This window comes from Pseudochaenichthys georgianus, chromosome 21 (assembly GCF_902827115.2).
Source record: "Pseudochaenichthys georgianus chromosome 21, fPseGeo1.2, whole genome shotgun sequence".
In the NCBI taxonomy this organism is placed as follows: domain Eukaryota; kingdom Metazoa; phylum Chordata; class Actinopteri; order Perciformes; family Channichthyidae; genus Pseudochaenichthys; species Pseudochaenichthys georgianus.
The window spans coordinates 29,815,965-29,941,728 of NC_047523.1; the positions used below are offsets into that span (position 1 = coordinate 29,815,965).

The 125,764-nt window shown below is 41.2% G+C and overlaps 7 protein-coding genes across 7 annotated transcripts in view; 3 read left to right on the forward strand and 4 right to left on the reverse strand.

Annotated features, from left to right (window-relative positions):
* Nucleotides 1-5,660, forward strand: part of creb1b (cAMP responsive element binding protein 1b) — a 6,564-nt gene extending 904 nt beyond the window's left edge. The window contains exons 2-8 of the mRNA XM_034110720.2: nt 1,881-1,990; nt 2,147-2,293; nt 2,396-2,496; nt 2,961-3,112; nt 3,966-4,148; nt 4,581-4,734; nt 4,931-5,660. Coding sequence (XP_033966611.1) covers nt 1,889-1,990; nt 2,147-2,293; nt 2,396-2,496; nt 2,961-3,112; nt 3,966-4,148; nt 4,581-4,734; nt 4,931-5,075 — 984 coding nt within the window. The 5' untranslated portion in view covers nt 1,881-1,888 and the 3' untranslated portion in view covers nt 5,076-5,660. The remainder of the gene's footprint in view (nt 1-1,880; nt 1,991-2,146; nt 2,294-2,395; nt 2,497-2,960; nt 3,113-3,965; nt 4,149-4,580; nt 4,735-4,930) is intronic.
* Nucleotides 5,661-13,300: 7,640 nt separating this feature from the next.
* ccnyl1 (cyclin Y-like 1) lies at nt 13,301-23,771 on the forward strand. The gene is made up of 10 exons (XM_034110350.1): nt 13,301-14,278; nt 16,118-16,192; nt 16,584-16,627; nt 16,818-16,918; nt 17,361-17,396; nt 17,508-17,559; nt 17,783-17,902; nt 18,260-18,426; nt 20,604-20,766; nt 22,342-23,771. Exons 1-10 carry the CDS (start codon nt 14,116-14,118, stop codon nt 22,456-22,458), a joined length of 1,038 nt encoding a protein of 345 aa, XP_033966241.1. The 5' UTR covers nt 13,301-14,115; the 3' UTR covers nt 22,459-23,771.
* Nucleotides 23,772-23,981: 210 nt separating this feature from the next.
* Nucleotides 23,982-28,584, reverse strand: fzd5 (frizzled class receptor 5). The gene has a single exon (XM_034109464.1). The coding sequence runs from the start codon at nt 27,955-27,957 to the stop codon at nt 26,227-26,229; it is 1,731 nt and encodes a 576-aa protein (XP_033965355.1). The 5' UTR covers nt 27,958-28,584; the 3' UTR covers nt 23,982-26,226.
* Nucleotides 28,585-39,099: 10,515 nt separating this feature from the next.
* Nucleotides 39,100-75,138, reverse strand: plekhm3 (pleckstrin homology domain containing, family M, member 3). Its single transcript, XM_034109460.2, has 7 exons — nt 74,488-75,138; nt 66,698-67,780; nt 54,614-54,759; nt 53,740-53,933; nt 50,787-50,850; nt 43,093-43,250; nt 39,100-40,219 (listed from the first exon to the last, which is right to left on the reverse strand). Exons 1-7 carry the CDS (start codon nt 74,996-74,998, stop codon nt 40,057-40,059), a joined length of 2,319 nt encoding a protein of 772 aa, XP_033965351.1. The 5' UTR covers nt 74,999-75,138; the 3' UTR covers nt 39,100-40,056.
* A 7,932-nt stretch (nt 75,139-83,070) lies between these two features.
* Nucleotides 83,071-85,500, forward strand: dnajc15 (DnaJ (Hsp40) homolog, subfamily C, member 15). The gene is made up of 6 exons (XM_034110170.1): nt 83,071-83,195; nt 84,025-84,076; nt 84,169-84,245; nt 84,493-84,569; nt 84,690-84,760; nt 85,050-85,500. Exons 1-6 carry the CDS (start codon nt 83,088-83,090, stop codon nt 85,118-85,120), a joined length of 456 nt encoding a protein of 151 aa, XP_033966061.1. The 5' UTR covers nt 83,071-83,087; the 3' UTR covers nt 85,121-85,500.
* A 75-nt stretch (nt 85,501-85,575) lies between these two features.
* On the reverse strand, nt 85,576-107,597 carry sestd1 (SEC14 and spectrin domains 1). The gene is made up of 19 exons (XM_034110187.1): nt 107,351-107,597; nt 104,786-104,855; nt 104,318-104,426; nt 102,392-102,482; nt 102,182-102,295; nt 96,991-97,104; nt 96,782-96,876; nt 96,368-96,423; nt 95,491-95,556; nt 93,126-93,283; nt 90,552-90,674; nt 90,172-90,366; nt 89,773-89,887; nt 89,518-89,683; nt 89,151-89,232; nt 88,951-89,073; nt 88,231-88,422; nt 87,961-88,064; nt 85,576-87,335 (listed from the first exon to the last, which is right to left on the reverse strand). Exons 2-19 carry the CDS (start codon nt 104,853-104,855, stop codon nt 87,059-87,061), a joined length of 2,250 nt encoding a protein of 749 aa, XP_033966078.1. The 5' UTR covers nt 107,351-107,597; the 3' UTR covers nt 85,576-87,058.
* A 1,365-nt stretch (nt 107,598-108,962) lies between these two features.
* On the reverse strand, nt 108,963-118,207 carry LOC117466970 (solute carrier family 22 member 4-like). Its single transcript, XM_034110507.1, has 11 exons — nt 117,998-118,207; nt 117,175-117,384; nt 114,976-115,079; nt 114,414-114,568; nt 114,132-114,303; nt 113,678-113,804; nt 113,496-113,596; nt 112,956-113,170; nt 110,651-110,833; nt 110,049-110,184; nt 108,963-109,532 (listed from the first exon to the last, which is right to left on the reverse strand). Exons 1-11 carry the CDS (start codon nt 118,205-118,207, stop codon nt 109,439-109,441), a joined length of 1,707 nt encoding a protein of 568 aa, XP_033966398.1. The 3' UTR covers nt 108,963-109,438.
* Nucleotides 118,208-125,764: the final 7,557 nt, after the last annotated feature.

A 125,764-nucleotide genomic window follows, 5' to 3' on the forward strand; every position in this document is an offset into this window, starting at 1 on the left:
TCCCAGATCAACACACACTTTATCGCCTCAAGTCAGATCACTGAGGCTCAGAAGCTGCTTATTCAAATGAAATATATGCAGGTTAATGTGTTAAAATCCATAACTCATTATCAGTGGTCGAAAGTTACCAAATACATTTATAGGTGGCACTTGATTTATTATTGAGTAGTTTTCTTTCTTGTTCACACAAGGAAACGAGCTTCAGGGTTGTACTATTTAAATCTAAGTTGTAGCCCATTGACACAATACACAACATAAATAAACATTTAAATCACAATTGATGGCTATCAACCATAAAGTATTTCAAATAAGCAATTAATGCATCAACAATTATTATCCAATACTATCTTGTGTATAATCCTGAAATGGGCTTTTCTGCATAATGATTACCTTGAATTTTAGTACTTTTTAAGTATATTTTGATCCCAATACTTTGAACACATGACTTGTGTCATTTTTGTAAAAGAGTATTTCTCTAGTATTCCTACTTGGACATACAGTATACGGGTACCACTGGTCATCATTATTACAGTTAATTGTATAATGAACTAAAAACATATACATCGTAACAGTACAGTCACTCCAGGGTGTTTGATATGTGCAATGAAAATGTGAATGATAACAGCTGGCCATTAAAATGATCATTAAAACATTTACTTTACAGGGGGAAGGAGATTATAGGTGTAGTGATGGACTCAGATCTGCATTTTAACAGTCACATTACAACAAGTATTAAGTCTGCATACTATCACCTTAAGAACATATCTAGGATTAAAAGACTAATGTCAAAACAGGATTTGGAAAAAACTTGTCCATGCTTTTATTTTCAGCAGACTCGACTACTGTAATGGTGTCTTCACAGGTCTCACAAAAAATAGTTTAGAAAGCTGCAGCTAATTCAGAACGCCGCTGCTCGAGTCCTCACACACCCTAAAAGAGTGGATCACATCAGTCCCATTCTGAAGTCTTTACACTGCCTTCCAGTCTGTCAAAGAATTGATTATTAAGTACTGCTGCTGGTTTTTAAAGCACTGAATGGCTTAGGACCAAATTATTTTAACGATCTCCTGCATAACTATGAACCATCCAGGAGTCTCAGGTCTTCTGGGACGGGTCAGCTCTCTGTTCCAAGAGCAAGAACTAAACATGGAGAAGCAGCGTTAAGCTATTATGCCCCGACCATCTGGAACAAACTCCCGGAATCCTGCAGGTCCGCTGCAACTCTTAATTCTTTTAAATCCAGACTAAAAACGTATCTTTTTGCTGCCGCTTTTGATTGAGCTGTTCATATTCACACTAGTGTTTATTTTATTATCTTTGCTTTTTAAAATGCCTGTTTTTAAATGCCATTTTATACTGTGTTTCTGCTGTATTTATTCTTAAATGTCTTTTATTTTGTAGAGCACTTTGTATTGCCGTGTGCTGAAAGATGCTATATAAATAAACTTGCCTTGTACTGAGTATTAGTGTAACAGATCAGCCAATTTCCCTGTTCCTGAATGGTGGCAGAAATGTGTAACAACAATAGAAACTTAAGCTGTTGTTATTGACAGATTTATAAATATCAGCTTCTCATTGAAGCAGCAAATATTTCACCAAAAACAGATCAAAGAACGACACTGCATGTCATATTCGATCACAAGCAATTAAATTATAGAAAAAAGAACAAAAATAGTAGAAAAAAGTTTCTGGCACAGATTTAAGTTGTTTGAGTTAATATGAACCTTTTTCAAGGGAACAGATTTAACTGTGTTCCCTTGGCAGCTGTTGGGTATGATTTATTTCCGTTTGCCTGTATTTTGAGTTTGTTTGATTTTCTGAATTGCTGCAAACAAACATTGAGTTTTAACGGCTTCTCTTGTCCAAATTTGTCTCCGCAGCTCAACCGATGAGGATGGAGTCAGTGGAGGTTCAGCAGGGGGCGGAGGCTGCTGTGACTGAGACGGAGACCCAGCACATCACCCAGGCTCAGATCGCTACTCTGGCCCAGGTAACGCAGATGTAAACGTATTAGGTGTTAAAGAAGGAGCCCCTTTCTGCTCAGGAAGTGCAGTTGGTTTCCAAAAATATTGAACAATATCCATTTGAAATGCAACAAATAAGTGCACATGGCAGTATGCATGGTGACATCACTTCTGAATTTCAGATGACCATGACGTCGGGCCTCAACTCAGCAACAGGTCCCACGGTAACACTGGTCCAGCTTCCCAACGGACAGACGGTCCAGGTGCACGGTGTGATCCAGGTCGCTCAGCCGTCTGTCATCCAGTCCCCACAGATCCAGACTGTGCAGGTATAACACTCGGACACCGCTACAACACTGGTTTTATGTGCTGTTGAAAGTAAGCCACAATATAAAGAACATTAAGTGAGAAGGGTTGTTTGTGTGTTTCAGATCTCCACCATAGCAGAGAGTGAAGATTCACAGGAGTCAGTGGACAGTGTGACCGACTCTCAGAAACGCAGAGAGATTCTGTCCCGACGCCCCTCATACAGGTCAGTTCTGAGGTTTTTAAAGCTCATTTGACCATACAACATGGGCCTTATATTTACTATATTTAAACTTTATTAATAATAAAAAACTCTGGTTGCTTCTTTTTAATTTCTTACAGGTTACATACCAAAGCTGTTTTTCATTTCTCCCTGTTCTGTTTCTAACTCTCTATCTAGAAAATCTTTAGAGCTGTCTTCATTGCAAGAGAACATGTTTACAGTTAACTTTTCCTGCTGCAACAAACATAGCTACGCTTTAACAATCTGGGGCTTAAATCAATGTGCTCTTTTAATAATCTCCCTCTTTTTCATTAAAAACCCAAAACAATGAAGATTACTTGTTTGTGGGACAGAAATTACCATCAATACTAAAATTGTGAGTTTAAAATGTCAATAAAAAGTCTGTCATAACCACCTCAAATCATAGTATCGCACTAACACTGGCCCATGGTGGTTTGTCCAAACAGGAAAATCCTGAACGACCTTTCGTCCGACGCTCCGGCTGTCCCTCGTATCGAGGAGGAGAAGGCAGAGGAGGATTCATGTGTTGCTACTACACCTTCAATCACCACCGTCACCATGCCCACACCCATCTACCAGACCAGCAGCGGCCAATACAGTAAGTGATGGATCAATGGAGCCCCCTACTTCTGTCTGTTAAGGAAACATTGTTTAGGAGGATGTATTTTTAATGCATGTAAACTATTTAAAAATGATCTTAGAAAATACTGGTTCACCCACGTTTATAATAATATGTTTTGTGATTTACCTCTGTTGCTGTGATACCCAACGTTTTTGGCTTGTGACTCTTTTGAAATTAATAAAGTTAAAATATATCACAATATATGGTTTGTAGAGGAGTAAAAGCAAATGCTATATATACAAACTGAATTATATCTCTCTTATAACAAAATCTAATTATTCCTGATGTTGAAACACGGACAAACAAGCACACAATGTCTTAAAAAGTGTATTCATTTATGTGATATTACAATTTAGCCAGAAAAATGTAAACCTGCAGGGACAGACTGTGTGCATATACGTATACATACGCACCTGCGTAAATGTGTAACTTATCAATTGTTTGCTTAGTTGTTGCCACAACAACTTTATAAGTTGAAAATATGTCAAGTTGTGTGTCCGTCAACGTGCTTCTGCCTTCTATAAAAACACAAAGATATATCTTTAAACACCTAATTAAAGCATCTAGTGGTGATGTACCCGGGCGGTGCTTCAGCCATTTGGTTTCTTGCTGTAGTCCAAGAGGTTGATTATTTTCTTCAATGAAGTAGCTTGTTGTTTACTCACCCATTGTTTCAATGTGCATTTCTTCCAACATCTTTGATGAATGTTAAACACCTCTTGACAAAAGTTTCATCCAAATACATTTTTTTAGGAATTTACAATGAGCATATCATAGGGACCGATTTTCATTGAATGAATTCTCTGATTTGTCCCCTCTCAACACACAGTTGCAATCACACAGGGTGGAGCCATTCAGCTGGCTAACAACGGTACAGATGGAGTCCAGGGCATCCAGACTCTGACCATGAGCAACGCATCAGCCGCGCAGCAGGGGGCAACCATCCTGCAGTACGCTCAGACCAGCGACGGCCAGCAGATTCTGGTTCCCAGTAACCAGGTGGTGGTCCAAGGTGAGAGTAGACAGTATTAACTGTGTGGTGTGTACAAGGGCTGCAACTAGCACATCAACTCATTACTCTCTAATGTACCTATTTTATGTTATTATGGTCTAAAAAGTCTAATTTCACTTCTATTCTCTTTCATTTTCTGTAGTTGGCAGCAAATATATATATTTCTTTACTTTTGTTACTCATCCAAACAAGCTTATAAAATATTGATTCTCCAAGAAAAAGTGATTTTTACCAAGATAACCAATTTAATAATTGTTGATTGTGTATAGGATATACATATTTTATACATATTTGTATATATATTTTTGTATTCGGGATTGTTGGAAACGTTATTTCGATCTCTCTGTCTGTACACACAAACTGAAAGATTGACATTAAAGTTGACTTTGACTTTTGACTTAACATCTACTCTCTGACAACCTCACATTTCAGCCGCCTCTGGTGACATGCAGGCCTATCAATTCCGAGCAGCTCCCACCAGTACCATCGCCCCAGGGGTGGTCATGGCTTCGTCCCCCGCCCTGCCCATCCAGGGCGCTACAGTGGAGGTCACCCGCAAACGGGTAGTCCGCCTCATGAAGAACAGGTATGAAAAATGGGGAAATCTTGGTATTTGTGTGTTTGGTCTCAATTTATGGCTTTGTCCTTTTGACAGAAATGCCCAAATCACATTTCATAACCAGCTGGCCTAGAAGTCAGTTTGGAGTAGATGCATTTAATCAAATATTCCACTAAATCCCCCCTAATTTAATCAGAGGGACAATGTCTTATCCTTCCAACAGAGAGGCAGCCCGGGAATGTCGCAGGAAGAAGAAGGAGTATGTTAAATGTGTGGAGAACCGAGTGGCCATCCTGGAGAACCAAAACAAGACACTAATCGAAGAACTGAAAGCCCTTAAAGACCTTTACTGCCATAAATCTGAATAGTTCCCGTCCTTTACACCGAGCTGGGCTAAGTAGCATTTCAGTTCTCTTTAAATACTTTGAGTGTTTGATACTGTGTGCCTGGCCCTCCAGTTAGCACACAGCGGGCCAGTCCAGTTTTCCTTTAACCAGTTAAGCCCCATGATGCAACATCTTGCAAGAAACAGCGTCTGATTGCTTCTTAACATTTAACAAACTATGAATGTGTCATACCCACTTAACGGGAAGAAACTCAGCTATCAGACAATATTAACTATTTTTAGCTAAACAAAACACAAGGGTAATACCAAGCCTCTGAATTAGCACTAAGCAAAAAAATGCTAACACACGACAGAACTCACGGTAGAAATATTTTATAGTTCATCGGTTCTGCACAAACAAGATATCAAATGAAAGCTGAGATTCCACATATTCCAATGGTATAAGTATCATCACTCCACGACCAAGACTCAGGGCAGCGACGGCACCAGACAACACACAACTTAGCTTTACGGGGCCAAAACGGCAAATATGTCTTACCTTTGCTGTTTCCTGATCAAAAGTTTGTTCAATGGCATTAAAACGCATATAAACGCTGCTGAAGGTTAATCCAATGTCTCTGTGTCACTTTGAAATGATTACTGATAATCCATCATCATATTTATGGCAAAAACAGAGTTTTCATATATAGTTGCTATGAGAACTACAAGAGTGTATGAGAGCTTCCGGTTTTGGGCTTGCTGGCTGCGCATCACTCATTCACCAATGGTAATGTTTAGATGGATTTAGGAACTTCCCTCTCGATTCCATTGGCTCTATCGGTTAAAAAGAGGTGTCAATCATCAAAATCGACCGATGGGTTCCAGAGATATGGAAAATCCACCCAAATGACCCCAGAAGTGGGGTTCTTTTTCTAAACCTCTCTAAAAAGGTCAAATGTCACTTGTTTTGCATCAATCTTGATACAGGGTACTTATTATATGTTATAGTTTGGATTCCTACAGATTTTAGTCTCCGATCCCATCATTCAAGGTGGTTTTCACTATAAGTAATGGGTTATTTTTGGACGGACACTATCATTTGACATTTTTTTTTACTATGTTCAATCTGAATTTACTTTAAAATAAAATCTATATTGATTCTGACTTTTCTACATTCAACTCACAGGTTTATCATTGCTTTGAGAAAAAAGATTATTTTAGAAGTTATAGTCATTTGTTCTGGGAATGTCATTTTCGAGCCTGAGACCTGAAAAACAGGCTTGGGGCTTAACTGGTTAACTACATCCACTTCAGCAGGCTGTCGGTGATAAATCATTTAAAATATACACTATCTTTCCAGTAACAGAGCACATCAATCAAATCAGCTGTGGACAAAGGTTCCCATTAGGGCTGCACAAAATAGCTTTTTTTGTCGCCATTTCCCTGCACAGTGCAAAAGACTGCAATATTGCACTTTCAAAATTGTTACTTATTTTAAATTACGCTCTGTCTTTCGGTGATATTTTTGTCTGATTTGGGCCTGTTGTTAACTCTATGGCCAATCAGACAGCCGTCGCTGTTCAACAATAAGGATTGTCTGATGGCCCGGGGCCAGTAAGAAGTCATTTTGGTCAGTAAACACAATCAGTAGCCTGATCTGGGCAGTAATCGAAATGTGAGCAAACAAGCAACGACACTACTACGCTCTACTCTGAGACTTCCCTCTGCTCAGCCTGGGTTTGTCTTCCCGCAAGTTGATTGGCAAACACAGGTAGGCTTGTTCGGCCCATATATATTATTGTCATTTATCATAAAACAATATATACGTTGTTAGCATACAACGCATTTGTTGTTTTAGGTATGTGTTTAAAGAAAAATAGCGGTAAAGAAGTCACATGGCAGTAAATGTACAGTGTAGATTTCAGTTTTATCTATGAATAAACTCTGCAGCTCTTTAAGATCCAAGTCTAGTCAATTTAAATATATACATATAACAGTACCCTTTAATCTGTTTATTAATCGCAAGTTATATCATTATCAGGACATTCAACTTTAACATATAATTTCCTTATATCGTGCATCCCTAGTTCAAATGTGTCTTCATGTAACTGTTGTAAGCCTGCGTCCTAATGTTGGAAGATTACACAAATACTCATACAGGTTAGAACAACACTGTACTCATCCTAGTCATTGTAGAGAAACGTTATCATAAAAGATTTTGGCAAAATTAAGAGTCGGACATTTCTTTATCAGGCGAGCTCAGTCAGTTGCACATAAAATTCATAAATTGTGCTAATAACTGCCAACCTTTTTAGGAAGTAGAGCTGTGTGTGTCAGCAGATGGCACATTGTTAAAAAAAGGACAAATAATAGAGTAAAGTCTTGCTTTTAAATGTTCTCATCTTGTTTCTCTCTTCCTCCATAACATACATGTGAGATGCTATTACAATTAGGGTCACAAGCCTAACAGCAACACAAGGTGCAATTTTTATCTAAATGAAATCAAGTCTGAGTCTAAAGTTATAACCCAACTTGGATGCTTTGACTGACTGTACTTACTGCAGTTCTGCACACTAGTAGTTTTCAAGGCAAAGCACACATTTAATGGACATTCAAGTGTGTTCATGGTTTAGATAACTAAAGGTTATTTTATAAATCCCAGTTCGCTGTCTCCCCAGATATGACTGGTTGAGTAAAATGTTGTTATGAGAGTGATGTCTAAAAACAAAAGATATATATTATCCCGGTTGTTCAAAAAGACTTTAATGTTTTCCAAGCCCACCTTTATCTTATTGTGCCACAGTTGATGTCAGTGTGTCTTCAAAATATGACCTCCTTGATCCAAAATATGTTTCCTTGACATTTAATTTTTCAGTCTTTTACAATATTGTGTCTTTTGAAACATCTGTTAAGGTCCTTACACACCAAGCCGATTTCGGCCGTCGATAGATGTCTGGCCGCCGATGAGCGTCCTGTCGCCCTACTCAGGGTGCGTTTCACTTCTCTTATTTTTCATTTCCTCGCTCCTCGGTCTCTGTATCACCGGAAGTTGATTTGTCTGCGCCATCTTGAGTAGTGCCCCAGTGGCCTTATTTGTGCCGGAGGAGCGATAACGGAGGAGCGATAATCGAGGAACTACCAGACCATCCTCCGGTGAAATCCTCATACACTCGCCCCGCCCCCTTACTGTGTATCGCTCACTGATTGGACGATGCAGCGCATGCACTGTTCTGGCTGCTGTCAGACGATCAGCTGTGCGGCGTCATCACAAACGGACGTCGCTTCACGTGACGCTCCGGAGGAAACAACGTCCCATTGCTCTTAAAACTAATTTCCCTGCTTCTCGTGGTTTCCTTGCGTCTCTCCATGCTTCTCTGGTGGGAGGGACCAGTCGCAGGGAAACGACGAAAGGAATCCATTTACCCGAAGTGAAACGCACCCTCAGATTCGTGTGTCCCGTCGTCTCTTTTCGGCCGTACCGACACCTTCCGCCGCGGCTGTCGGTAAAAGACTGTCGGCTAAATAAATCACTCTGATGGCTGTTCAGCTAGCGAATCAGTGCATGAGAAGCGAAACGGAAGTGAGGGAACCAAACAAACGATTAAGAAGACAAATCTGAGATTTCATTTAACTCTCGACACAGGTTCGGGAAAGCCCCATGAGCTTATCGCTGTAGAGTGAAAACGGAACGCACACGATATTTGTTTGTTTATATAACGCAGTCTGTTCTTCTTCTCTCGGTGTATCACGCAGTCTGTCTTCTGGTTGTTGCCTCTTTTGAATGACGAATACACACTACCGCCGCCTGCTGATAAGGAGACTTATTGCCACTCAGTTCGTACGTGCTACATGGCCGTCGGCTGAAGTCTTTGCAGTGTGTTCCAGTCATGGATGTATAATAAGAACTGGATACAGTGTCGGAGGCGGGGTCTCGCTCATTGGCGCATGAGGACAAAATGGCCCAACTTTTGAGAGAGCAAAACGTCACGGATTACCCATCATGCCTGGCTGTCACAGCAGAAGAACCTGTATGTGCGCTCACAGAGCATGCGCCCCTTAAGCCCCGCCCCCCGAGCTCCCACTCTCGGCTCAGTAGAATGAATGGAGAGAAAATAAATCTAGATTCGGCTTTTAGTGCATTTTACAACTTTAAGGACCTAATGATTATAATAAGGGCTATACAATAGTTCATACTGGGTAGTTTATTTAGTTAAAAAAAAATTATCCGCTGATTTACAGAGGTCTCTTTCCCAACGTTAGTCAATGGGAAAAAGTCTTTCTGGGCCCAGTGACGTCACGGACTGATACGTAAATTGTAGTACCGCTGTTTGGACACAACGAATATTTTTCATCAGAGTCTGGCGCACTTCCTGGGGGCTTGGTTCCAGTGCGACTGTTGGCCAAGACGCAGGAGACGTGAGGCGACACAACAGTCGGGTCCGACGGGACGTGTTCTTTGGTGTCAGATTGGTGTGTAGGGGCCTTTTAGATGGTGGTAAGATATGAATTGCGTGGATGTATGATAATAATTATTTTTGTATTCTTTGTAAAATCTACATGAGATATAGACTAAACTTACATGAATTCAACACTATAATCCATGAAAATGTTTGTTCTGTTTCAAATAAATGAATTTTATGCAAGTGTACGAGGTTTTTGAAAAGATATTATGTACGTATTCGTCTGTTGTTGTTTTTTTATATAACTGTATATAGACTCTACAGCATGTGTAGACCTGTTTTTATTTTTATTTGATATGGAAAATGTTCTTATGGCTTGTATGAAACCAATTTTGCATATTTGTAAAATGGGTCAATGTAGAATATAAAACAATGTATGTGAGTGTATTCATGTAATCATTCACCAGGCCTACCGCAGTCATGGCAGCTAAGTGTAAGAGAAAAGGCCTTTGTTGGAGATGTTATATTTTGGAGTGCGGTACCCTGTTAAGGATGAACTGTGTCTATTTGTAGAGAAGAGGGACTCTAAAGAGAGCAGTCAGGAAGACAACATATATCATGTCATTTCATTTCCTTTTTTTTTAACTGCAGAACTTTTGGTGGCTTCAGACAGATCCGTACATTGTAATGTTGTTAACTGTGAGTTCAGTTTTAGTTTAGAAGCAACCTATTATAATATCTTTCAATTCATTTAATTAAGGCACAATTTACATTTATTTGATTGTTTCTTTATATAACATGATCACATTTTCATGGTAGCTATATCAGTTTTATTTTTGTAGTTTAAAACATTTTTCTATTGTACAGCATGTATTTGTAAAATATAAAGAATTCATGGGTCGAATCTGATAAAAAAAACGATCACAGCATCACCTCTTTTATAGAGTAATTCAGAAGGCGTTGATGAATCAGCTCATGTAGACCGACTGAGGGAGAAAGGAGAGGAAATTGTAAATTTGAAAGAAGCACTTATTAGGAAATATCAGCGTCAGGGGTTTACATATGTTTGTTGGTTTTTTAAGTGTATTCTGAAAAAATAAATGAAAATTAACTCCTGTAATTCACACATCCAGTGCTGGTGCGGAAAAAAAAACTTGTAATAATCATTTTTTATATAGCGAGCTCAACTCTGTCATGTGATTACACAATATCTTTCCAACAAAACCTAAAATGTTTTCATTTCTGTGCCAGAACAGTTGATGCCCACCGGCCTCACTTGTGCATGAAACAGATTGTTATACGTGTATGTAAAACTATATATTCCCGAATTTCTAGAATAGTAATAACATTTTTTCTAACTTTTAATGTGATCAGTTTATATATTGACACTTTTACAAGTTATCAATCTAAAATGCCATGTATTGTATAGTATCTTGTAGAGACAAGATCACTAACTAATGCATTACATACCGTTTGTTTGAACATTGTCACATTATAAAACTATACCAGCCTATTATTTGTAAATGCTGTTAATCTGAGATTGCATTACTCTTTTGTAAACACTTGCTATGTTGCAATAAACTGCTCTTGACGATGGTTGTGCATTTTTTTGCTGTTCAAATAAAGTAAAATATGAACAATTTGCTAATGACAGACATTAATGAGCCATGAAGGGGAACTATTTAAACACAAACATATATTTCAATGTCTTTGTTTTATATTAAAATGCAGTTGAATATTGTTTTTATTATACTGAAGTATGGCAAATGCATTTTGATGTTGTTTCAGTAAACCATGTCTGAGCTCATTTGAACAATGTTCGATAATGTTGAGTAGTTAAATCCATATTAATTCATCTTATTTTATAATGTGATCATACACTGAACAAAAATATAAATGCAACACTTTTGTTTTTGCTCCCATTTTTCATGAGATGAACTCAAAGATCTAAAACATTTTCTATATACACAAAATAACCATTTCTCTCAAATATTGTTCACAAATCTGAAAATCTGTGACAGTGAGCACTTCTCCTTTGCTGAGATAATCCATCCCACCTCACAGGTGTGGCATATCAAGATGCTGATTAGACAGCATGATTATTGCACAGGTGTGCCTTAGGCTGGCCACAATAAAAGGCCACTCTGAAACGTGCAGTTTTGTCACACAGCACAATGCCACAGATGTCGCAAGTTTTGAGGGAGCGTGCAATTGGCATGCTGACAGCAGGAATGTCCACCAGAGCTGTTGCCCGTGAATTGAATGTTCATTTCTCTACCATAAGCCGTCTCCAAAGGCGTTTCAGAGAATTTGGCAGTACATTCAACCGGCCTCACAACCGCAGACCACGTGTAACCACACCAGCCCAGGACCTCCACATCCAGCATGTTCACCTCCAAGATCGTCTGAGACCAGCCACTCGGACAGCTGCTGCAACAATCGGTTTGCATAACCAAAGAATTTCTGCACAAACTGTCAGAAACCGTCTCAGGGAATCTCATCTGCATGCTCGTCGTCCTCATCGGGGTCTCGAACTGATTCCGGTTCGTCGTCGTAACCGACTTGAGTGGGCAAATGCTCACATTCGATGGCGTCTGGCACGTTGGAGAGGTGTTCTCTTCACGGATGAATCCCAGTTTTCACTGTTCAGGGCAGATGGCAGACAGCGTGTGTGGCGTTGTGTGGGTGAGCGGTTTTCTGATGTCAATGTTGTGAATCGAGTGGCCCATGGTGGTGGTGGGGTTATGGTATGGGCAGGCGTATGTTATGGACGACAAACACAGGTGCATTTTATTGATGGCATTGTGAATGCACAGAGATACCGTGACGAGATCCTGAGGCCCATTGTTGTGCCATTCATCCACGACCATCACCTCATGTTGCAGCATGATAATGCACGGCCCCATGTTGCAAGGATCTGTACACAATTCCTGGAAGCTGAAAACATCCCAGTTCTTGCATGGCCAGCATACTCACCAGACATGTCACCCATTGAGCATGTTTGGGATGCTCTGGATCGGCGTATACGACAGCGTGTTCCAGTTCCTGCCAATATCCAGCAACTTCGCACAGCCATTGAAGAGGAGTGGACCAACATTCCACAGGCCACAATCAACAACCTGATCAACTCTATGCAAAGGAGATGTGTTGCACTGCGTGAGGCAAATGGTGGTCACACCAGATACTGACTGGTTTTCGGACCCCCCCCCCCCAGACCCCCACAATAAAGCAAAACTGCACGTTTCAGAGTGGCCTTTTATTGTGGCCAGCCTAAGGCACACCTGTGCAATAATCATGCTGTCTAATCAGTATCTTGATATGCCACACCTGTGAGGTGGGATGGATTATCTCGGCAAAGGAGAAGTGCTCACTATCTCAGATTTGTGAACAATATTTGAGAGAAATGGTTATTTTTTGTATATAGAAAATGTTTTAGATCTTTGAGTTCATCTCATGTAAAATGGGAGCAAAAACAAAAGTGTTGGATTTATATTTTTGTTCAGTGTATGTCTGGTATAATATCTTATTTGCAAATTATCTGGTTACTATTACTATTCTAGTACAAAATACTATATCAATCTTATTCCCTTTTAGTAGCAGAAATGGGAAAAACACGTCTATTACTTCAATGAAGAGGTATGCATTTATTGACAGATACAAAAATGATGGGCTTTAGTTTCCACTGTCAAAAAGGGTGTGGGTCGGTGACGATACAAAAATAGTAGCGTTGTATATATACAGTTCATCGGTTTAAATCGTCTTCAACAGACAGCTCTTTCAACCAATGAGCGGTATTCAACTGACCATGTTTTGATTCAGCAGCGAATGGGAGGGAATGGAATGTCTAAGTAGGCGGCACTACAACATCTCGGTGCCAAGAAGAGCCGTATGTGAGCTCCGGCAACAGATGGAGGACACCCAGCACAAATCTGGAGGGGTGTAGGCTCTGATGGGGGAGTACGGACCAGCTACCAAACTTGGCTCTCCAATGAGGAACTGAAACAAAGCTTAGTCGGTCAGACCTCATTGAGAATTTCTTGCACTTTTACATTCTTGTTTGGATTTTTCTCTTTTTACCTTCATTTTCCATTGGAGGCCTCAAAAGCCTCGGGCTAGATTTGGCTTCAGAGAGACCCGAGAGCAAGAAGACATCTGCGGGATTGTTTGAAAAGTCTCGTAAAAGTATTTGCCAGAAACTTACGTTTTGAATTCGTCTCATGTATATTTTCTTAAGTTGATAGTGTTCACACGATAGAAAAACGTGTAATAAAAAAAAGTTAAGGAGACAGTTGGCTAGCTTGCTATGATGCTATTTAGCTAGCTAACGTTACCGAGCAGCTACACTCATCTTGAATGAATGAATTGAACCCTGCATTTAACTAACAACTGTTAGTTTTTTATTAATAGAACACGTCGAATATTACATGAGACGACTCCGATTGTCTACTACAGGGTGAGCCTGAGTGGCTAACTCTTCTTTGACACACTTCTACCCTCAACTGGACAGGAATGCGATCCCAGGGAGTTGGCGGACAGCGGCGATTTAGCACGCAAAGATAGTCCCAATACTGAGAAAAGCCTGGTAATGTGTATGAAGCAGAAGGAGGCTAATTTGAGCTAGCTACACATAGTTGCACTACTTGGATTTGGCTGGAATAGTGTGGAGCTTTATCCCGACTCAGAATGGGAAACACGGTGACATGCTGCGTCTCTCCCGAATCAAGCCCCAAACTACCGTCGAGACAACCGGCGGAGCGGCTGGAGGAGCTGGAGACCAGCACGGAAGTGAGCGATGATAACACCTTGCCCTACCTGCAGCATATCAGCGACAGAGAGGTCCCTGACGGTAGGTGTCCCATCAGATAACCGGGAAAACCTGTGATGATTTAAACAGCTAATTTACTGCACCCGTACAGGTCACACCCATGTTGTTTGTTTAAAGGGAAGTTCATCTGAATCTAGTCACTGTCATAGTGAAGAAGCTTCTTCACATGACTCAAAGCACAGCACACTGACTTTTATGACTGTTAGCAAATATACACTCCATATGCACGCACGCATACAGTTACTTGTCAGCATAAGGGGCCCCTAGAAATAATAATTTAAACACAAACAAGATACATTTTCAGTGTAACAATTTCATGATGAAAAGACAGTATCTCTACTGCAGGGAGATCCACACAGACTCCCTCTAGCTATGGCCAAGTTGCCAGACGTGTTTATTGCCATCCTGGTGCCAGCACTGCAATGATGATGAGGGCACTCTTCATGTGGACACTGCATCATGTTGATCACATCATAAATAAAAACAAACTCATCTCTTGGGCACCATATTAATCACTCAGTAATTGGCAATAAAAAGCTTAACTTTTGTCTTTTGCCACCCTGAGGTTTATGTTTATGAGTGGGGTGGGGGAATGATACCGTTTTAATGGAGAGAGATCACCACTGAACCATAGCAATCTTGTTTTTTGAATCGTGCCTGTATCTTTGCACAAACTTCATGTTGTAATTTGCTTTATTTAGTGATATTTACATAGACGTATCATGTTAAAAAGACACAGGATAAAATCAAGCTTCGCCTATGGCCTTCAGGCAGTCCTGACAGTTGTTTTTGCTCACACTGTGATCACAAGCTCTGCTTTAGAACACACAGAAAAGCATCTCAGATAATTCCCATTGATGTCGGCCCAAGAGAAGTTTTGTACTGTAAGTTCTTGTGTCGCCACTCCTCGACACAGGCAGTGTTCATCCCAGACATGTTGCTGTGGACACTGGACAGTAGTATGTGAGAGCAGCTGTTGGCAGGGTGAGGGTCAGAATCTGTCCAGCAGTCCTTTCTACATTCCTCATCTCTCTTCTGGCTGTCCCTGCTTCACAAATGCTGCCATGCCCTAATCCCCATCCTTTTATGTAATGTGCCGTCTGCATGGATTGAGATAAGAACACAATTCTTAAAGTCTTGCATGTGAATAAACCAGTGCTGTTTTTATGTTTGCAATGGTGGAATAACAGTTATATCTGCTAGTTGTTTTTAAAGCAGTTAGCCTACTTGTGGAAGCTATGCCATACTTGACTGCCAAAATATATGTTTTGGACAAAAGAGGTCCGTCTATTCTCACTTTAACAGACAGTTGCCCACTGGGTAATGGGAGTATTATAATGAAATTCATACATGCCTTTGGTAGAACTTTGTTGTCTTTATATGGTAACACAGAGGGCAACACGTTCTCTAGATCTGAACAGTTATACAACAACCATTGGTACTTGTGGAAAATGTGAGTTAGTAGAAAGTGAACTGTTTTTCAGTGGTAGCATTTTTATATACACATTACACCAGTTCATATTTTCTTCTCTAAAGTGTTTTGTTTGCTGTCAAGTCATTTGCATCCACTAACCCAAAGACATAACCAGATACGCAATTTCTTCAAACCTGTGAAGCAGCCACCCTCACTAGTATAATAATATTGTGCAATAAATCCATAGACTTACGTTGCGTTATTTGTTAGTCGTGAGGGACAACTTGCAGTAGTACACTATGTGAGTGTTTGGTCGATGGGTACGCTAATGACTTCCTGTTCTCTTTGTGGGCTCATCACTACCCACAAGTGAGAGCAGAGCAGCAACAAGATGCCTTGTGACAGATTGTCAGTATAAAGCGCTGATGAACACTTTGTCTTCTCAGAGCTGGCCTTTGAGTCTAACCCGTCGGACCACGCCAGAGCGAGCACTATCTTCCTGTACAAGTCCCAGACAGACGGTGAGCAATCCTAACATGGCACACACCCCGATGATTCACATAAGCTGTGTAGCAAGAGATCCCTAGAAGCACAAACATCTGGAACACATGATTTAGTGATGAATATTAAAGCAGGAGATGATTTGTAATAGTTGTTGTAATCCTTGGAGTGGTTTAAAACGGTCCTTACTACTTAATTGCAGAGCTTTATTAAATGAGGGGTACATTGCTAACGATTAAGTTGATAACTTGTTAAAAATGGTCTTTTCTATAATCAAACTGCTGTAGATGTCTTTAGCTGCAGGTTAACAATCAAAACTACACTTAATTCTTTACAAGATACAGTTCAACACTCTGGACACAGGTTTCTGCTTCTTGTTTGTCTTTGTTGAACATGTCTCTCCCTTTACAGTGCGCGACAAGAGGAAAAGCAACCACATAAACCATATCAGTCATGTAAGTGGCCAAATGTATTTGTTGATCATAACTCGGTTATCCTTACAGATTAGATGAGCAAAGCTATATTGTTTTAGACGCCAGTATTGGGCAGCTATTCAAAAGTGTGGAACCAGTCTAAATAGATGAAGCTAGACTTTCCCTGTCCTGTGATAAACTAGTTGCTGATTGTGTGATGTTATGTTTCAAGGTGTCTCCTGGTCAACTGTCAAAGAAATACAGCTCCTGTTCAACTATCTTCATAGATGACAACACCGTCAGCCAGCCAAACCTCAAAAGCACAATCAAATGGTGAGGGAATTCCCCACGCAGAGAACCGCAAACCCACGGAGCGCTCCAAAAGTCACTCATTTCACACGAGAAAGTCCTGTTGCATCACAGTGTTGTGATGCGTGACTGAAGCAGATGCTCCCACGCCTCATGTCGGACGCTGCTCTGTAATGTCAATATTTCGGTGCATTTGGAAAATCTCATTTAATCAGGATTATCTCAGCGGGTTTAAATGAAGCTTCTGTGAAAGTGTGCAAATGTTTTGTAACACCATACAGGCTTACACACACACACACACACACACACACACACACACACACACACACACACACACACACACACACACACACACGCAGCGTTATGCTCCCACGAAGAATGTTTTTACCCAAGCTTTTAAACGCCAAAAATTATAACACTGAATTACTATTTGTCTTTTTCCTCATTGTTTTTGTTATTCTTCCAGCGTCACGTTAGCAATATACTACCACATCAAAAACAGGTAAATGTAAATCATTTAATTTGCTTTTAATAATAACATTTGTGACACTTTATGTTTCTTAAACTAGTTTGCGTTTTTAGTGTGTTGACAAATGTATGTTGTGTTCTTTAGGGACTCGGACAGGTCGCTGGACATTTTTGATGAGGAGTTGCACCCCTTATCAGTGAGTATCATAACTAGATCCGTCACTTTAAGCAAGTAGTTTTGTTTAATACATTAATTCGTCTGTCACTTTGTCTGTATGTCCAGGAAGATGTTGGTATCTTTTTAATGTTGTGTATTTGCCATAAATCTGAGATTTGAGGCAAACTAGTTTGGAATAATGTATAATATGAAATGGTACTTGCTTCATTCAGACACGTGTATGATCTGTTTGTCCCGTACAGAAAGAGCCATTGCCGGGTGACTACTCCCGTGTGGACCCAGAACACAAAGTGATCTACCGCTTCGTCAGAATGCTCTTCAGCGCCGCACAGCTCACTGCAGAATGTGCCATTGTTACTCTCGTAAGTCCGAGCTTCAGGACTCGAGAACCTTTTTGTCATGTTGTTGAATACTGTGGTGTTATCACAAACCGGTCACCAGAGGGCAGTAAACTCCTACACACCGATTGGCTCTGACTGAGATATTTTGAAAGAAACAACAATTACATCATTCTCAAGGGCGAACATGTTACGAGACTTAAAACAGTTTTAGTAGATGCTACATTAGTTGAGAAGTGGGGATTATACAGGTACACTTGTATCAACACTTCATCAGGGGTGCCTCAACCGGTTCCCTTGGAGGGCTAAAACTAAATGGTGTTCGATTATGCTGAAAATGTGTTGTATCATATTGACCGTTAAACATTGTTCTTCCTCAAGGTATACTTGGAGCGCCTGCTGACCTACGCCGAGCTGGATATCTGCCCCTGTAACTGGAAGCGCATCGTCCTGGGAGCCATCTTGCTGGCCTCCAAAGTCTGGGATGACCAGGCTGTGTGGAACGTCGACTACTGCCAGATCCTCAAAGAAATCACCGTGGAGGACATGTGAGGCGTTCTTTATACACTGGAAATTAATGCAAAGGAAATCATCCACTCAAATGACAATTGCTGTGAGGGCGGACATTGGTGGCAAATATTTGTCATGTTAGAGGTGAAGTTCTGAAAGTAGATTCTGTGCTACTTCTTTATTGGCCCCTTTTAAGCAAAGTTCCTCATCCAACTGAAGCAGTTATAGATTCTTGGGGTTAACTTGTTTTCTTGGGCAGGGGGTCCTTGATTTGTAACGCGAAAGGTTTGTATGTCCTCTGGCCTGGGAATAGGAATGGCAGGAGGATGTGCCATCATAACCCAGGCCCTTTTTTTCTAATTGGATACACATATCAGTTGTTGTGTAGCTAGATGGTTGTCAGGCTAGATTGTCAAAAGTGGTCAGGTAATTTATCTCATTCAAAGAAAAACTTGAATAGTTGCGTCCTGAGTTGTGGCTAACATTTCAACATGCCTCTAGATTTGGAGGCGGTTTGTGTTTCTGAGCTCCATATTTTTGGGAAACGGGTGATTCCTAAGAAATATATCGTGGTTCTGGCACTACATACTTGCCCGCCTAATAAAATATATATATAACAACAAGGATGCACTTAGAGCGGAGAGCAGCAGAGATATTCTGGGATGGATGGAGGCTCTTCTGCTGTCGCTCAGGCTATAAGCCGCTGAAGAGGCCAGGGAGCACTTGGAGCAGTGTGTGTGTGTGTGTGTGTGTGTGTGTGTGTGTGTGTGTGTGTGTGTGTGTGTGTGTGTGTGTGTGTGTGTGTGTGTGTGTGTGTGTGTGTGTGTGTGTGTGTGTGTGTGTGTGTGTGTGTGTGTGTGTGTGTGTGTGTGTGTGTGTGTGTGTGTGTGTGGTCTGTCGCGAGCCCCCATCCCTTTCTGACTCCATCTCTTCCTCTCATATGTCTGACCCACACTCGCTCTGCTCTGTTTTCATTGCTGCCATTGAAGTGTCTTTGTGAGCCGCTCGGGTCTTGATGGAGGGATGAGGAAGAAGGGTAGAGAGAGAAACCGAGAGAAATGCAGGGGAGGGTCTCAAGTGCTCTCACTGCTTCTACATAATGGCCCCGGCTCTCGCCCACTCCATTAGTTGCCCTGGGAGACCAGACATCACACACACACACTCACGCTCACTCTCACCACCTTTGCTGACCAACAAAGCATCCTAGATGCTGTCTCCTTGGCGACCACCTCCCTTAGCTTTTCTCATGGCTGTGATGAAGATGAAGAGGAGGAAAGATGATGGAGTTGTAGTCTGGAAAAAGATGAGCTGTGATACTCCCAAGTGGCTGCTCGCAGATACAGGTCTGATTGCCTGCGAGTGTGTGAGCTTTGATTCCATCTCCATAAGCACTTCCATGTTGAGTTTAAAGTCAATTCAAAGTTTACTGGTGTACGAGTTCCTGCTGGAAACCTTTACTGGGGGACCTTCTTTCTTTTCACAAAAACACAAGTGCTCTAGGAGGAGATTCAGGTGATACGGTGGGAGGGGGGTTACCTTGGTTGGTTATTGGCTATTGGTTGTGCAACCCATAAGAACATTGTGATATCATTAAGTGGCCTAATCTGATCAGCTCATTTTCAGACAGGTTTTTATATAAACGGATCAGGACAAAAAGAGAGGGAATATTTTTTCCTGAAACTTCCCGAATCTATTCTCTTAACACAGAAGGGGAAAACATTTATTTATAAAAGACATGAAATAGGATTGGATTTTGAATGTTGACCTTTAACATCATAGTGAGGTCTGAACAGGATCAGTGTCGTCCTTCTCTGACGAGATGCACTTGTTATTTTGTATTGAGATCGAATGGGACTTCAATTTAAAAGTGCTACTTTTGTCAATGAAAATGTCCCCTTTTTACAGTCTCTTTTCTGAAAAAAATGTATGAGTAAGAATACTTATTTTGTATTGGATTTGTATTTAAAGTCAGCAGTTGTGACTCACGGTGTGTTGGAGATGATCTGATGGGATTTGACTAAGCTAGGAAGTTAAAAACTGTTTTCTGAGATTTAAATTTTCGAGGTCACTTTTCCAATCCATCGAGCCAGGTCTCTTGTTTAATGCGCATCCTGGGCTTTTATCCCCTGCTCTTCAGACGCTGTTGCACTCGGTGGTTCACTGTCTCTGCTCGGAGGTTCTGTCTGTACTAACCCTCAGGTCTCTTCCCCCTCAGGAATGAGATGGAGCGCCAATTCCTGGAACTTCTCCAGTTTAATATCAACGTGCCAGCCAGTGTCTATGCCAAGTACTACTTTGATCTGCGGCAGCTGGCTGATGACAACAACCTCAGCTTCCCTCTGGAGCCTCTCGACAACCAACGCGCCAAGAAACTAGAGGTGAGCGGCCCCCATCAGACCTCCACCTGTTGGTCTCGTTATGATGCTCCTGAAAGATGAACTTCTGATATCTGATTATAACATGTCTTTGTAAAGATGGTGGCCTATTCGAATTCCCAAATGCACTGAAGTGATTTATACAAGGTTACGTTTAGGTAGTGATGTAGCAATTTCCCAAATCCATGGTTCAGTTCAGACCAAATTCCAAGTCTCGTTTTTTGGGGGGGGATTAATAAAAAAATGTAAAAAAGGAAAATAAATCTGGGTTTCATTAAATAAAAACCAATGTATATATTCCTAACGATTGACTTTGAAACACGGTGAATTTGTCCTAAACTAAAGGGAAGCAAATACAATATTATTTTTTTTCTTCAAATTCAACACCTGCTACTAGGGGTGTAACGGTTAACAAACATTTCGGTTCGGTACGTACCTCGGTTTTTAGGTCACGGTTCGGTTCGGTACGTTTTCGGTACAGCAGAAAAAATTATCACAAAACATAACATATATTTTTTTTAATTATTATTAAACTGTGAATAATGTATTCACTCAAATAAATACAAAATATAATAAAATAAACATTAAGGTGCAGCATTTCGATGAACTGAAATAATCTGTATTTGAACTTTACTGTAGCCTACTAGTACTCACAAAACATAAACTATTAGTTTTGGGTTTTTAATTATTATTAAACTATGAATATTCACTCAAATAAATGCAAAATATAATCAAATTAAGGTGCGGCTTTTCGATGAACTGAAATAATCTGTATTTGAACTGTACTGTACTAGCACCTAAGCAGCCAGTTAGACATAATGACTTGCTTGTCATTGTATTTTCATGTTGTTTAAAGAAAGATGAACTTGTCCACATTGCTTGCCGAAAGGGCAGATCTGCTGGCACTAGCAATGTCTCCTGCTGTGGAGATAACCCTCTCGCTAGGGACAGAGGTAGCAGATACAGCCATGTAGCGCTTTGCTAACATGGCAACATAAGGATATTTGCCGTTTGTAATAGCTTTGGCTCGGTTGTTGCGAGTGTTGTTGCGAGTGGTGGAGGCTTAAATGCTAGCGGGAGTTGGGTTTGCACTTCAGTCTTTTGGTACCGGTGATATTCACGTTCGGGTGATGCCTTTTCAAATGAGTGTGCAAGTTTGATGTATTGCCAGCCGCGTAACCAATGTTAGTTGAACAATGCCGACAAACAGCTTTGGTTCGGTCCACCTGTCTTTGTCCGTCATCCTTGTACGTAACTGCGAAACCAAAATGTTCCCAAACCGGAGACTTCAATGATGCTGGAGGATTTTCGAGCTCAACTTTATCTGCGTTCGCCATTTCGACAGTTCCTCAAATTACTCTGAATGCTGCGACGCAGCACCTGAGATTACTTCCAAGAAGTTGTTCACATTCTCAATTTTTTACATTTAACGTTATATGCGTTCGGTACACTTCGGTACACACGTGTACCGAACCCAAGGGCCCATACCGAATAATTTTGGTACGTGTACCGTTACACCCCTACCTGCTACATAAAACATACAAATCTGAAATGTAACCTCTCTGTTTGTGCGTTCAGGCCATTTCAAGACTTTGTGAAGACAAGTATAAGGACCTGTGTAAAGCATCGATGAGGCGATCCTGCAGCGCAGACAACCTGATCGGTGTGCGACACACCAACGCTGTGCTGTCGTAGGCCGACTGCTGCCCTCTTCTCAAACCCAGAGACCCCCCAGCCAGCCCGGACAAACCTCCCAGGCTCCACTCACCTCATCAGGCAGGAGGCAGACATGTTTCTGTACGATCTGCATTACGGCTTGAGAGCTGCATCACTGCAACATTAACCATGAAATTGGTGTTACCTTAATACTATTGTTTTCACAGTCCCTTATTTATTTCATACGTGTCCCTTATTTCTTAAGTAGGACTGCTCTACTGCAGTTATCTCTGAGGACTAGTCTTTGTCATAAAAGTGTAATTTTTTTCCCCCCCAAATAATATTTGATTTATTCCATTCATCCTGGCATTATTCTGTTCAGTCACTGGAACTCCATGAGAAGACAAACAACTATTTGATATTGTCACAAACATGATTTGAGTCCTACAAGGTCTCTCAAACAATACACAAACAGGCGCAAACAGTGCATTTGTTGGACTAATTTGATTGGTGGATTAATACAAAAAATTGCAGCATTAGGATGGTGTATTGACTCGAGATACACACCAACTAAAGTGTGTGTTCATAGTAATGAACCCAGTGCCACAGAGTGTATCATCGAGGTGTGTTCATAGTTTTTGTCAGAGACCAGGTTATCAGCTGGTCTTTTTTTGTCAAACACACAATGTCGTAACTCGTAAGTGAATTCAAGAGATTAAGGAAGCATGAGGTCACTCGCAAACCTTTGTTGTTTGTTGTCTTTTGATATTTTATCAGGTGAAATGCATAAACTGTTCCTTGTAAATGACAGGTAATACCAAAAGTTATTTTTGACGGTGTAACAAAAGACTTGTTTACTGTTAATAACAGTGTTGTTTGATACTATTTCAGTATATTATCTTCACATATACATTTGGATGGAGCACAAAGTATTAAACTATAAATATTCCACAGGATTGGGCTGAAGAGTGCCAATCTGGGGTCAGTTACACTTTCCAGATCAGTATTGCTACCGTTTGGCTCGATACAGCAGTTGGGTTGAAATAATGACTAATTCTAGATGGGGTCCAGTCTGTCCACCCTCAGTATTGTGCCCCCTCTAACCCTGCCACCCTGACCCCTCCTCAAAGAGCCCGTAGACAGATGACCATCATTGTTTTTTCCCAGGCCCCGATCAGAGCTTTTAAACAAACTACATAGATGTTGAGGGGGGGACACTGATGGATACTCCCCTCCTTTTTTGCTTACTATGTAGGCTGTCTAGCTGTGAAACGTGTCTTGTTTTTAATTGAAAAAAACATTTGCAGATGGAGTATTTTAAATAAACACTAATCCTATAACAAATAAGTGAATTGAATTTGTTTGAATTGTGTTTGTGTGTCTGAGCTTGAGGTGATCAAAAGGTGGTGCGGTCAGCTGTTCTGTCGTAACAAAGTGTGTGACAAAGCTGAATCAACCAGTCATCCAGAGAAAAGACCATTAATGCCCATAAGTGTAATTACCTCAGGAAACATCCACATGTTATGTCAGATGTACAGAAACACAGACGTACGTCACCAAACTTGAGATCAACTTGTTTTAATTCCACAATATGAACAAAATCTACAATATCTTTTATATCCTTTGAGGAACTCTATCAATATGAAAGCAGATTTACACATCGACAACAAAAGAAACGGTCAGTCACAAACCTTTAGCCATTCATTATCACTCATACACATTCACTCGCACAAGTCAGACTAATAAATTAGATATCGTCTAGCGTGTGGACGCACAGTAGTCTGAACACAATTGGCCAACAGCATTGAAAGAAACATCACGGCAGAAAACAATAAATGTTCTCTGTTTTTACCAAATCCCACTTATTTAGTTCACATTCTGTGTCCTCCTAATGTTGTGAACTATTGCTCTGAATTCTGTGAGAAAACTTTATAAATTGTTTTTCTCAGTTTTGGGTTGTGCTAAGTTAGTTACGTGGTGTTTGGAAAATAAACACCAAATATGATCTCTGAGATGAAACAGAAGTCGCTCAGTTAAAACCGATGATCCGCATCAGACCAGATTAGGTAGGATGTATGTAGGATTCCACAACCTCTGTCACGTTCAGGCTCATTAGAATATACCTGCACCCATGGCTGGAGAACTACCTTTGCAACATCTATTGTTAGCCAATCGGAGCAAAGAAACCTTTTTGGGGGGTGAATTTGTTTGGGTAAAATACAAAATGTAATCATGTCTAATAGAAACCCAATAATCCTGCAAACGAGGAAAAAATATGTCTCCTTTAAGTTGGATTGTCACAAAAAGAAAATGTATAAAAGCCACATAGTTTGATTTTAAAGATTAAACAAAAATAGTGCTACTAGTAATTATGATTTTCATCAATTAATCTGCAGATTTTTGTTATGCCTATCACCAAGGCAACTTCAAATTATTTATTTTCTCCAACCAACAGAGCGAGCCTCAGCGTACAGTGAATTGCTTTCATTGAGAAAGAGAAACTGCTGCTGCTTTTAATTACTAATGAATAGTCGCTCAATAAAATGGATGCTGGGTAATGTTCAGTCGGTCGTCTAATTTATTAATGTAATTATTTAAAAAATCTACGTACCACAACATATGTCTCTTCATCACAATGAAATCATGTGAACGCAATAGTTCTCAAAGTGAGGTCCAGGGACCTTTCGGGGGTCTTTTACTTTGTATCAGGGAGGCCCCAGCAGAACGGTCCTAAAATGAGCCATAAAGAATTTAGAATACATTATGTGTCCAGTCGTAGATTTCCCTGTTATCACTATTTATTCGTAATTTATACTTTTTTGTTTACATAGTTTTGGTAAAAAAATCAATGAATACATTAAAGTTGATCTACTTGGATCCCTGATGGAGATCATAACGTGAGCCCTGCTCACCAGCAGGTGGGGGCAAAGACAAAGGTCTGTTTCTTCCTGCAGCTCGAACCAGATCGCTGCCTGTTGGTTCACACAACGTAAACAGAACCAGTTCAGAAACGGTCTTCAGTGACTTTGAGTGGGATGTACACAAACAACAGGGTTAAGAGGTCACAACAGTATCCTTTATAGACTCAATTCCTTTTTGTTTGATTGATTCTCAGTTGACTTCCAGTCTGAGGAAACACAAAGACAGTTTTTCAGCACTGTTTCAGTTTGTATTCATACAAAACACCAGATATCACACTCAAACATTGAAATGAAATGGCACATTTATGTACAACTTAATACAATTTAAATCAGACAAGAAGTGTCTCTGGTGTCGTAGACTTAGCTTGTGTCAGTGGCATTGGTTGGTTACAAACTAAACATTAACACACTATGCACCTAATATTTTTTACAGCATATTTTTACAATATATACATCAATAAATATGTTTTTTTCTCTCAATGCTCAGGGTAAACAGACAGGAAGAAGCATGCGTGACTCCATCATGGATCCATGTAACTCTGTGGGCATTTAAGATCATTTTCCAAGTAAATGTCAAGTGTGGTCGATCACTTCGAAAAGCAGTTTCAATTGTTGGAGTCACTTTTCACAAAAGTCAGACTCTTTTAAATAAGCTTTGTTTAATGTTTGTTTAAATTGCTATTACCAAGGTTGTTGAATTTTCTCTTTTGACGCTCTGCATCTTTTGGTCCAATGTTTTTCATATGTTCACTATTCAGAGCGCACTGATTCACAAGCGTGTGAATCAGTGTTTGTCCGCATTAACTTTCTGGGTGTGTGGATAGTTTATTCATTCTGTCCAGAGAGGTGACTGCACCTAGATCAGTCTTCCCTTTCTTCATTCACTTCATATATGCAACGGTGCAGCTTTATGGTAGATCCCTGAGGTAAGTCCAGTTCCAGTGTGTCCAGTTAAAGCAGTGCTGGCCTCACTGTACATGGAGGGTGGAGCAGTGGCTTTCTGCGGCCAGCAGGGGCAGCATCGAGCCACAAAGCTCCTCCAGGACTCTAGGGTTTTTCCTGACCAAATCCAGACTCCTGAGGTGATGCCCACCACCAAGCACATTAAGTATTTGAGCATGAAGACGGCATAGTCTGGGCCCATGCCCGAGCGCTGGCGTTCGGACGGGCAGGAGCAGGCCAGCGCACGCTCCCACCTGGGCCGGTAGTGCTGCTCGTAGACCAGGCAGGCCACCACGATGGTGGCGGGGACCGTGTACAGCACAGTGAAGAGCCCGATGCGGATCATCAGCCGCTCCAGTTTGTCTGTCTTTGTTCCACCTTGCTTGATGATGCTTCTGATGCGAAAGAGAGAAACAAAGCCGGCAAGTAAGAAAAGTGAGCCGGTGAAGAGGTAAACCACCAGAGGTGCGAGTACGAATCCCCTGAGGTTCTCCAGACTCTGGTTCCCCACGTAGCAGATTCCAGCCACAGGGTCCCCGTCCACAGAGCTGAGAGCCAGCACCACGATGGTCTTGACACTTGGGATGAGCCATGCGGCCAGGTGGAAGTACTGAGAGTATCCTGCGATGGCCTCGCTGCCCCACTTCATCCCTGCAGCCAGAAACCAGGAAAAGCACAGCACCACCCACCAGATGGAGCTGGCCATGCCGAAGAAGTACACCAACAAGAAGACGAGGGTGCAGAGAGCGGGGCCGGTGGTGTCGTAGAGGATGTGCAGCTGGTCCCCCCCAACGCTGCTGCTGGTGCCACACGCCACCCGCTCATGACCTGCCACCAGGCGGATGATGTAACCCAGAGACACGAAGAGGTAGCAGGTAGCGAGGAAGATGATGGGCCTCTCTGGGTACTTGAAGCGCTCCATGTCAATAAGGAAGGTCGCGACAGTGGTGAAGGTGGAGATGAAGCACAGCACCGACCAGAGTCCCACCCAGAAGGTGGTGAAGGCACGTTCGTCGGCTGAGAAGTATGGTTGGTGGCAGGGCTGGGCACAGTTGGGCAGGGGGCCGGTGTGGACCTGGCCGTACAGAGAGTGGGACTCCCTCTTGATGGGGACCAGGGGGTCTCGACAGCGGCACTCCCTGTCACACTGAGGGGGGCTGGGTGGTCTGGTCCGGCCTTTGGGGGTTGGTTTGGGGAAAGGTGGAGCCAGGGTGGTGGTCTCGCTGCTGTTCTGGTCCATGCACAGGACCTCATCGCCCAGCTGGGGCAGCTGCTCGCAGCTCATCCTCTCGGGCCACTCGAAGCCGTACTGGCTCATCAGGGGGGAGCAGCCTCGTTTGGCCCGTTCACACACCGAGCGGCAGGGGGGCAGGGGCTTGCGGTAGTCCGGCAGGCAGATCGGGGTGTACATGCTGCACAGGAAGAAGAGCAGGTCCGGGGAGCAGCGGATCCGCACCAGGGGCCAGAACTGGTGCACCTCCAGCCCCACCTCCTCCTGGGTGTCGTGGTTGAACTGGTTGGGCATGTAGGTCAGGTTGTAGCCGATGCCCCTGCACATGGGCACAGTTATAGGCTCACACACCAGCTCCTTGGAGGCTCCTAACGTGAGACCAGGACACCGGAACAGCAGCAGCAGCAGCACGAGGGGCCGCGGGTCCCTCACCGTAAATGCCATATAGAAAGTGTGTTATAAATTACTTAGAGTCATTAAAACAAGAAAAGGATAAATGGAGGGGGCAAGCAGCTTCAGTTCATCTCATGAATCTCAAAGACCAGAGTTTCATTCTGCTCCTCTCAGTCTCTTAATGATTCAAACTAAACAAGTTGGTACATCCAGTTTGTCCATAAAGCCCGAGCGGCTGTCAATCATTCACCAGAGCTCCTGCAATCTGCACGGAGAAAGTTCATCTCCGGTGGTCACGTTCCAATAAATTTAACGACCTTGTAACATTTTCACCAGACCTGTCAGCTCCCAACAGGTTGCAAACGACAGAACAAGTCGCATTATGAGACTCGCGTTGAAAAAAAATATTAAAAGCAGTCCAGAAAAATGTGATAATAAACAAATTGTTATTTAAAGTGCAGATAAATCTCTCCTGTCTCTGGGTCCGGAGCCCGGCGTGCAAAATCCACTTGACGTTTATTCCCACCTGAAAACAGCGTTCAGGCACATGGTAGTTTGTCTTTTCAAAGTTGTAAAGTGTTATCTCTGCTGAGAGGATATAAAACAGAAGAATATCCGAACCGTCCTTCAGGGTGAACACTTCTCCCGTGTTGTCAGGTGCAGCGCGTGCAGCCTTCACTGAGCCCCGGGACGGAATAAAGTCCGCCTGAAGCTGCAGCACCTCCTCATCACACACTGCTGCGTTCATGGGCAGTCGGAAATGTCACTATTCAACCATGGCTGCACAGAGGAGAGTATGAAAAGGTCAAGGAACATGTGTAACAAACATTGTCAGTTATTTAAACCCCTGTGACTGGTAACAAGTATTAAGATACCAAATAAATGATATAAAAATAAACACAATTACAACAATATAAACCGTTAATATGCTTGCATTCAATGTAGTTCCATTTTTTCCCTGTTATTTTTATATCATTTGACTTTTTTACCTTATACATTTAACCACGACTTAATGACCTAATACACTTGGATATTTTTTACAAATCAACTGATGAATCAATTGACTTACTATTTTAACAATAATTTTCACATTACTTGACAGTAATGTTTATATAAGGTCCCACTCATACATCTACAAAAATGAAAATGCTACTAGTATGTTCAATTCAAGGATATGTGGTATTTACGGATTTTGGTTCGTTAGGGCCACCTTAAACATCATTCAATTTAACGTTTGATCTTGATTATACTCCAAACACTCCTAATCTGGATGTGTCCTTTATGAACATACACTTCACATAATTTAAACACACGTTCACATAATTAAAATGTAAATTTCCTGACTTGTTTTATTTCCTCTTTGTTGTGCAGCTCAGTGAAGCTCGAAGTCTATAAACTCCTTTTGACACGGACCATATTGTGATCTTCCCCACCAACGGCACCTGAACGCATCAGTGAGTTGTGACTTCCTGCATAAGGAGGTAAGGAGTTTAGCAGGAGGGCTTAAGAGGTATTAAACGATGGATGGGTTCTCTCCATCCTCTGACACTCGGACAAAAACGACCACACACACATTAGTTGGTTTAATAGTAACATGTATATTTAGTGTCTCTTTAAAGGAGTTGTTGTTGTTGTCATGCTGCAATTCACCCGACAGAGTTCCCTTTCTAACACTTGCAGGCTTTTTTCGCAATCTTGTTTTACTTTTGATAAAATCAATAATTTCTTGTTTGCTTTATCCGCTCTACAAATTGTGGTGTTTTTTTTAATCCTTTGTGTTGATTTTATATCAATGTCATTTCCATTTACAGTCCTTTTATTTGACTCACGTTTTCTGTGGTTTTAATCCTGAGTCAGCTCAAGGCCCAGATTAGAGTTTCATCTTACATTTCATCCTTTTTCAATATTACAATTAATACTCAACTGTATTTATAGAGGAATATTAATGTCCCTAATTTCTAACCTATTTGTAATCTTGGTTTGTCATTTACATCCTCCTCTGGTCTTTTCGTCAGTTCTTGTTAGCTTGTTAACATTCAGCCGGTAAAAACATAAAGAACAAAGGTTCAATACCCGGTCGTATTCTCCATGTGTACGAGCGTGTTGAGACCACATGAGTAAACACTGCCAGGAGTTAATTCATTGATGTCTAAATGCAACTAAATCAAGTATAATTGGAAAAATCTGTGGTGCTCAATAACTGATTCTTTCTTTCTCTCTCTCTCTCTCTCTCTCTCTCTCTCTCTCTCTCTCTCTCTCTCTCTCTCTCTCTCTCTCTCTCTCTCTCTCTCTCTCTCTCTCTCTCTCTCTCTCTCTCTCTCTCTCTCTCTCTCTCTCCACACAAACACACACATAGCCATATCCCACATCGGACAAAGGTCATAACGCTCTCTGGGGGACAAAGGTCTAAAAGGGTGTGTTTGTGTGTGTTGCTGTGTTTGTGTGTTCGTGAGTGTGTTGGTGTGTGTGTGTGTGTGTGTGTGTGTGTGTGTGTGTGTGTGTGTGTGTGTGTGTGTGTGTGTGTGTGTGTGTGTGTGTGTGTGTGTGCGCGCCAAGACGAGTCCTTCTCAGTCTGATTTACCTTCACTCAGGTTACTTGACAAATGAAAGCAAACAGCGAGGAGTTCATGTGTGACGCCTGGATGGCATCAATCTCTCATGTGTACACAAACACCCCCACACACACTCACACACATATGTAATTACTTGTGGTGATTTTCCCAGCTTTAAGTGAGGACACAAGGAGACCTCAAGCATTTGCACTATATACACACTTAAATGTGTACTTCTTTATCAAATAATGAACACCATAAACAAACCACAAGGAATAGTCCTCAGAGCTAAGGCTAATACTGGTCCTCCCAAAAATAGAAGTACAAGAACACACACACACACACACACACACACACACACACACACACACACACACACACACACACACACACACACACACACACACACACACACACACACACACACACACACACACACACACACACACACACACACACACACACACACACACACACACACAAGGTACAACAAACAAACAAACAAACAAACAAACAAACAAACGTGTTTTACAAAACATCAACAAACTTTGTTAATTTATCAAAATGATCAACTCATGCCTGACATGAGTGAGTACACCATTTGGCTGCAGATGAATGGTAAAAAAAAAAATACATCCAATGTCTTCTTCACAACTTTTTCTTGACCTTGTTGGAAAACACCATAAGGTCAAAGATGGTGCTAAAAGAATCCAAATGCATACTAGGCTGTTTAATGATGCTACGGATGTGATTGACATCCATTGCTTTAAAAGGGCCCATGTCATGCTTTTCCGGTTATGACCCGTCCCCTTGTGAGTTATGAAGGTTTTTCTGCATGTAAACGGTCTGCAGAGTCACACACCCTCAAAGTGCACCCTGTAGCGAGTACAACTCTAACACAGAAAAGACCTGTCTGCTGCCCCAGAACGCCTCGTTGGACATTTCTCTTTCTCACAGTGACGTGACCATACCCAAATGGACCCATTGGTCAACCAATCCGTGAAGCTCCTCACACACACACACTCTCTCAGCGGCAAAACTGTGACACGCTGGGGGGGGTTGCTAGTGGAGCCTCGCAGATGGGGGTGCTGCAGCCCCCTCAGCACCCCCCCCCCTTCCCACGTCCATTCGCGATGTCTCGCAGACCCCACGCAGCAAGCAGGAAATGAACCCAGCTCACACTGTCCGCTCCTCGCAGCTGCGAGCCGCGCAACGTCCCGCCAACACGGCACTCAGACCCCACGCAGCATTCTCATCTGTTTGTTATTTACTGGTGTCATTTTCTGGTTGCTAACGCCAACACATAATCACTGATGTTCCCCTGTAACGGTGGTGTGGACTCATCAGAAGAGCTCCAACAAGCCGTGTAGGACAGAGAGTGAATACACATACTTTACAGAGATGCTGTTTGAGAAACCAATGTGAGTTTGGAAAATTGCACAATATCAATACCTCAACAATGGAATTATGATCAGTAGAAATGGCCATGACATGGGACCTTTAAATGTTTCTGCTGCAAGGAATTGTGATAAAACATTGTCTCCTTCCTTTGGTGAAGTAATGTCCATTACCCTTTGCTAAAGGAGATAAGAAAGGAAGCATTGAAGCCCATTTCCTTCGAGAATTGGACCAGGCTGATCATGGCTGACACTTGAAACGGTGACGGTAAACGATCTGTAGGTTTTGATCTGAAAGGATTAGTTAGGACTCACCAAAGTAACACCATACCACAAACACACATCTTGATCTGAGGTAACATTTCTGTTTTTATCAAAAGAGTCTGGTGGCTTTGAAAATATTGATGTAACGGCCCTTTAAGGTTGAGATAAGAACAGATAACGTAATTATTTTCAACTTCTTTTATTTATGTGAAATGTCTTTGTAGTCCATGTTTATTCACCCAAAAAAGGCAAGTCACCAACTGTACACACTTTAGCCCAATCGTTTCAATTGAGCATTTCTCTGGTTTTACTCTTCGATGTAAATGATTGAAGTTTTTGCAAATGTTGAATCATTTCTAATCTTATGGCCTTGTCATTGGCTGAACCAAGACTTTCTCTGTTAAATCCACATCTGTATATTTGAAAAGAGAGGACACAAGGGCGGACAAATCCCTGTGCACATGTGACTTTCCGTTGACACTCTTTCTGCCTCTCAACCCCTCTTTGGGCTGAGCCTGAACACACCTTTCGGCTATTTACTTACAAACGATGCAAACTTTACTACAGAATCTTTTTCTTCCAAAGCATACTTTAGATTGTGTGGCAGCTACTTTCATGTCCACTGCTGCATGAAAATCAACATGCAGAGACATGGAGCCTGTTTGAGTGGGGTGATCCGTCACAGTGACAACAAAAGCAGACGTGATGTTTGTTCAGAGTTATGTTACCGCTGTGTCAGACTGCTTTTAACAATGTTTTTACAATCAATCGGTATTTACCTCTGGCTCTCCAAGTTGTTTTTAATGCGATTGTGAAATGAATGGAAACTAGGAGCTGCCTGGAAGGGAAGAGGAAAACATTTAAATGTCTAAAAAGAGAGTATGGGTTAAGTGACGCATTTATTTAATTCTATAACTTAATAGAAACACCTTTCAAATGAAAAGATGAACTGAAAAGCAGTGCAAGAAAATCTTGCTCAATTGAAAGAACCCAGCTACACTTTTCAATTTCTGTAAAAAGTTCTCTTAAAAAGAGAGTTATCATTTGTCACCGTTTCTATGGATCTTTTGATGCTTTTTTCTCTATGTTTCTATATAAATTATAGTCAAATGCTTGTTCGTATGTGCATTTTTTTAACAGTGACATTTCAAATACTGAATGGGTAATCAGCAGAGAAACTAAACTACTGTCAGCTTCAGATATCAGAGTTGTTAGGTATCAAAGCCTTTTTGAAGCAACATCTGTTCCTCTGTGGTTTCATTTCACCTCCCAGCTCATACAGGTGTCCACACACACACACACACACACACACACACACACACACACACACACACACACACACACACACACACACACACACACACACACACACACACACACACACACACACACACACACACACACACACACACACACACACACACACACACATATACATCACTTCAGGGGACATTACATTGACTTACATGCATTTCCTGGAGACTTATCCTAACCTTAACCATAACCAACACATGCCTAACCCTAACCCTAACCCTTAACCTAACCCTAATCCTAAACCTAACCAAGTCTTCACCCTAAAATTAATGATTCCCCTCATGGGGACCTCCAATTTGTCCCCATAAGGGAGGCGACAGGCGAGTCCCCACACGTGACCTGTAGCATATAACCAAATATCCTTACCTGTAAATGAAACTTAATCAGCTGAAAATATAATAGCTTTTCGATTTAGTTAGTTATTTGTCACTGATTTGACCTTCATGATTCATGACCACAGGAAGCCGATAATAATATAATCAGTCAAATAAGTCAATAACACCTAATCAGGAGGAAATGGCTTTTCACTAAGGCTGCAAGGAGATTATTATAAAATCATTTAATTTCATAAAACAGCAGCTGAAGCAGTGTCACAAAATGTGATGATTAGTTTTCTGTTGGTAGTTGAATCAATTGATTTCACAAGTTTTTGTAATAAAAATACACATTTATTTTAAGGCTTTCTGTAATTGGGTAAAAGTTTAATTAGCAGCTAGTCACTTGTTGAGGTTGTTGTTGGTCTCCTGGAGGAGTTTGGAATCATGACCTCAGTATTTAAAAAAAAAAAAAAAAAAAGTCCTGGGTATGACCCTGCCTGCAAACTTAAGAAACAAAATGTATCCTGGTTTCTGTTTGATGATTCCCTATTAGCACTCTGGTAAAGCCTAGGGAAGCTATGGTCCTAAGCCTCACCGGGATTGATTGGAGAAACACGTTTTTAATACGGATTTGAGAAGGGAAAAAACCAGTGGATCTACCCTTTAACATTGACAAAAGCACACAGACAATCTGCTCGACTCAAACCTGCTGAAAGCTTGGACAAGGCCAAACGAGCCTCTGAACAACCGGGTCACTGGGAACACTGGGGCCCTGCCAGCTTTTGTGTAGCAGCTCGCTAAATATCAGGGGGGACTGTGTGTGTGTGTGTGTGTGTGTGTGTGTGTGTGTGTGTGTGTGTGTGTGTGTGTGTGTGTGTGTGTGTGTGTGTGTGTGTGTGTGTGTGTGTGTGTGTGTGTGTGTGTGTGTTGGGAGAGCAGAGGCCCAGTCCTTCACTCTCCTGTGACCGTTGTCCACCTCCCCCCTTCTCCACTCTTTTTCTTTCCTCCGTCCTCTTTTTCTCCTTAAACTGTCTTTTGTTTTCATTTTCGTTGGCATTTCTGCTCCGTCGTTGTTCGAGTCCTAAATGAGTCTTGACTGGCCCGCGGGCCATTGGAGAAGCACAAAGGACTTCGTTCTACTCGCTACAGTTGATCCATTGTGGGCGTCCCACAATGCACTAATTGGCGATGACAATTAAGCGTGGTCGACACTCAGCTTCAATTTGCCTGCTGCTCGACATACATCACAGGCGAGGCCGGATTCAGCCTGTGCGCTCGCTGCTCTCTCAGACAATATGCATATTCACCCAGCAGGTTTACATGCACCTTTTATTCACATGAAGCTGCTTTTTCTCGCAGCTCAGTTTGAGGCTGAGCTCATTACTTGACAACCATCCGCAAACTGACACGTTACCGTTTGTCGTCTCAGCAAAAATGTGAGCTGGTGTGTTGGTTACATTTTGACCCTTTGCAACAGTTGATAAACAGCCTCACGACAAGGTCTGTTTAGTTGTCAATCAAATCAGAAATCATTGTGGGATAATGTACTTAGAGCTTGCAACTTGCAATGCTAAGATGTTGATGTCAATGAATATATTTATTTGAATGAATAAAAAAGCTAAATGATGATATTGCTTTTAGCTGGATACACTGAATAAATAAGCAGGTTTTAAAACAGATTTCAGAAGGTGAACAAAACTGTGGATCTACAAAAGGACACCAGAGCGTTGAGCTAAATGCTAATGCCATGCTAACATGCTGATGCGTAGCAGCTTTAATGATTACCATGTTAACCAACTCAGTTTAGCGTGTTAGCATGCTAAAATTAGCAAACTATATATAACACAAGTAGGCTACAACAGTGTAGTTTGGCCTGAAGTATTGGACCAAAGAGATGATTATTCAGGAGAGCTACATTAATGTGTTTACCAAAGGTCATGAAATGGCTTCAGCTTTGTAGGGGAGCATGCAACTATACCCACATAAGCTTGAATGAATACAAACCCAGTTTTATGGTGAACAAATACAAATGTAAACATTATTCAAAACCTGTCATTCACTCACCGCTCAGTATTTTGACTTTGCCAAGACATTTACTCCTGTACATAGACACTATTTGTAGCCAGTGCTGTTATTTTGCCAATGCAAGCCGACACCACATGCTTAAAATCCGTTTTACTAAAATAAACCTTCAGAGCCGTATGAAAGCCGCAGAAATCGAAGGAAGTCAAACCCAAATGGTCCCAGCCAAACAATATAAACATTTCTCCACAATTCAAACACTTTCACTATTAAGAAGTTTGTTTTTATTGGCATCAGTGGCGAGCAGACAAATGTGAACAAAACCAGGACAGGAGGATTAAACGAAACAATCAGCTCCCTGTGTTTGCATAAGAAGTTTGGCTGCAATGAAAAGGAACAATGCAAATAATAGAAACATAATTACTTAAAAAGTGCAAAAGAGAGATGAATTTCAGTCCAGTTATTCTGCTTAAATACTGTACAAATAGTTTTTCTCCAAATACGTCAAGTAAAACATACTGCCATGATCGAAATGTGCCTGAAACATGTACATTTATGTACTCGTTGATTTGTCAAAAACATTGTGTAACTGAAAGGATAAAAAACATAATAGGTAAACATCATTCACAACATAGTTATGATTCCAAATCCAGATGGAAATTGGCAAATGTGTAGGAGGGACAAACAAACCATACTGCATATAACACGCAAAAACTGTTTAAGTTTGAAAGTACTCAGAAGCACATTTATACACATCTACTGCAGCGACAGAGAGGCAGACCACAGAGCCCAGCAGGAAGTGGAAAACATCCATATTCTGTAGCATGAAAACTATTTGTCGTCAAAAGTTTGGTACAGTTTTATATAGGGTTACATTGTGAACAAAATATGTCCTCACACATTCTAATGAGATCTACGTGTTATCACATGCATCATTTCTAAATAGCAAATTCCACAAAAACACAAGTGTTCCGTTAAAAATGTATCCAGATTATCTAAAGCGTTCACTTTCGGAGCTAAAAGGGAATTTATATAGATATTTTAAACTGTGTTTGAAGGCACGTTTTACTCTTCTATAATAGCACTACAACTGCCTGCAGTACTTATTGCATAAAGTGTTGAGCTCGGGCCAGTCTCAAGTAGTTTGGGTAATTTTCTCTGATTATGATTAAGATGAGATCAGGAGGGCCCAAGCAGCAGCCATTTTGATGTGTACCGTTTCCATTGCGAACATCTAATCGATGTGCACAAATAAAATCACAAAAACAATCCCTGAATCTTGCTGGGCTTTGCAGTACACACATGAACCGCATGATTTAGAAAGCAGCCACAGAACAAAATAACAATAATTCTCCGTCAACATATACGGCATATCAACAATACTTCACCGTCCTTTCACCAGCTCTTTATGCAGCAGGCAGTAAACAATAACTTAAACATGACATGTGTGGTATCCCCTGTTTTACCTTCAAAACAAATGTAACAAAAATATATAAACTTACACATCAGTGCACTTTTCCTGCCATATTTTAAACTACGCTGGGTTATTTAGTTTTAGTCTACATGCTTCATTAACATGAATCAGTCTGATCACAAAAATACATATTCAGGAATAAACCTGCAAAGCTCCTTTGTTTATAAATTAACTTCAAAGTTGACGTGTTTGTATGGCTTAAGCGAGTTGGGAACATGGGGCGAGGAAAGAACGAGCACAGACAAAAACATGCCCTTCGATTTCTCAGAAGAGAAGATGCAGGTAGAAAAAGCAGAAACATTTCCATCCAAATTTGAGGCAGCACTTTAAGAGTTTCTGATTGGAGCAAAACTGAATTCTGTCTGTAGAAGAAAAACATATTTACCTTTCTTTTAAACTACTTTGTAGGCTTCTTCAATAGTATTAGATCCAACAAAAAACACAATTGATTTGAACCTAAATTTGCTTTCTTTTATAATATTTCTGTATTTCTTTTCCCCAACAGTTCAGTATAATGAAACAGGATGGAAATGCAGCTGCTAGGTTCCTTCACAAAGTGTATTTGGACCTTTACACATGAAAGCAGTGGGTAATAAAGGCCATCTAGGTTGCATAGAGATACTAAAAGCTAAAGCTGCTATCATGTCTGATAGATTCTGCATGAATAAAGCACAACAGGAAGTAGAGGAATCACAGAGGAAGAGCGGGGGGAAAGAATAAATTACAGTAGATTATTGCCCCTGGCATTTTACAGTTGGACTGAAGAAATGTGCTGACAGTCCAACCCTTAAGGTAAAGTCTGTTTACATGTAGCAAGAAAACAAGTAAACATCTTTCATTCCACATCTGCAAGAAGAATGACTCCGTTTAAGGTTAGTGAGAATATGATCTGATGAAAGGCTGTAGGCATTTCTATATTTAAATCAGAGCGATCATTTATAACTTTTATTATTATTGGTTAACATATCTCTCTAATGGCTCCAGTTACATCCCGTGTGACCCCCCCCCCCCTCCCAAAAAAACACTTCAAAATGACTCGTATAAGTTTGGATTCAGTCGGTAACAATCCATTTAAATGTTGACACCTTGTCACAGTTTGAAATAAAGTAATCAAAACGTCACGTATGAAACTGTCCCAGCAGCGTAATCCACCTTGACCTTTAAGTACTAATATGCTGTCCAAACACAACTTAACTTGGTTATCCAGCCTGTTTGTCTGGATTAATGACCACTAAATATACATTTGACTACTTATTTATTATCAATTAATCTGTTGGTTTCCAACACTTTAGAAAATGATAAACAAATTCCCATTATCAAATAGTTTGGCCTAGAATTTAGTTAGTCATAATCCCACATAAAAAAACATTAGTCATCTTCTCACTCATCTACTTCGAGTCTCCTGAGCTCTCACTAATGCAGGAAACACAATATTGGATTCCTTCCATGTAAAGAGAAACAGTGGATTATGCTGCGGTTTGGAGAAGCTTCTCTTGATGTTCTGAAAACTGATTAAAGGAAAGGCTCATTTCTTCAACTCTGTGCTGAAACAATACCCGTATGCTCATTGAAAATGCTCCTGTGATCAGGCCTCCTGTTCATACAGTAGTGGCCATTCCAATATATGCATATATAATGCAAGTGATGTCCGCAGTCTGCATACAAGTTTACTTTAAACTTCATTTTAATACAACATGACTCTTCAGTCATTTGAGTTCATCAAATCAAGTGTATATCTTCTAAAGTATAGCTTTTTCCTTCTACAAAATGTTCCTTATGTTTAAAACTGTGGCCGTTACAGAAAAAGGCATTTCAAACTTAAACATTGTAATTTTGGAAAACACAAACTTGAATGACTGTTAAAGAACTGACTGGCTGTTAAAGCCACAATTCATTTTTTAATACATTTGGCCTAAAACAAGAACACTAGATGTTGTTGTCCCCCCCCCCCATCACTTACATTCAAATCATTTTAGGAAAAATAACTATTTCCCTGGAGAGCATGAACAGGAGGAAAGATCTCAACAAAACCAGTTTTTTTTTGGAAGAAGGGAACGAGAAACTCTTTACAGCCACTTTAATGCTACAATGTGTCAGAGTTTAAAACTGAAATAGGTTTTTCGACGGAGTGTTCCTTTAACATGATTATTAGTGAAAATTATTATTATTTTATTATCACCACCACTGTAAAGCGTCTTTGAACACCTGGAAAAGCGCTTCGAAATGCAATGTATTATTATTATTATTATTATTTTCATCACAGATGAATCACTTAATTTCTCCATAAAATAATGAGTCTGTAAACACAGACAAAACACCTGATCGTGATTAGCTTATTTGGTCAAAAACCAAAAGAAATCTTCACATTAGGGGACTCAAACGAGAACATGTGTTTTGGCTTTTTCAAAAATAATTCTTAATTTTGTTATTTACTTTTCTCCCCATTGACTTATCTTTTCACCACCTAAATTGTGCTGGAAGAGTTAGAATAACTCATCGAACTAACGTCTCCAGATTACCACCTGTGTTTAGAATAAGGAACAAATGAAAGGGGTGAAGATGGTGGACGATGACCTTGACGTGGGTCATCTCGTGTGAGGCGTGGTGCAGCAGTTCTTCAGATGGTTTCCTCCCTGCTCTTTGCAAAGAGGTTGAGCTCCGGTTATTAAAATCCAACCTGACGGTGCATCAGACTCTGAGCTCCGTCACAGAATCTGTCCTGGAGAAACACACGGATCAGAGGAGCAGGCACTTGGTCCAGCGCTGTGTCCCTCAGCCCCCTGACTGGCTGTGCTTCAGTACCGTGAGCCTCAGGTGTCTTGGTACGGCAGGTGGAAGCAGCCGGGGCTGTTGTCGTCGGGGGACCAGAAGGAGGACGGCCTCTTGTGGTGGAGCTCTCTGTGGACACAGCGGGGACACGGCTGGGCCTTCTGCCGACACTCGGTGTGGAACACAGCGCCGCAGCCCTCACACCTGAGACAGAGGACACCACACAGGTGAGTCAGAGCTTTTTGTATTAAAATACTTTTTTCATTTCAGCTTGCCAAAAGGACATATAAAAGAAGTGCTCATTTCTTACGATAAAAAAAAGACTAAAACCACTTAATGTAAGAACTCTTAAATTAATTGTTTGAAAAATCCAAAGTACATTTTCTGATATGATAATGTATATAAACTAACTCCAGATGGGCCTCTTGTATTTTAAATATATTGCTCTTGTTTTTTCAAGGCCATTTTTTAGAATCACTTATTTCTACCATATGCATTTTAAATATAGTTCACACATCTATCTTTTAAGTACTAAACACTCAACCCTTGCAGAGTTAAATTGGTCAAAGAGAACTTGGAAGATAAATATCTGTCCACGGCGAAAACAAGACTAAAACTAAATAGAAATAAACATAAATGTTGTTGCAATGTATATGATTTTCAGTCACAACTTTATTTTACACGTGTTCATTTCATTAACTCTTTATACTTTTAGTCAGAATGTCAAAAGATAGATTTAAAAAACATATTTTGATAAAGATTTCATTTTGTCAACTGAAACTACTAATATATTAATTTTTCAAAATGAAATGAGACTAAAACCAAATAATAAGTCACCCTTTGACTTAAACTATGATGTTTGTATGACCTTTTATCATTTAAGACGACAATAATGTGAAAAATGGAAAATTGTACTTATTGTTTAGATGCAAAGTCTTGTTCAATGACCAGCATGCATCAGCCAACTGAATGTGCTTCATTATTAATGTGCTCCTGTCCGCTGTTCACTTCCTGTGTCTAATGTCCTGCAGCGTCTGAGGCCTCGGCTCAGTTCCAGTAAGTACGGTACATACAGCCGTTATCAGTTAACACTTCACACTTCCTACACAGGTCGTAAAACACAACTCAACAGGGAAGGTGTGCGAGTGTGTGCGTGTGTGTGTGTGCGAGTGTGTGTGTGTGTGTGTGTGTGTGTGTGTGATAGTACACACTGTCAGTGTTTCTCCTAGGAATAAGTCCTGATCCTCTCTTATCTGTCTGCTGTCTGTCTCTCACAGTTTCAGTGACAAGACAAAGCTCTGGACTGTGTTAACTGTCTGTGGCGGGAATAAGTGTCCACGCACACACACACAAACACACACTCAGACACACACACACTCATCATGCAGACCAGTGTCACTGACAAGCAGCAGAGACGCAGGGAAAGTACTTTCTCACGTTCACAGGACTACTGAATGCAAGTAGTTAAAAAAAATATAAATATCAATAAATTATGTCAAAAACAAAAATGTAATTTAAAAGGAATAGTATAGTATGCCATAAAACTGTTTCTAAAAAGAAAATGTGATAAAATGTATTTTCATTAAAAGAAAAGCAAAAATATTGCATACCATATATGTCATACCAAGTTTCATAAATAAATATCGAAGTACAGTGTCAGAAATTATTTTAATGTATGTCATTAAAACGTCAAAGTATAACACCGTAAAACCAATCATGATGTAGTATATGGTGAAAAGAATAACCGTATGCACTGGCTGTCAATTCATCTGTGCTTGCTGTATCTGCAGGGCATCATATGTTGGAGAAACTGATCCATCAGCCCTTTGACCAACATGTCTGGATCTCACACTTAAATATATCCTCAGCAATACAGAAGAACACAACTCAACAGGGACAGAGCATGCAGAAACATATTCTCCACCTGAGGGCCCGTGGCAGAAATAAAAAAATGTCTATACATTACAGACTTCATGTCCTCTCTGCTGCACTGTGAGTCTCCCCATGGCTATAATAAATATAAATAAAGCATATCGGCCTCCAGAGAATTTTTTTTTTTTCATAAGGAATGTTTTGCTTTAAAGTGGACCTATCATGCTATATTTGAAACATATATTGTAGGGCCATACCTATATATACATGTCTTGTATTTTGAAAAAAACCTTCACAAACAGATCACCCATTGGAGCCATCCCTCATACTGCTCAAACCCCTCTTTTGAAGCCCTGTTAGAGAAACGCGGATCTTGGGTCCTTAGCTTGAAAAAAAAGAAAGAAGAGGATGCGGAGCTAATGCCTGATCAGAATTCTACCGGAGATAAATTCTGCTGTGATAAAACGCCATCCTGTTTAAACCACGTCAAGGATTATTTCTGAAATAGTATGGAGCTGAGATGCCTTTTCTCTTGCGGGTTTATCACAAGGTGAGTTCTTTTTTTATTTCCTGCTTTTTAAACACATGTGCTCTCCAGTACAGGTTAGCTCTGAGTGTTAGCGAGGCTTGCTAATGTAAACAAAGACGTCCAAAACACGTCAGGCATTGTTTCTGATAGCAACTTTCTGTGGGTCCGCTGACGTCACAGCGGATGGAAATCTGTATCCGCTCGTTGTAGCCCCGTTTTTAAAAGATTTGGGTACGGACTACGGAGGAAAAGAGAGGGTTTTATTTTCTGACGCTGCGTGAGTCCCCCGACACACCGGGGACACATATTTATGTATAAAAGACATCACAAAGTGCATTTTGCATGATCGGTCCCCTTTAAGGTATACTCTCATAGAGAAATGCAAGGATCTTGATTCAACTCATTGCCTTCTGAAGAACAGGATTTCTCCAGAACCATTTGAATGTCTGCAATGGAAGGACACAGATCCAGAAATGTTGCTGATCTTTCGGGTGTTTATCGCCAATTAATGGGTTTATTCAACATTTCTCTGCTAAATCAAATGTACTGGGAACTTCTCTCTTCTTGTCTGTCACCCCACTCGATCAAGTCTTTGCAGATCAAATACAATCTATTCTATCTATATTCTATACTCAATGAAGTGAATGTTAATATTGTTATCTATGTTTCTCTGTACCTCCTGGTGGCGTTCTCCTGGAACGGGTAGATGACCTGCTCGTTGTGGCAGAGCTCACAGATGAAGCCTTTCTCTCGACACAAGCTGCAGCTGAAGACGTGGGAGCTGGCGAACTTTATCACCTTGGACAGAAAGGGAGCCAGCTTCCCATCAATCACCTGGAGGGGGGAGGAGAGGGGAATAAAGAGGGATGGAGAGGAAGAACAGAAGGAAGGACATGGTCAACAACAACAAACATGTACCCACATCAGCTCTCTGCTAAAAGTACGTGGGACCAATGAGTGTACTGTAGAGGAGACAATCAAGAGGTCTAGATAGTTTGAAGGCTTTTTAAAAGGATTTGTGATCAAAATAAGTGACCAACTTTTAACAGATGTGTTTTTATCTAATGTTAATTTGAAGGATGATACCTTGTTGTAATATTTGTAGGGTTTTACCAAATCCCTAAGTTTGTATTAATGCACATATTTATTTATTTTCCTTATACTGTGAACATTCCCCCTCTTCATTGTAAACTCTGTACAGCCCAGTTATTTCGAGAATACATATAATACATATACTTATATACCGTACTTTTCGGACTATAAGCCGCGACTTTTCCCCCCCATTTTTTTTGTACAGCTAACGGCCACTAGGGAACCTCCTAACTCTATGGATTTTACATGTAAAATTAACCACCTTTAACACTATGGGCTCTATGACCGGTCCGCGGCCGCCACCTTTAAGCGGCGGGCTCCAGCAGGAAAAGCTGGAGGCCGGAAAAGAGAGAGACAGGTAGCGCGCCAAAGTAAAAGTGGAACCGAGAGACAGAACGAGAGCAAGACAGACGGACAATTTAGCTGCTGCGGCTTATATGCAGGTGCGCTTTATAGTCCGAAAAGTACGGTACTTGTTTTCTTTTCTTTAAAGGTCCCATGTCATGGCTATTTCTACTGATCATAATTCCATTGTTGAGGTATACTAAAATAGATTTATATTGTGCAATTTTCCAAACTCGCATTGGTTTCTCACACAGCATCTCTGTATAGCATGTGTATTCACTCTCTGTCCTAAACGGCTTGTTGGAGCTCCTGCCCCTCCCTCCCTGTGAGTCCAGTGGCCGTCTGTGAGACAGCAAGACACAGCGAAACCCAGCCCGAAACACACACACACGCGCAGCCTGGCTGGGACTTTTTGTGTGTGCTCAGGCTGAGTTCCGCGGTGTCTCGCTGTCTCGCCGACCCCACACGCAGCAGCGAGCCTCGCAACGTCCAGCCGAGTGTGTGTGTGTGAGGAAGTCCACGGATTGGTCCAAACGTAACGGCTCCGTTACGTTACGTCACTATACCCAAATACGTCACTATAACCAAGAAGTAAACAATGGAAAAAGAAAAATCCCCAACGAGGCGTTCTGGGGCAGCACAGACAGGTCTTTTCTGTGTTAGAGTTGTACTCGCTACAGGGTGTACTTTGAGGGTGTGTGACTCTGCAGACCGTTCACATGCAGAAAAACCTTCATAACTCACAAGGGGACGGGTCATAACCGGAAAAGCATGACATGGGACCTTTCACATATTTTGACCGTTCTGCACCAAAACATTCTGAAACAATAGGATTCGTGCAGAGAAATTACATATGGATTTCCTGGTAGGTTTTGACATCAGCTAAAAATGTTATTATAAGATTTAAAGAAAATAAACCTCTTTGCGAATCGCTATGCGTTGAGACAGGAGGAGAGGAAACTGAAGGAAGGAAAGAGGAAGACAGTGTAAACGCCTTTTAATGGCAACGCTTGGCAAGTTCCTTTAAGAACTGAGGCGGGGGTTTTGCCGGTGGGGGGGCTGGAGTTGTATTGTAATGAATAGACAGTGGATGACTCAGAGAAAAAACAGTTAGTGAAAGAAAAGCTGTGCAGAATCTTAGAGAAATTCAAACTCAATATGGTCGCAAAGCCTTGTTGTATCATGTTTATAAAGCAGACAGAATGTAACAGCGGGAAATAAAGTAAGAGGAAGAGTGGTAGAGATACGATATACCAGAGAGATCTTGAGAGAGAGCGAGAGCCTGTATTCAGATACAAGTGGTTCCACCTGGCAGAGCTCTGGACCTCCCAATTATAACCTCCTTCATGCTGTTTGTTACACGAGAGGACAAGAGGAGGAGAGGAGATGGATAGGAGGAAGAAACCACACACAGAGGAAACATGGAGGCATACTGATCCTGTTTACAGATCATCATACTGGGGGATTAAAGGCCTACACTGAAGACTGTTGCTTTGACTTTAGTACGACCTATGATATCAAGTTGTCAGAGACAGACCGACATAAGTCTGATGTTTTAGAACAATAGCTCTAAAAACAAGATTTATTCCAGGCAGTCTCTGACGTGACTTGTTTGGCTCGACTTCCAGAGTCAAAAAGATTAGGCCCATTGCCTTTGTTTGTCAGCAGGATAATAGAAAAAACTACTAGCCCAATGTCTTTGGAACTCGGAAATTGGAATTGAAAAGATTGGAGAGTAAAGTTATATATGGAAACGTATTTATGTTGTTAGCAAATGCCGGACATGGGAAAACATGCACAATGCAAGAAAAAAAGTCCCCATATTACTCTAAAGTATTACGGTTGCCATCTTTAAGATTGTTCACATTTGGAGAGTGGAGCCATGATGTCGAGTTCCCGCCCACACACCTGCCCAAGCCACACCATGAGTAATGTCGTAATGCGAGTGATGTTCACACCGAATGTGACGTTACTTTAGCTACAAGAAAAGTCTATAGGTCAGCTATAAATGAAAGAAATGTCTCCATAATGCAATTCAGGGTGTAGTGTTTTCTGTTTTCTTTGTGCTTCACATTGTTGGTCAGACAAAAAAGCAATTTGAAGACATCATCTTGGGATATGGTATTAATACTTTGTCATTTTATGGACTGAACCATTAATTGATTAGTTGAGAGATCAATTGAAAATGTACATAGTTGTATACTCCAGGTGAGCCTCTTCATGCACAAGCAGGTGTTTAAATGTTATGACTACCTTTACTCACAGGTGTGGTTTGTTTGAAAACAATTTGTGAGTAGGCTTAGTTCATACAGTTTTTTATTTTCCATTCACACTTTGATAAACAAGGCCGATAATGTGTGTTGAGATCCAAACATTTATTAAAATGGTCTCTCAGATATCTAAGTATGTAGGAAATGTCTCAAACAATTGTCTTTAGGCTGTCTGAATAGAGATAATGTAGATATTTTGTGTAGCTGTAAGTGTCCCCAATCTTTTGTCCTTCTATATTTGAGAACAGGCTCGGGCGGGACAGATGATAAAGGCTTCATGCAGACGGACAGATATATGTGTCCCCACACTGAACGCTGCTCAGCCCTGCTCGGCCCGGCCCACATGACAAATGGCTCTCCTGATGGATGCTGACAGCCTCAGTAATTAAGGCTTCTATAATTGGACTGGGCAGAATCAAACACTGGCAGCACAGCTCTGCTCTGGAGGGACGGTGGGAAGAAGGAGGGCAGCGCAGAAAGATGGATGGATGGATGGATGGAGGGGGACAGAAGTAAATGGACAGGTGAAAATAGGGGATATGGAAATATAAATTAAACAACTTCTTGATTGATTGATTGATCTCACATTATAAACCCTGAATTAGTCAGAAAAGACGGCTTTATTCCACTTAATTCACAAATCCTTTTACCATTATTTCCCTCAAATTATTTGGTACATCTGCTCCTATTGCTTGCTATAAATATCCATCGACCGTTTCATTTCTTACATTAAAAACCCACAGCAATTCTAGCCAGGAGGGCCACACCGGGACAACCACTCAGAGAGGGTGACAACAGCAACCCATTTGTTTTTTATACTTGCTCACACCCAACATGGACAACAATGAATCCAAATGTTGATGGCTGTCCTGAGAGTCTGGGCCAATCAGCAGCCGCCCGCTGGCAGATCCTTTAATGGAGTTCAGGGTTGGCTAGTTCGGTCGAACTTAAAAAAGAAATCCTGGATAGCCTTTTCTCTTCTTAAAAGATCAAAAAAAATATTGAACTATTTGATAAAGTAAAAGACCTCTTTGGTTGAGGTCAGGTTTTCACTCAGAAACTGATTTTCTGTGTGGGAATCCCACCATGAAAAGAGTTCAGAACATCTGCCTTATGTCCACTCTGAATGAATTACGACATCAGTTTAAATGTGCGTAATCTTTGTGGTCCTCCAGATGCGGCGGAAACACAAACAAGAATGCACAAAGTTACACGTGTAGTTCCTGAGTTTAGTTCCTGGAACTGAGAAGAGCCGTCTGAAATGTCTCATTTGGGAACAATCCAGACTTGCTGTAATTTGCATTGTCAGTCTGAGCAGTGAGACCGAACATCAGCACACAGACAGTGTTAGTGACAGTGTGAACTTCTAAAAACACTATGGAGGACAAACACATTATATTTTAACAAGGATTTAAATGTAAAATTAAGTGCAAAACAGCACTGTCATCATAATTGTTTTTAAAGAACAATGTGGTTTTTGAAATATTCAATATATTATTCAAGAGCAGTCTACAGGAAAAATACCCCTTTTTCTCTCCAAACACCCCCCCCCACACACACTTCACCTCCTCTCCCTCCATCCATCCTCTTAAACTCCGCCCCCTCCAGTTCAACCTCTTGTTCTGCTCCATGCAGAGTCTTTGTGCTTCAAAACCTCCTAATCCCCTAAAACTGCTGTTTAACAGCCGCTCGCCTGCCCTCTCTCTCTCTCTGTGTCACACACACACACACACACACACACACACACACACACACACACACACACACACACACACACACACACACACACACACACACACACACACACACACACACACACACACAACCACACACACAACCACAGCTCCATTGAGGAACTAGAAAGCCAGCTGGGATTACATGGCTGGAAAGACCAGACTCTCTCTCTCTCACACACACACAAAACATGATGTATGTTGGTTGTCAGTATACACATGCTGGAGTCAGTCATATCAGAGGGTTCCTTACATTTGTAAGTTACTGTACAGATGAGATGATGGACGCATTTCTACTGGAGTTGCCTGATGCCCTTTCAGAAGATAATCTTACAAAATAATATTGTGTATGATAATACAAGGGTGTGAGAGTAGCTCAATGTAATTTAATTGTAATGTAATGATACATCAACATATTTGCTGTTTTCCAGTCTGTGTTTAGCTGCAAATCTTACTGAGAACTCAACATTTACCTAAGAAGCCTCTGTCTGGACAAGTGTGAGTGGAGAGGCATGCCTGGCATAGAGGGAATGCCAGAGTATCACTGTGGGAAGCCTGCTGGACACACACACACACACACACACACACACACACACACACACACACACACACACACACACACACACACACACACACACACACACACACACACACACACACACACACACACACACACACACACACACACACACACACACACACACACACACACACACACACACACACACACACACACACACACACACACACACACACACACACACACTGAAAAGGGCAGAGTGTCCTTAGACAAACACATATGTTTTCTGGCTCCTAATGGGGGGGAGATGGGTGGAGGATATTTGTTGGGAGGCGAATAGACTTAGTGTGGTCCAGGGTTTAGCCAGGGGAGTTTAGCCTTCACTGACCTCCGAGCGGGAACAAAAAAAGCCACTTTGATTAAGAGCGCCATTTTATTCAGGAGGTGAATCAAAAGAAACAAGCTTGTTAATATGGAAAACCAATTAAGAGGCAGAGTGCTTGAGAATCTCCAAGAGAGGGGAGAGAGGGGGGGGGGGGGCAGAGAAGAGGGAGCTGTGCATAACCTATTGTTAAAATTAGTACAAAATCACCAGTTTGGTGTTTATGCCTAAATCACAGTTTTGCAGCCAAAGAGAGAATGAAGGACACACACACACACACACACACACACACACACACACACACACACACACACACACACACACACACACACACACACACACACACACACACACACACACACACACACACACACACACACACACACACACACACACACACACACACACACACACACACACACACACACACACACACACACACACACACACACACACACACACACACACTGTTCGCAGAGCGTGTGTGAGGCCAAGGGGATGTTGGGAAGAATGGAGGGATGTCACGCTTTGTTTTTCTGCCTGTTGATTCTGAATGTAACCAATTAGCGAAGCAGAGAGACACAGAGTGTGGGAGTTGAGGAGGAGGGTGAGGAGGGTGAGGGGGGGGGTCCAATCCCTTTCACCGTGAGAGTCTGTGGCCAAGCTTTGAGTCAGAGAGGGAGGGGTGAAAGAAAAAAAAATGGGGCAGAGTACAACATAATGACAAACAAAAGAACTTTTCAGTCATTTGTGGTCGCTTTCCTCTGACCCCCCAACTCAGTTTGACGACTGGATACTGAACCGCTCAAAGTCCAGGGTGTGTTTCTCTTTTTAATGATCTCTCCAAAAATGCATGTATTTATCTACTTTTATATTCCATTTAAAACATTGAGACTCTCCAAAACAGAGTTGGGTGGTGTGACTGGTATTGACAGCAGGTCCAGTGGTGGAGATATGACCATTTGATAAGAAGACATGCAGATTAGATAAGTGATAACGGAAGAGTTAAAGGTTTTCACAACACAGATATGAACTCTTTCCAACAACACCATTGTTTTTTTTGGAGCAGGATACTTGGAAGAGCTAACCCTGTTCTAAATACAGCTATTAGAGGGTATTATCCTCTCTTATTGCTGTTATGACCTGGACCCTTGCCAAAGAAACAAAGGAGAGGTTGTGCTTACTTTAAGGATAAGACCAGAGATTTTATTTTTGTTCTGATGGCCAACAAATCAAATAAAAAGACTTCAGCATTGTTAGTTTTCCTCTTAATATTTTCAGATTTTTCCAGATTGTTTTCTTATGACAGGAATCAAATATAATGTTACTTTTTTTAAATAAGGCTTCATAATTTAAGTTTTAATAAGAAAATATAAGATCATTTTCTACTAGTTTTAGGTCAAAATAGACATATTAAGGTACACGTGTGCGTGTGCCAGGGCTAAACGATTAATCGATTTTAAATCGAAATCGCGATTTGAAATGATGCGATTATCAAATCGCAAAGCCTGCGATTCTTTTTAACTTTTTTCATACATGTTTTTGTTGTTGTTGTTCTTGTGTGTCAGTCATCCACACCAATCAGAAGTGCTGTGCTCCACATGTACCAGCCATTGGTCAGACAAACCAATCAGAAGTGGCCCATGATAGAAGGTGATAGACGGATTGATCCAATCACCTGCCAAGTGCTTTTGAAAGTGCCTGCCCTTTCCAAATGGCTTCCAATGGAGCTTTCCTAGATGTTTTCTGAGTCAGGTTAGCACTGCTCCATCACATGTTTCTATTACAGGGTGCATCTTAAACTGAAGCTTGACTTTAAAGCAACCCAACGGAAGTTTCATGTAAGTTTAGTTATTTCACTCTACGGCTGCGGGGGTGCTAGAGCATGTTGATGCGACCTTCCTAGCCGGAGATATGGCCGCGTCATAAAAATCGCAATTCAAAATCGTGCAGCCCTAGCGTGTGCGTTTGTGTGTGTGTGTGTGTGTGTGTGTGTGTGTGTGTGTGTGTGTGTGTGTGTGTGTGTACCTGCTGCAGGTCAGCCATGGAGTACAGGTGGATGTGCTGTAGCAGGTATTCCCTGGGAAAGATCCTGAAAAAAGAGAGACACGTTTGAATGCATCTTTCTGAGGGTAGCAGCTCATGGGTTTTACTATGGGTCAGTATTGAGATTATCAAGAAAGAAAATGTAAATGTAGGTCTTCAGCTGTCTAGGCTGACTGCTTCAATAATCTGACTCTGAAGAAACACAATATCAACTTGAAGCTTATTTTGGTTGCAGGCCAGTTTTTAAATAAGAGGCTCAATCTTGCAAATATATAAATAACCGTAGTTAAATATCAGCATTAGACTGATTTAATGTTTAACCACAATTACCGTCCATGCTGCTAAACAAAGTTATAATATTAATTCAGTCACACTCCATTTTCCAACATGACATGTATTATTGGACCCCAATGTGTGTGTGTGTGTGTGTGTGTGTGTGTGTGTGTGTGTGTGTGTGTGTGTGTGTGTGTGTGTGTGTGTGTGTGTGTGTGTGTGTGTGTGTGTGTGTGTGTGTGTGTGTGTGTGTGTGTGTGTGTGTGTGTGTGGCGAGACCTCCTCTCAGACCACTAAGATGGATGGCACCATGTTAAATCCTGTCTAAGCTGTGGTGTCACCAAAACACAAGTATGGGCATGTATTCATATGTGAGAGAACTCTCTCTGTGTGTGTGTGTGTGTGTGTGTGTGTGTGTGTGTGTGTGTGTGTGTGTGTGTGTGTGTGTGTGTGTGTGTGTGTGTGTGTGTGTGTGTGTGTGTGTGTGTGTGTGTGTGTGTGTGTGTGTGTGTGTGTGTGTGTGTGTGTGTGTGTGTGTGTGTGTGTGTGTGTGTGTGTGTGTGTGTGTGTGTGTGTGTGTGTGTGTGTGTGATCCAGACACCTCATGGTGATAGGCACCACTGATAAACTACTCTGTTTGGTTCGTTACCAATGGTTACCACATCAGCATTCATAAGACCACACGTACGTACACACACACACACACACACACACACACACACACACACACACACATGGTACAATAGTCAAACACACACTGGTTCCTTGTTGATCGTGTAGTTGGTGAACACACCTTTAAAGTAAATTGATAAAAGTACTTGTGAACCAACATATTTTAGGGATTAGATTACAAACAGAAGATACACACATTGATGCAAATATGCAAACACACACAGACAAACACATGCCAACAAATAAAAATATGTGTTCTAATAGTCCTGATAGTATTTCATTTTTTTGTTATTTCACTAACCTCTGAGTATTTCTACTGCAGCAGACACACCTTTGATAGTATTCTGTTATCACTCAGTGATTATGATCGTATACTGAAGGAGGGTCTGACTGAGTAACTGTGTGTGAACATCTAATGTAGGAAGTCCTGTGAGTGTGTGTGTGTGTGTGTGTATGTGTATATAAACTTAACACATTACAATCTATTGCAAACCAAAACCAAATCTTATCTTGGTGATGACACAACGTTTTTAACTGCTGCACGGGACCTAAGAAGCAGTGCTCTCTAACTGACGTCCTTTAGCGCTTTCTGCATGTACGCAGCAGACATCTCTCTTCAGATTCCCCCTGAAGGAGACTGATGAGCAGGGAAAGGTTTTAGCGCCACGGCCCTCATCAATCCTGCAGTGTTTGGAAGTGGCGGGGCACTAGCCGGCACTTGCTAATGGGACAAAAGTAAACACAGAACGACATGATGCTGCTCGTCTCTTTGTTGCAACAGCAGTACGACTCATGTGGGACATTTCTTCGGCCAATAAAATACCAAGAGTTTCGGTTTGAAAGTACTTGGCAAGCCAGAGAAAAACAGTAGTGGGACTTTAAAAAATCTATATGAAGACCAAGAGTAATGAGCTCTTTTAATCAGATGTTATTTTGGGATGCTTTTTATTGACAATCTGTGTGTGTATAATTTCTGCATCTGTTGCCTATAACATATTGTCTTTTGCCCATCATGTTTAACTGCTTGATTAATTAGGCACATATAAGCATATTTACTAAAGGGAATTAACAGTAGAAAAAAAGACAAATACCAGAAATAGTCAACATTAAACTATCCTGAGTGTTAATCAGATTCCAGCCTGTCTGCTGGGGTGATTCTTCTCCAGTAGAACATCTTAGATGAGTGTATTAGTGACCTAGAGCAGGGCAAGGATCATCCATCTCCTCTGAGGGGAAGCTTTCAGTGTGGGACCACACTCAGACCATCACACATGAACTTATACACACACAGGCACACATCTTTCATGTATATGCAGCATATATACACACAGGAATGCATGCAGATAAATGTTATGTCAATATACATGCAGGCACTCAGACATGTAAACACGGATCATACGGGGAGATGTTAGCAGTCTCAATCAATCAGTCATGTTTAACAAGCTGATGACACAGGCATGTTAATCACACAGTAGTAGCTGATATGCCCCAACTTTATAAAAGGGATTGATAGCTCCTCGTTTACTGTCAGTATGAGTATTTATACCCGTAGTTATTTGGCCTAAATAAGATTGTGATTTCACTCATTCATATGTTTTTGTTTGGTTTGTCCTTTTATTAGTAGAATTACGGAATAAATACTAGCCCGATTAGCATGAAATGGGTGAATGGACTTGAATACTGGGTTTGATACATGTTTTTATTTTTCATTAATGGCAACAGCCTGGGAAGAGGTCTTTGCTATCCTTATGTCCTTCTAGTTTGTTTTATTTACACATCAAATTGTGTTCAGTTGTACTAGTGTCTCAGCCCTTTGAATTTTTGGATTTGAACTGCTCATAACTTTAGCCATTTAAACATGATGATGGTTTGCAAATAGACATTGCTTCATATATAGAATAGCTTAGGAAACAGTGCTCAAAATTACGAAAGAGTTTGTTGTTTTGTAACCCCTCCCTCACCACTACAACAGACTTCACTGCCGGCCTACCTTCGTCTGAGGTCCTCGGCGATGGTTGCCCGGCAGCTGAACAGGTAGGCTCTTAGCGACTGGAGCTGCTGCCGGAGCCGCAGCACGGTGCTGAGCGGCTCGCAGTGCTCGTACAGACACGGGTTGAGCTGCTGCACGTCCAGCAGGGGCTCCTCGTACACAAACTCCAGGAACTCCTTGGCCTGTTTGGACACCTGCAGGAGCCACACAGAGGAACCATCATCAGATATGTCAGGGATAACACTCGAGATTGTTAAGGACAATAATTTCCCTTTAGCGCAATACCGCATCAGTTGCGCCACTTATGTGACAGACAAAAGAGTATATGACAGACAAGAATAGTCAATTCTAATGTCTAACACTTAATGTGGAGAAAGAGATGTCCTGTATGGGTTGATCTGTTGGTAATGCCTCGGGGTTCCGGTGGGCATGTAAACAAATGCATAATGCTGCACTATACTTTGCGGCCTCACCCGGTTGCATAGCGACGCTTATTGTTTAGGTGTCTTTTAATAAGCAGGTAGTCATATCAATAGCTAGAACTAGCTGGATCTGATTGATATGGACATAAACGCGAGTCTAATCTGACGGGAGAGAGGGTTAGGGTTAGGCATGTGTTGGTTAAGGTTAGGATAAGTCTCCAGGAAATGCATGTAAGTCAATGTAATGTCCCCTGAAGTGATGTATACATGGTATGTGTGTGTGTGTGTGTGTGTGTGTGTGTGTGTGTGTGTGTGTGTGTGTGTGTGTGTGTGTGTGTGTGTGTGTGTGTGTGTGTGTGTGTGTGTGTGTGTGTGTGTGTGTGTGTGTGTGTGTGTGTGTGTGTGTGTGTGTGTGTGTGTGTGTGTGTGTGTGTGTGTGTGTGTTTCCCCACCTTGTGTTTGCTGGTGTCCCAGTTGTGCAGCAGGCGGGCTGGGATGAGGAAGGAGTTGTCCTGATGGCAGCTCTGGCAGTAGTACCAGCCGCTGTAGTAGCAAATCTTTGCTTTTCCTCTGGAGTGACCCACTGGACGCTGACACCCTGAGGAGAAGTCCTTGGGTACGTTTATACCTGGGTTTCATTATATCTTATTATTAAATACATGGATGATGGTTAAGGGTCTCTGAATACCTCTGTAATCACGAGGAAACCAGGTTAACTTTAAAGAAAGTGTCAAAACTGGGGATCAAATGAACACAAAAACGTCTATCTTAAAGTAGAACAAATATGCATTATCTTGGACACCCTGCAGGTCATCAAATGATGAATTGAGAAATGTGTCCTTTTATTGTCCTAAGGTGTTGCACAAGTCATCTTTCGATACTAACGATGTTCTGGAGCAGAGATCGGGAGATAGCAAAGGTTGTGGAGCAGATAACTCGCCGTTAATATGTGTCAGTTTATTGCCCCTCACTAAATAGCACACTAATCCAAATCAGTAAACCTGTAGATAATAAACAAGATAGTCCACGTTTAAAAGGGAACTCCGACCCCAATAAGGTAGTATGTTGTATCATGACGCACATAAACTGGAAACATGATTTTACTGCAGTGATAACAGAGTAGTAGAGAAATACTTCAAATGAGGTGTTGGTTCTGATCCTGGGCATCAGAGGTTTCTGCCCTGGCTTTCACACATGGCACAACCTCAAAGGTTTGTTTCACAAAAGACATACCCATAAAGTTTGCGGCTGAGCCATTTTTTTTTAAGTCTGATTGCAATTATCCATGTGGCAAAGTATAAAATGTGGCTGAGGTCATTGCGTAAGTTTTGGGGGGTGAGCCAGCCTTAGCCACGTCCTCCCAAACCTCCTGAAGGCAATTGGGAGAGAAAGGAGAGAGGACAATGTAAGCCAAGGAAGAATCATTTGTTTGTTCGTCTATAATAACAATTTGTATTGGTTTGTCTCTCTGAATATGCAAATAATTCACTGCAACTGCGTGTTGATACCTGCGCTGATCTTGAACAGTATTAGCTCATTCACATAAAAAGAGCCACATTTTCACCACATTTAAATTGTAATATGTGAAACAGCCCCAGTTGCATTTGTCTGGCAGGGCATTTAAGGGTGTATTTCACCCTGTGTTTTGCTTTCTCTCAGTCTCATGATTGGCTGGCTCTTTACCCAACCTTTTGAGTGTGATCTTAAAATAAATCTATAAACCAACGACTGAAACTATATGTCTGTCTCCTATATGTTTGTGGTATAAATCTAAATTCAATCTCAAGTTTATATCCAACTACATGTGTTCTTGAGAAGTAGTTAAATGATGTTATTTATGCATACAGATGATGAGCAATTTTACCAAGATGTGTTATAAGCAGGAGTTCCAGGAAATACCAACAACTTTTTTGGGGTGTGTTTTAAATATTAGTTTGCGTAGTTATAGCTTTGTTTCTGGTGCAGAGGGTCAGGAAATGTTGGTAAAGAATATAATCCCCTGTATATATATGTGAGTCCTAAACGCAGCGATATTTACTGATTATCTTTCATCTGCTTGTTGAGTGCATTTCCACAATTCATATCCATGTTTGCAGGAATCTACCTGCCAAATTTACTTGAAGGGATTTCTCAGATTGTAGAGTCTAAGTTTTTGCGGTAGTCACAACACACTTCAATAGGAAAGGGTATTTTAGACCTACAACACCAACAGATCCTAAGCTCTACTTAACCCGATAGCTGCTCCACTCTCTGCTTTGTCTTCTCCACACTTTAAAGTTCATCACACACACACACACACACACACACACACACACACACACACACACACACACACACACACACACACACACACACACACACACACACACACACACACACACACACACACACACACACACACACACACACACACACACACACACACACACACACACAGGTGTCCCTTATCCAACTCAATCTCCTAGAGCTTGAGGAAAACAGCATGTGAAGAGGAGCGCAGAAGAAAAGAAACTGAAGATGTTTATCTAGGTTTTAAGAAAACAGCGGCATGAAAAGCTACAGACAAGAGGAACGCCAGAGGAAGAGAGGCGTGTGTCAGCGTGTTTGTCAGTAGTCCTTCAACACAAGAAACAACACAGACTGACAAAGGGGGGAAAAGGCGGAAGGAGCAAAGCTATCGAGAGATGAGAAGAAGGAAATGCATGAAAGAGAAGAGATGAAGAGCGAGATCAAACAAGACAATAAAGAGAAGTTAGGTCAACTACTTTTCTATCACCAAAGAGGATCTGATGTCTGAAAAAGGCAGACAATGGTCCAGTCCAGTGGTTCCCAAACTTTTTCTGTCAGGCCCCCCCCTTTGGAGAAAAAAAGCCGGGTCCCTCCCAACACAAGTCAGGCTCAGTGGCGGCGCCAGAGATTTATTTTGGGGGTGCTGTGGGGTAGCTTGACGTTGCATAGAGGGTGCTCAAACATTTAGGGTTTCCCATTAATGTACTGGGCGCTACGGTGTAATTTTCTACTGCAACAATCCCCACGCATATACACAACGTACCCGCGACTGTTACAATGAAGGCTCGATAATCAGCTCACGGCATATAGGTGTAAGCAGGGGTCAAGTGCTATTTTTATAGGTGGTGTATGGACCTCACATAGGGGGGTCCGGGGGCATGCTCCCCCGGGAAGATTTATTTTTAAATGTTGAAGTTAAATGCATCAATCTGGTGCACTTTGAGAGCAAAATGAAGAGATCTATGGATACCTCTCTCAACACCCATATGAAACAGAACTGTAAGCAGATTTACTTTTTCTTTATGGATATTTTATAAAGCACCCTTTTAAACTTTATTCTTTTTTTACTGTCATATAGTATTTCATACCTGTTTTTCATTTATTCTCTTATGTTTTATAACTATAATGATCATATAAACGTGTGCCTCGGAAATAATTGTTTACATTAATGGTGACCAAAACGTTTGAGACCCACTGAGATAACACTGAGAGAGTCCTTTAGTTCACTGAGTCTCTCAGTCTGACAGGAGAGGACTCTCCTCCACTTTGTTGTTGAAAAAACTCCTTATAAAGAACATATCTAGGATTAAAAGACTAATGTCACAGCAGGATTTGGAAAAACGTGTCCATGCTTTTATCTTCAGTAGACTCAACTACTGCAATGGTGTCTTCACAGGTCTCACTAAAAAATCTATTGGAAATCTGCAGCTGATTCAGAACGCCGCTGCTCGAGTCCTCACTAACACTAAGAAAGTGGATCACATCACTCCTGTTCTGAAGTCTTTACACTGGCTTCCTGTGTCAAAGAATATATTTCAAAATACTGCTGCTGGTTTATAAAGCACTGAATGGTTTAGGCCCAAAATACATTTCTGACCTCCTGCTAAATTATGAACCATCCAGATCTCTCAGGTCTTCAGGGACTGGTCAGCTTTCTGTCCCCAGAGTCAGAACTAAACATGGTAAAGCAGCGTTCAGTTATTATGCTCCAAATATCTGGAACAAACTCCCAGAAACCTGCAGGTCCGCTGCAACTCTTACTACTTTTAAATCCAGGCTGAAGACTTTTCTTCGTTTCACACACACACACAGACCCGAGCTTTAATGAAACACAGAGACCCAGACCTAATAGTACTGCATCATATTATTTTCGAATCAATAATTTTTCAAATTATGATTACTTTTTTTTTTTTTTTAATAACCATATTTCCTTCTGGTCTCTTGCGCCCCCCCACTTTGGGAACCACTGGTCTAATCAATAATGAGAGAGGGATTTCTACTTTAAAGAAAAAGACTGAAGTTGACTGAAGCATCAGTCAGCCGCAGAGACTGATGTAGAGTTGGAACCACTTGGTGATTTATTAACAGTTTGATTGAGCTTTAAAAGAGGAAAACAGCTTTAATTAAATCGCCCAAATTGCAGAACCATGGTACGAAACCACAACGACAATTCTGTTTTTTCACAATTTGGGTTTATTATAGTTATAGTTGTTTGCTCACTGATGCAATGACCAATGAATCGGCTGAGCTTTCTTCAAATATATTGGTCACTTTTTAAAGTCGATCAATAAGTAATAATGCAATTATGCCAAACATTTCTTAAAGGTAAAATAAAAATAGCATCAACATTAAAACAAATATATATATTATATTCATTTACCAGAAAAAACTGACAACCTGATATTCATAGTCTTTATCCCATTTTCCCAGCTTTTGGATCCAATCTCACTAATCATAATAATATATATAATAATAATAGATTTAATTTGTTAGCGCTTTTACAGGTGCTCAAAGACGCTTTACAGATATAGTGAAGGGAAAAGAAAAGGAAGGAACAACAAATAAATATATAGTTATAATAAGTGGGTGGGGCTTACCTACTTGTCATAAACATCATATGTCCCAGGTCAATGTAAGCTACAGTAGGTATACCCTACAGTGTGTGAGGGTTGTTGTGACATGGTAAATGGACTGCATTATAAACTACTTTTCATTTCAAACCTTTATTTAACGAGATTGGTCCCATTGAGATCATAGATCTCTTTTTCAAGGGAGTCCTGCAGCATATAGGTTCCACATGAAACATAAAACAATAAAGGACATCATATATTATAATTTTCCAGTCTTTGCAACCCCTCAAAGCACTTTTACAAGTCAGCATTCAGCCATTCACACAGAGGCAGAGGCTACCATGCTAGATGCTACCTGCTCAGTGGGACTAACAAACACTCACACACCGCTGGTCACGCCATCAGGAGCAACTTGGGGTTAAGTATCTTGCTCAAGGACCTTGACACTTTGGGCTGGGGATCGCACCACCAACTTCCTGATTGGTGGACAACCACTCTACCTCCTGAGCCACCGCCGCCCGCCATATAGAGAGAGTCTGCCAGTCACATGACCCTCGTCTTGCATGTCATAAGGGTCCTTGTTACGTGTTCTGCTGGATGGACTCGACTAAATCTTTCATTGTGCAAAGGACCGGGTTGTCTGGAGTTTTTGATGGTCCTCTTGAGAAATCTGTCCTTCTAACTTAGAGGGATAACACATTTCTCTTGTGAGAAAGAATTTGGCTCAACCGTACAAACCACATTTATATCAGTTAGACATTCGATCAAAGTGCGAGTTACATTTACAAGAGCTTTGTGCCTGACACATATCCATAAATCATCCATCCTCATCACTTTCCAAAGTTTAGACAAGGGGTATTTGTTTTTTTCCTTTGGTTACATTTTTGCTTTAGATGGAAAACAACAAAGTCTTATCTTATTTAAGAACCCGATGATCGAATACATGTGTGTAGCTCTGCAGTATAATTAAATCTGTGAGCTCATGTTGTTGTTAGGGTGCATGCTCTTTCAAAAGAACCACAGTCCACTGGTCAGCAGCCAGCAGGCAGCCGGATGGTCAACAGTCAGAGAAACAGTGTGTCACTTCCAGGAAAGAGCTGACCACCAGGCAGGCACTCTGCCCAACTGTGGCCTTGAATTCGGTCTGCTGCTGTTGGGACCAGAGGAACAAAGACACATACGCCTGAAAACAGTTGCAAACTAAATAACTACCTTTCACCCCAACTTCAAATTCTATATCATGAGACAAGAAGAGAAAACACCCAGAAGTAAAACATAGATGGAGGTGCCAAAGTTAGTCAAAAATGATCCCTGTACAGTAGGAAAGGGCTGTGAAACCTCAACAGATAATGCATGTGTGACTATGGAAGAGGACAGTGTACAAATCTGATGCGGACCAAAGCTTTAACAAGCAGCAAAACAAAGTCAAAACAGAGAGCCCTCTGCAGAGATAACTAATGGAGATACACTTTATTTTATAGTTTAACATTTATTTTCTTGCCGTTTTTGGTGTTAATGTTGTTGTTTATGCTTTTATTTTGAGGGATGCTTTGGGCACTGAGTTATTTGTTATTTATTTGAGCCAGGCGGAGGTGGGATTAGCGCACCAGAGTGGGCATACTGTTTATTTACCAGGGAACAAGAAGAATATTCTTGCTTAGACATTTGATCAGCCCCTGCGTAAGATTAGCTATCGGATGACTCAGCAGCAGCTTTATTTTTAAGTAAATGTTCTGCTTTATTTATGATTTAGTCGTCACAATAACATTTAAGTAGACAAAACCAATAAGGACAACTGTGATGAGGTGCAAATAAAAATATGTATACAGCAACTAATAACTGCTTTTTTAGGATTTGTTAAGGGCTCAAGTCTATTAAACAAAATGTATATTGTGATAAAAGTACATATAACGTATATACAGTATAAGACTGTTTGTAAAATATTGATATGTTCACATACACAAAGACTAGGTGTCCACTTGTTAGGCACTACATTGTCATCTGATACACAACATCTACAGCACTCATGAATGCTCCTTTCTTAATGTTGAGTCCCTATTAATGCACTCTGCTGCTAACTACTTCCTCCATTATCAGCACAGAGTAACCACTGCTTTCTCCATTCCTCTCTGATCTTTTATGGCTCTTTTTTCTGGGACAAAAAAAGGAGGGACAGAGGGAAAAGATGAATGGGAATTCAAACGTAGCTCAAAGGTCTACCGTTTGTACCGCGGCTCTCTGTAGTGAGAGAGAGTCACTTTGACCTGCCGGGGTGAGTGTACGGTGAAGAGAGAGAGATAGAGAGACGTCGAGATACAGGAAGATAGAGAGAGCGGTGACATCGGGGCGAAGAAGCGGCTCACACTTTCATCTGCCCGCCGCGGGTTTTATACCACCACACCTCTGAGTGAAGGTGTGAGTGTGTGTGTGAGTGTGTGAGTGTGTGTGTGTGTGTGTGTGTGTGTGTGTGTGTGTGTGTGTGTGTGTGTGTGTGTGTGTGTGTGTGTGTGTGTGTGTGTGTGTGTGTGTGTGTGTCGTTATGAACACGTGTGTGAATTAAAACTGAAAAGACGAGAGAAGCTTCAGCTTTGATGTGTCTCATTCACACCGACCAAACACTCAAATGAAAATGTGCACAAATGAAGAGTATAAGTAAGACTGTGTGTGTGTGTGTGTATGTGTGTGTGTGTGTGTGTGTGTGTGTGTGTGTGTGTGTGTGTGTGTGTGTGTGTGTGTGTGTGTGTGTGTGTGTGTGTGTGTGTGTGTGTGTGTGTGTGTGTGTGTGTGTGTGTGTGTGTGTGTGTGTGTGTGTGTGTGTGTGTGTGTGTGTGTGTGTGTGTGTGTGTGTTAGAGAGACTGTCTATCTTTTGATGTGAGCCCACCTCCTACTTTCTGGATTCCCTCATATCTCCTGATTTCCACTTCACACAAACCCCCCCCCTCCCTCATATAACAGATTCACATGGTCCATCGGGGGCCTGAGAATGTGCTCCACTGCAACGACAGGGGTCACCAAACCTGAGGACACACTCACAATGTGTGTGTATGTGTGTGTGTGAGGCTGGGGGTGATGGGGTTTCAGGGTCTTCAAACAAACACTAACCGTTTCCTTCAAAAGGAATCAAAAACGCATCAGGTCCCATTTGTAATTAGTTGAATACATTTCACATTTTGATGTTAAATAACCAATCACTGGATATGTATGACTGGACGTAGCATGCATATGCAGAGGGCAGACTTGAATGAAGTTCAAAGAGAAACTAAAGTAGCGTACAGAACATCAAGAGATCGTGTTTATACTAGTGGCTTCATATATGAATAATACCATATATGCATTAAGATAAATAGAACATGAAGGCTTTTGATTAATTATAGGGGTTTCCTGGCCAATAGGAGTCTTAACCTGGCCATCTACAGCCTTTAGACCCATAAGCAACTTTGCATAGTATTTCAAATCTGCATATACATTCATAATTACAATAAATATGAAATGTGACAAACTGCATCATACAATTATAGTAGATGGGATACACCAACTAACAAATGATGATTATTTTTGTTGTTGAATCATAAGGTTGATTATTTTCATTTCAATATTAAAATGCTTCAAAAATAAAGAAAATGTGTTTGTGCAATGCCAAGCTGGTATATTACAGCTGGTATATTACATTTCACTGCCCCTATATATTACCCGACATCTTTTTCACTCCTCTCACCTCCCCTCCTGAAAAAGTGACAGAGGCTGCAGAGATGTCAAAGTGTTTAGCTCAGAATAATAATCAAGGTTTTATTTGCAGTGATGCAAATTAGTCGCTTTTCGGCGCCTCCCGCTTTTTTAACGCTGATTTGGGTGACTTGTGTAATTCGTGGAGAACCGAAGAGTTTTCGTTTTTGGGGGGGGGGGGGGGGGGAGTTTTCGTTTTTGGGGGGGGGGGGGGGGGTCCGTCAGTCCGACAACTTCTCACTTCAAAAAAGAAGAAGAAATCTAGACCGCAAAATAATTAAACAAGTGAGTGCCTGTTTTTCCGGGCCAAGGACAGGTTCCTTGAACACAACACGAGCGTAACGTGTCTTCACGTGGTTATTGTCTCGTCTGAAAGGAGTGCTGACGGAGAGCACCGGAACGTCGCTCCAGCTCTTCAAATATTGCAAATTGCAGTAGGCTACCCATAAGGAGCCGTACACACCGCAGTGTTTGCGTGGCTGTGTCTTTAGTTGTAAGCACAGTGGCGATCTGTTGTTATTAGCATCTGGTTAGCTAGGTATGCTAACGAATTTAAAAGAGCTTTTCTACAACCAGGTGGAAGAGAGCTCTCATGAGAGGCTCAAATAACCTCAGCTCAGTGAGGTTAAGGCACACCTGACCTTGATATGATCATTATAGTTATTAATGAGACATTAGAGACTAAATGAAAAACTGGTATAAAATACTATTATGACGGTAACAAAAAAGTAACAAAAACAAAAAAGTTGTTAAAAATAACAAGAATAGAGTTTAAAAGGAGAGTGATTGGTACTAGGGTTGCCAGAAACTGACCATGATCAAAATCGATTATTCGGCAGCCCTGGCGAATAATAATCGATTATTCGACCCCCCCCCCACGGGAGAAAAAAAAAAAAGGACGGAAAAAAAAAAAAATCAGACAAAAGGAATTCCGTTGTTGTCTTTACTGTAACATGTTTAACAGCACAAACAACAAACAAGCATGTCATCACAACGACGTGGCCTTGAAGTGAAGTTGGTAATGGCCGGCTGTGCTGCGTCTTTCTCTGTAACCTCTTTGGCGTGCTTCGCACTCAAATGCGAACGCATTGTTGAGGTTGAGCTGTGATAGACCAACGTCTTTTCGCAGAGCTTGCATTTAACTTCCTTTGGACTTGTAAGTTCGAAGTAGTTCCACGAGGAGGAACTCTTTTTACCTGCCGCTTTGTTCATCTTTAGTCGCACGAGAGAGGGAGAGGGGGGGCGGGGGTGGGGTCGGTGTGTAGCTGCTGCAGCAGCAGTCTGCTCTGCGCAGGCTTCCTCCAAGTTTACAGTAAAACAAACTGGTGGTGTGACCAATGGCCATTTACAATTATTAATACTATTACTATTATTAGCATATATATATTTATATGTATATTTTGGTTGAAACTAAGCCAGAAAAAATAAAAAAAAACATAAATAATAATAAAAAAAATTTAAATAATAAAAAATATATATATAAATAAAATCGATTTTTAAAAATAATATTCGATTATGGAGACTGTAACGAATATTCGAATAATCGAATAATCGCTGGCATCCCTAATTGGTACAATATCCAAAAAGAATAATCTGCTTACAGTTCTGTTTCATAAGGGATATGGAGATGTATCATTCCATATATCTCCTAATGTTGCTCTCAAAGTGCACCAGATTGATGCTTTTAACTTCAATATTTAAAAAAAAAACATCTTCCCGGGGGATCATGCCCCCGGACCCCCCTAGAGGAAGTTAGGTTCCCCCCCACTTAAATCATACTAAATACATTTGCACACATCTTGTGTCCATATCTTTCTGCCACAACCATGCACGTGCATGCATGGTAAGATATCTAGTTTCAGAGGTTGTTTTTCTTTGCACAGCATGAATGAAAGGCCAAATGAATGGGCTGTGATTTTAGTTTTTTTAAGCAGAGGTTGAGTTCAATAATTTGTACGGCCCTCGGAGGATGTTGTAAAAATGTAAAGGAAAAAGGTTCCCCACCCGGCCACCCCTGCTGTAAATAATAATAAAAACCCTTGATTTATAACTTAACATCTCTGTCTCTTATTGATCCGAGTATATTATAAAGAACAGCCAGTTAATTGAAGCATTATAGCGCAGGCCTTTGTCAGATAGTATATTACGCTGTTTTTTTCCTGCTTCTTATAGTTCTCTCTTTTTTCACCATACCTGTGTTTGCATCACTGTATTTGAAACATGGGCCACATCTAAAAAAACAGCTGTCCTGTTACCGAGATGAGAGCCAGGGGAGAGCAGAGAATAAAAAAAGAGAGATATATTATCCACAGTTAAAGTGAACATTTGTATTTGAATGCTGGTAAAAGTGAAATGTAAAGATGAGATTCTAAACATTTATAAAAACACAATTACTCTTACAATAACTAGTGGACTTAAATGACATTTTAATGCCTTGAATGGAGATGGTGTAAAAGCCTTTTTTCAGGACCTGCTAAGTAACACTGCAGGAGACTAAGAAGGGATACAGTCAAATAAATGAGCGGGGGGGATAAAGGGAGACAAAAAGAAGGAAAAGCTGTGAGTCTGAATGAAGCGTTGAAAGGGAAAAGAAAGAAAGGGAGGAAAAGAAGGGAAATAAACGGATTGAGAGAGCAGAGGTGTGCTCTGTATAGAAAATGGACGTATCCAGCTGTCCCTCCCATCCAGCTCTACCCAGAAACCCTTCAATCAAACAACCACGATCAAGCCTGACCACTGTAGCATCCCCAGGCCGCTTTCATTCGCTCTCATTCATTCATTCATCCATTTTTCCTCTCCTCCGGTGCTTTAAGCCTGCCAATTATCATCAGTTGCCCCCAGACGGCCTCTGTCCTTGTTCCTGTTTCAGCTGGCCTTTCAAACAGCCCCTGCATTAATAAGCCAGTTGTTACAAATAAAAAAGGGAGGTGAGCGGTGATTATTCAAAGCCCTCCTAAAAGAGAGAGGAAGCCCTCGTTTCACACCCAGGGAGAGTAAACGCACCGCCTGCCATTTATGGGGCAGAACAAGAGCCTGGTATGGAAACTAACAGTCATTATAATAAAGAGAGAGAGGCTGTAATGGCTCAGGACATTCAAATGGTCTAACTATAAAACCCACAGAATCCCTGACCGACAGGAATAGGTACATGTATTTTCAAAGAGGAAGCATTTTTCTGTTCAACAGGGTACAAATAATAATAAACCACTTCAACCCAATTAAATGTTGTCAATGTAACAAAAACGACAAAGAGGTTGACAAAAGGGAATTTGTTTTCCTTCTGTATTCATCCGCTGAAGAGGGACGTTGCTTTGAGTTTAACACCTGGACACAGCAGGGTTTTTCGGCTGATTTCGGAGCCAATCGTGGTTTGTTATGCAAAAGGTGTTGTCGAAACTTGAAACCTTCAGTCTACCTGCACTAAGAATAGATCTACAGTTAGAAAACAAGCCCAGGTTGAAAAAAATCTATATACTATTACGGCCCGTCCACATAGCGGCGTGTGTTGCAGCTTCAACGCTTCTGCCCATTCACTTTGCATTGTGGGAGCGAAGCGTAGATTTGCTCGTGTTGCTCGCGACGAAAGTTGCGCAATGTTCAACTTTTGAAGCTTCGACGGAAGCGTCAGCCAATCGAATCATATGCCAGTTCAAGCTCTAGCCAATCAAACCGCTGCTTGTGTGTCCGGGGCGGGAGATTCATGTGATTGGTTGTTGGCCAAGTTTTAGACACGCCCTCCGGCAAGCTTCAACGCACGCCGCCGTGTGGACGGGCCGTTACTGGGGAGCCAGTTAGGTAATGAGTCTCGAGGATTGTCTGTTGACATTTTTAACCTTTTTGGGTAAAATTGTGTCGGAAGCAAAGGTCTAAAAGAACAACTTCATTAGGCTAAAAGAAAAGAGGAAAATAGAGAAGTGTTATCTTTTCATACAGTGTGTGTGTGGATCATTTACCTGCACACCTGAAGCTCTGAGCAGTCAGGCCCTTCTCCACAGCCAGACAGGTGAGGATACTGAGGAAGCTGGTGGTGACGGACTGCCTCTTGGCTCTTTGGGCCTCCCGCTGTCTCCGCTCCCTGGTTGGTTTCGATCTCAGCAGAACTCCCTGGAGGGCTGGAGCTCCTTCTCCTGATTCTCCCCCTTCCTCCTGGGCAGGCCTCTGCGCTCCCACCGCCTCCCGCAGGGCCTCCACCCACTCCTGGGCCTTGGGCTGATCGTCCGCCTGAAGCCTGAGTACGTCTTTTGGGAAAACTACCTGGAAGCGGCCCCCTCTGTCTGTCCACGGCTCTCCGTTCTCTGGCTCCTGGTCGTTCTGCACAGCCAAGCAGGAGGACAGCGTGTACTGGAGGACAGGCTTGGACACAGACCCTCGGCCCTCGGTAGGGAAAGCCCTGAGCGTGGATCTGGTCAGGACGAAGGTGAAGGCTCTCCAGTTGTTCTGATCCATCAGCTTGTGGAGCAGGCCAGATTTGAGGACGTCCTGGCAGCGTTGGGTGAACAAAGGCAGGGTGGTGGGTCTGCTCGGGACAGTAGACTCGAGAGATGAGGAGGGGGTGTCGCTGTCTCCGTCAGGCCTGGTGTCGAGCCCTGACGACGAGGACATTGACATGGGTGCAGAAAACTTGACGACCTGTTGCTTCTCCGCTGTGCTCTTACGCTGGTGGTTCTCCTTCCTCACGGGTCGGACCGCCTGCACCCTGTCCCACATCAGCCGTCTCCACTCCACGGCCTCCCATTGGCTGGCTGCCCTCAGCTGGAGACGCGTGCTGTTGAAGAACAAAGCCTGGAGCGTGCGAGGGTCTGCGGGCTGGAGGATCTGCCCGGCCCCGCTGCAGGGTGCCGGGGAGATGATGCTCTGGCAGTGGGACAGAGAGCAGGCGGTGCCCAGCTGGCGGTTGGCGCTGCTGTCCAGGGTGTAGATCCGCAGCTCGCAGGGCGTCAGCTCCACATGGCAGTGCGTCCAGCGACCCCGCGGACCCTCACGCTGCTCCATCTCCCCCTGCTTCACCACTTTGCTGCTGCTGCTGCTTTTATCAGCTGCACAGAGGTGAGGGGGAAGAAACAGAAAAAGCGGGTAATAAGACACAGAAGAAAATTGTTCAAGATGACCACAAAATGGATAACAGGATAATAGTTTTGCCACTGGCCAAGAAAGAGCCAGGTGAGATACTATTATATCTTGCTATACTGTCATAACTTCGCACTGGAAGTGCATCTTTAGCAAGGAAGACCAGTTAGTGCACACAATGTATACAATATCTCGTTTTCCCATTACTGCACATATGTTATTCCAATTCTATTCTGCTCAAAGATACTGCTATATCTTTTAATGTTATTATAGTTTTTTTGAAATAGTTTTCTATCTGTGTTTTGAATTTTAATTTTTATGTATTTTTATGCATGCACCACAACATCAAATTCCTTGTATGTGTTAACCTACCTGGTATCAAACCTGATTCTGATTACAGGCTTTTTACAAATACTCTTAAAGGTTTGTTTCCATCCAGGATGTGAATAGTTTTTGGGTAACTATTGTTTTTTCTTCCACATTAAAATAAAATTGGTTAAATAAGCCACTCAATAAATACATTTGATAGCGTAGAAGACACTTCCCTATAAACTAACATAATGGTTAAGTGTCTCTCCTACGATTTCCATCAGGAGTTGTAGTTACTTTGTTTGTCTAAAAGACTCTTTGGTTATGTTGACACGGCTTGTAGAGAGTAACACCGTATGCTGCTCGTGATTCTGGAGCCCAGTCTATTTACTGCCAGCTTTGCACTTATGACCATGACTCCCCTGGCACCTGAAGGCATCATGACCCAGAGTCAGGACCCAGAGAGACTGCAACATGGGCAAAGGTTCACAAGTCTCACAAAACTGTCCTGTAAATCCAACAAATCACAGCCAGAACTTTTGAAGAGGGATATTGGTTTTAGCTGAAAATACGTTTTTATACAATGGAGTCTGGAGTATCTATAGCTTGAACTCAAGTACCTAATTAAGTTACTGTGGATTATGAGACAGCAAGACTGAAACCATAACAGTGAAAGGCATCTTTTGTCCTCGTTTGCCTTTGCAGCTTTTTCCACTCAGCATCCCTAAATCCTCAGGCGTCTGATGGATATCTGTCTAGATGGGCCAGCTTCCTACCCAAGGGTATTTATCTGAAGCTTGCGCGTCGGACAGAGCGTTGGTATTATGGTAAGAGATAGCGGCGTACTGGTGATTCTCTGAGAACGTTTCTTGTCGCCAAGGCAGGAAGAAGCAGTGTTGTTAAGGAGGCCACAAGGCAACCTGTCCCATTGTCTTAATCTAGAGGCACACCCTCTCACCAGTTTGTTCTTTTCTCTCCTTTTTTCCATAGTTTGCTGTTCAGGAGGTTTGTTTTACTCTCATTTATGTATTTCCTCTCTCTGTATACTCGTGATTGTGGAGTGTTTTCTCTCTGATTAAGGAGGCTTCAGACAACAGCCGGGACCTCTGCTAGGACATAAAACCAAACTGTACTACTATGCTCTGCTGCATCCACTGGCCTGCTCAAAATGATGCTTGTAAAACTGGACAAATTCCAGTAGAGATGTAATTAATTAACAATTATTTAATTATCGATTGATCTGCAGGAACGTTTGTAGATGCATTTGGCCTATGAAATGCCAAAAAAGTGGAAATATCCTGTGATTACTGATAATGATTTAATCTAAAGATCTATCACATTTAGATATAGATATTCTATCTATCAACTTTACATCAGTGTACCCCTCACCCCGTAAATATGAAATAATACACTTTGCAATTGACTTCAAATCCATAATCTAAATCAATTCTAAATAATAATGCAACCTATAGAACATGTATTTGTGTAACTTGCTTTTGCATATCCTCCATCATATTTGCCTAGTTATACTGTAGAGCAGGGGTATTCAACTCAAATTCAACGAGGTCCAGTTAGAGAAAATGTCCCCATGCAAAGGTCCGGAACATCAAAATGTCTAACTTGCTTTATAAATTAGTGCGATATTGAAGTAGCTGTAGCTTTATCAACGTCTGCATGTAATCAACAACTGACTGCCAGTCAAATAAAGAAAGTACAATTCAAAAACAACAATATTTATTGTCAATAAACATTGAACTATACAGATATACAGTAAATACTGTGGATATGTGTAACGTTCCTCTCGGGCTGCATTTAAAAATAAAAGAGAAAATAAATAAAATAGCTTTTGAAAATATGTGGCAGCAGCTTGAGTTTCCCTTTTTCTTTGTTAACCGTTTCACATCATTACTTTACAGTTTCAGCCGATTATAGAACAATATCAGTCTTTACACATCATAACAATTTAACAGTTTTAAAGTTTCTCTTTCTTTCCCTCTTATATTGCAGTCCCTCACTCACTTTTTTTTTTAATTCAGTGCGAGAATTGAGCTTGAGCTTGTCCTGCCAGGAGTTTAAATCTGGGCTGAAATGGTGTCAGGGCCATTCTCATACACATGCAGGTGCTCATTGGTTAGCCTCGGTTAGCCTGCCCTGGAACGATATTTATTTTGTGTGACCTCAGTTCTGACTTGAGAGGAAATGTTTGGTCAAACACTTTGTGTGTTGTCTCATAGTGGCGTTTTGGCACTTTTAATGAGCGCCACGGTCTCTGAACAGATGAGACACACTGGTTCTGTGCTCCCCGTGGGCAGGATGAACATGAATGAGTCCACTCAGGGTTAAAAGCTGTGTTCTCACTGTCCACTTTCCTCTTCTTGGAGAGCGCCATGTGTAATCATTTGTCTCTCCCTGTCTGCCGCTAACACGCCTGTTCACTCTCCTCTCCGTCTTCTCTCCCTGTATCGCTAATTATTCTCTTCACTCACTTTCCTCTCCGCTTCTCTCTGCCGCGCTCTCATCTCTTCTTCTGTGTTTCTCTCCCTGTATCGCTCACCCGTCTCTTTCGCCCCCTGTTGGTGGCAGTTAAAATAGAATCGCCCCATCAAAATTGAAATCCCCTATTAATGTATTGATTATAGTTCCGGGTCCGTATAGGTCGGGGTCTGGGTCCGGATCCGGACCGCGGTCCGCTTGTTGCCGACCCCTATACTGCACCCGCTCTTTGGTTGCCCAACACTTTAAAACAATTCAGTCTCAGCTTTTCAAAGTACATACATCTACATCAGTGCTTCTCAAAGCTCAAATTTTAAATAAATAAGTTAATTTAAGTTTTCCGCACTCTCGCGGGAATATCTCCGCAATGGAGCGAGGTTAAGTTTCACTTTCTATTGCATGATATGGCCCAGCGCAACACCTTTGTCACACATGTTGCCACCTGTTTGTACCATTTTCAGGCAATTTGTAATCTGTTCTAGAAAAACGATGTGTTTTTGGATATTTGTGGAGTTAGGTGGTCCGCGAGTGTTTTTTTATTGGTTAAGTGGTCCTTGGTATGACAAAGTTTGAGAAAAACTGATCTACATGTATGCTCTTTTTGAAGTTCCTATAAAAGGTCAACATGAAGTTTAGCAATGATTGTGTGTCAGATGTAATAGTTTCGTAAAAGCAAACATTACAGCATGCTGGTGGCCTGTGGATGAATATTTGTGAACATCATCCATCCTTCACTGATTTAACCACACAGCGTTTCACCTCATAAAGGAAACCCAACACTGGACAAATATTTCCTCATTCTGGACAGTTTTTATTTTTGTTTTAATCCCAGCCCGCTGTATCTGCTGTCTGAAAGAGGAAGAGAGCGAAGCAGCTGCAACAACTACTAGCTAGAGTATGAAAAATGAATCTTTAGAACTATAGAGAGGGCAGCAATGACTGTAAACATCTAAAATACTGAAAGCAGATTAAGTTATTTGTTTTTAAAGTGAGTTTTATAGATGTGAATTAAAAATGTAACCCATATTTTATCTATATTTCATGCTTGCCTTTAGGAGCAGTTCCACATTGACTGACATTATGTTGAAACAATGCATATATGCTACCTAGAAATACAAAATAAAACTTTTCAGCCAAATTCAATCCAGTCTTAACCTTAATATATTCACGTCTTTTAGTGTGGTAGCTTTACTTAAAAACATCAACAATCCCCTTCCCCTAAACCAATCCCACAAACTGATTTAATTGTGAACCCCCACAGGAGCAGACTAATTGAAAGATATTGCATTTTGTTTCTTTAACGTGCTAAATCGCTCAAGGAGGGGAGAGGAAAAGCTAAATCCTTCACAGCTCCGGTGGCGAGTCAAGTGCCTCATCAATCTTATCAAAACAGCAGTGGACATGGTGTCACTGACTTTGCATGCTAACAAACCTTTTTGCTAAAGGAACAAATGAATATGCAAATAAGTTTTGAGCTGGAATCAAGACTGGCTGATTGGCAGTCCTTACGCTTGGGAGGGTCGAGATGAGAATTAGGCCTTGTGGCGAGGAGAACTGCTCGGTTCAATTAGCCTTCATCTCCACCTGGTGGGTTTTCACATCACACTCTAATAGTAACAGTCTAATAAACACATACAGCCTTCAACCAGCATTAACACGTTTCTCTCAGGGCTGCACACTAACTATCCAGCAGTGCTGCCCTCAGGTCAATCAAACCTCCTTAAACAAGCAACCTTACCCACTGATAAGGTAGCAACTCATCATATTACATGTCGCTTTGCAAATTAACAGACTCCAACGGCTTCCTGGATACAAATGCACAGACTGCAAATGAAAAAGCAGAAAGCACCTGCAGACACACACAGGTCCACTCTAAAACATAGTGCTTATAATGATCCGGGGTAAAGCTATCCCAGCATGCACTAGGGGAGAGGTTTTGTAGGGTCAAGCACTAGACAGGTCTCAAGTTCTTCAAACAACTACTTTCATCTACGGGTACGTTTAGAGACATATCCGTAAGTTATACATTTACATCCAATAACAAACTGCTTGTAAAAGTTACTTGTCACCTGTCATTCAACTCTTTACTCCAGATGCAGATTCCTATAATAATGGCTGCAAGCACAAGCTGTTTCCTTGCCTTGACTTTGAGCTTTAATGAGTATAAAATGATTGACAAATGCTTGCAACGTAATATGCTACCGAAAATAGACCAATTATTATACGAATCATAATATAAAAACAAATGCAGTGGGCAATGTTAGAAGACATAGGAGCTTTGATGAAAAGCTACACCTACAGCCAGTGTGTTTGGTCCCATAAATACATGTATATTGTGTATATAATAATGATCATCATTTCCATTTCCCATCTAAACATCCCCAGCTGTCACTAATGGAAAGACATGGCCGAGTTAAATCACTCGGCTTATTACCGGCCTTTTCCTACTTCTCTCCTTTCAACGCACGTCGAGGCAAACTAAATAGCCTGATGCCTTTTCACACATATGCTAATACTAAATAATCCTGCCAGTATCAGGGGCCGGGTAATTGGGTTGCCTCTTCTCTCGCCTCATTTGAGTCCATTTGCTGACAGGATTACAGGCTATTATGCCTCAGGATCGCTTAGGATCTCCTTAGGCCTTCAGATGGCCAAAACACACAAACAAGTGTGTGTGTGTGTGTGTGTGTGTGTGTGTGTGTGTGTGTGTGTGTGTGTGTGTGTGTGTGTGTGTGTGTGTGTGTGTGTGTGTGTGTGTGTGTGTGTGTGTGTGTGTGTGTGTGTGTGTGTGTGTGTGTGTGTGTGTGTGTGTGTGTGTGTGTGTGTGTTGGGCTCTCTGTCTGAACACTGACTGTCATAGCATAGCTGTGTCATTTCAAGTTATCATCATCTTCTATCATTATTGCTTTCTCCGAGGATGCTTCACCATAAGTACAGCATACGCCCCGGTCTGCAGCACAGATAGTCCGAGACTTCTGTCCTCTGAAAGGCCCTTAAAAAGGCTGAGAGAGCTTTCTGCTGAATGGACGGTCGATCAGAGTGAAGGGGGAGGGAGTGGAGGGGGAGGAGGCGTGTATGTCTCGGACAGGTAGGGACCGGACTGTTGGTCAGCAGAGGAAGTCACATCGTCTTCACATTCAAACATTCAAAGCAAAGACGGCTCTCCATGTGACAAATGCCCAATTAGGTAAATCCTGAAAGGGTCAGCTCACCCAAATGTAGAACCATGTAATTGTCCATTTAGCTTTGAGGATAGAGGTTACGTTTCTTAATGGAGGTCAATTGAATTGTGTTTGTGGTAATCACAGCAAGATGTGTCCTCAGTTGCTTTGACTAACCGACAGATACACTCAGTGTAATCGGGTTGGGTAAGGTCTTGTTTTACTGCCATGGTCAAAATATCTGACATGTGCAGGTATTCAGTATCAGCTCCGATAACATGGTACATTAAAAACATCACCAGAGAAGATATGGTGACAATGGGTGCTATGAAATGACCTTTTCTATGGTCCAAAAAAGGGTTTGTCTGTTTTTGTCAGCTAATCTTTCTTGAGCGAAAAATTACAAGCTTATTTTGATTGATTTTTCCATTTCGAATGGACACGACATAAAGGCGGGTCAAAAATATTCTCCCTGGTCAACCAATTTACTTTTCAAAGTTGACATCCGAACACTTTCTACATGTCAATACTAATCAAGAGACCTAACAATTAAAAGCTTGTTTCGATTTGCTTTGATATCAAATTCTTTACAATCGGCAGAGCCAATGTGCATTCCGATGAATATAGCCCACAAATACGAATGTTTGGAAAGTGAAAAAAAAACATATTCATAAAAGCTACCTTCTTCATGATATCACAGTGTGTAAACTCACCCTCTGGCTGGTGGTTGAGGATCATGTTCTTCAGAGTGTTGCAGTCCACAGTGGGCAGTCCGTTGTCCGTGTATACAGACGGCCGGTAGTTGACGTCCGATCTGGACCGGTTGTGTCCCTTCTTGAAAGCCGAGTTGGACGAGGAGTTTGCGGTGTTGTGGGTGCACTCCTTGCTTTGGGCTGCCAGGTCGTTGGTGGAGCGTGCTCGGCTTCTCTTGCCGTGCCTCAAGCCCACCCCCAGCCCCAACACGGTGAAGTTGTCGGCCCAGGCCAGGCCCAGGGGTCCCACCTCCGTCTGCTCTCTGGCCAGCAGACCCCACACGCCACTGGAGCTCAGCTTCCCCCGAGCGGCACTGGACCCTTCCTGCAGCTGCTTGGGCTGCAGGGTCCCGGTCTGAGCCTGACTCGGACCTTGGCCTTGCATCCCACCCATGCAGTGGATAAATTCCTCAGTGGCCTCTAGAGCCGGGCTGATATCGCCCACCATGTCAAGCTGCTCAAGACCCTCCATGGCTGGGCCCCTGAGCTACAAGTCCCGCAGCTAGATGGTTTTACAAACTGGAGACGAAATTCCTGTTAGCAACATCCACATGTCCAATAGACCAAACTGACTGTCAGCTGGTCTCATGCAGGCTAAGAGATGGGGGGGGGGGGGGGGATCCAAACAGCCCTCAGGCTTCACAAACTGCTTCCGAAGCCAAGTCCTGCTCTCCTCCTCAAGACGGGGCCTTCAGGGTGACAGTCTATGCTTCCTCAGTGTGCCTCTGGCTCTGGACGGAGAGTCGACTGCCTCTCTGGGGAAAGCTACTGAGGCTTTCTGCCAGAGCCTGGGATTCCCCGAAATCAAGCCAATTTGGGTGAGAAACGCCGTTATTCAGCCAGATAAAAACACTTAGGGCAGACAAACATTGAATTCCCTCCACACATACTGAACTGTTCAGGGGAAGTTATTTTAGCCGGCCAGGTGGCTGTGCAGTCATCAGATGGCGACTGTCTGTGGACTCACTGTAACACACAGAAGAGAGAAAGAGGAAATGGTTAAGAGGAAGCATGCCGAACAAAAAAATGGAAAGACAGCTGACCGTGAGAATACTTGGCTTAAATTACATATAAAACGACTCGTTCTCAAAGCGCTTTCTTCAAACTATAAACAGAGGCTTTTGCCACAAAAGATAAACAAAGGATACTGAACCCTCTAGTTTAAAAACTCAAAGAATTAAACTACTGACCCACCTACAATATCTTCATCACACCGGAGCTTCACAGATTGCTCCTCAGCAAATAGAAACGATCTGATGAAATAATTTGACTTCCTCCTCAGCTGCTTATCACCGGACTGACCAGCGGAGAGGAAGCAGGCCAGGGTGGGGTTACCATCCATCTGCTTGTCTCATCTGTCTCTCTCGTGCCCGCTCTCAAATCCTCTTTCTTTTACCATTTTTGCTCTCTCGCCTTTATTGATTGTCTTCTCCTCCACAGCTCAGCCTCTTTTACTTTTCTCTACATATGAATAATTTAAAGGCCATTACATCACTGCAGTTCAATGGCTAGTCTCGCCAGGCGTTACACATTGAATATTCACCATTCATCCATGATGATTTGTTAAGATATTATCGTAGATATCACTGCGATTTCAATTGTCTTTATTAGATTTATTTAAAATGTTATTTTAAAATGTACTTATATGCATTATGCTTATAAAAGTACGATACCATACACCCGTTGATAGTACCATGAAAATATGTTGTGGTAAACAGTTACAGCTTTAAAATGAAACTGCTGACTCAATTGTTTGCTATTTCCCCAATTTCACACAATCATTTCTGTTGAAATTCACCTTCAACCTAAAAGTGTATACCACATATAATGACATTGATCAATGATAAAACAAAAACATTTAAACTAGATAAAACTGCAATGCCATAAAAATGCAGTGCGTAGGCAAATGTATGAAAGGATAATAAAGTGGTCTAAGCTCTGTTAATTTGTAATATACATGCTATTTATTCTTGTGAATTATAAAACACTGTTTTTTACAGCATATTTTTAAGGAAATCTTAAAACAGTATATATTAGATTTATATTTGAACAGCCTGTATACTCATATATATACCAACTTGTTTTCCATGCCATCATCTGCCTGTAGATAAAGCTCTGACCTGAACATCGTCATCGTGTTACTCATCGAGCTCGCCACTGAACTGTTGACTCACACATGCTGCCAAGCCAATACAGCAAACATTAGCTGGAAGAGCACAGATTACAATACTCTTCAGAGATGAAGTAAACTGAAGAATAAAGCATAAAGGAATACTCTTTCAAATGTATTTATATATTTTTTAATATAATAATACTAAAATATGATACGAGGACTGTGTTTATCACAAGGAAAAGGATTAAAAACAATACTGAGTGCATGAAGTGCTGATTTGTTAGATTGTGTTATCACGAGTGGTTGAACTGACATTTTGTTTCACTTCATTATTTGAATAATATTTATATATATATATATATATATATATTGATTGATTATTCGAAATAATCCACTTGGCCAAATATGCAAACACACATTCAAAGAGTTTGTCTCATTTTGCTTTAGCACAGAAATACAGACTAAATAAACAGCTATAAATAAACCAAACGGAACAAAGATGGGCAAAACAAAAACATATTATATACACAAGAGTATAATGTATAAAAAAACTGTAAATGATAATGTCAACATATAAGTCAAGCGTTTCTGTAAATCGTAAACAACACAAATAGTAACAGTAAATACATATTGAATTAATTAATATCAAGTCAATGAATACATCATCTTTAATTCCTGAAGAAACATTACACAATGACTCTACTGATGTTTAATAATTACAGCTAAAAGGAGGCTCAGTGCACTTGCTTGCTTGCTTGCTCTCTTCTGCAAACAGCCACAGTCAGCATCTCAGCAGTAAACACACAGAGGTGAAGCCACGGTCAGCCTTTCCGGTAGCTACATTAACCTGCTACGTAAGTTAGCTCTCTAATATGTCCTGTTTTTCACGACACACAGGACGTATAAAGCAACATATATATAAAAGACTAACTCCTCTGAAGCTGTCTGAATAAGGCCTGTTTTTATCCCCAGCTATGTGATGGGAGTCTAGGCTAGTTAGCTAGCAGCTAACGCTAGCCTCTCTCTCCATCCTTGATCAATGTCACTTTAAAACCACTTAAATCTGTCCACTCTCTCACATCTGAACCATAATATGTCAGTGGATCTGCACTGGTATTGAGTTAAAACTGGTGCCATAAACAAACAGTAAAACATAAATCAAGACTCACCTTACTGTGTTTACCACTATGTCATTTTGACAGTCCGTCAGTGATATAGTCCCCTGAATGCAACTGCAGCTGCGGGATAAAGGTTCCGTTTAATGTTTGAACACAATATGAAGATTACCCAATGTTATTGATGTATTACATACTTCAAGTATAGTACATAGGATAGCCTACTTATGAACTAATACAGAAAAGTCCAGTCAATAGTGATAATTCAGTTAATTATCTCAACTCATGAGTGACACTATGCAATTTACTCATTCGAATCAGGTCACAAACATGTCACATGTTTAATTTCCCTTTAAAATTATACTTTTTCATTTAGTTAACACAATGGAAAGTACAACACAGTACAATAATAATGCACCTCAATAGTTACTCCAACCTATACAGTCACACAACAACAACAACAACAACAACAACAACAACCAACATCAGCACCCTTGTCACATGCATTTCATAATGTTTGTAGTCATCACAGTGGGGCATACTGATATTTGGCTTTATTAATTTCTAGCAATTCTTCAAATTCTAATACCTTTTTTTCTATCATTGTATTTGTAACACTAAGACATGTATGTGTTGTTGCTGTTCTTTCTCACCACTTATTTTTCGTCTTTCACTATGTGGTATGTGTTAAGGTAATTTACTTAAATATAGGGCATTTCCATAATTATCGTTATTTTAAAATGGGATAAAAATCACTAAAAGGCATGATCAACAACACAGTTGATAGCAGGGGGTGGTGCATTTATTTAGTCTCACAAAGAAAGGTCATGACACACGTCTTCAGAGTAGAATCTGACAAAGATGGGAAAAGGACCGGAGAGTGGAGGACAAAGCAAAGGTGGAGAATAGTTTCCCCCTAATGGGCAGCTTGAAGCTGCCCCCAAACCCAAAGAGTCAGTCCAGCAGAGAGAAGCATCATTCAGAGGAAAGCAGGCATTCTCCTCAAACAGGGCTGAATCGATATGTTTAAATAAAAGAGGTTTTTATTAAAAACCATATTTGTGAATCAATATTTTCCACCTCCAGCAAGACATGGAGGATTGTAAGATATGTATGAAAACTGTTTGCAGGTAGGATGCATTGGCTGAGAAAAGCTTAAAGCATAATTTCAGCACACAAGACTGATTATTGGTAGCCGCAATAAAACAAATGTCATTATCAGCTTTCACAAGCCCATTTGAGGAAACCCCTGGCCTCCTCCTCCTCCTCCTCCTCCTCCTCCTCCTCCTCCTCCTCTCTCTGAATGCTCTTTGTCTGAATTTGTTTCAAAAGTTCTCCCCAGTGAAGGAGAGGAGGTCCAGGCCGCTCTAATGATCTCTACTGTGTTACTCTCTCTGCAGCAATGTTGCAGGATAATAGTCCTGCATGTCTCAGATTCCTTTAAAGGAATTTCTTCTGATTGTTATTTTACTTTTTTCAGAAATTACTTTTGAAATATTTTAAGCAAAAGTAAATTAATGGAGATAAAACATCATATTCCAGCACTTGACATTAATTATATTTAACATAGATTTTTGTGACCACAAGCTAGAGATAACTTGAGAAAATGTGTTCTATTTTCTTTTTAAGTTGAATTTTCATTGAGTCATAATTTGACATGAGAAAAAGCATGAGTGTGCATCCAGGTATTGGTTCCACTTCGTAATGTTTGCAGCATTGAAGCCACATCTGAGCTTTAGAAATCCTTTTAAGCTAAGTGCCTGTGACTGGATATAGTGATTTATGCAACAAATAAGCTTCAACTTTAGGAATAAGACCACCTCTGTCCACGAGGCTCCATCATTCTCATCTAACAGCAATCACACGTCCCTCTTCCCTTGACTCATGCACTCAGTCCTCTCTGTCCTGTCAGTCTTTCCTATTTCCTTCTTTATTTTGATCATACCATCTTCTAGTGATGACTAAATTATGATTAGATTTAAGCATGTGCAGTGCTTTCATCTGTCTAGTGCGTTGTTTAATACTGCCCCCTCTAACCCCTCTCAAACCGCAACCCCGACCCCCCAAACACACACAGCACAATGGCCATCTACCTCGACTCACTCAGCCACTATTGAAGAGCAGAGGGGCTGCTTGGTTCCCATGGAAACACTGCACGTGTATGTGTGTGTTTCAGTAAATGTCTCTCCCTCGCTGAGATTAAGTTGTACATGTGAAAACACACAGAAGTAGGGGTTAATTTGTCTTACAAAGCATCTGCAACCTGTGTACTTCTGCATTATACACTTTAATATGGAGTAGTAATAATAACAAACCATACAGTATAACTTTTTACAATAGTCCTAAATAAAAAAACTGGCGCCCTTTGACAATTTAAACTGTTTTTTCTCACTATAATTATTTCTCCTTTTTATACTGGCCATTGAAATACCCCTTCTTTATGCATTTTCCATTAAAGTAATGGCTGATGAAATGTATTGCCCTTTTCTCTTAAATACTTGGTGTTTCCATGAGTAAATGCAGTGGGGGATAGTATCATAACATCAAATACTTATCAGAGATTTTCCATTTGAAAAAGAACTTGCACAAGTGAAGCCTTGCGTTCAGATATACTTTATGCATTTATTTTACAGCTAAGCCTCCTGCTCGCCTCACGAGGAGAGGGCTACAGAGGTCACTTCCTTCTAACTCATCACCCACAGTTTATTTTTCATTTTTCAAACTTGTAATCTGGCTGAACTGACTTTGTGCAGCTGATGTAATTTCACACATATACAAAACGCATCTAAACAGGCTGCGAAACACCCAGATCGCCAAAACAGGTAAGTTAATGGACAAAGGACGAACTCAAATGCATTAAAATAAACCACGGATATTCCTCTTATCACAAAAAGGCAATAAACAAACCACTGCCATTCAACAAAGACAACTTCCATATTGACTGACTGTTAGGCTTGTAAACCAACCTGATGATATTTGTTTGGAAATGTTATTATGAAAGTGTATGTGTGTGTGTGTGTGTGTGTGTGTGTGTGTGTGTGTGTGTGTGTGTGTGTGTGTGTGTGTGTGTGTGTGTGTGTGTGCGTGCGTGCGTGCGTGCGTGCGTGCGTGCGTGTGTGTGTGTGTGTGTGTGTGTGTGTGTGTGTGTGTGTGTGTGTATGTGTGTGTGTGTAGCCCTGCACCCCACGCCTCATTCACACCTAATGATCGCAGCCTCTCACTGGCAGCCATCTCTTCTTCCAGACCAAATCCAATTACCAGGGACAATAGAAACCAGCTCCAGCCTCAGGACTCCATCAGCGCTCCTGCTCCCTGCTCCGAGACTCCTGCTGGACCCCTAATCATGTCAAGGGTCCACAAGGGCCAAAAAGTACACCTGTAGACACACGCACACACAGATACAAGTACAAAGGAAAAACAGAAATACAAACATACATCGAGCCCAAATGCAAACAAAGAATACACAACTGCAACAGTCGACAAACACAGTTGTAACAAGAAAACGCGGGACAGAGAGTTAGATATCCTGTTATTTTGATGAAATACTTTTCCAAAGCTACTCTATACATTTTAATATCGTACGCATTCCTTCGAAAGAAATGTGGGGTTAAGTATCTTACCCAGGGACACTTTGTTGACTTTTTAGGTAGTCATCTATTTTACCCCTGCGCCATTGAGCAATACGAATCAGAATACTTTATTCTGAAATGGATTACGTGACAGTTGCTCCAATTACAAAAACAAATACAAAACTATGTATATATAGTAAAAGAGTGAACGTGTGCAATGAAAAGAAAAACAATAGTATAATAATAACAATAGAATAACAATATATAGGAAATGCATTCAAATGAGAAAGTATGCATTTGAACATGTTGCTCAATATTACACGCACACACCAGGCCCGGTTCCAGAACAAAATGACTAAGGGTGCATCTGAGATTAGAGAGGGTGCAGTGGTAAAGTGCTGGAGTGTACCTAACACCCTCTATGGGGGTCCTCACCTCCTCTGGGGCGATTTTTTTTTAAACATTGAAATTAAAACCATCAATCTGGTGCACATTGAGAGCAACATTAAGAGATCTATGTGCTCTTTGCTTGATTATGCCTTCCCAGTCCCTTATCATGTAGCCTATAAGAGCATGGCGCCAGTTGTTGTAGCCAGTTGTGGTGAAGGCATCTGACTTACTTGAACCGAAATGTCTACATGCATAGCAGAAGATGGCATCTTTTTTACATGAATATTCCAGCCAATCTCTGTTTTGAAACCATGAGCTGCAAAATGAGCGCCTCACCCCACTGAACAGGCGAGTTGGGTACCTTTTTAAATATACCTGGCTCTGTTTTCCCGAGGTCCTCTGGCACTTGCAGGCCGCTGAGGGGTGGCGGTGTTTGGGGCAACGAAGACGGCTGTGGCTGCTCCGCCTCTGTGGGCGAGGCGGGCAAAGCCGGCGAGTCGGGCAGGAGGACGTCCGTGTCCACGACAGTAACGTAATGTCCCCATGATCTGAACTGTTAATACCTGCAGTAGATGCAGTGTATGCTGGCGATAAGGGCTGGTTGTTTTAACCATTTTCTGATCCATCACTGACTGCTGTGTAAGCACCTTGCAGATGATGAATGTGCAGCGGCACAGGTCACGCGCACCTGACATAATAACGTTACTTACCGTTTAAATTGATCAAATAAATGCAGCAGACAATGCTATTCAACCACAATTACAATTTATTTTATTTCAACTATATTCTTCTTCTTCTTCTTCTTCTTCTTCTTATTATTATTATTACTAATATTGTTAGTAATAGTAGGCAAAATGTAATATCTTTCACTTTTAATTTTTTTCACTTTTCAAATTTTTCGTTTTTTCATTTTTCAAATGAGGGTGCACAACGACTCAACTGAGGGTGCACCTCACCCTTATGCACCCCCGTAGAACCGGGCCTGGCACACACACACACACACACACACACACACACACACACACACACACACACACACACACACACACACACACACACACACACACACACACACACACGTTTTACACAAGCACAACTTTCACTTATCAAGGGCTCCATCTAGTGGAACAAATATGAAACAGCAACGGTTTGCTTGATGGACTAAAAAAACTCCCAACAATCCTTTAAAAAATGTTATGTTATCCCTGAAAAAACTGAAGAAATAATCGCCTAATGACATTACATTGTGTTTCTGAAAAATCCAATGGATGCACACGTGACAAATAAAGTCTAGCTAATTGTTTGTTGCCTTTTATTTTGAAAGTCAAACCCGGATAAGTCAGAGTTTAATCACGTGACAGTCGCTAAAGCAACATGGCGGATGCTCGTAGGATGACCGTAGACGGAGGAGAAACGCTGCGATATGCTGAATATACTTCAAAAACAAATGTCAGGAGCGATGCCGGTATAGATTCACGGCTGGTAAGTGTCTGTTTTCAAACTGAAGACATTCATTGGGTTAATTTGAATGGAACATTGCGGGTTTTACCTGTTAACGTGTGTGACGTAACCTCGATGACCGCTAAACGCACGGCTGCTTCTCACTATTTTAAACTTGCATCTTGGTCCACATTTGTTTTGGATGTTGGTTAAACACGTAAGGTTAATGCCACAGAAATGTTAAATTGACTTACAGAGACAAAGAGATGTAGAAAACGCTCTTATCGTTGCTTATATTGTCTTCTGGTTCACGCATTTAAAACAACAGTAGGCTATAGCAAGTTGTCCCCATATTTGCATAAATAAATACTTCGGAAAAGTGTATTGTCTTTGCGTATGAACATGTTGTAACTCATTGATCTCACACATTTTGTAACATAGAAATGCTCAAATGTAAATATTATGCTGCATACACAGTACACAAGATGTTCATCCTGCAATCTGCCACTGTAGTTAGATGTTTGTTCGTTTTACTGCTTCAATTTCGTATGAAGATTGTGATAGAAAATGGTGTTTAGAATGTTACTCTGCACATCAGTCTTAGATGTAAAATCCTATTTAAAACAATCTTCAATTAACACAATCAGGAGTAGTAAGCCATTAAACACAAACCATCAATGTGGAACTTTTATATTGTGTAATATATATAGGACACATTATTTTATAAAAGTCATTGTTGAGGAAAAAAAATATGGTTGATATTCCTAATACAATTAATTGTTATGCTTCTACCTCCAATGTTTTGCTTCTTGTGTCTAGACTAGTTTAACTTCCCAGTGTGTTAACTGTTGGGGGTTTGTTTTGCGGACAGGGAGGGGCTCTGATTGCAGTAGGTCTTGGTGTGGCTGCTGCAGGTTTTGCAGGTAAGAATAGTTTGATATGAAATCAGTAATCTACAACATTTTGAGAAATATGTTTGTTTTTAATCAGATTCATGTGTGCTTATAATCGACAGGCCGCTATGCATTCCAGCTGTGGAAGCCTCTTGGACAAGTCTTCACTGAAACTGTCAGGAAGATGCCCACATACGGCGTGAGTAATTATTAAGCTTCCTGTAACCCTGCCTACACCCCTCTTCTGGTAAATGTAGCACCTCATGCCGTTTTTAGGTTCAAACTAAAGAAATGGTGTGCCTTTGAGATACCCAATGTATATAGAGAACTCCTTGGCATTGCTTCACACTCTCTGATTTTGGAGAGTGAAAAAAAAACAAAGAGGAAGTAGAGCCAGTACTAAATGTTTTGAGAGATGTAGCTCTAATTCCTTTCTTTCCCCACAGGCTTTCTCACCATATTACAAAGGAGGTTTTGAGGGGAAGATGTCCAAACGAGAGGCCAGCCTCGTTCTTGGCATCAGGTAATGTTTTGTTTGTAAATATTTCTTAAACGTTAACATACAAGTTAAATGTGTGTATATTACTGCTCAGAGGTAAGGGATGATTGCTCACATTGTATTTGTTTTCTTCTTTCTGTCCAGCGCAACCAGCACTAAAGTCAAGGTACGCGATGCACACCGGAAGATCATGGTTCTGAATCATCCAGATAAAGGTGAGCTAAAATTCTGAAGATGGGGGGGGGGGAAAGTTATTCAATTATATTCGTTTTTTTACCTGACTGCTTTTCTTCACAATTCTTTATTGTCACCCAGTGTCTGACTTATGTCATCTTAAAGAGTGTGGTTGGTTGTGTGTGGTTATCAATATCCACAATGCAATGGGCCAAATGTTGGATAGGCCCTTGTGTAAAACAAAGCATTTATGTTACATGTTTGAAAAGCTTGTGGATGGTTGAGTTAAAGGAGCAATTACAGATCAAACTTGTGTATGTGTTTGTGCAGGTGGGTCACCGTATCTCGCCGCTAAGATCAACGAGGCCAAAGACCTTTTTGACAAGGAGAACCGGCATTGAACTTCAGATTTAACGAACACTTTAAAGACTTCAATCATCTGGTGCACGATCTCAGCTCGGAGGTGCTCCATCAACATCGAGGCTCCGCTTCTGGAAGCAAAAATATACATTCATCATGACAGTTTTCTTCTTAACTTATCTCCAACCTAATGAAGATATAAATACATATGTAAATTGAAAGTGAAGGAGATTGCCTTGAAGGGATTGAAAGTGAATTTGTATATAAGTAAAGGCATAGGTGGGTCAACGGCATCAACCACATGTATAGAGTTGTTTCTTTTGAAAGAACAAGATAAATATACAATACTTTAATTCCATTTTTAAACAGTTGATGTGAACATTCTTTTCTTTTTTTAAATAAACTTGATATTATAATCCAACCACCCTACAGTATATGTTTTTATGAGTGAATGTGCTTCATTGTGCTGCAGACAAAAACACATTCAGACTGCAACTTCAAAACACTTCTTTATTTAGAGGATGATGTCATATGTATATATTATTGGACGGGGAGGACAGAAAGCAGGACACAGTATTTAACGGTTACACTTACAGCAGCAGTTATTGGTCGAAATACCTACAAGAAGGTTTGCTTGGAAAAAGTCAAATAAATAGAAAAAGTCTTCTATCCTGATGTCAGAGTGGATCAGAGCGAAGCGGCACAGGTTTGATGTTCATCATGAAGGCAGAGGGTTTCTATAGAGCAGCCAAGTGGTAGGAGCCTCTGGGTCCTTGGAAATGTTATGTCCAAGACAATTTCAACAAGAAACATCAAATCATTCAAACAGGAAATTAGAGTTTTGCTTTGAAATCAGTTTCTCTCCTGGTTTTGTGTTTCTGATCTTTCATTGCCAAAATACTGAGCCCAAAAAAAGTTGTAAGCAGTGCTCCAATCAGTTTTCCGAGGCAGCTTCCTGAGGGTGTCCTAATCCCTGGTTGAAAAAGGCAGCGGTAAAACCACATTATCTTGTTTAAGGTGTGACAGGCTCATTGTTAATTTCCCCAAAAATGCTTGAGAAAAAGGGAAGCATACCTCCCACTCTGGGAAAGATATGAAAATAATTTAAATTTCAGTTTGACTTTGGAGGAAGACTTCAAATTTTGGGTGGACTTGATCAATTTCTCCTGACAGCTTACAAGAAGACTTCACAGATATTTGGATGTTGTTTCTTGTAATTTCGCGAGGCTCTTTGGGACTTGCTGTTTTGTTCTCAAGTTTCTATACAAACAGTCTTGTAGATTAGAGTTTTTGTCGATAAAGCAGATTTCTCTTTCGGCTTATTTATACAATCAGGAGAGTGTCATGTTCATTCCAGTGCTGAAAAGCCCGAACTGACAATCACAAAATGGGAAAGGACCGTCGATGAAGGAAAAGGATCAGGTGGCGGCACACCTGATAAACTGCAGCTTCATGTTCTGTTGGAGGACGGAAATGAAGGGAGGCGAGGAGGTAAGAAAGGCGAGACGTCGGAGGAGGCACAGACAGACACCTTGGTAACAATGTTAGCACCGTGGAAGCTCCACCCACTGAAAGGCATGCTGGGAAAGTGGAGGCGTTTTTAGCTGTACATTAGAAGTATTCTTATCCAAACTGATTTTACAGTCGATCGTCGTCATCATCCGGAGACGTGAGTATTAACGATTCCAGTATTTTTACATTTGTGAAATCTGCTGGATTGCTTGATGGTAGAACTGATGTTGAAAGGGCGCTGTTGTTTCAGGGCAGAGCGGTTCTGCTGAGCGGAAGGAAATCATCTCAACATGTTTATCCTTTTCAGAAGCGAGGCTGATGGAGCCTTTACATACCAGCAGACAGAAACACCTACTGCTGCAGGGAGACGGAAGCAACCAATCGGAAGTTTAGACGGAAAATAATTCAGCAGCCCTTCGTTAACGAGCTTCATCAAGGCTGCTCAGTTGAACATCATCAGCGTTCGATTAGCAGTCCTGCGTCGCCCTCTCCAAGTCTTCATCCTGCTGCCCTGCCGCCGCCTCCTCCTCTTCCTCATCTTGATCCTCTTTCTCGCTCAGTTCCTCTCCGATCACGTCCAGCCGTGCCTCCTGCCCGTTTAACACATGCTCTTCTTCCTCATCTTCATTGTGAAGCCCCAGCTCCTGCAGCTGCAGCCGCCGCTCCTCCACCAGCAGGAGGCGCTCCCTGACGCACTCTGCTGCCGCCGCCGTGTCGCTGGGACTCCCAAAGTACTGCTCCGTCCTGAAACAACAACACAATGAGTCGTTGAGTTTAACATGTGAAGTGTGTGCAGCATTGCGGCTAATCTCCCTTACTATCAATATTTTTATATAAACAGTGGCTCATACCACGTGTATGGGAAAGGAGTCCCTTGTAGAGACAAAACTGATTTCTTTTTGTTGCTTTTGCATTTTCAATTATAGAAAGAGGGCTTAAGTGGAGGAAGGCGGAAACCAGTGCGCTCTGATTTAAACTGACTTTCAACTCATTGTTTTGCTTTTACAGCGCATACATTTTGTTCACTTTCCCACTCTTAGAGGCTGTATTGTAAGGCAAGGCAAGTTTATTTATATAGCCCCTTTAAACACAAGGCAATTCAAAGTGCTTTACAGACATTTAGAGATTATCTGGGGAACATAGTAGAGCATTTAATTAGGTGAAGAGCTAAATCTTTCCCTCTATACTTGATAGAGATTGAATAAATGCTTATATTCAACAGGTAGAATCCTAATACATGTCAATGTTACCCTGTATATCTGATGGATGTGTAAAGAAGCAACTGTTTGGCCAAATAAAACACTCATTGCAGGTTTAGTTGTAGTGGTAATTATTAGGGGGATGAAAAGCAGTTTGTGTGAAGATGTACCCATCGGGGAAGATAACAGGCATGGTCAGTCTGTCCAGCAGAGTTTTCCCAGAGGAGTCGACTTCATCCAGAGACTCTGAGTCGACACATTCCTGCTGTAACACCTGAAACACAGTAACAAGCCACACACTGAATTGATGCTTTCTATGTTTGTGTGGCTACAACGGTGTAAATCTGCTGCGCAAGCACACCAACAAGTGCCCTGACAGCACATGTTATTGTTATGCTGCTACAACAGTTGACAGATAATAAAACAGTGGCCTGTCTCACCCTCTCTGCGGCGGTGTGGAAGTTCAGAGCCAGCTCCAGCCTCTGCTGTCTCTCCTCAGCGCAGACGCTGAACTGTTTCCAGATTCGGTTGAGTCTCGGCAGGGTGTCTCCGGACGAGCGTGTCGTACATCTCAGAGACTGACAGAGGACCACCGTCGCCTGCAGCAGCTGACGGCCGTAATCATAGGTGCTCTGAAGGAGGAGACAGGAAGACAGTTATTATTAGTTTTTTATCATTTCAGTATTATTTCATCCTTTTGTCTTCTAAAGATTATCTCCAAATACACATTTTCTTTTTAAATCACAAATATTACACCTATAATGATAGCCAGAAAATGTAAAAACAAAAATCCTCATAGGCATTTCAAACTCCGTACAGTCTTTGAACAGATCATTTATGACACACACTTGAGGTAACATGACCAAATCTAAGCTTAAACAGTGATATATTATCAAAATGACTTACATTTACATGGTTTAATATATATATCTTCAAATATATTGTTTGCAATAACCAGATCCTATAAAAAAAAAAAACATGACATTCTGCCCTACTAAATATAGGACTTTGAATAAATGGACGTTGAAAAAGAAACCAAGGTGAGTTAAGTAGAGTGGAGCAAAAATAGTACCTACAATTGCTTGAGTTTCATATTGTTACATTTGAGACTCAACACAAATCATTAAACCTCCCGAGCAGCATGACTAAGAGCATCTCACCTGAGCGACGTCGACAAACTTCCTGTGTTTGTCCAACATGGTCGTCGTCTCCTGAGACTCGTCCCCCAGTCTGACGTGAGTCTTCAGCAGGGCGTCCAACAGCTCGCCGAGCCACTCTACTGACTGAACACACACACGAAACATGATCATCTATTTCATACACAAAGTATTAAGTGTGTAGTTGTTGTTGTGTGTCCTACCTGTAAAGCATCTTCTTCGCATTTGAACAGTTGGACCATCTGTAGCATCTTCAGCCTCCTCACATCCACCATGTCCTCACACCTGCACACAGTTACACAAACTTACCACGTGGGACTGATAACTGGTTATAACACAGTGACAATGTTTTAGAGATGCATCTTTATGACCTTAAAGTTAATGTTACAGAAATAAATGTTGATTTAAACTCTGCAGGGAACAGGTTTGGTTTTGAAACCAAGTCGTTTGTAAAGTGTTTAATTTGTTTAATTGATTATTGATCTGAAAACAAAGTAAAGAAGGACTATACACAGTGTATTCCATCTTTAAATAATAAATGAAGTCCCTCGTGGCTAAGAAGGAAGGTACCTCTGCTTGCGGAGCTGCATCTCCTCCATCACACCCTGGATGTGCTGCACGTTGTCCTGCTGTTCTCCAGCTGGACTCTCCGTCTCCTCCAGGGGCCACGGAGCCTGCGTGCACATCTGCTCCATCAACTGCGCCCCCTTCTGACGCAGAGAAGTTAGACCTGCCTCTGTATCGATAAAGGGAGATGTAAATATTCTTTAAAACAACAAAACATTAGTATTTTGGACGAAAAGCCTCATCAGTCAGAGCACGAACCGACAGTTTGCAGCTTCTCCTCCAACAGTTTGAGATTTTGTTGAATTGAAGCCCCGTCAGCTGGAGCCACATCAGCACAGAGCATGCCCAGCAGACCGTCCAACAGCTGGGACAACTGCAGGGACAGACACAGAGCTTTGATTACTCAGAAAACATCTGTAGCCACTTGCCCACATTCAGATTCATCCGGAAATGTTCTGGCTTTAGTTTCCTCTTTTATTGGAATAGTATTTGTTTTTCCTACATTTGTTTCCAGTACGAAACATCCAGTACGAACAGCAGCTGATACAAAGTATGTGTGTGTGTGTGTATGTGTGTGTGTGTGTGTGTGTGTGTGTGTGTGTGTGTGTGTGTGTGTGTGTGTGTGTGTGTGTGTGTGTGTGTGTGCGCGCACGTTACCTCCTGTGTGGTGGTGTGAAAGCCCTGTGCTGCCTGCAGGATGTTCTGTCTGCACTCCAGCTGAGCGGCCTGCTGGTAGCACACGTCGCTCAGTTGCTGCTGCAGCGCCTTCAGCTCCACCACCTCCTCCTCTTCCCCGGCACTGAGCAAGGCAGCGATCTGCTGGTTCAACTCCACGTACACTGCAAACCATTCCTGTACAAAAACACAAACAATCAGCACAATGCCTACATTTACCACCAGTCACCTAGCCAAGAATATAGCAGTCCAATTAAACTAAAGTCCATACTACAGACAGCATCAAACTCCACTCAGAACTGTGTTGACCCCAAATCTCATTCATTCATTTGTATATGTATATTTTTGATATGTTGCCTTACACTGTGCTGGCTCTCGATCTCCTCGTGTTTCTGCTGCAGTGTCTGAGCCGCCCGCATTGAGTCTCCGATCGCCTGCTGAGTCTTCAACAGCTCTGAACCTGGACCCTGCAGCCAGGTGACCACCTGAGATGAAGAAAACCGAAAACAGACTTAGTGATCTCTTAAAAAGGGAAGAAGCGGGAGCTGCTGGTCTCTCTTTTTCACAGAGCACTTGTTTGGATCGACATTTATCTCATTGTGTTCAAAACAAATGTGTTAGAATATCTGGGGGTTTTCTGATAACGGAGTGAAAGGTACAAGCATGTGAACATTACAATGTAACATGAACAGTTAACTATGACTCACAAAATACACTTTGATTGAGAAACCTTCAAACAATCAAAAAGCTATAAATTCAGTTATTTCCACACGCTTTGACCAGTAAGACATGACATGTGAGCGAACCTATACAGTCTATGGAGCAAACGCGCACTAAACAAGATTCTAAAACTAAAGCAACCAATTTGATTACCACTATGACGTGTCAACATCTCTACTGAGAGGAACTCTCTACGTCTGTGGACTGCAGTTCAGCAGCGCGACCAGCAGGGGGCTCTGACGCTCTGCATGTCTCTGATGGCTGCAGATGATATCCAACATGACATCCCATCACAACATGTATTATTTCCTTTCATGGTCACTGCCCATTAATATTTGCTGTTATAAATAGTTTCTGTCAAAACCACTCTACCCGAGACTCACCCGTTTATGTTTTCCACAAATATATCAACATATTACATCATGTTTAACTGAAAAGAAAAAAGTGAAATGGAACATTGATATCCAGCTGAAGCATGTGAGGGCTAGGAATGATTTCAGATCACACAGACGTCCTCAACGCAAAACACTGGTGCCTACATTTCCCAAGATGTGTGTGAATGTGTCCTTCGTCAGTCTCTCTCTTCCTAGTCAATGCTTTCAAAACACAAAGACTCTCTTTACACATACTGTATATGGTCTCCCTGTTCTTTTGCACGAGCATGAATGTTACCGATTGGCTGGAACAGTGCCAAACACACAATGAACAACTATCCCACCTTGCAGATATATTCACCGAAGATGACAAAAAGTATATTGGATTTAAAATCTTACACTAGACCTTTGAACTTGCATTTCCACTGAGAAAGAACTGCAATTTTATTTTTTTTATTCTATACTTCAAAATGTTTGTATTTTCCACAATGTTTAGAAAGTTAATTAAAGCTTATTGTGAACAATCTGTGAATGTGCCTCGTTTGCTAGTTACCTCACGTCCTGTGGACTTTATATTGTTTTTTCTTTAAATGGTGTGTTTGTTCATTGCAAAATGGAATCTTATTCAGTGATTTCCTTATGAGTTCAAATGTTCACAATTGTATTATACAGTACATGAACATCTGGAACTTTCCAGATGTGTGCGTCAGTGTCATGATGTAATTGTATTTATCAGGTCAGTGATGCCTTAAAGAAAGTATGATCCAGAACTAGGCCACCGCCAACAATCCCCCCACCCCAACCTCAACAAGCCCTTCAGGCTGTAGACCAACGTGCTGTGGTTCCCATGGCAACCCCAGGCTTATTTCCAAGACGTTGGTGTTACCCATCAGCCCCTGCGGCTGCGGGAGCCCCAGTAACTACAATATAGTCTATTTCTGCTTAAGTGCTGATCACTGACACTGTGTTTGAGGGTCAAAGGTCAAAGACTGGATGATAAAAGAATCAGAGCAAAGGACTTCAATACTGAGGGGGTCAAAGCTGCATCTAAGTCTACAGATGTAAAGGTCGCATTTCTACATTTCTACAATGATCGGGAACATGAACTGTAGTTTCAAGAGCTGTATTAGGAGCAGTGAACATTATAAAAGCAAGAGTTTGAGATTAGAGAAACAGACTTGGAGGAGAGTTAGATAAGGAGACTGACATATTCCAAATAGCTGTCCAATAGATATGAAGCTACAGCCAGCAGCTCACTTCAATAAAATAGATTTTGGTTGGTTCTACAGTTTGTTGTAGAGAATTGGGAAAACAAGAACACGAGCAAATAACCTTTCATTTGGGAAAAGCTGCCACAGCATAATTGTACTACTCTTGTTTCTGAATCATGCACACAGAAAGTATCCACCAATTACAGTTCATTAGATAGGGATTTATATCTTGGGCAACTTGCACATTGATTTGTCTACATGTGCGAAACACAGATGGGACACAAGGGAAAAAGCTAGTCTATAGCTCTGCCTAAGAGGTTAAAAAAATAATCCACCTACCATTTATGTCTCAGTCATGTTTAAGTCTTGCTGAATTTTGCATAAAACAAAACAAAATCATGACACATCCCCAAAGGTTGAAAAACCTTCAAATTGAGATTCTGGCCAACAAATGAGGTTGAACTGCATGTTGACAATCATGAACAGGTGGGTACCCAGGCTCACAGCTGTCCATATACCTGTTCCTGTGTGTGTGTGTGTGTGTGTGTGTGTGTGTGTGTGTGTGTGTGTGTGTGTGTGTGTGTGTGTGTGTGTGTGTGTGTGCGTGCGTGCGTGCGCACGTGTGTGTTACCTGCATGACTTTGGCGTGGATCTCGTCCAGCTGGGTGCGCTTGTTTCGCTGCCTGCAGAGCTCCTGGTATCTGGTGTACTGCTCCCTGAGCGAGTCCAGCAGCTTCATCACCTGAGGCTGAGCCAGCAGCTCCTCGTCCATGGGACACCATGCTGGACCTGGGGGTCAAAGGTCAGAGAGAGGTCAGGCAGGAGTCCTGTGGGGGTTATAGCCCTGGACATCTTCTTATCTTTAGTCAAAATGCACAAAAAGGTACATGCTATTCAGGGCAATCAATTGCAATATTTTAAATACAACAATTTGTTAACCAAGTGATCTAGATGTCCGTCTCATAAAAAAGACGTAACCTCTACATGTATCTGGACACTGAACATTGCAGCCTTACGGGATTGTTAATGCCGTTCTTAAATCATGGGCATTCATCTGCTGCTCTATCAGTCTCCACTCTTCTAGATGCAGGCTTTCTACCAGATTTGAACTGGATGCTGGAGCTTGGTATCGTAAAACTAAATGCTCAAACTGGTATCGATACCAGTCCCCTTAGGCTGCGGCCACACGAGGACGAAAACGGCTAAACGCATAGGATTAACGCAAACAAGCTTCCGTCCACACGCAATAATTATCCGGATAGTGTCTGCCCACACGAGACCGCTCCGTTTAGCTCCAACCGCTGGAGAAGCTGCAGTACATATGCAGGAGCCTCTACGTGGCGCTGTAACTTCCTCCACAAAAGCAGCGAAGAAGCATGGTTGTCATGGTTGCCCTTCTGTTTATTCTCCGCGGTGGGGGCCGAGGGAACCGGGCAGAGTTTTTCGCCAGTCAACGTGTATTAAAGTTAAAATCTTCCGGACAAAATTATAAAAGTGCCGGTCAAAGGTCTTCTTTGTTATTTATTGAGCTTTAAAACAAATGAATAACGACTCTATATAATATAATAATAAAATACACGGAGCCTCTCTTTTTCCTCCCTCTCTTCGGACAGCGTCAGTGTCTGTCTCATGCAGCAGCTGATCCAGTAATGAGTGACCCGGCCGACAGTAAGAATAAACATATTTATAACTAGTTTAGGGAGTTTGAGAGGTAATTAAAATAGCTAAGGGTGATGATCTGACTTGAAGTGTGTGTTTTGCTGCAGCGGGAGGAGCTGCAGGTGAGCAGAGCTGTGTGTCTCCGTCCTGTCAGATTAGACTTCACTCGCGTTTAGGTCCATATCGAGAGAAAGATAAATAATCTGAATTCAGGGTGCAGTTTACTTTGACGTGGGGGTGAGCAGCAGAGGTGGGGAGAGGCGGGGCTATTGCCTCACCATTATTGCTGTAGATGTTGCACAAACAACTGTAGCATGGTCAATAGCGTCCGGAACACGATAGCAACTCTGCGATCTGCCATTGTTGTTGTTGTTGGTGGCGAAACACTTCAGCAATGGCGCGGGGTAAGCGGAGGTGAGCAGAAGAGGTGAGGAGAGGCGGGGCTATTGCGCAATCACTATCAGTGATCTGAAAATGTTCGGATAGGGCGTACACACGGAGCCGTTTGACCCCCCAGAGAGTTGCGTATGCCTTTCTATCCACCTTGGGACCCGTTATCGTTTCCTCAGTCGTTTAGTGCCGTATTCGGTCGTCCTCGTGTGGCCGAACGGTCTATATGACACTAAACAGTAACGCAAACGACCGTTTTCGTCCTCGTGGGGCCGCAGCCTTAAACTGAGCTCAACCATACAAATAGTAATTATGTGTGTACTAAAAGGATCGTATGCAGGTAATGCTTGACTGGAGAGGCTGGATTAAATTTTCTCTTGGGTTATTTTTGTCCATACCTAAAAAGGTATTGAGTACTGTTCCCTGCCCTATTGTCTGCAGAGATTATCTCCAGTTCAGACACAAGGCATTAGTGAGGTCCAACCTGATGCTGGGGGACAAGGTCAAGGTCACAGACACAGAAACAGAGGTGACTGTCACACCATCCTTAAACAGAACCTACTTGCACTAGTGTATCTGTTTTATTTGTTCTATGTCCTATATATATATATATATATATATATATGTTGCACTATTGGAGGAGCCTGTGAAGTGAACTAAGTGTTTCATTGCCATATCTACACTGTAGCTAATGTGCAAGTGACAACTTAGCCTTGAATTAAATACTCCAGCAGTCTTTGAAGTAGCCTATTACACTGTGTCAAAGTGTAGTACTCTTTGAAGTACTCTGGGAAAACTGAATTGCTCCAACCAGACAGATGTCAGAGAAAGAAAATGGCTAAAAACAATACAGATCTATCCATCACTGGGCTGGTGCACAGACAGACGGACGGTCTGTCTGTGCACCAGCCCAGTGACACCTGGATGATTGACAGCTGCTTCCTCACCTCCTTGTCCTCCTCCTTCCGTGCCGTTAAAGCGACGCTGCTGCAGCTCCGACAGCAGTTCGTGACCTGCAGACAGACAGAGAGTGTGTGGGGGGTGGTATGAGATTTAAAAGCCTGTTATGAAAGCATTTGAAACAATAATGTGTCAGTGTTTGTGTACATGCTGCAGAGGGAGGAGGGTGGCACCACAAACAAAGACTCCTTTCACCTCGGCCCAACACTCAGACACAGGCTGCTCAGTGAGGAGAACACAGCCATCCATCATCCTTCCATCCTTAGTGTCTATTTAGCTCCAGGTCTTGACCTCAGACCTCCCTCTCCCCTCCAAGAGACCCCGATAATAAGCTTGAATCCCCAATTATTGCAGTCTCTACTCACAGTCCATGACCACAAGGGACAGAAGTTGTGAACACAGAAAAAGTACATAAAACTAGAAGAATCTATGCAAAAAGCTTTATATCAGCAATTTCTAAGTTTATTAATCTGTCTTTTTTGGGCAAATGAGATCATACTTGTGTAGTTAACTTAAGGGGATAGGTTCACCCAGTCTTAAAACAATTGCCAAGGGCTCCTTTGACAATAAACAGGTTCTTCTGGCAGTGAGTATTTCTCCTGTTCATACTGGTCATTAAAAGATTCCCTGCTCATGCTCTTGAACGCAAGCTACGAGAGCCATAATCCAGTGTCCCCCTTTGGTGTATTGCAATGTTTATCTGAAGCCGAAATCAGTTAGTCAAGCGGATATATTCCATAAAATCCCCTATTTGTGTGTCCCTGATACGCTGCAGTGGTGGGACGGTTTGGTCAATCTGTTTCAGACAAAATAGTAAAATTATCGTGAGTGAAAGGGACTTAAATGAGAGGAGATGATATTTACCAGTCTGAAGGACAGTCTCAGGGTCGAAGGATGGCAAGAGGGCGAGGTCAGCTGATCTGCAGAGGAGAGAGACATAGCTATTGATTAACTCTGTCTACTGTTTGTCAGTTTAAACTATGGGTGTGTGTGTGGCCTAGCATTACCATACTTGTGGGGACCTAAATCTGTTTACACAGTCACGTGTGGGGACTCGCCTCCCTTATGGGGACAAAATGGAGGTCCCCACGAGGGGAATCATTAATTTTAGGGTGAAGACTTGGTTAGGTTTAGGGTTAGGGTAAGGGACAGGGTTAGGCATGTGTTGGTTATGGTTAAGGTTAGGATAAGTCTCCAGGAAATGCATGTAAGTCAATGTAATGTCCCCTGAAGTGATGTATACATGGTATGTGTGTGGGTTAGGGTTAGGGTGCATACTTCTCCTTGTCCACCGTACTGCTCTTGTCACTGTCGTTGATGATTGACAACTCGTCCAGCAATGACGTCGACTCCCTAGTGAACTTCTCAAAAACCTGACAACAAATAAAATGAAAATAAACAAGCATGCCCAGACCATAGCAACCAGCGTACCTAATTGGGCAATTAAAATATCAAATACACACGTTTATCTCAAATGAAATACTCACCAGTCTCTTGTTCAGCCAGTCGTTGTGGTCATAGTCCAAACTTCCTCCAAAGTCGTCCGTTAGCTGGCACGGTTCAATGTAACGAGTCAGCTTATTGGCCGAAACCAGGATCACCTGACAGGAAAGAGTACAATTAAAATGTTGATCATTAAGTGTAAAAGCGACAAAACAATACAAACACCGGATGAAAGAGTTTAACAAATCAGATATTCACAGAAAGTATGACTGTAATTTATTAAACATCTATATAATTTAGTGATTTGCGAATATGTGTTTAATCTACACTGTGAAATGAAATAATAGGTTTGAAGGACAATGAAAAACAAATCCAATTCTAGATATAGAACCTTTTATGGAAATGTTTTACTTCTCAGAAGATCCCTGTGTCCTATCTTAAAGGGGACCTATCATGCAAAATGCACTTTTGTACGTCTTTTAAACATGAATATGTGTCCCCGGTGCGTCAGGGAACTCACCAAGTGTCAGAAAACACAACCCTCTCTCTTTTCCTCCATACCCAAATTAGGGGTGGGCGATATGACGATATATATTGTTGTGACGATATTAGGTCTCCACGATATGCTTTTTCAGAGATATCGTATCTATCGTGATAAAAATAAATAAATTAAAAAATTAAAAAATATATAAAAAAAATAAACTGATGTGAAAGACATGCTCTAAAGCTGTCTAGTCAGGATTCAGACAGTATTGCACTTCATGTATTGTCTTGGTTGATTCTGTTGGCTTATATTTTATTTTATTTGCGTGCATATGAAACGCTAACCATTCCCATTGAGATCATTAAAACTGTCATTTGAACGGCGATCAAGCCTGAAGCCACAGAGACGGACACGACCCCCTGTCTGGCTAGGGTTAGGGTTAGCCAACACACTCTCACTCCATAATCGTCCAGTAGCGACATTTGGGCAGTGTCCGTGGCGTGCAGTTGTGACACTCCTAGGCTCCTTCAGCTTCATAAAGGGACGCAAATAGCTTTCAACTGATTGCAATGTATTCCCATCTGGGCGGGATTTGACGCTCATGGAAGCACGGCATTCGTTTGTGTCGGCTGCCCTTAAAGGCACAGTGAGCGTCCATTCTCATTGGATAACGGAGAATTGTACACCCGGAAGTAAGTACTCCCCTTACTGTCAATTGATTTTACAGTGATATCTGCACTACTCATCGACTAAAAAACACCAGATTATCCTTGTTAATTACACAACATTGATTGGTTTAAATTGTGTGCAATACTTTTTTTATGTTCACTGCTAGTGCTACCTCAGAAAGTTCATTTTTATACTGAGAAACTGTGCCTTGAAGCCATATCAAAATGTTGAATTGTTCATTCAGGGATTCATTTCAGAAATAAAACCAGCTTGAAATGCTATTTTGGTCTGTTACTCCTTTTTGTTTTAGTTTCTGTTACCTTGTAGGTGCTTGTACTGTTAAGTAACTTGAAAAATAACCATAATAACCGACATGAAAAAATAGTGTGATATATATCGTCTATCGTGATACTGCTTGAAAAATATCGTGATAATATATTTTTCAGTATCGCCCACCCCTAACCCAAATCTCTAAAAACGGGGCTGCAACGGAGATGATTATTATTTGAATGTGTCTGACGTCAGAAAAGGTGTGCTCCGCCTATATGGGCAACTCTCCACCTATCAGGGGAATGAGAGACCACTCGAAAGCACTGGAGACGCTGTAGTACATATGCCAGGCCTGTAAGTGGCGCTGTAGTCGGCCACAAAAGCAGAATCAGCCCTTGCAAAAACAGGGCTGGAAAGGCTAAAATGCTTGATCTGTTTGGCATTTTGAAAAAGAAACTTCACAGACATGTTTTATAAAAGGTATGGCCCTACAATATATGTTTCAAATATAGCATGATAGATCCACTTTAACTAATGGTTTACATATCAAAGGTTTTTAGTGACCTCTACGTATGATTCATTCTTCAAATGATTAATATCTGCCCAGATATATTAATAATATTGATGACATGTAGGGGGAAATCTTTCAGAACCATTCTTCCTGCATGATTTAATATACTAACACATATTTAATGTTGGATGGGTAGTCATAATGGCTAACGTTGGACAATGGTTGCTTTTCAGTCTGCAATTTATGCTTCTTTGCCTCCATGTCCTCCAGCCAAGTGACCCAAAAACTGAGGTCTGAGATCATGTTTTTGGGGAAACCGCTTCTTATTATTATGTCAAACTCTGAGACGCCCTGACGCCACGAAGGATCTATAATTGGTGTAATTGGAGTGGCAGTAATATGGGTGCCAGTAGGGCTGGGCGATATGGGCATCACATCAAATCACAGTTGTTTTCTTAGTTTTGACATTTGATATACAAATATTTGAACATTTTTAGTTTTCCAGCACAGATTTCAAAGGGTAATGACACAGGCTTTTATGTTGCATTGTCATGAGATATTTAAATCCAAGTGGAGTGTTTATTTTCCAATTGATTTGTGTATTTGATGTTGCTATCGTAAAAATCCATACATAATCTATGACTGCAAAACTTAAAATTCTGTATTCCTCCTAACCCTAGAGTTCAGGTCCCTTTCTTTAACACGGTTACAGATATATGAAGGTTGAGTGCTGCTGTGCATAAAGAGTCCTGTGTCTACAAAGCAGTTCCTTTAGCGGCAGAAAGAGTCATGAGGGAGGAGAGGATCCCATGCATGAAGCTGTAATGCACCTCAGGCACGTCACATCTGGAGCGCTGCTATTGGCCGGTTCAGTATTTCAGGGAGGGAGACATAATTATAGCCCCTTGTTTTCTTAAGACCTAGGAGTCACTGAAGTCAGCAATAAAGAAGCACACAGAAACTCCTTTAAACTCAGTTTCCTCTAGTTCTTTCTAGGTTTTGACACGTAAAACAAAGGTTAAGTGTTCTTCTTTCTTAGATGTTTTATACCAGCTGTCCATACCAGTGCTGATCACAGATTTATTATCTAGAGTTGCTTCAGTCTACGTTGCAGAATAAGTTATTGGATCACAAGACAAAGAGCGATTCTAAATCTGGACATAGAGCGTTCAATGGTCATGAACAGCCGGCGAGTTGATCTGAGGTTTTACAACAAAAACAAACATCTAAGTTTCCCTTGAAATTAAGGCATTTAAACATACTGTATGTTTTTTCCCTTCATATTATCTTTACTTTGAACTGCACTTGTATAAAAGGTTGCTTTGCAAATAAACTTGGAAAGTCAGACAGCTGGCAGTGAGCCGGTTTCTAGCTGTCACAGGAATTGGACTTGTATGCGTGTGTGTTTATTTAAATGTAAGGTAAGACTTTAGAGCAGCTGTATGCCACACACCCCTCTGTGACATCCACACACACACACACACACACACACACACACACACACACACACACACACACACACACACACACACACACACACACACACACACACACACACACACACACACACACACACACACACACACACACACACACACACACACACACACACACACACACACACACACACACACACACACACACCATAGTTGGGATGAGTCACATTTCAACACTGGAATCTCCGTTTGTGTGTGTGTGTGTGTGTGTGTGTGTGTGTGTGTGTGTGTGTGTGTGTGTGTGTGTGTGTGTGTGTGTGTGTGTGTGTGTGTGTGTGTGTGTGTGTGTGTGGTGACCACTCAAACTGATTTAAATAACAACCTCAATCTGAGCACATGATTGATGAACGCTTTTGATGACTTTTGTACCGCTACCTTTTTTTTACTTCATAATATTGCCTCTTGGGTTTCGATTATTTGTATGAAATGTTTCTCTTTTAAAAAAGGAGTGTTTAAAAAATCTCTATATAAATAAAAAGTATATTATTATTATGTCCTTGAAAGCACCATCAGGGACAGTCTTCGTAACAGTCTCTGCTCTCAGCACACAATGAGAACTCTACATTGACTTGAAATGAATAAAGTAATCTAAATGTTGCCTGAGATGGATTATCTATAATGAGCAGCAACTTTCAAGTTGCTTCACACCCACTAACTTGCTCCAGTTTCCGTGGCAACAACTATTGAGCCAACATGGCTGTGGAAATCTGGGTCACAGCGACTCTTGATCTCCGTCGGTAAAACCATCTGTTGTAATAGAGGAGGCGGATTGGCCGACAATCACACAGACACACACACGGACACACACACACTCCATCGACCCTGGCTCAGGTTTCCAGCAGCACTCAGGACAGTTAATGGTGTTCAAGGTTATCATAACTGGCTCACTCTGTCTCGGATTGATATCAAGTAACAAATACAATTCCGGTATTTGTGTGTGTGTAGATGTGTGTTTGGGTGTGTTGGACCAAACAGACGGTCTGTTTGTCTCTTAGGTTGTATCAAAGCTAGAATAAGAACTGGGTTCTTTAAACTGCTTCTCTCCATGACAGCAGGCTGTTCATCTCGCCTTCAGTGAGTCTGTTCAGAACTGCAATAAAACACCAAAACGTTGCCAAAACAGTTCTCAGCAACTTGTTAAGACACGGGAAAAGCTGAAAGAAGTTGAAAGAAGCATTGGAACAAATGCCTATTTTGGGTCAGGCTTCAGGCTTGATAAGAAAGACATTTAAAAATATCAGCTCCACTATTTCCATTTATGTATATCCCAAAGTAGCAAACTTAGCTGCAAAGAATTCAAGTAGTTGTTGAGGTTTCACATCTGGATATAACTGACGAACCAGCCCGTCGCTGGCCTGAATATCATACTAGCATTCCTGAAGCTTTTTTATTAGATAGTGTATATCTGGGATGTCACAGCTTGTAAAACACTGTGGAAACACAGAGACAAACCTCACACTCAATGGTTAATAAAAGTTATAATTATTGAAGGCCCCATGTTACATATGTTTAAGTCCCAACAGAGGGAAAGGCAACCAAAACAATTTCATGTTGATCAGAGATACTTTTCTGACTGTACCTGAACTCATTACAGCTATAATATATTAACAAATGTACCGATATCTCTTGAAAGATGTTCCACAGACCTCTGAGAAAACCTCTGAGAATGTGCCTTTCGCAGTCTGGAAAAACAACACCCCAAAGACCTCTAACTCCTATCAGTTACCTCTCAACACGAGAGCAGGCGCTCAGTGAATGAAAAGGAAACTTGAAACAGTATAGCGTAAAGCAGCTCAGAAACTCACCTCAAAGCCCAGGCGGTCTTTCTCTTTCCAGAAGCAGAAGTGCGTGACCTTTTTATCCCAGAATTCATCTGGCTTCACCACGCAGACCAGCGACACCTCGGCAGGGATCACATTCTGAAACAACATCAATAGCATTAGCATATCCTCAGCTTTAAAACACCCCGATAACGTAATAAAGTCATTTATTGGATCCATATTATGGGTTTGTACCTGCAACATGAGCACCACAGTCTTCACGATGTTCCACTGAGACTTTCGTCCGTCCACGATAACGGTGAAACCTCGAGCTTTACACTTTACACTGAGAGAAAACATTTTATAATACAAGGATATTAATTAAACTATGAAAAACACACACACACATTTACATATAGTTTCTTGTTCATGCAGTATTTGGGTTGCCCATGGAAACTGATTTAAAGTGTAAGAGTTTGTTGTATTTCTTCTGAATGTGTACATCTCTTACAGACTTATATTTGTCTTGTTTTTATGAAGCCCAGTATAATCTAAAGGCGTTTTAAACAGCTTTGATAACATGTTCTGGAAGAAAAACATTCCTGACAAGCATTAACGAGTTTGAAAAGCTTGTGTTGACATTTTTACTGCAGACATTTAACATAAAGTGAATCATCTGACAAGCTGCCCAAAAGTACGACTGCCAGAGCCCGTCATGATGTGGAGCTCAAGAAAAGGACTTAGGAATACAAACAACCAGAGGCATCGTTCTGACAACAGGAGACAGAGAATGTGTGTCACTTAAAAACTAGTGGTGCACCATAATTATCGGTCCGATATTAGGAATTATGACATCATCCCGATAAACCCGATAAAAGTATTAATAGCCCCGATAATATACAATATATTTTTGGGGTAAAAAAAAGAAAAAATACTGCGCTTGTTTTTCACTCGGCTCCTCCCGTTTTGCCGGTACTGTGGTATTAGTGGTTTAGGAAGAGGGGAGTTTTTCACAAATCCAGCGCTCCCTAACTCATGCCTGGCTGTGACGTAAATGGTGTGCGGCCGTGAAGCCAGGACAGTAAACAAACATGTCGTCGGTAGTATGGGACTATTTCAAAGTTTCAGAGTCAGATAGTTCGCTTGCTATTTGTATTAACAAATTCAATGCAGAAGTTCCACGAGGAGGGAAAAAGGCAACGAGCTATAATACTTCCAACCTGATCAGTCACCTGAAACATCGCCATCGCTACGATGGTGTGTTAAAAGCGTACGAAGACGCCTGCGCTGCTAAACTAGCGGCGAATCCAAAGCCAGCTGCAAAGGCACCGGGGCTTTTACCTATCGACGAGGCTTTTGAAAAAGGCAAGAAGTTTGCCAGAGTAATGCCAGGTAATAGTTGTTTCCATTTCTTAATAAGGACCACTCATTGTTCACTCATTGTTCAGGGAAACACATTGACATTGACTGATTGACTCAATTATATTTATTTGGGGAAATAAATATGGTCACTTTGAAGAGTCAAAACTGTTCTTGGCTTTGTTTTGTTCATAGTAGTAATGCTCATGTCATTTGCTCACTACTAGTCTTTTTTTTACCACCAGGTGTGCAAAGACTACAGGTACATTTAATATATATATATTATATTATATTATTATCGGGTATCGGTCTTGAGAAGCATTAAGTTATCGGTATCGGTTTCAAAAAACCAATATCGTGCATCCCTATTAAAAACAAAATATGTTGTGATTTATTGGAAGTGTTTTATGGTTTTAATTTATTTGAGAAAAGTCTTCAAAAGGATGCAGCCTTTTTGTCCCCGACAGGACTAGTCTGAAAGTGTTGTATCCTCAAAAAACAGTTGTTGGAAGGGGAGGGGTTATCTTATAATCAGGGTCCCCTCATATTAGGGCCAATACGATAAAAACCAAGTTGTGATAATCTGGAATCATCTTTTAAGCCTTTTACAGTTACAGAGAACATACTGGATTTAAACACTGCGGCCAAGATACAGAGAAGATCCAGCAGCTCCTCAGTGACAGGTCGACTCCAAACAGTTCCAGAGACATTAAAACTGAGATGAAACATTTTGTTAACAGAGACTTACTACCAGAGTGTCACTGCCATGTGTGTGTGCGTGCGTGCGTGCGTGTGTGTGTGTGTGTGTGTGTGTGTGTGTACCTGGGGATGCTGAGCAGGTAGTCCAGTGTGGCGCTGAGCTCCTCCATGCTGGTCTGATCTGAGCTGAGAGGGATGGTCAGGATCAGACCACTGCGCCGGTCTTTCCCCCCTAAAGAGATACAGAACACCATGAAATTAGGTTTTTAAAGACACAAATTATTGATTGAAGCAGGGTATTTCTGTAAATAAAAACAGATTTGAATTTTGGAACCGATAACATCTATGCTTTTTCAATACATTTAGAGTATCTGACGTCACAGCACTCTGGATCTAGGGGGAATCTTTAGATCACACATCGAAAAACAACCCTTCAGAGCCACGATTGGAGTTACACCAATAGTATAATACAAACAACATGAGTGACGCCTTAGCATAATCTGCAACTGTTCAGAAATACCAGCTTTAAATGGAATGAATAGAAATGCAAAACAATTGAGAAAAGATTTGAATGTTGTGTGTATGTTTTACCTGACAGAAACGCCAGCTTCTTCTTGAGGAGGGGGAGCATGGTGGTCGCTTCCGCATTTACCTTGGACATCTGAAACACACATACAAAAGGCTTCTTAAAAGGAAAGGTTTACATTTACTATCAATATTTTTCAAGTTATCATATCACAGTTAGAAATGTCAGTGTTAGTTACTGCTAAGATGCAAATACGTTGTACACTGAACAAAAATATAAACGCAACACTTTTGTTTTTGCTCCCATTTTTCATGAGATGAACTCAAAGATCTAAAACATTTTCTATATACACAAAATAACCATTTCTCTCTGGGTTAGGGTAATGTTGTGAATCGAGTGGCCCATGGTGGTGGTGGGGTTATGGTATGGGCAGGCGTTTGTTATGGACGACGAACACAGGCCACTCGATTCACAACATTACCCTACCCCTACCCCTAACACCAGATACTGCCTGGTTTTCAGACCCCCCAGACCCCCCCAATCAAGCAAAAATGCACGTTTCAGAGTGGCCTTTTATTGTGGCCAGCCTAAGGCACACCTGTGCAATAATCATGCCGTCTAATCAGCATCTTGATATGCCACACCTGTGAGGTGGGATGGATTACCTCGGCAAAGGAGAAGTGCTCACTATCACATATTTTTTCAGATTTGTGAACAATATTTGAGAGAAATGGTTATTTTGTGTAAATAGAAAATGTTTTAGATCTTTGAGTTCATCTCATGAAGAATGGGAGCAAAATCAAAAGTGTTGCGTTTATATTTTTGTTCAGTGTAGGTCAAAAGGAGTATAGCAGCCTTATAATAAGAGATACATAACCTATAAATGGGTCCCTAATACACACTGTAGCAGCACAGATAAACCACAGACCCCAGCAGTAGTATTATAGGAATATTATGTAGAGCTCAGCTCAGTGATTTTCCATAAGGATTTTCTGTCCTCTGGCACTTCTCCCAGCAGATCAGTCTGTTTCATCAGAGCTGTCAGTGAGTTTGCATTTCTGTTGATTTCATGTGATTTTAGTGAAATAATCATCAGATTAAGTGGTGATGAAATAATTGTTAGTTGCAACTCTAGTTTGAATTTGAAAGCAATGCAGAAATGTTTCTATTTTTACAGATACGTATGTTTCTGACTTCTCTCTGTACTTGGTTTGAATTACTATTGTTTTCATTTGTATCATTCAATAATATAATCTGGTTTATAAACAGTATAGTTTCTTATACAACGCTCTGAAAGTTAGAAGACAGGCGAGCTGTTTTCCCCTGTTTTACGTCTTTATGCTAAGCTAAGAGCTTCAAATTTAACAACAGACATTTAAACCTCTTTTTGTTATACTTTATTTCTTACTATGTGCTTGATACATTATACATTGTATATGCACGTGTATACTTAATGTATTTAATTATTAACAATATAAAAATCCTAATCTTATCCTGACACACTTTTGTGTGACAAAGCGATTGAAACAGTGCATGTTAGATGATTTAGCACAAATCAAAAACTAATCCCCTTATTTGGAGTCCATGGCCTTCGCGTTTGTATCGTTTCGTTTTCCAATCATTTTTAAAGTTCCGTTTTACTTCATGCCTCTGAAAACCAGAGTCAAACAAAAGTTGCCAAAGTGTTTTTGTGTACGTCCTCTTCTCAATGAGTTAAGTGTCTGATCTTTTGAAAAGCTTTTACAAGCTTAAAATAGTAACCTCCTATTAAGTTACAAGCAATGCAGTCTGTGGTGGGCTAATGCATGTGTTTTAGAGTACTTTATGTTAATTATTATAATTCTGTATGACATACGTGTTTGTGCTATGTAGGAACCTACTTTGTAAAAATAATGACCTACATTAGGAAACATAATAAACTCTCTTAAAAGATGTCACATTATAAAGTGCAGCAATCACTATTTAGCAATGTTTAAAATTAAATATGAGGAGAATTGTTTTACAAGAGATGTTACTTTATGTTGCCCATCACATCTGAAGAGCCACACCCCCAGAAGAAGCAGCGTATTTTAGACTTAAGTTATTATTTATTAATAACAAATGTTTTTCCTCCAGAAAGTTTAACTCTAAATGTCACTTTTCTGGTCAGAAACATCTGATGTAAAAGCGAATACTCAAATCCAATAGAAATCCAAGTTTTCATGGAGTTAAATATTTCGTGATGTTTACTTATTGTAATTGTTGTTTACGACTATTCAGCTAAACTGAAATCCCATTATTTGGGACAAGTTCCCATCATCATCCCTACTCCCACATTAGTAATAGGGGAATATTGGAAGTATTTAGGATGATGAATGACCCCCGCTGCAGCACCAGTCCTGCAGCAGGCTTCATCCTCCTCTTCCTCCCCAGTCTGCCTGCGGCCTCGCTGCAGCTGCAGGACGGCCCGGTTGGGCTCGGTTGGTCTCGGCCTGGTTCGGCTCGGCCCACAGACACAATGACCTACATTCAGCAGCTGCGGGCTGCGGTTGCTGCGGCTCAAACCTCCCTCATCTTAAACCTCAATCCACTCCGTATAGACAACTTTGGGATCCATCATCTATCAGCATTGATCAGTCGCATTTTCTTACCTTTCAGTCAAATCTGCAGCATTATCCTGTCCCGATTTTTACTCCACGTCCTCCTCCTTTTTTCCTCCCGTGTCTCTTCTCCTCCCCAATAGCTCTTCCTCTCCTCTTCCTCCCCCTTTTCCTCTCCGTTTTGGTTTATCAGGAGATATTCAATCTATTTTAAATTGAACACTGAGGACATCAGTTTGCTCTGCGTTGGTTTTGAACAACAGTGGAAACACAGGGAGCAGGCGGTTGGGTTTGCTGCTCTGCGCAGACTCAGTAAAACTCGTAAAAAGAAGACGACTTCCGGTCAAGGGACATTCAAAATAAAAGCTTGAAGGTTTCTTAACTTTTGCTTTTCTGACAGGAATAAGTTGTTTCTGTTTCAGTAAAGGTTATTTATAGAAATATATCAAAGCTAAATTGCATTTACATTGGCTATAATTTTGTTCCCACTTATACTTACCATGATTTGTAATGTTTATAGATAGGTAAATAGATAGACAGATAGATACTTTATTGATCCCAAATTGGGAAATAATTTTTTTCAGCAGCAAAGTGTAAAATCTTAAAATTATTATTTGTATGTTTTAATATTATGACTATTTCAGTCTCTTTCCATAAGTGACTAATACAGCACAATAGTATCTTATTTTGTCAATATTTCACATAAAGATGGGGTAGGTAAGTTTGAGAAACCGGCTCGAGATACACTTTTTGTTATATTCCATGGAATGCTCTTAACATCCCGATAGCAATGAATATCTTAAGTGCTTTGACAAAAAATCCATTAAAAAAAATCCATCTGTGGAAGCCGTAGTATTGTAAAAAGCACGACCAATCATTTTAGCCAGCTCGGCTAAAATAACTGGATGGCCTACCTGCCTGTCAGCCTTCTATCTGTGCACAAACTTATCTCGTGCCCTCATTGGTCATGTGCACGTTCATGTGTGTTGGAGGAGGGGCTCTGTAAGGAAGTGGCAGATTTTCTCCGGCTGTGTATTTTCAAATTCTAGCGCACTCGAGCTGGTTTCTCCAAAATTACCTACCCCACCTATGAGTATCCATTATTTCATGGCTTTGTAGGCCTCTTATGTTTATGTGTGGTAAATGTTTAAAAAAAAATTCAAAGAATTTAATGTGATATGCACAGTAGCTACAGTGTAGAAAGGGCAATGGAAGTCCCATAAAATAAGTCCCAAGCTCCTCCCCTAAATGATCTAAATAACCTACCTTAATAATAATAACATACGTAGCATTGCACATTTCACAACATTTACAGTTCATTTTTATGTATAAATTAACTTAAGGAGCCCATGTTATTTTGTCAAAAGCGTTCGCTCCATTTTCTCTTTTTTTGGTTAAAAATGTGTATTTTTTATTTTGAAGGCCGAGTTGCCTCATTTCCGGTAAACATTGCTGGCTTCACGAACGCTCACGAAGCTGGAGTGGTACATCCGGGGCGGAGCCAGCGCGAGACAGGCCCCGCCCTGTCCAGTTCAGACCGCTGAGGCGTTCAGGTGCAATCAGAAACTGCAGAACCAAACTTTCAGGATCAGATTTATTTTCTAATAAAACAATTAACTTTAAATATGAGTCCCCTAAAAACATAAAAAAATAGAGATGTTGATTTAATTTACTTTGTTTATTAACTTATTCATTGCATAAAATATTTACACAAACATCATCGTACTGATAGAAACAAAACCATTAAAAAATGTAAGTTTTATAATGAATTCTGGATCTCTTAAAGTGGCTTTGCTACTGCTGCTGCTGCTGCTGCTGCCACAGGAGCAGCATTCATCTTGTCTTCTGGAGTCTGTACAGAATGTACAATCAAATTAACTTTCACCTTAAAGTCATGTTTATAATGTATATCTTTCAACTTAGACTAGTTGCCACATACATGTCAAGTGCACAGTAAACTAGATCTACATGTCCATTTAAAGTTAAGGCTAATTTGAATGAAAAAAACGACCCAGCATTCTGCAAGTCTACATTTTCAACAAAGCTTTTCAACAGTTTCAGTTAATTTTTGCCGCAATCTCTCCCTGTATGCAATTCAATTGCTAGTGTGTTATCTTATCCATTGGTGTGTTTTGAGTCTTATAGGCGAGATGTGCAGATCTCAGGTGCAGTAGTCTGGTCTTTAGCTAATTTCCCATCATCAGGAGGCGTGGAGGCCCATGGCCATCGGAACCTGGAAGTCATGAGGAGAGCTGCATTATTCAGGCTGAATATACACAATGATTTTCATCCTGCTAATGTTTTAATATAATATATACAGTATACATGTAGGTCCTGCATCCTATATTTTTGGGATATATTTTTGAAATATATACATTTAAACAGCCAGTCTTTTAATGTTCTAATCATGTGTTGTGGGAGCTAAGCTGTAAAGATTAACGCCCTGCTGGCATTGTTTTTTTTCTCAGTGTTGGTTATCTGCTTCCATCCATCTTCTCCCGCTTATCCGTGGTCGGGTCGCGGGGGTAGCAGTAGCAGTTTTTATCTGCTTATTTTCCCAAAAAGTATTAAATAAAACTAACCAACAAACCTACTTGGCAATTAAACCTTTTCTGATTCGGAGTCTTCTGATATTGCTTTGTAGATGTGTATTTTCTTTCACTTTATTTCAAAGACCAATAAGCCTATTTGTAGACTACATTCTTCCAATGTTAAACACATGAAGACTCAAATGACTGTGCAGACTGACCGCTGTACGAGCGGCATCTGCTCAATGGTGTCGATCAGAGGCTCCCTGAAAATCTCGGGCAGGAAGAAGCAGACTAGAACACTGAGCAGCGACAGACAACCCATGATGATCCACGGCAGGAACTGATTGAACACAGCTGGAGACAAAACCAGACCATATCAGTGAGCTCATACATTGTCCCATACAGACCTAAGTGGGCGTTAAAGGGTCACTTTATTCAAATCACAAACAATCAACCAGATAAAACCAAAGAATTGAGATTTATTCATATTTAACTGAGGTTACCTGAAAAAACGAAGAACTAACCCTTTAAAAGAGGCAGGACAGAAAGTATCACAAGGGCAAATGTGGATAGTGTAACTACGCTACATGTTGATTTATTAACAGATGGAGTCTATGTAAAATCACAAATTCAGCACCTGTGTAGCCCAAATCGAATGATCCTTTATTTCATAACCACATATTAACACCGCTGCTTAGGTTTTAAAATGGAAGCAGGATCAGGCTCCTTAGATTCATTTGTGTATTCGTTGAAAATTCATGGACACCCCTAATATACTCTATAACCTCCACAGTGTGATGTATGTAGTTGAAGGTCTCACCCAGATACAGCAGGTATGGGGAAACAGAGGAGCCCACTCTGGAGAACATGGCACAAGAAGACATGGCTGTGTTTCTGATGACTGTAGGAAACAGCTCACTAGTGAATATGTGCAACACAGCGATGCCGGCCAGAATCCCAAATTTACCCAGCAGCACCAGGGTCAGGGTGATAGCTGGATTACCTGCAAGGAAAAGGGCGGTACATTATTGATGAGGGTAAAATAAGTTATTGTATATATGAACCAATTGACTGTTAATTAAACTCCTCCCCAAAGTTATTTCTCAATAATACCATAACTAGGCATTGCAGGCCATCAAGAGTTGTTTGTCTTGAAATGTATGGTGTGCATGGGGCTGAAATAAAAGGGATGTTTTGTACAGTGTTGTTTAAAGCCTTTTAAATTCCACCCAGCAAAAATGCAAGCAATACAATAAACCCTGCTTACATGCTAGGATTGGTGAACAGGTTTGTAAACAACTCTGATTTAAGAGACCTTAAAGAATTGGCGTTGCACATTTTTTATGAGGAATGAAATACATTTAAAGGTCCCATGACATGGCCATTTCTACTGATCATAATTCCATTGTTGAGGTTTATATTGTTCAATGTTCCAAAATCACATTGGTTTTCTCATACAGCATCTCTGTATAGTATGTGTATTCACTCTCTGTCCTACACGCCTTGTTGGAGCTCCTGCCCCCCCCTCCCTATGAGCCCACTGCTCTGAGTGGTCAGCTCGCCCACTCTGTTCTGATTAGTCAACCACCGTTACAGCGGAACATCAGTGTTTATGTGTTACAATGGCGTTTGTTAGCAACCAGAAAATGACACCAGTAATGACAAACAGATAAATGCTGCGTGGGGTCTGGGTGCCATGTTGGCGGGACTCGCTGCTCCACCCTTTGAGGCTCGAGGAGCGGACAGTGTGAGCTGGATTACTGGTGTCGTTTCCTGGTTGCTGCGTGGGGTCTGTGAGACAGCGAGACACCGCGGAACTCAGCCTGAGCACACAAACACACTCACAGCTCCCCGGAGCTGCGGCTGAGAAAATATAAGGATGAGTGTGTGTGTGTGTGTGTGTGTGTGTGTGTGTGTGTGTGTGTGTGTGTGTGTGTGTGTGTGTGTGTGTGTGTGTGTGTGTGTGTGTGTGTGTGTGTGTGTGTGTGTGTGTGTGTGTGTGTGTGTGTGTGTGTGTGTGTGTGTGTGTGTGTGTGTGTGTGTGTGAGTGAGTGAGTGAGTGAGTGTGTGTGTGTGTGTGTGGTGTGTGTGTGTGTTGTGTGTGTGTGTGTGTGTGTGTGTGTGTGTGTGTGTGTGTGTGTGTGTGTGTGTGTGTGTGTGTGTGTGTGTGTGTGTGTGTGTGTGTGTATGTAAAGATCCGCACAGCACCGCGGCTGAGAAAATATAAGGATGAGTGTGTGTGTGTGTGTGTGTGTGTGTGTGTGTGTGTGTGTGTGTGTGTGTGTGTGTGTGTGTGTGTGTGTGTGTGTGTGTGTGTGAGTGAGTGAGTGAGTGTGTGTGTGTGTGTGTGTGTGTGTGTGTGTGTGTGTGTGTGTGTGTGTGTGTGTGTGTGTGTGTGTGTGTGTGTGTGTGTGTGTGTGTGTGTGTGTGTGTGTGTGTGTGTGTGTGTGTGTGTATGTAAAGATCCGCACAGCACCGCGGCTGAGAAAATATAAGGATGAGTGTGTGTGTGTGTGTGTGTGTGTGTGTGTGTGTGTGTGTGTGTGTGTGTGTGTGTGTGTGTGTGTGTGTGTGTGTGTGTGTGTGTGTGTGTGTGTGTGTGTGTGTGTGTGAGTGAGTGAGTGAGTGAGTGAGTGAGTGCGTGAGTGCGTGAGTGCGTGCGTGCGTGAGTGCGTGAGTGTGTGTGTGTGTGTGTGTGTGTGTGTGTGTGTGTGTGTGTGTGTGTGTGTGTGTGTGTGTGTGCGTGTGCGTGTGCGTGTGCGTGTGCGTGTGCGTGTGCGTGCAGAGCCGTTACGTCACTATGACCAGCAAGAAAAAAATGGAAAGAGAGAAATCTCCAACGAGGCGTTCTGGGGCAGCATAGACAGGTATTTTCTGTGTTAGAGTTTTGCTCGCTACAGGGTGTACTTTGAGGGTTTGTGACTCTGCAGACCGTTTACATGCAGAAAAAGCTACATAGCACACAAGGAGATGGGTAATAACCGGAAAAGCATGACATGGGACCTTTAACACATGTGTCAGACCTAAAGGAAAAAGCGTTTTGGTGAGTAACACTGAATGTAAACACTGAATGTAAACATATTTTTTGCATCAGAAGTGTAGGAGCTTGTGCTGGTCCTACTCACTGTCCAGAGTGATCTGAATGAGAAGCAGAGCTAGCGCCCCGAGCAGGGAGAAGCTGATACAGGACAGACGGTGAGGAAAACTGCGTGCCACCAGCCAGCTGGCAGTGTATGCTGGGAGCTCTACAGCCGTTAGCAGGATATAGTTCAGGAAGGGGTTGCCAGAGAGAGCAGACATATTGAAGGACAATCCGAAAAAGCTAACATTTAAAGAAAACCTGCAAACAACAAGAAAACAAGACTTCAGTGTTCACATCCCCTAGAGGCTGAAGTCTTGGTCCCAGCAATAAGATTACAGCAACACTATGACATGTGTGGACAGAGCAAACAGCACACTGTTAAAGCTGTAGGTATGGTGGAGCTAAAATGTAATGTAAGAATTGTCTTGGTTTGTCAAGCGATAATAACACAGTAAATTATGTGTAAACTGCATCTAGTTTCTGGATGGGCGAACAAGTCCACTTTGCTATTTCTATCGCTAGCAGCACAGTAAGTAAGGTCTGGAATTTCAGGCTCTTGAAATGTAAAAGGGCTTTTACTTACCAGATGATCCACAGCATTAGTGTAACATTTCGAATGTTTGCTGTCTTCAGCAGGTCCAGGATGCTCGTAGACTCTACCTTCTCACTTGTTTCTTTTTCAACCTGAGGAGAGACAGAACCTGCAGTACAATGTCCATCATAGATCATTTTGAGTAGAATAGAGCTGAGGTTTGAGGTTCTTACGTTGGCTGGGATAAAGATGACATATGGAGCTTCAACACGGTTATGTAGAGCCGCTGACCTCAGCAGGAGTTCTGCTTCCTGGAAACGACCACGAGATACTAACCAGCGAGGGGACTCTGGAATCAGCCTGGTGGACAGATGTATGAAAATGTTTTGTTAGAAATACGAGAAGGACCCATGTTCACTCTGGGTAATCTATCTGTGTGTTTTACAGACTTTATCAAGCTCGCTCCTAAACACAGGACATTAACCTTGTGCCTTGGGCCTGGCTTTAAGTTTATTTTCTTAGTATGGGCACAACCACGCTTGAACTGGGTTTTAAGTTTCCCTTTCATCAACTTGACCCAGACGAATGTCATACTTATCTTATATTAAAAAATGGTTTACCTGAAAACTGATTTATCAAATGGTTCACAAGCTGTAAATATATCTTGATAGTTAACTGAGGTCTTACCACCATAAGGGGAGACATGCCAGGCCGGGCACAGCCATGGTCAGGGACAGGGGTCTCCAGCTTCTCACCAGGTAGGCATTGACAGGCAGCAGCAGCATCGCACTCATGTAGACGCAAGGCAAGCAGAGGCTGGAGAAGAGAACTCTCGTCGAACCCATGAAGAGCTCTGAACCTGTGAACGAAATGTTTCAAATGAGTCAGGCAATGACATTACTACAATGGACTTTTCTTTTGTAGTTTTTCAGACAGCAGTCACAGAGTAGCAATAATGAAAAACCATACCCAGTACAAACGCAGCAATGAAGCTGGTGATTTGACCCATGCCCAGCATGAAGAAGAGCGCGACGAAGACGGGCCAGGATGGCGCGAAGGCCGCAGCGCTGCTGAAGAGGCTCAGCATGAAGATGGCACCAAACAGAACAGGCTTCCTGCCAAACCTAAATTACAAAGAACAGAGACAAAAGTACAAACATATTGGTGGTTGCTAGCACGATGGTCCTCTTAGTTCAAGGCAAATTATGAAAGCTTCATGTTTTTGAATTTGCATGGATATGTATCTAGATTTCAGGACGGTCAGCTAACTCAACTTATTCAACTTCTTCAATTTGTTTTGCCATTGCTTCCTTATTCATGGGGTGGATAGAGATAGCATAGCTCAAAGTGGTAGCATAGCGAACAGCAAAACATAGCTAAACTTAGGCAAAACGTTCTACATCTGCTAACTCTGCATCAGCAGAGGAGAGTGGCAAACACAGTAAGATAAGATAAGATAAGATTAGACTTTATTCATCCAGAAGGAAATTGTTGTGCCAGAGTAACTGTTTGAACTGAAAGTGCAAAGTACCGGTCAGAGATCTGTCCAGAGATTAAGCATCCAAAGAGTCCTCCTAGGAAGTAGAAAAGCGAGGTCAGAGGCTGTTTCCATTGGTCACTGCACACCAGGTTGAACTGAAAGACAAAGCGACATGTGGAAAATATGCAGCAGAAATGTAAATATAAACTGGAGTAAAACTGCTGGAATCAACACCGAAATACTTGGAGAACACAGAATAATACAACAAACTTTTTTCTTTAAACTACTAAATACTACAAAAATCTAAAGAGATCCGCTGGTTACAATTACCTCATCTACTGTATCTGTGCTCAATTGTTCTGTTCCTGTACTGGTTATTCTGATTATCTTCTGTATGTCCTGACTCTCTTAAGGCCCTGTCACACTGTCCCGAAATTGACACCCGATGGACACACGAATATGGAATTGTGAATTTCGCACGAAGATGGCCCCGAACGACACACGAAGGCAACATTTACATTACACTTAAGACATACAACTGCAATGAAAGTACCAAAAACAATTATGTTACAGTACTATGATACTGTACTGATATCTTCAGACTTTGTTCTTTACTTTCTCCGTCTTTATATGTAGAAAATATTACGTTTTCTCCGTAATGTTGTTTCCATAACAACAACAATTTCCTGTCAACTGTCCTTCAAAATAATATATTATATCCTTTTTAGTTTCACAGAACACAAATTGGGTTATTTACATAATATATTTACATGATTTTGTTGTGCAATAAAACAACCCGATGGACACACGATAAAGGAAATGTTCAAATTCGGCTGTGATCGTAGCAACATCGGGCCATTCGTGAGGGCATCTTAGGCTCCGGCAGCAACTTCGTGAGCGGAGGGAAAATCTTTGGCATGCCAAAAAATTGCCGAAGGACCTTGCGAAGGTTCATTTTCGTGTTGAATTCGTGTGTCAATTTTGCCCTTCGTAAGGCCATCGTGAGGGCATCTTGTTATCCTCTGTGCCATCGGGCATTCGCCCAGATCAGAGTGAGTGTGAATGCACTGATGATAACACGAAGATGACACGATTTGACAAGATGCCCTCACGAGTGCCTTACGAAGTTGCCGCTCACGAAGTTGCTGCCGGAGCCTGAGAAACTCCACCGGCGGTCATACGATGGCTTAGATGCCCTCACGAATGGCCCGATGTTGCTACGATCACAGCCGAATTTGAACATTTCCTTTATCGTGTGTCCATCGGGTGTCAATTTCGGGACAGTGTGACAGGGGCTTAAGGCTTTTACCCCTCTTTACTCTCAACTAGTTCTTCCTCTGAGTCCTCTCCTCTTTCATCCAAGGTGCAAGGTGCAAGGTCTTCCAGTGTTGAGCTTCACAGATTCTGATCCTTCAGGAAGGATACTCTTAGAGACAATCCCTATTTCTTATCCTCTCAGAACTGCTCTATCAATGTGAGTCTCTTAAGAGGGAGGTTTCCTAGTGTCCATCTTCTTTTAACATACATCTTTTCAGATGCTGGCAGTTTTCCTCAAAAGTCTTGCATCTCTGAGCACAGCCCATCAGCACCCATCTACTTTAGGTGTCTCTTTGGTAACACTAATCTGAGAGATGGTCCTCCAGTGTTCGGTTCTTCAGAAGGCTTTCAAGTTTCCTCCTTAGCACGCTGCTGGTTTGAACAGCCTCAAATGTACTTGGTTTTGGTTTCATCGGCTTGTCAATATTTGGGTTTTTCTCCTCTCGGTCATCATGCTGAGCTTTTACTTCCCTGTGCAAATGATTAGTTGCCCACCAATGATATCTCTATGCCTCACATATGGCTGTTGATGTCCTGCTTGCCTTTAATTTCTGTTTTTTAAATGTTCTGTTCTAACTCAGGCAGTCCCAGCTCTCTTAAAGACCAATTCAAAAGTAATAACAAACTGCATACTTCTACACACTTGCGAACATTTGCTAGATGTTCCTAAAATGTATATTCCGTTAACTCTGAAAGCTTTTCAAAGGACCTGACTTTGAAAAAATTGCTTTTCTTAGGTGTTGATGAACATGAAATTCGACATCTGAGGCAAATCAATGATCCGAGGCCACTGAGACAGGTCACCTATTACTGTTTTACAGACAGAATTGACTGATACACATATAACAATTTCGAAGTCTAAGTCTAAGCATTAACAAACAGACGGAGGAAAGTGGTGTTGGTGTAAATTCCACAGCATCAGTAGCTCAGTACCTCGCTGACTACAGTAGACTCGTAGTGCTCTGTACTGTAGGTCCATCCGTCTTTACAGCCCTCCCTCTTCAGGCTGGACACGAGGACTTCTACACTGGACTGGTTAAGGATCCAGTTCAGGGCAGGTTTGCCTCCAACCGCAGACAGGTTCTGCACCAGGTCCAGCTCATACCGGCTGCAACTACTCCTCTCGAGCCGTCCTCCTGCCACCTGCTGACCAGGAAATCATTATGTCCAACTTGTTGCAACAACAGGAGGTATGCTGGACTCATTCAGATCAGTTTTAACCAGACTGGTTCTGACCTGCACAGGGAGCACAGCCCCAAAGCTGTATAGTAAATAATTAGCTGACTGCATTTCCAAATATTAGAAAGTCCTTAGCTTGTACACAGAAATCTGCAATGTTGTGTCTCAGCATTCAACTAGATAAAACATTTCATTAGTTTAGCTACAAATGATGTATTATCGTCCTGCAGAGGGTACATGTGGAACTGATAAAATAGATACAACTTAATTTGTTAACAAGTTTATTCATCAAACACATTCAACCAACTCAAAATACTTAACTTTAACCTGAAAACAAAGCAGCGGCATGCTAACATTCTAAGTAAAGACAAATTTGCTAGCTTTGTATTAAATGGAATTTGTTTAATCAGTTTAAGCCTTTTGGGTAAAAAAAAATGCTTTAATTGCATTAAAAGATAATAAATCCATTGATTAAATAAAGATGGTAACATTTAAATAGTGAAAATCACATGAATCCATCATTCTTTTTACTTAATTAAAAATCTTCGGAATCATTTTGATCAGGCTTGTTTCTGACCTGCAGTGGGATGCTGGCTTGGATCCAGTCCTGGCTCAGGTTGCTTTGGGCAGGGATGTGGCAGTGGTGTGATGGCTTGGCCAACAGGAAGATGACGGACAGGAGGTTGTATCCCCCTGGGATTGAGGTGAGACAGAGCAGGAGGAAGACTCTTTTCTGGAACGGGCCCCAAGTCCCCAGGAACGACACTGACTCCTCGTAGTCCTGCATTTTCCTTACTTATACTCTGTTTAAGTAGTATAAGTGTTTGACTCTGTAACTACTTGAGTAACTGACATTCACGCTGACTGTAAATGCACAAAGAACATACAATAGTTTTAAAACTACTTATATATATATATATATATATACTAATATATAGCTACGACTGCCAAAGTACTGCTTTTACAATATGTGCCAAAATGACAGATAAATGGGCATCATTAAAACATAAATATAATATCCTCTGTTACTACAAGTACAATGACTGCATCTCCCAACTATAAATAGTACAGTAAGTAAATATATTTGGACTATGTGATTACAAAAAGGCGTCTTATACTCCTGTTTCGGCAGTTGTTAGCTTCTCTCTGCAGGATCTCTCTGAAGATTGTAAACCTCATTTATTCCAGACAACACAAACAAAACTCCTCCTCCTCCTTCTCCTCCTCCCAACGTCTGAGCTCATACTACTTGTTGCAACTCCTCATGTTTGGAAACAGAGAGAGAGCAAGTTGGGAAGAAACACTGTGTCTCCTTTAAAGGGTAAACGTGAAGCTTATGTGATGTGCTTTTGAAAAAAATACGTACATTTTTTTCTATGTTCTATTTATGAATTTGACTTTTGCAGATTATCATCAAAAATAGAGTTAAAGTACTTATTATTTAAAATGTTGTAGAAATAATTATTTTGAAAATGTGTGCAAGATTTTCAATGTATTAATGATCAAATCATTTCCTGAGAGGCTGACGGTTATTTTCATGCTTCAATTGAAAGGTCAGGAGGAAGGATTCCAGGAAATACCCTTGTTTTTTACATCACTAACATTTCATCTTCTCAATTGACTTCTGACAATAATCTGTCCTGGATGTGATCATCTAACACAGGGGTGTCAAACTCATTTTCATCTCGGGCCACATTAGCATTATGGTTGCACTCAAAGGGCCGGTTGTAACTTTAAGACTATATAAAAATACATATGTAAATATTTAATATATATAAAATAATGTATTATATTACATGATTGCCTCTGCATTGGATTCATATCAGATAGGGTAATAACTTCATAATTAATTAACTACGTCTGAAAGTCAAATTTTGAGAAACAAGTCAAATTCTGAGAAAAAGGTCACATTTGAGATGCATTGTGGGACATGTAGTTTATGGATGACGTGCTTCTGTAAATCTGTATGTAACCGTATAATAAACATACTATATTCTTTGCAAGCTCTTGTGGGCCACATTAAATTACATTACATTACATTGCATTTAGCTGACGCTTTTATCCAAAGCAACTTACTTAAATGAAGTCACGGGCCGGATTTGGCCCCCGGGCCTTGAGTTTGACACCCCTGATCTAACAGAAAGTCAGCCATTGTGTGTGTACTGCATGAGTGTGTGAGTGTAGTAATGTTTTACAGGCTCATGATCGGTGTGAGCTGGATGTTAACATGGTTCCATCCATCCATCCATCCATCTTCTTCCGCTTATCCGTAGTCGGGTCGCGGGGGTAGCAGTTCCAGCAGAGAGCCCCAAACTTCCTTTTCCCTGGCGACATCAACCAGCTCCGACTGGGGGATCCCAAGGCGCTCCCAGGCCAGCGAAGAGATATAATCCCTCCTCCTGGTCCTAGGTCTACCCCTTGGTCTCTTCCCAGCTCTTAACATGGTTCGTCAACTTTTAACATTTCAAGCCTGATCATTTATTTCTACCGTCCAGGGGACACCGGATTTAAAGTAAGTGATTAAACAAGTAAAAAGATTCAAGTCCATTTCTCTTCAGACGATGTTGAAGCTGCATTCAATGACTTATGGTAAACCCCCCAAAAAGTGCATTTTACTTTCTTGAAGTGACTATAAGACCAAAAACAAAAACGTCTGTGTTGGAAACACAAATGCTCCTTTGATAGTTCTTATCAGCAACGCATGCAGACTCCGAATTACGTTGCTGATAAGAACTATCAAAGGAGCATTTGTGTTTCCAACACAGACTTGTGATGTTTTTGTTTATGGTCTTATAGTCACTTCAACTCCGAATTACTAAAGGAGGGAGGAGGATGTGAGCGAGCAGTTCCCATCAGGCCTTAATGTCTTATCTATCCAGGGCTGGGTGTACTACATGTTTTCAATGTGTCGCTGGGGTTCGGTGGAAGAGTTACTGTTTTGTTATTATGTCGGAACTTCTTTCCGTTGGGGAGTGTAACAGATTGATTGAACAGGACATTTTAGGTATAAACTTTGTTTGCATGACACTATGTTTGATGTCAGCACAAATCAAAAAGTGCTGTTTGCTTTGTCTGGTTTCAACCAGGTTTCAACATATAAGGACTTTTTAAACATCGTCTCTTGGGTTTTTTACATCTGATCACAAACTAGTAGTGATACAAATGCCATATCAATCTCATTAGTATGCAGAAAAAGTGACAGGTCGCCCCGCCCCTTTTCGACCGGAAGTCCCGCCTTATTTGACCGGAAGTCCCGCCTTTTTATTTTTATTTTGAAAACCGGAAGTCCCGCCTCGTTCGACCGGATGTCCCGCCCCCGCTTCCGGCGGATGTCCCGCCCCCGCTTCCGGTTTACAAAATAAAATTAAAAATAAATTAAAATTAAAAAAATGAGAAAAATAAAATGCCGTTGTTTTCAATCAATTAATATGTCTAGGATATATGTCCCGCCTCCTAACCACTTCCTGTGTGGTTAATCCTGTATACAGTATCGAATGTAACTTACAAATACTTGCAAATAACATGAAATTAATCAAAAGTAAAAGCATCTAAAAAAAACATATATTTAAACCTCTCTGTTTTTGCAAACAGGACATGACAGGACATGAGGGGAGAAAACATATGGTGAAGGAGGGGGAACACACACACACACACACACACACACACATACATACACACACACACACACACACACACTTTCCCCGCCCCTCACCCTCTCCCTCTGTCTAAAGAAAAAGCCAGCGTCTTTGGTCACTCTTAAATATTTTTCAAGTCGAGAGAAAATGGCCAAGAGACGTCTTGATATGAATTTAATCAGCGAGACACCGGTGACAACTTACAGCCATCCGTTGGGTGCTCCAAATCAAAGTAAAGCATATAAAAAACAGATATTTTAAAAAGTCAGCCTTTTTGCTAAAGGATAAGGGAGGGGGGAAAACCCCAAACCCCCTATGGAGAAGCCATAAACCCCCTATGGAGACAAACATGTTGTAAACAGAGGGAGGTAGGTAATATACTTAAATATATATATAGAAAGTCAGAGAATATTTATCAGAGGATAACGCATATACATTTGTACAAGTCGACACGGGTGGATTTTGGTAAGAAAACAGAGTTTTCGTACTCAGACCGCTGCAACAATTTCAAGCAGATCTCTGCGATATGCAGTCGCTGTCCGAATATATTGATGGCTTTAATTATTTGTTAACAGTCATAAATGTATTTAGAAAAACCTGGCGTCACTCTTAAATATTTTTCAAGTCGAGAGAAAATGGCCAAGAGACGTCTTGATATGAGTTTAATCAGCGAGACACCGGTGACAACTTACAAACATCTGTTGGGTGCTCCAATCAAGAAACGAATACAGTTTGTATGCCGGGTTCAGACGCCTACAGCCGAAGATATGCTTCAGTCTCCTCTGTCTTGAAGGCATTCTTAAGCACATAAATGTAACATTAGGCAATGCATAAAATAACCAAACGATTATTTCATTAACTAATTTGAACAGTAATTCACATCATCATATCATAACAAAATAAGCTAAGGCAACTACTTGCATTCAGTGACTTGATTTTTTAAATGAAAACCATGGATATCTTTTGTTTTGCGGTCCATATCTCATTAAAAATATCTAATGTTAGTAACTATTAAAGAAAGAATGGGGACAATTCTGTGTTAATGTAGTTTGACCATTGTAACTGCTGTGCAGACATACTGATAAAATAGGGCTTCTAACTAATTACCTTAAATAAAATCACTAATTAATTAAACCAGTTCAATACGCATTATTCTTATTCTTATCATTCTTTATGAGCGCAGTAACGGTAAGGTATCTAATTACTTATTTATCTAGTATTCCATCACATAATAACAGAGATGGTCAAACTGAAGTAGAGACATGGCAGAAATCCTACAATGAAGCAGGACAGTGAAGGGGAAGTCTCTTTTGAAGAGGGTTTTAATAGTTTAAAGATCTTAATGCCCCCTTGATCATATCTTTTTTTTAAAAGACTGTTTCTCTAAAAGGCAGGTTTTGTGATTTTTAAGACTTTTTACAGACACTCTGCAGATTTGTGTGTAATTCTCTCACAAAGGAACAGTAAGTCTCTTACTTTTTTGATAGCGTTTTTTATGTATGACAACTTTACAACTGGTAGAAAGTTAAGTACTTTTTCTGAGCAGATTTTCTTTAAGACTGTGACTCTTAACACACCAACCCCCCGAGAGACAGACATACTCATCCCCTTTTCAACGTATTTTGTTTTTGTCTTTCTCGCTTTTTTTCCATTATATTTTTGGAAAAAACTACATAGTGATTGCTAGCAAAAATACAACATGCAACTAATACATTATACAGTATTACGACTTTTGGCGATATTTTCAACACAATATACTTGTACCCTTTTTTTTTTTTTTGTAGGACTTCAAGATATGTTGCATGTCATGCATAAACACGGTGTCATCTTTCTTGAAACTGACGTGCTGTCCGTTTTACAAACAAGTTATGTTTATGCTTCTTCATCCTCTGAATGTTCCTCCCCCGTCCCTCTTCACAATAACAATCAAGGTGGATCTGTGAAATGAAACACCTCTTCCCAAAGCGTGACTACCCTATTGAGGGCATGCAGTAGGGGCAGTAGGGTCTAAATCGATGGGCCAGATATACTAACATGCAGAACGTACGGTATGTTTGAAAAAGACTAACCATTTATCCAGTTCAAGCTGTCTTTAAGATGTGACATCGCGCTCTGACTATTTCCCATAAAATCGTGACAAACTATTACTTGTTCTTACATTTGACCTCTTGCTGCTTGGTTGAAAATGATAGATGAAAAAGAACTTTTTTAAAAGAGTCAAACCACAAATGTTTTAAGATTGTTACAAAATGTAAAAAATAAAAAAGGTCTGGAGACAAAATTAATTCAGGTGACTCTGGCTTTATTAGGACAACAGACATATAATACAAATGGGTTAGGGGTTAAATATAACCATCGTGGACTTAATAGTCTAACAAAATACTTTTATCTGAATACATTTGTTCTTTTTAAGAGCACTTTTTGAAATTATTTATTTATTATTTCAGTGGAACAATCCAGTGTTTGTTAACATTAACGCTTTCTTCTCTTTTTCTTGTGTTACTAAGATACTTTTAAACACACTTTGGTGTATGCAACACTTGTTCAGATAAAACAAGGTTTTTTCTTTTCTGATAAACTTACATATTTTAGTTATTCTATGTTACCAAGATACTTTGAGATACACCCTGATGTACACAACACTTAACAAAGGGTATAATATGAAGTAGTTGGTAAGGAAGGGGTTTTTCTTTAAGGGTGCAAAACTTTAGAACAGGGTAAAATATTCATTAATTTGTATTGAATTGAGTTTTCTTTTTTTGATTTTCAACATACTATATGACTTTTACATATTTCTGACGTACTATACTTTTTTGGACTTTTTTCTGTAGAATCTTGACAAAACTATTACTTGTTCTTAAATGATGACCTATTGCTGGAGATGAGATGAAAAAGCTACAACGCTTAAAGAACTTTTTTCTAAAAACTCTCAATTCTACACTGACTCCCCCCACTCAACGCAATAAGTCCCACCCCACTCAGCAAATCATCTAAAACGAAGGAACCCATCAAGACGACCGTTGAAAACTAGCCATGGATCTGAGAAAAACCAAGTCTGATGTAGCCTACCCTTATTATCACCAGGATAATGGATATGGGCTTAATGACTGGATGGTACAAAGTAGGGGAGAGGATGTTCCCGAAGAAGAGCTCTCCTCTATATGTAATAGTATTGTAAACGAAACATTTAAAGTGGTCCTGGAATCTTCATTTTTCAGAAACATTCTGTAACATTACCGAAGAAATTACACTTACTCTTTTTCTTGTGTTACCAAGATACTTTTAGATACAGTTTGGTGTCTGAAAACTGAAACTGGTTGAATATAAAGTACTTTATAAGGAATTCGGATTCTTTTAAAGGCAGATTTTGGCTTTTTTTTCTCTTGCCAAGATACTTTTAGACACACTTTGAGGGATGCAAAACCTTAAAACTAGAAAATGAAGTACAGTCTGATTAGATTTTTTCTTAAAGACTGTTTCTCTAAAAGGTAAGTTTGTGATTTTAACAATTTCCCTGACACTTGGCAGATTTGTGTGTAATTCTCTCAAAAAGGAACTGTAAGATACACTTTTTATGTATGCAAAACCTTAAACTTTTTTTTTTTTTTGAAAATAAAATACTTTGTCTGAATACATTTTCTTTAAAGGCACTTTTTTTATTTTAACGCTATTTCAGTGGAAAAATACAGTTTTGTTGACATCAAGGCTTTTTTTCTCTTTCTTGTGTTACTAAGATACTTTTAGACACACTTTGATGTATGCAACATCAGTTAAACAATGGGGTTTTTTTTTTCTGATAAACTTACATATTTTAGTTATTTTATGTTACCAAGATACTTTGAGATACACCCTGATGTACGCAACACTTAACAAAGGGTATAATATGAAGTACTTGGTAAGGAAGGGGTTTTTCTTTAAGGGTGCAAACTTTAGAACAGGGTAAAAATATTCATTAAATGTATTGAATTGAGTTTTCTTTTTTGATTTTCAACATACTATTTGTACACAATGACTTTTCCATATTCTGATAAACTATACTGTTTTCCATAAAATCTGACAAACTATTACTTTTCTTAAATTTCACCTATTGCTGGAGATGAGAGAAAAAGCTACAACGCTTAAAGAACTTTTTTTCTAAAACTCTCAATTCTATATTTGACTCCCCCATTCAACGCAATGAGCCCCACCCTCCACTCAGCAATCATCTAATACGAAGGACCTCACTAAGACGATCGTTGTAAACTAGCCATGGAGCAGAGAAAAGCCAAGACTCCCCCCGCGAGTTGCAGTCAGGAACAGAGTCCACCCGGCCAACACCCACCATGTGGGAAACCCGAATCTTGCAGTACTACTGCTGCTGATGCTACTCCTCGGGTCAAGAAGTCTCGGTTTAGGGACACAGTTGAATCGGAATTGTTTTATATTCTGGAGATGGTGATGTATCGGTACAGAAAAGAAATCTGCAAAGAATGCCAACGCAGTAACCCCGACCAGAGGCAACACGATTGTCGGAATGACATGCCGATTTCTTCTTCAGAAACAATTACCAAAGTGTTAATGAAAGACTTTGGCTCGCCAACTTCGTTGCAGTGATTGACCAGAGTCTTATTGAAAAAGGCATTTGCGAGGATAAACTGAAGATAGGAACGCACTTCGGAAGCCTTTCTGCACAAGCTTGTAAAATGCAGATGCCTCAATGAGAGACTTGA

What these genes read in the sequence shown, in the direction of transcription:
- LOC117466970 (XM_034110507.1), bottom strand. Translation starts at nt 118,207, where the DNA reads ATGCAGGACTACGAGGAGTCAGTGTCGTTCCTGGGGACTTGGGGCCCG. An exon ending in TCTGGACAGATCTCTGACCG is followed by an intron (nt 114,569 to 114,975) that starts GTACTTTGCACT and finishes TTTGTAATTTAG; the next exon opens with GTTTGGCAGGAAGCCTGTTC. An exon ending in CATTGCTGCGTTTGTACTGG is followed by an intron (nt 114,304 to 114,413) that starts GTATGGTTTTTC and finishes TTTCGTTCACAG; the next exon opens with GTTCAGAGCTCTTCATGGGT.
- plekhm3 (XM_034109460.2), bottom strand. Translation starts at nt 74,998, where the DNA reads ATGGAGGGTCTTGAGCAGCTTGACATGGTGGGCGATATCAGCCCGGCT. An exon ending in GGGACACCAGCAAACACAAG is followed by an intron (nt 53,934 to 54,613) that starts GTGGGGAAACAC and finishes TGGCTCCTGCAG; the next exon opens with GTGTCCAAACAGGCCAAGGA. An exon ending in GCCGAGGACCTCAGACGAAG is followed by an intron (nt 50,851 to 53,739) that starts GTAGGCCGGCAG and finishes CTCTTTTTTCAG; the next exon opens with GATCTTTCCCAGGGAATACC.
- fzd5 (XM_034109464.1), bottom strand. Translation starts at nt 27,957, where the DNA reads ATGGCATTTACGGTGAGGGACCCGCGGCCCCTCGTGCTGCTGCTGCTG.
- sestd1 (XM_034110187.1), bottom strand. Translation starts at nt 104,855, where the DNA reads ATGTCCAAGGTAAATGCGGAAGCGACCACCATGCTCCCCCTCCTCAAG. An exon ending in GAAGCTGGCGTTTCTGTCAG is followed by an intron (nt 104,427 to 104,785) that starts GTAAAACATACA and finishes GTATCTCTTTAG; the next exon opens with GGGGGAAAGACCGGCGCAGT. An exon ending in AGTACGGTGGACAAGGAGAA is followed by an intron (nt 96,424 to 96,781) that starts GTATGCACCCTA and finishes TCTCCTCTGCAG; the next exon opens with ATCAGCTGACCTCGCCCTCT.
- ccnyl1 (XM_034110350.1), top strand. Translation starts at nt 14,116, where the DNA reads ATGGGAAACACGGTGACATGCTGCGTCTCTCCCGAATCAAGCCCCAAA. An exon ending in ACATAAACCATATCAGTCAT is followed by an intron (nt 16,628 to 16,817) that starts GTAAGTGGCCAA and finishes TTATGTTTCAAG; the next exon opens with GTGTCTCCTGGTCAACTGTC. An exon ending in GAAATCACCGTGGAGGACAT is followed by an intron (nt 18,427 to 20,603) that starts GTGAGGCGTTCT and finishes CTTCCCCCTCAG; the next exon opens with GAATGAGATGGAGCGCCAAT.
- dnajc15 (XM_034110170.1), top strand. Translation starts at nt 83,088, where the DNA reads ATGGCGGATGCTCGTAGGATGACCGTAGACGGAGGAGAAACGCTGCGA. An exon ending in GGCTGCTGCAGGTTTTGCAG is followed by an intron (nt 84,077 to 84,168) that starts GTAAGAATAGTT and finishes TATAATCGACAG; the next exon opens with GCCGCTATGCATTCCAGCTG. An exon ending in TCTGAATCATCCAGATAAAG is followed by an intron (nt 84,761 to 85,049) that starts GTGAGCTAAAAT and finishes GTGTTTGTGCAG; the next exon opens with GTGGGTCACCGTATCTCGCC.